The 144,179-nt window shown below is 45.2% G+C and overlaps 2 long non-coding RNA genes across 2 annotated transcripts; both read left to right on the top strand.

Moving 5' to 3' along the window:
- Positions 1–35,104: 35,104 nt before the first annotated feature.
- Positions 35,105–72,290, top strand: LOC146776351 (uncharacterized). Its single transcript, XR_014972169.1, has 2 exons — positions 35,105–35,197; positions 71,065–72,290. It is a non-coding gene; the product is annotated as an uncharacterized LOC146776351 (long non-coding RNA).
- Positions 72,291–76,210: 3,920 nt separating this feature from the next.
- On the top strand, positions 76,211–115,082 carry LOC146776352 (uncharacterized). Its single transcript, XR_014972415.1, has 10 exons — positions 76,211–77,026; positions 77,869–77,955; positions 78,102–78,179; positions 78,318–78,397; positions 78,968–79,045; positions 83,349–83,495; positions 113,874–113,940; positions 114,067–114,165; positions 114,280–114,373; positions 114,852–115,082. It is a non-coding gene; the product is annotated as an uncharacterized LOC146776352 (long non-coding RNA).
- Positions 115,083–144,179: the final 29,097 nt, after the last annotated feature.

Raw genomic sequence — 144,179 nt, forward strand, 5'->3', positions numbered from 1 at the left:
AACCCCGATGAGAAGAAGGTAATAGATAACATGGCGCGTAGATGGATTGTTTTCCCTTCACTGTATGATGTGGAATCAGTTGTCAACGTTTTCCATCAATGGGATGCCCCAAAACAGAGATATGTGTTTGAGAAAATGTGCGAAATTCTCTGTGAAGAATTGGAGGATAGTGGTAAAAATCCGAACCCGCAGGAATTGTGTAGAGTGAGGTTCGATTTTGGAACTGGTATAATTGTGGACCGTGGAGTAGATAAAGCAGTTGCGGTTGTATTGTCCTTTAGGAATGATGATTGCCAACAGTCATTGTTTGAACAAGATGTCCTTGTGGGGAAAAAGGTAAAAGCACGACAATACCCTATGAGAGAAGTTCCCCCTGTATGGAAGGAAGCGGTTGCAGCTGCCGGTGGTAACCCCGCTGTGGCAGCGCATTTCCAGCGTGTTTGGGTGCATGTTCCATGGAAGCGCTCTGAGGTGTTAGCGCTTAAGCAGTCCTTGCCTGATCCCCGTAAAAACCCAGCAGGTTATTATAAAGAGTTGTCACAGACGGCAGGGTCATGCATTATGAATCTGGCCGACATAGACATGTTGTTTGGTAATGTTGTTCCACAGCCTCTATGGGGGTCAATTCGTAATGTAGATCACAATGCAGAACTAGGGGATACATGGGCTAACATTGTTGCTGCTGATGCTAGACAAACTGGTGGTGCGAAACCAGAACCTTTAGTAGCTGAACTGCCTGGTAGAATCATCACGTATATGAAGACAATAATGCCTGCGATGCGTGTAAATTGGGACAAGTTATCTGCATGCAAGCAGAAGAAAGATGAGACAGTGTCAGACTTCTTTACTAGGTTTGAAGAAACGTTTATTGATCACAGTGGGCAGGATATGAGTACTGAGGGTGGCCAACGGCTGTTTGTGGATAAGTTTGTGCAGAATTTACTTCCTGACCTGTGTAAAAAGTTAAAAGATTCAGAAAGTTCTTGGGCTGTTTCTTCTTCAGCGCAAATACTGGCTACTGCACAGTATTATGAAAATAGAGATAAGGACGAGAAAGATAGAACAGAGAAGAAAACGAAGGAACTAAAGACAAAGGTCCTTTTACAGCAGGCCTATCCGCCACGTGGAGGTCAGAATAATTATAGGCAACCCCAAGGTGTCTATCACCAACCCCAACAGTTTCAGAACAACCAGCAAATGAATGGGTATTACCAACCACGTGTCCCTGTAGGTCCCAACCAATGTTCATACTGCAAAGAGGAAGGTCATTTTAAATATAGTTGCCCTAAATTAATGCAGCGGAACGGTAATATGTATGGTGCAAGAGGTAGGGGTGGTCAGCAAGCTCCTAGAGGCAGAGGGCGTGGAAATGCTCCCCAGAATGCGCGTCCTCTGCCGCCTCAAAGTACCATCAATAGCTTTGATCAGCAAACTAACGCGATTAGTAATACGGCTCAGTATTACAATAATGATTATTATGCAGAGGACGGTGATGCAGAAAATAATGATTACTAGGACAGCCATAGACAGAGAGAGGGAGTTGTTTCAGTGCCAGTGGATCAGAGTGGACCGTATGTTGAGGTGACTACAGCAAATGTAACGGAGCCTTTTCTGCTAGACACTGGTGCTGCAAAGAGTTCAATCATGCATTCAAAACTCCCTGGCGCACCTTTGTCTGGCGATATAAATGTTTCGGTAGGTTTTTCTGGCGCCCCAGTTAGGAACCCGATTTCTAGTCCCATGTCACTTTCTGTTGGACCTTGCGAGCTGAAAGCACCCCTGATTCTGACAACAGGTTGTGGTGAGAATTTGCTGGGATTAGATTTGTTGAAAAGATTGCACGCTACACTGTATTGTTCTCCTTCAGGAGTACAACTTACGTTAGGCAAGAAAGTGATTTCCCCAATGTACTTGTCTAAAAATACAATGCCGCCTGAATTGTCATCCCTTCCGGATTCCCTTTGGGCTACTGGTCCCAATGATGTGGGCCTCTTGGAGATACCGCCATATGTGGTGACTTTAAAGGCTAATGTCAGACTGCCACGTATTCCCCAGTACAAGATCTCTAATGAAGGGCAGAAAGCATTGTTAGACATTGTCAGCGACTTGATTAAGAAGGGTGTGATTGAAGAGACAAGAGGCAACGTGTGCAATAGTCCGATTTTACCTGTCTTAAAACGAACGGACCCTTCACAGCCACCTGTTTACAGATTTGTGATCGATCTTAGAGAGGTTAATAAGATTGTTGTGCCACAGTTTCCGGTTGTCCCCGATATAACTGCCTTGTTAACGATGATTCCAGCCTCTGCTGCATGGTTTTCAGTGATCGATCTAAAGAATGCTTTCTTTAGCATCCCAATTGCAGAAGAGAGCAGAGACATTTTTGGTTTTAGTCTGGGAGGCCGAAGCTTCCGCTTCAAACGCGCTCCCCAGGGCTACTGTGAGAGTCCATCAATATATAGTCAAGCTTTGAAGGCGCAGCTTGATGCACTTGTTTTACCTAGTGGCGCTATCCTGATTCAGTACGTGGATGATTTACTAATTGCCGCGGATACTGAGAAGATCTGTAAAGAAGCCACATTGTCACTGTTGCGCCATTTATCCGCTTTCCATCACAAAGTGTCTCTCTCTAAGCTGCAATATTGTCGACAAGAAGTGACCTACTTAGGTCATCTCTTATCGAAGGAGGGAAGGAAACTGACGCCAGAAAGAATTCAAGCCATTGCACAGTTGAGTGTGCCGAAAACACAGAGAGAAGTGCGTGCTTTCTTGGGCATCACTTCATACTGTAGGCATTGGATCCCTAGTTTTTCTTTATTGGCAAAACCTTTGTTAGCCTTAACATGCAAAGACACACCGAATCCTATCCCATGGTCTGAAGAGTGCCAGAAAAGTTTTGTGGAATTGCGTAATGCATTATGTTCAGCACCTGTGTTGGGTACCCCCGACTACAGTAAGCCTTTTACATTGTATGTTCACGAGAAAGATGGATGTGCGTTGTCAGTGTTAACACAGCCTTTTGGCGACAGACCGCGCCCATGCGCATATTTTTCATCAACCTTGGACCCTGTAGCGAGGGCATTGCCAAGCTGTCTGAGAGCGACAGCTGCTGCAGCGATGTCTATCCGACAATCTGCTGGTTTGGTAATGGACAATACATTGATTGTTATGGTTCCACACGCTGTAGACACATTATTAAATAGAACCAAGACACAACACTTGACTAGTGCGCGGTTATCAGGTTATGAACTTACACTGTTAGCTAATCACATACACATAAAAAGATGCAATACGCTGAATCCAGCCACATTGTTGCCAATTCCAGCAGACTCAGATGAGATTGAGCAACATGACTGTCTGTTTAGAACAGAAGAAGAGACGAAAGGGAGAGTAGATCTAAAAGATACTCCCCTGACTGAATGTGATGGCACTTTATGGGTAGATGGTTCATGTTTCAAGCTCCCTAATGGTGACACGACTGCTGCATATGCTATCACGACTTTGCACACGGTTGTGGAAACTGCACAAGTGCCACATAATTCGGCCCAAGCAGCGGAATTAATCGCCCTCACGAGAGCATGTGTGTTGTCTGAAGGAATGAGAGTGAATATATACACAGATAGCCAGTACGCCTTTGGCGTGGCTCATCATTTTGGGCGACTGTGGAAGGAGCGTGGGTTCCTGACGTCGCATGGAGCTAAAATTCAGAATGGCAAGTTGGTGAATGATCTCCTTGAGTCACTGACCCTACCGTTGCAAGTTGCGATCATGAAATGCAGTGCGCACAGGAAAGTCACAGATGATGTTGGACGTGGGAATGCGTTTGCTGATGAGACCGCGAAAGAAACAGCACAGAATGTGAAGACTAGAATGTATGTTGCAGGCCCCGCAAGATGGGTTAATGATGTGGGAATGTGTGAGAACACAATAGAGAGCGTGAAGTCGCTTCAAGCTGAAGCCACAGAGGAAGAGTTAAGCAAGTGGAGAGAAAGTATGGGTAAGTTGGATGAGAATGGTTGTTGGATTGATCTGACAGAACATAGGCGATGGTTGTTGCCTGATGCATATGTGCTTCCAGTGGTTACTATGGCACATGGAATGGCACATATCAGTACGAAAGGTATATGTAAGTTGTTGGCTCCAGTATGGCAGAATGCTGGGATTCCCAAGTGTGCAGAGAATGTGGTCAAGAATTGCATAGTATGCTTGAAGTACAACCCTGGTAGGGGAACCCCAACTCCAGCTGGTCACTTTGCACCCCCATCATGTCCATTTGAAGTTTTGCAGTTGGACTTTATTCACATGGAAAGATGCAACAACCTGAAATATGTACTGGTGGTTGTTTGTGCTTTCTCAAAATGGATTGAGGCTTATCCTCTGAAAGATAACACTGCCCTATCCACAGCCAAAGCCCTTGTGAAGGAGTTTTTCCCTAGGTTTGGGATGCCAAGAATGGTGTGGTGTGATAACGGAAGTGAGTTTGTGGGTAAAGTGATGAAGAATGTATGTGAAGGGCTAGGGATAAAGCAGAAGTTCCACGCTGCAAATCACCCCCAATCAGCTGGATTAGTAGAACGCTACAATGGAGCCTTAAAGCTCAAGCTGGCCAAAATCCAGGCGAGCACCGGTCTTAAATGGCCTGACGCTCTGCCTCTAGCACTCCTGTCCACCAGAATGACCATACACTCACGAGTGGGACTTAGCCCTTATGAGGTCGTCTTTGGCCGCCCGGCTAATGTATGGGGCGTGCCAAGACCGACGAAATTTAGTGAGATAGAGCATCCAGTACTGCTCGATTACCTGTATGATTTGACTGTTAAACTGCGTGTTTTGCACCAACAAGTACATGATACTCTTCCCCAAGCCTCTGAACCTCCTGGACACCCTATCAACCCTGGTACGTGGGTGCTAGTCCGAAATTTCCAGCGCAAGAGCAACGACGAGCCTCGCTGGATCGGCCCTCATCTTGTTCTTCTTTCGACAAGATCAGCAGTACGAGTGAAAGGGAAGAAACACTGGATTCATGGTACCCACTGTAAAGTAGTCCCCTTGCCTCTGCCATATGACCAGTGGGTCAAGGAGGGTATCGCCGACTCAGAGACAGACATTGTACCTCGTTTTGTACCATTCAGTGACGCACGCATAAGAGGCACAGTTTCAGACCAAGAGAGTGACAATATTCTGCAGGAAGCTGTGCCACCATCAAGTCGACTGGACACCACTGAGCCTGAACTTTTGTTTCAAGACCAAACAGCACCTGGCCGTCTCCGCTATAATTTGAGACCTAGGCCCATGGACAAATAAAGATTTCCTCACTATTTCCTTTTTAACATTTTTTGCTCTCCCATCTGAAGGACTTTCTTGATTTTTTGTTTTTCGAACCACCATCCGGGTTCTGCCGCAGGGTCGCGGTGCCAAGACTTTGGGGTACAGGCCGAAGACGCTAGGTCAACGGTTCTGGTTGGTCTAGGGCGTTTCCCTGGACTGACAGGCGTACTCCTTAGCAGAAGACACTCATCCGCCGCGAGCGGCCCGAGTAGAGGATGGAGTTTTTTAAGATGGAGAGACCGATTGAGGAAATGAACTCTAACGCAAGGATGTCTAGAATTGTAAAAAGTAAATGTTTTGTCTTTTTGTGCCTTTTTACACTATGTAGTATCATAATGTTTATTGTAGGATTTGTGTTTTTCTCCGCTCAAAAGCCCATTGAACCCACTGAACAGCCTATACCTCTTTCTACTGCCTCCTCTCACTCTTTTCACCCTTTGCCTGAGCACGAACAGACCAGACGATCAGAGTTCGTAAATAACTTGTTTATCCAACTCTTGCACCAGCACCAACTGGTAATGAATACGACCAATTGCTGGGTGTGTGGGTTAATGCCACATACCATTAACAAGGGTATTCCCTACCTGGTGCTGCCGTATAGTTACAATGGATCGTCATGGGCATTCCAAACCATGTTTCTCTATGCTCTAGATACATACTCCCCTCGCCAACCGCGTTCCATCAGACCTATCACCAATAATAAGGCTTTGATGAAAGGAGTTGCCGATATGAGTAGGGATATCGATGCATACTCATCCATTCCCAAAGAAGAGTTGAGACCTTATGTAGGATGGAACGCGACGGGGTATAGTATTAGTCTGGGTGAAAGACAGCGAAAAATCTCATCTCCAATCTGGGTCGTACCCCACATGGGTCGGTTCTGCTTACAGGGTAATGGTCAGAATCCTAGAGCTCAACTGGGAAGAAGTGACTGTACTGAAACGTACACCTTCCCATCACAGTTTTCCCCTGCGTTTTTGGCTGCCAAGGGCACATATTTCATCTGTCATGACCGAGCATATACATGGCTGCCCCCTGATTTCTCGGGCACATGTTATATTGCGAACTTGCTACCGCCGACATTTACTGCTGCCTCTGACTATCACAAGACCAGAGTTGTGAGAGGTGTGATTAGTAAGGAGGATACTGCCGGTCAGGAAGCAGGAGACTTCTTCTTGGGTTTCCTGCCGTTTTGGGGACCTATGGTCAATAGTAGGAACCTGAGACAACTGACACGTGTGGTTGAATCCACTGTCAATGTAACGGCTGGTGCCCTTAGTAATCTGACAGCTGAGCTCCAAGCGGATCGCCTTATGACTCTGCAGAACCGCATGGTTCTAGACGTTATTCTTGCAGACCGCGGTGGGGTATGCAAGGTCATCCAATCCAGTTGCTGCATTTTCATACCAGATAATGCTCCAACAGTGTATCAAGCCATCTCCAAACTCCATAAAATATCTGAATCCATGCACGTGGATAAGGGGGATTGGTCACTGGTGGGGTGGTTCTGGGAATTGATATCTGCCTGGGGTTGGAAAGTTCTGATGGTCATTGGAATGATCTTAGCCATTCTTTTCCTGTTCTGTCTGTGCATACAGTGTGCTTCTGCGATATGTGGCCTCTGTGCTACCTTATGTGTAAAGAAACCTGTATCGAGGGACGAACTAAGTAATAGGATGATGCTACAGCAACATCTCCATGACTTTGCGGACATTGACCTAGACTCGGATTAAGATGAGTATAGTGATTGCCTATGTAAGGGCAAAAGGAGGGTCTGTCGTACTTTAATATTCGGGACCGCGTAGGGGACAGGGCCCTACCCCTGTCTATCTTGGCATTAGCGAACCGCAAATGGTAAATGCGGCATGTACGAGTGCTTTATATATCGTTCTAGCTATGAATGCACTGTGTACACGTTATTCAGCTTCACTACGCGGGTTCCATTTTGGAAGCAGTGGCCATCTTGTCATTTATTTATTTATTTATTTGCGGGTTTGTATAGCGCTAGAATCGACTCCAATGGAGTATCTCTGCGCTCTGGATCGGGTTTCAGCTGATCATTAGCAGACAGGGAGAGCCGGCTTAGATGTCACTTTTAAACAACAAAGTTTTAAGCTGTTTCCTGAATTGCAAGTGTTCGGGACATAGTCTTAAAGTTTGAGGTAGACTGTTCCACAGTGTAGGTCCCACGACTGACAATGCTTTACCCCCATGTCTAGCTTTTTTGGCACGGGGCACTACCAGCAGAAAACCATTGCTGGATCTCAAGGTCCTGGTAGGAGTGTAGGGAATGAATTTGTTTTCCAAGTACAGGGGACCTTGGCCATTTATACTTTTGTGGATCAGGCAACAGATTTTAAACTTAGTCCGTTGACGGATTGACAGCCAATGCAGTTTTTCCAAAAGAGGTTTAGAAGCTGTTCTCGGAGGGGCATTAAGGACCAGTCGAGCTGCTGTATTCTGGATCACCTGTAGTTTGGCCAACACTCCCTCATTTGCTGAGAGGAGCAGGCCATTACAGTAATCCAGCCGACTTAGAACAAGAGCCTGCACCAGGGTCCTTCTGGAAGAATCCGGCAACAAAGGAAGAATCTTACGCAACAGGCCAATAGTGTGGAAGCATACACCTGTGATATAATTGGTATGCTGCCTTAACACTAAATCCTGGTCAAGGCGTATCCCCAGATTTTTAACAACCTGCTTCGGTTCAGGAACCATACCCAGATCGGGGGGCCACCAATCGGGGGACCACAGTATCTTGGCCCCTCCAAACAACATAATCTCTGTTTTGCTGACATTGCATTGTAGGTAATTAGAGGACATCCATTGTCCTACAGCCTTCATGCCTGCCGAGAAAGAGTTCTTAATTTCCGTCGTGAGGGTTTTGAAAGGGAAGAGGAGCTGCGTGTCGTCAGCATAAGACACTGGAATAAAACCAAATTCGCGCATCACTCTTGCCAGGGGTGCCACATAGATGTTAAAAAGTGTAGGGCTCAGACAGGAGCCCTGTGGCACCCCTTTCGTAATTTCTACTTCCCTGGAACGGTAAGTACCCATGGTGACAGTCTGGGTACGGCCAGTAAGAAAGCTTCTCAGCCAGGCAAGGGCTTTGTTCTTCACTCCCATGTTCGACAACCGGTCAACAAGAATGTTATGTGACACGGTGTCGAACGCTGCTGACAAGTCAAGCAAAACTAAGATTACAGAGTAACCTCTATCTTGAAGCATATGTAGGTCGTCTACCACAGACAGAAGAGTAGACTCTGTACTGTGTTTCGGCCTGAACCCGGATTGTGAGTAGTCCAGGCCACCCACATCTTCAACAAAGCCGGACAAATGTCTGTTGACATGTTTTTCTGTCAATTTCCCCAGAAAAGGAAGCAGTGAGATAGGTCTTAAATTGGTAAGCTCGGTCCAAGGGATAGATGTATTTTTTCTGATGGGCCTTACCAGCGCACGCTTCCAATCCTTGGGAACAGAGCCCAAGCCAAGAGATAAGTTGACCAGTCCTTGAATCATGGGGCCAAGTTGTCCAGAAAGGATGGGCATAAGTTTGGCAGGTATGATGTCATCCGGACTACCACTTTTTATCTGGGTCATCAGAGCCAATAGGTCTGGGGAAGAGATTGAGGGAAAGGTGTCTAAAACTTGTGTATTAGGCACATGTTCAGTATCATTAAAGACCTGACAGGGGACCATGGCAGTGGAGGCGAGGTTAGAATTGACAATATTCTCATAAATCCTGTCTATCTTATTAGAAAAGAAGGACGAAATTTGATCACAAAGAAGTTGAGATACTGATTCAGAGCTTTCGCAGGCAACTGGCTTCATAAAAGACTGTAGAACCTGATAGAGAACCCTTGAAGAATTCCCTGCCGCAGCAATTTGTGATGCTATATGGGTTTTACGTGCCCCACGAATGGCTTTGTGATAGATGGATAGAGAAGCCCAGTATTGCTTTCTATCCTTCTCCTGATGTGAGGTTCTCCATCTTTTTTCCAGCTTCCTAGAGGTCTGTTTTAAAATTCGAAGCTCATCAGAAAACCAGATCTCTTGTTTGTTGGCAGGGCGTGGTTTAAATTGTCTCAATGGAGCAATGATGTCTATCGTTCGCCTAGTGGCTAAATCAAATTCCCTTAAGGCACCATCAATTCCCTCTGAGGCAGTGTAGGAGGGTTTAATAAAATTATCTTTAAAAGTCTGTTCATTGACCTTATACCAAGGACGTCGTTTACAGGGAAGAGAGACTGATTCATGACCAATATATTTATGTTGAAAAGTATGAAATTCGATAACAAAATGATCAGACCAGCTGGTTTGAATAGGCGGTAGACATGAGACTAAAGGATGGTTTGCTAATATGAGGTCTAATGTGTGTCCTGCCCGGTGTGTGGGCCCAGAGTTAACCTGTGATAACCCCAGAAGCAAAAGGTCCTGTAAAACCGACTGGGCTTCTTTACAATTTTTTAATTCACTGTGAATGTTAAAATCTCCAAGTAAAATAAAATCTTTATCATTGCTGATATATGGAGCCAAAGACTCAAGTAGAATGTTAGAAAAGTTTGCACATGAGCCCGGGGGGCGATATACTAAGGCACCCATCTGAGTGGCTGTGTTTTTTTCAGAAGAAGAGATTTTAAAAATTAATAGTTCAATTTCCGGTGTAGATAGCTCAGTTACCATAGAACAATCAATATCTTGTTTGTGAACAATAGCAATTCCTCCGCCTATTTTCGAGGGACGATCTAATCTAATTATTTTAAAACCCAAGGGAATGGCTAGTGCAATTGCTGGAGTTGAGCAGGGTTTTAACCATGTTTCCGTGAGGAAACATAGATCTGGATTGCTAGTGGAGATTAGGTCCCATATCTCAGAAGCATGTTTCGGTAGAGATCTTACATTACACAATAGATTTTTCCTTCTTGTAGTAGTATTGGTAAAATTGTTACCAGTGTTACCGGAGGGGGAAAAATCCGTCCTAGGTCCATGAGGATGGGCGTTCTGACTGACAATGGTAAACTGGGTCTGACAATGGCGGCAGGAGAAGGGGCCTTCCACCTCCACATTACCTCCTAGTCCACATGTCCGAATGGGGCTCACGCCCAGCTGACGTAGCGTCCCACTGGAATATGTGATCCTCGTTGTAGTGGTCAAAGGTTGGATTATCGTCGGTGTCCCCATAGCCCCTAGCCACGTCCTGTCGCGGACGGGCGCAGACGGGCTGGTCTTAGGCTAGTCTTTGGCGCCGTCAAGGGCGCCCCTCTGCGCGCAACCGCTGCGCGCTCGGGCCGACTCCTGGCTAAATAGTCTCTCGTCAGGGCTACTAGAGCGCTAACCGCTCAGCTGCGTCAATGTCAGTAGGCGTGTCTGGCTCTCACCTGCCCCGCCCTCCGCTCAACGGTAGCCAATACCGAGTCGGAACGGGGCGGGCAGGCAGTGACACCGAGCACAGACCAGGTTTGAGCCCTGAAGGCCCCCGCAATCAGAGGACAATTCAAGTAGGTTAAAATTAATTAATAGAGCGCTAAGTGAAACGAGCAGAATTTACAGTCTTTCAAACAGATCTTTAAAATAGCTACATTAAAATGAGTGTTAAAAGGGTGCAAAGTACAAAGTGCAAAGTAGGACCGGCGTTTTAACCAGGTCAAGCAATTCTCTCGTGACAAATCTACCACTCTCTCAGGGCAATGACAGCTGAAGCCGGGCGCCAAGCGGATTAGGAAGACACTGCCACCGTCTTCCCTTACCGCGAAGAGCCCAGGCCTCCTCCCGCCTAAATAGTCTCTCGTCAGGGCTACTAGAGCGCTAACCGCTCAGCTGCGTCAATGTCAGTAGGCGTGTCTGGCTCTCACCTGCCCCGCCCTCCGCTCAACGGTAGCCAATACCGAGTCGGAACGGGGCGGGCAGGCAGTGACACCGAGCACAGACCAGGTTTGAGCCCTGAAGGCCCCCGCAATCAGAGGACAATTCAAGTAGGTTAAAATTAATTAATAGAGCGCTAAGTGAAACGAGCAGAATTTACAGTCTTTCAAACAGATCATTAAAATAGCTACATTAAAATGAGTGTTAAAAGGGTGCAAAGTACAAAGTGCAAAGTAGGACCGGCGTTTTAACCAGGTCAAGCAATTCTCTCGTGACAAATCTACCACTCTCTCAGGGCAATGACAGCTGAAGCCGGGCGCCAAGCGGATTAGGAAGACACTGCCACCGTCTTCCCTTACCGCGAAGAGCCCAGGCCTCCTCCCGCCTAAATAGTCTCTCGTCAGGGCTACTAGAGCGCTAACCGCTCAGCTGCGTCAATGTCAGTAGGCGTGTCTGGCTCTCACCTGCCCCGCCCTCCGCTCAACAGTAGCCAATACCGAGTCGGAACGGGGCGGGCAGGCAGTGACACCGAGCACAGACCAGGTTTGAGCCCTGAAGGCCCTCACATAGGCTATAATGGAGTAAATACGGGCCTCACAGTACATGGGCTTTCCCTCTGACTTCTCTGTGACCTGGGCAGCTGGCTCTGCTGCCCCAGGTCAAACCGGTCTCACGAGCTCCCCTTCCTCCGTCCACCTGTGATTAGCATCAGGGCTTGACCCGTCATAAAACCCTTTCATTCTACACAATCCTCCGGCTAATCTCTTCCACACCTGCTTGTTCCTGCTTTATGACTTGTTTCCCAAAACAGGAGATGCTCATGTTTATTGGGGGGTCTGTTTACATCTGATGTGGGATCTGAACCTTACTGTATAAATCATTGTGGGCTGGCCGAACTGGAATGTGGGATGGTCATCATGACTCTGCCTTTTCTTTGTAATGTACACTTGTATATTGCCGTATCATAAAACCTAGGAATGTATGCTTGAGGCAAGGAAAAGCGTATTTAAGATGAAGTCCGTTCCTATGATTTTCAGCAGTCTCCTGAGAACATACACGCTGTTGTACTTCTAGGATACCTGTCATTGGTCTGCAGCCAATAAACGAATCTTTGACTTCACCCAGAAGACTCTGTGTTTCTGTAGGTCTGGAACAGGGTGAACCCAGAAGTCATAGGGTGTGTGCCCCTGCACCGCTGGGTCTAAAATACCCAGTACTTCATATGGGACACGTAACTGCAAGGATGCTTTGACTCTCTTGTTTAGTCTGGAGTTACCTATGGAACTAGCTAGGTTTGCTAAATTTGTGTATAAAGTAAAAGACTGTTTAAATAACACATCTTGTAATCTAGAACTTTAAGACTGCACCTCGGGCATGTCTAGACTTGATTTGTATGTTGCGACAAGAAGCATTTAATACTTATTGAATCTATATCTCACTTCTTAAATAGGTCTTCGAATGTTCTATCTACATGAACTTCTCTGTATCGTGACGCTCTTGCTCAGGGGGACAGATGCCCTGGTGCTATTTTATCTTGATACACGAGTTATACTATCTTTTTTTAAATTGATGATTTTATTTCTTTTCTTTTAGAATTTACTGACTAGACTTGTAGTATTTAACTGTGTCTATTGTAGTAACTAAGCTTTTGTATATTATATTGGAGATATTTTTGTAACAATGTTTGTTAATTGATACAATAACATTTTTTACTTACTTACTTTCTGCTTCATCCTTGATTATGCTGGGTGCAAACGAACAAAGGAACAAAAATAAACTGTGCTCCAAAGATTCCCTCTTAATAGCCATGTTGAGGAGCCATATATTTATGCATATTGTGACCACTAGTAGTGAATCCCATTGGTTTGGTCAAATACCTTCTCATCACATCCATTTTTTCCATTTTTCCAGCTCTTGCTCAACCAGTGGCCTTAAATAAAACAGAACTCTCCTGTGCCTCAAGGCTGTTGGCCTAAAAGTCTTATTTATGTGTAGTTTGGTGATTTTCGACTTGATGCACTTTAGTTCTTGTAAGAGAGATGAGCACATTCATTGAAGATGTTATCGAAGCCATGCTTACTGACACTCTTGACAAAGAAGTTCAGCCCTAGGTCTTTGGCCGTCTTGCACCTGATTTATGTTCTTGACCATTTCTTGGTTGCATAGAAATGGTGCTTTTAACTGCCACGCCATCATGTCTGACTTGACGGAGAACGTTCTGGCGACGGGGATGGGTTTTACATGCAAATATTCTGGTTTTCCTGGATAGCAGTTTTGGTCTGAGTTTGAATTGAGCCCTGTCCATTACATTGACTGAGGTTCCAGAGTCAATGGGGGCTGTTACAGAGAATCCTCGTACTTGTACCTTGCATTCGGCTTGAGCCCATCTGTCGTTTTGCCAGTTATTCACATATGAGATGAGGTCCTCTTTCTCCTTTAGATCCCTGCTAATTGTCAAGCTAGGTGTGGATCCTATCAAGATTCTGCCTCCTGACAGACATTGTCAAGAGCCGTAGTTGATGGTGGGAGCTTCAGCATTTTCTTCCCCTAGCAGTTGCACTATTGGCTTGTGATCTCTTCCTACCCACAAACTCAACTTGGACATACAAGTTGTACCCCTGACTACCAGCCTCAGAACACCTCTGCTCTTGGAAAGAACAGAAGAAAGACTGAACCTCTGAAAGAAAGGCTGCACCAAGGAAGACTGCATCTGCTGAGCGAAGACAGGCCTTCAGAAAGATACGGGCCGCTTCTGCTGTTGAACCCCTGGCGAGAGAACATAAAGGCTAGGCCTGCTCCTACTTGTGCACAAGGACCAGTGGGTGGAATCCAAGGGCTAGTTGGCTAACCTCCTGTTAAGCTTTAGGGACACAAAAGGTAAAGAAGCCCTGCACCTGCACAGTGTCCAGCTGACCAGTTTGCACTGGACTTGCTCTGGACTCTGTTGGTGTAGCTGTGAGAGATCAAGACCTAGTCCCCAAGAAGTGCCTCCCAGGTCTTGGACCGTTGGCTAGTGCTAGAGTGTAATCCTTTTCCCAAAGAACTGCAACTTTAAAGTCTCAAACCAAAGTATAACGGTTTCTGAGCCCAGAGTCCGATGCTCATATACTACCTCTACTTTCCAGTTTGTGGCTAGCCTTGAATGTTGCTGCAAATCAAGGCTTCGCAGGACCACAGGACTTTCACCCATCCGTTGATGTTGAACCCAACAGCGGGGTCAAGCTGCAGGGGACCCAGTCAACCTCACTGCCGATCAGAAAGAAACCCAGAGAAGTTTCTAAGTGAGAAGGTAAAATCTTCACCGGGAACAACCCGGCGCATGCATCTGAACCAGACTTCCATCACAGTTAACCTACAACTTTGAATTTGCCCGGACCTTCGCGTTTGAGGCTCATAGACTTCCGCTATGAATGAAAAACTGTGATTTACAAACTTTTAGGCATGAAAAGCAGTGATATTATATTCTATTTTCATAAATTGAAGTGTTTTTTTTTTATTGCGTTGTGTTTCTCAATTATTGACTGTTTGGGTACTGTTGAACGCCTTACACCTGTTTCTCTTTCACTTAAGCCTGACTGTTCGGGGACACAGCTACCCAGGACTAAGCTAAGGTTTGATTTAAAGAAACATAACACAGATTAGTGACATTATTACTTGGTGAGGTGTAACACCACCCCAACTACTAATCCCCTTTTCTCACAGGCATTATAAACAGTCTGAGAAAAACCGTGTGTCAAACCTTTAATAAACCTCATCATCACAGCTGATTTAAAAAAACAAACAGTTGGTCTGGAAAACATAGAAAGGCTAAAAGGACAGAGAAATAGTCTTTTACAGTTCCCACCGCTGGGGCTTGCTGGGCTAACAACAACACAAACACAAGGATGTCTGACAGCTTCACTCGTAATAGGTCAGTGTCCTGGGCACCACATCAGGTTACAAACTTGTCCCAGCACCCAGAGTAGATGGATTTTGTAAAAGGACCTCTGGAGGCAACAATGGTATCCACCACTTCAGATGGCAAATTGAATACAGCCAGTTGCCGTCGTCACATATGGGGGTGTAATTTACAGAGGTTCAGGTAGAGGATCCTAAGCCTGTCCTGAGACAGGAGGTTCTCTTAAAGTAGTAACCTGATCAGAGAGCAGATGCTCATGTTCATGAGAGCCGGCTATCACACTCCCCTGGCCCAATCCAGGGCAATGAGGATGACTTGGGTTGTTCATTCTTGATCTTCTTCAGAACTCGTGCAAGAAAGGTAGTGGTGGGATAGATGCACAGGTGTCCATTTCAGTCAAATGTGTCTCATAATGAGCAGCCTGGAGGAAACTAAAACGTGCAAAATTGTTGAAACTGTGTGTTCTCTATGGTGGCAAAAAGACCTAGCTAGAGAACTTCCCACTGGTGGAATACACTCTGCACCACCATGAAATGTAAACACCCCTTGTGCTCTGCCAGTCAATGTCGGCTCATTTTGTCTGTTCTGGCGTTCATGGATTCTGGCAGATGGTCGTCAACCTGGAAGATGTTCTGGTGTTCCAGCCAGAACATTCCAAGAAAAGGAGCCACTTGGAGGAGGACTGAGGACTCCACTCAGCCCTGCTTGATGAAGTACCACATGCCATCTCCTCTGACACAATCCTGATTTCACAATTAACAGGAGAAAACATCCATGGAATTGGGAAGCTGTGATCTGCCATTTGGGTACACTCATAGCATGTAAATTGTCATGCACACCACAATTATGCTTATTGAGTCTTCATGTACCTGTGAAGTCTGCTAAGAAGAAATTGGTTGCTATAATGCTGCTCTTGGCAAAGCGTAGAGTAGCGATGCACTGGGATAGTAAGCAAACCCCTACTCTAACATGCTGGATACTAGATGCTGTCTATTGTAGAGACAATTTTTTAATATACGCAGAAGAACTACCAACTGCTTCCAAGGCATCGGATATTTGGGAACCACTTACTGCATATCTACAAGAACATCCTGATCTACTCAAGACTAGTCATTAATTTAAACACTTGTACTTTCACTGTGACACTGCTATGCTGTGCAACTGCTCAACTGTTTATTATTAGAAAATGTGATGTAAAGGATTCCGTATTGTATCATGTCTAACAGGATTGTTATAGATGTGACTACTGTTATGTGCGACTACCAAAACCTTTAATAAACAAAAAAAAATAGCAACAAAAAAACAGGAGAAAACATATCTCTGAACACCAAGCTTGAAAGTTTTCCTAATGTTTCGAGTAAGCCTTCAGAGTGGAAGGGTGTCTTGATTGGTTATAGGAAGTGCTAAATGACCAAGAATACCCTTTTTGTATAGTCTAATCCTTTGAACTTCCATACCAAAAAAAAGCTAGGTTTCATAAAGGAAAGGTCCCCATGGATAGAACTGGAGATGGAAGGAGAGGACTCTTCAAATAGGAGTCAGTGCTATAAATAGAAGAGGGGGGGGGCATGACCTTCTAGGCCAGAATTGTAACCAACACAATTGTTTCTGCTGCCTCCTTCTGGATTTTTGCAAATAGAACAAGCGATGGATAGAATGCTGATCACTATAAAACATTCACCCCAGTACAGAGATCTGGGCCAAAATCCATCAGTTTTTTGCTCGCCATTCCAGTTTAAACCCAGCCATATGCAAATCAGTCTTGACCCTGTTCCCCATAGGAACAGTCCAGACCGAACTGGATTTTTGTCAGAAGATGAGGAAGTAAAGGAAAGGGAGGAAAAGGATAAAGAAGAGAAAACCAAGAAATAGTTAGAACATCCACTACCGAAGCGCCCAGTGCCTGAAATTGGGAGTAGAATTTCTTCAGGTGTGCAATGTGATGAGAAGAAATGAGATCTATCTGTGGCAAAATCTCCTCGAATACAGACTGTTTCAGACATAAATCTTGAGATGTTATTAATTTTCCAACTGAGGGAGTCTGTTGTAATTTTCTCCTACCTCTAATATATTTGGCAGTCAGAGAAAGAAGATTACATTCTGACTAGACTCCTATATTCTTTGCTACAACGTTCAGGGATGATAATTTTTATCCGCTCTGTCTGATCACATAGGGCATTTCATCCCGATTGTCTGTCTTGATTAGAACATGATGGTTCTTCTTTTCTTTAAATTTATCAGGGCTTTCAAAATGGCAGTTGGTTCTCTCCAGTTCGAGTTGCCCTGGGCTATCTGATCTTCCAATTTTGAACCCCATCCTAGTAGGCTTGCATCTCTTGTCAAGATTTTGGGAGTTACAGATATTAGAGGAAACCCCTTTTTCTAGAGATTCCTTCCACTCTGAAGTTGCCTCGAGATGAGAGGATTCATAGAAATCGGGCTTTCGAAATTCATTGAGGAAGGTTACCAATACTTCAGAAGATGGATTAGTGGAGGTCTTATGTGTAATCTGGACAAAGATATCAGAAATACGCATGAAGCCATGTGTCCTTGAACGTTTGATCAGGTTTTTGATGATGCTTGACTCTGTGATAAGAGGTTGGTCAGAGCATGCCTCAATGTGTTTGCTCTTTCCTGAGGGCAAAACACTATCCCGGGTCTGTTCTGAAATGTACACCTTTGAAGATCTGGTCCTGGGAGCGGTGTCACACTGGAACATTCAGGAGCAGACTATGCCTGGACAGCCAATCCATCATTATTCTTGATCCTTCTAAACGCTGCTTTTTCTGATAGAGCTGCCAGCAGTCTGTCGTCTAGATAGGGGAAAACCATGAAGTCTTGAAGCCAATCCATCATTATTCTTGATCCTTCTAAACGCTGCTTTTTCTGATAGAGCTGCCAGCAGTCTGTCGTCTAGATAGGGGAAATCCATGAAGTCTTGAAGGTGTAGAAGCGAGAGAAATAGAGCCGTAATGTTTGTAAAGACTCTCAGGGCAGATCAGATGACAAAGTGCAAGACCTACAACTGATAATGTTTTCCGAGATGACAAATCTTAGTAACTTTTAATCAGTGACAGCTATAGTAATGTGGAAGGAAATGCCTATGAGATCTAGGAAAATTAAAAATGCCAGTAGTTGAATTAGGGAAATAATTTTCTGTAATGTTTTCATCTTGAAGCAAAGTATTTGTATCCACTTGTTTAGTTTCCTGGAGTCTTTGAACAGTCTGAAACCCCCAGTTGCTTTTGTAACAAAAAATATTCACAAGTATTTTGCTCTCCTAGTTCTTGGGAGCTCGAGTTACAGCTCCTTTTAGAGTGAAGGAATGGCTGATTGTATAGCCTCCAGCATCAGACAGGCTTGAGTTTTTTTGCGTAGGAATGGTCCCAGTTGCAGGTGGAGTGTTTGAAAACTATTTCAGGCACCACTCCTTTACCACTGATGGTACCCATGAGTCAGATGTGGATTTTTTCCATTCTTGAAGTACATGTTTTGTCCTTCCCCAGCCTCTCACTCTGGGCCATTTCTGGCATAGCCTGGACAGATGTAAACTCTTAGGAGAAGAAGATTTATTATTCTGATCTGATTGACTCTTCAAGCTCTTTCCTTTTTGCTTCCTGGAGTAGACGTTTTATTGTGTTCTTGAGGGTTGAATGAATGAAGACTTAGATATACTTTGACCCGATAAAGTAGTATAGTCTGTCTGAAAGAGGAGTGTTTCTTCTCCCTAAAAATCTTATTAAGTCTGTCTTCAAGTTCTGTTCCAAAGAGTTTGTTACCTTAAAATGGAAGACATAACACTGCGTTCTTTTGTGCAGAATCAGTATGCCAATTTCTGAGGAAGATGTTGTGTCTGGCCGCTATGATGGCACCCTCAGAAAGAGGAGCTGCTCAAACAACATTAAAAGAGATGTATGAAAAGAATTAAGTTCGTTTTTCTTGACTTTTCAGAAGTTCTGCACATTCAGTACTGTTATGGGTGGCTTTAAACTGTTCCTTGAAGTCAGAGATATGGCTCTGGCTAGAACAGTCTCCATATGTTCCTGCTCTCAAAGTAAGATTAGATCCAGCATAAGTTTTTTTCACAGCAGAGTCTACCCTCTTATCAGAAGAATCTTCCTACCAGGCTTGTCACCAAAGATTCAATAGCGACTTACTCTGGTATTTTCTTTTCCATCTCCTCAAATGGGTACAGCTTGGACGTAAAACCAGGTACTCTATTTTATCCGGATCCTTCCATTTGCATAGGACGACATCTTATAAATGTTGATGTAAGGGCAAAGAAGGGGCATTTGTTTTAAGACATTGGTACCAAGCTGGATCTCTAGAAGATCCAGGATTTTTTTCCACTGGAAACTCCATATTATAGCGAATTCTGGATAATACCTTCGGCAGGAGCTCCTTATCAATGTACATGTCCCTCTTTAGGTTCAGCAAGGGATACATGTACCCCATATTGTAAGTAAGAGGAAGTGTCAGCTAAATCAGTCTTCCCCTTGGTCTTTTCTTTAGATCTTGGTGAGGACAACGTTTCCCATAAGATTCTTCTAACTTTGTCCTCAAAATCTTCATCATCTTGTCCCCTAGTGTGCCTTCCAGTCTTCTTCCTGGGAGGAGGAGAGGGGAAATCTAGAGCGCAACTCAGAGGAAGAAATGTTGTACTTCGATTTCCTCAAGAGCTTTCCCATGTTGATCAATATCTGCTCAGGAGCAAATTAAAACACCTTACTTGATACAGCGAGGTTCTTGATACTGCAAATGCGCATGCGCCGAGAGCCAACACGATCTCTCGCGCATACGCTAGTTGAATCAAGAAGTACAAGGGCTCACTGCCAAGCCCGGGCTCCAAGAGGACACTACTACCAATCAGAAAGACCGTTACCATTAGCAACAGAGTGCAGGTACTCACCCGTGTTACCTGCTAACTGTCACGTCCCGGCGCAGTTAGGGGCGGGAACCACACTGGAGGTGAGCGTGTGCGAGTGAATGCCGGGGCATTGGTGTGAGGGACTACATCTCCCAGAATCCTGTGAGGGGCGTCACCTGCCTTCCCTCGGACTTCCTTCATAAGCTCCGCCCTGGGACTGCTCGGGGCTTGTCAATCCCGTTACTTTTGCAACTGCGTTTGACCTGCCGTCCTCGTGTCAAGCTCCGCTTGTCCCGCTGGCACCCTGCAGAAACCGATCACATCCCGGAGCAGCCCCGCTGAGATCAGAACCGGAGTACTTCTCACACGCGCTGAGCCGCGCGTCCGGAGACCGTTACGGGGATCGGGTCCTCGCGACTCCAACTACGTTGCTGCCAAAGGTCTACCTCGGTACTTACCCGAAGGGGCTTGCTGATTTCGAATCCCCCCGCGCATTGGCGCGCAACCTTGTATCTTTGCATCCTGATTCGACAGGGTGTTCCTCGGCGAGCCGTTTGAAAGGCTCGGATCCCGTTTTTGTTGTTTGCTCGCCAACCCCCAGAGGGGGACTCCAAGAGCCGTTTTATCAGGCTCGTTTTTGATTTATAAATACTTTCACTCGCCACAGTAACAGGAACTTCTCCAATGGGAATCGCTCTTGGGTGAGACGGCTGTCTCTATCACTTCTGGGTTCCTGTCTAATTCGACACGTAAGCGGATCTCTATCCTTGATGTTCCTGCTCTAGCGAACCACAGTCCATCAGAGCTAAGTACTTTTTCTTAAATGTATTTTAGAAGGAGTTTAGTTCGCATGCCATGAGAAGGGTGACACGCTTCTTGAGGTGGTTAGATAAACCCTGGACTAAGAGAAACCTGTATCCGGCATTGTAAGTGTGTGGTTGTTGTCAGTACCCTTATACCCCATCCTTCCTGACTGCGGGTGGTTCATAGAGTGTGTTCTGCTTATTTCTCACTGCAGGGAACACGGGGTGTATACAGTTGGAGTCCCAGAGCCTGACAGAAGTCTGTTACCTGTCCACTGCGAGTGAATTGCTGCTTTGCCTTTCTTGTTTCTTTTGTCCCTTTTTTCCCTTTCCCCTGATGGGGAGTGGTCCGGCGAGGGTACTATATATATACTCCCGGGCGGCTCCGCAGTGGGGGCAGGGTTCCCTGTCATCTTTCATCGCTCCCGCTGTAACCGGCTTGAAGGTTAGTGGTAATCTGCTTACAGTCTGACAGATTGTCAAGCCCACGGTTACTTACAGCCTGAGCGAGGGAGACCTCTACCATCTTTACTTCAGTTTTAGAAACTATGACCGCCTTACGTCTAGAAGTAGACGCATTCAGGGGCGAGAACCTTCTGTTACGGAACGAGTTGGGTTCCCTAAGACAGGAGGTAACAGGGCTTTCGAGAGCTCAACCTACGGGGGGAAGGGGGGGAGGTTCCTATATTAGAGATTGGACACTGCCCCCACCTGCTGCCTCTCACACTTCTACCAGGGTTAACCCCCCAGCCCAGAATAGGGGAGTCCTGGGGGCAGATTCCCCTACAGTACATGTTCTTCAACCAAGCCATCTACCCCTTGCTCCGCCAGAGCGATTCACGGGAGACCCTAAGAAATTCGGCATCTTCCTGGGCCAATGTAAGCTGCACTTTATGTGCAAACCCGCAGTGTTCCCCTCTGACCAGGCCAAAACTGCATTTATAATGTCCTACCTGGGAGGTAATGCTGCCAGCTGGTCTCTGCCCTTGATAGAGAGAGATGACCCGGTGCTGTACAATTACAATGAATTTTGCTCGGAGATGAGTAAGTTGTTCGACAGGAAGGCGCATCACTTATCTCTGGATCGAGAGTTCCTCACTCTTAAGCAAGGGTCCCAGGACCTCCTCACCTATATCACTAGCTTCAACAGACTCCTCGTTGAGACCAATTGGCCAGTGGAAAAAAGGACCTCCATGTTTTACCAAGGACTCAAGGGAGAACTTAAAGACGTCCTAGCACAAGTTGTGCACATGCCAGATACCTGCGAAGAACTAATCGACCTTACCGTTCAATTAGACCATCGACTCCAAGAACGCAAAGGAGACCGGTACCGACCTGAGACACGGGCTTATTTACCTCGTCCTAGGCCTGTGGTAGAAGACCGCTCGTCTGCCCCAGATGGACCAGAACCCATGCAAGTGGGGGGAATAAGAGGACCTCTTAGCCTAGAAGAGCGAGACAAACGAAGAAAACAGCGGTTGTGCATGTACTGCGGTAAACCTGGACATTTCATTAAGGAATGCAAGACCCGGGCTCGACTTGTGACCAAAGGCACTCCAGGGAGCCAAGCTCTACTGGTTGTCGACTACACGGCAGGGGATGCGGGAAACTAAACCTCTCAAACAAGACCGAGACCCCTTGTTTGAGACCCTGGGAGGAAGCGGTCTCTTCGACTGTGGCTAATACCACTCTCACCGTGGTGGCTCACATAAACCTGTGTGTATCACTGGAATTGCCCTCTGGAGACGCTGTTATGGTACATGCCTTGTTGGATTGTGGGGCCACCGGCAATTTCATTGACCAACAGTTCGCCCACAGCATTGGTATCCCGTGTGAAAAGAAACAGAATCCGGAACACGTTAAGGCTGTGGATGGTTCTGCTCTAACATCTGGGTTGATACGGTTCCATACGCAGAAGGTCCTGATGCAAGTAGGGAGTCATCACTATGAGTTCATCCAATTTGATCTGATTGATGCCCCCCACTTCAATCTCATTCTAGGGATGCCATGGCTAACTTATCATGATCCCTTAGTACAGTGGGCGGCTCGTACAGTATCTATGAATTCCGTTTTCTGCAAACAGCATTGTACCAAGGACCTGATTAAACCAACGGAAGATGTCCGAACTCCTGCGGGGTTACTCATTAAGGGAGTGAGCAGTAAGACTGTATGCTGTGCCGCTACATTGCCGGAAGAGTACCGACAATTCCAGTCCGTTTTCAGCCAGAAAGAGGCAGGGAAGCTACCCCCGCATAGAAGCTACGACTGCGTGATAGACCTCGAACCAGGAGCCCTTATACCATGCAGTCGAGTGTATGCCCTGACAGAAGCAGAAACCCAGTATTTGCGACAATATCTTGACGACTTGTTGGCTCTGGTTTCATTCGCCCTTCTACCTCCCCAGCCTCATCACCGCTTTTTTTTATCCCTAAAAAGGAAGGAGGATTAAGGGCGTGTATAGACTATAGAGCCCTCAACAGAGTAACCATCAAAAACAGGTACCCCTTACCCCTGATACCTGTCCTATTGGATCAACTGAAAGGAGCCAAATTCTACACGAAACTAGACTTAAGGGGGGCATACCATCTCGTACGGGTGCGTAGCGGGGATGAATGGAAGACGGCCTTCCGGACAAAGTTTGGGCTTTATGAGTACCAGGTCATGCCCTTCGGTCTCTGCAACGCACCCGCCGCCTTCCTGTACTTCATGGACGAGGTACTACGAGGACTATTGGACGTCTCCTGTATCGTCTACATAGATGATATTCTCATTTACTCCTCATCTATGGAAGAACACATACGCCACGTTTCGGAGGTGTTGAATCGTCTACAACGCTTTGCCCTATACGCCAAGTTGGAGAAATGTCTCTTTCATGCCACTGAAGTGGAATTTTTAGGATACATTATAGGCCCCAACGGGTTGTGTATGGACAGCAAAAAGATCCAAGCTATAGTCCAGTGGGAATCTCCTCCTAACGTAAAAGCCCTCCAGAGCTTTCTAGGGTTTGCTAACTTTTACCGGAGGTTCATTAAGGAGTTTTCCCGTGTCATCCAGCCATTAACTCACTTACTGAAGAAGGGAGTTAAATTTCTGTGGACCGAAGCAACAGAACAAGCCTTCCAGACCCTCAAGAAAAGCTTTACTCAGGCTCCTGTACTAAGGCATCCTGACACTTCGTTGCCTTTCATTCTAGAGACGGATGCCTCCCATTATGCCATCGGGGGTATTCTCTCCCAACGCCATCCTAGCACCGGACAATTGCATCCTGTAGCGTATTTTTCAAAAAAGCTAACCTCATGCGAGGTCAACTACAGTATCATGGACAAAGAACTTTTGGCTATAAAAAGAGCATGCGAAGAGTGGAGACACTATCTCCTGGGAGCCAAGCATACCGTAGAAATACTTACAGACCATCGTAATTTACTATTTCTGAAAACGGCAAGGGCGCTAACACCTAGACAACTCCGTTGGTCGCTGTTCTTTTCAGATTTTGACTTCATCATCAAATACCGTCCAGGACCTCAAAACGGCAAGGCTGATGCCTTATCGAGACCTGCCTCTGTACCTGAAACCAATCTTCTAGATCGAGACCCGCCTGCGATCCTGCAAGGAGCCTCTTTCCCTGATTCTCTCTTGGCCTCCGTCACCACCCTCGAGTTTTTGGACAAGGTGAAGGAGCAACTAGAAGATATGGACATCCAAGCATGGATCAAAGAAGACCCCGAACACCGTAAAAGCAGTAACGACCTTCTGTATCATGATGATCAGTTGTACATACCAAATAGCCCTTTGCAACTGCAAACCCTCCAATGGATTCATGATTCCACACTGGGAGGACATCTAGGTATACAAAAAACTATACAAGCCATGAAAAGATATTTCTGGTGGGAAACCTTGCCCGCAGATACAACCACCTATGTCTCTGAGTGCGCCATTTGTACACAAGGGAAAGCACAACATCAAAAACCAAGTGGGTTGCTACAAATCATTCCCGTACCTCCAACGCCCTGGCATACGCTGTCCATGGACTTCATAGTGGACATGCCTACCAGTATGGGACATAACACTATACTGGTCGTGATAGATCACTTGACCAAAATGGGACATTTTATAGCACTATCTAAATTACCTTCCTCCGCAGAACTGGCCCAGGTATTTTTGCAACACATCGTACGTGCTCATGGAATCCCGGCGGTGCTCATTACGGACAGAGGGACCCAGTTCACTTCAAGATTCTGGAAGGCTTTATGTGACATCATGAAGGTAGACGCTCGCCTCTCGTCTAGCTACCATCCGCAGACAGACGGAAAAACAGAGAGACTGAATCAAACACTCGAGCAATATCTTAGATGTTTTACATTACAACATGAAGAAGAGTGGACCAGGCTTCTGTGGATGGCCGAATTCGCTTACAATAATGCCGAACACTCCTCCCTAGGGTGTTCCCCTTTCTTTTGCCTAAATGGTTACCACCCTAATATGTTGCCCTTTGAGGGACCTGCACAGTCCAAACACCCTACCATACACGAGCACCATGCACATCTCCGTAGCGTGTTACAGGAGGCAAAAACACAGCTTAGTAAGGCCCAACTCAGAGACAAGCAATATGCTGACAAAAGACGCACCCCAGAACCTTCTTATGGGGTGGGAGACAAGGTATGGCTTAACACCAGGCACTTGAGAATGAAGGGGAATTCGAGACTAAAACCAAAGTTCGTAGGACCATATGTGGTAGATAGATTAATAAACCCTGTGGCTGTTAAGTTGCGACTCCCTTCTTCCTGGCATATCCATCCAGTCTTTCATGTGTCCTTGCTGCGACCCTGTCTTCCTCAAACCAGATTGCTACAAAAACCCCAACCACTAACCATTGAAGGGGAGGAGGAATACGAAGTGAAGCGTATCCTTGACTCCAAGGTCATTCGGGGAAGGGTTCATTATTTGATTGATTGGAAGGGATACAGACCTGAAGATCGGTCCTGGTAACCCAAGACCAATCTTCACTGTCCAGACCTGCTCACACGCTTTCACAGGCGATTTCCGTCTAAACCTGGTGGCCCGTCGAGACGCCGGTCACTGAGAGGGGGTCCTGTCACGTCCCGGCGCAGTTAGGGGCGGGAACCACACTGGAGGTGAGCGTGTGCGAGTGAATGCCGGGGCATTGGTGTGAGGGACTACATCTCCCAGAATCCTGTGAGGGGCGTCACCTGCCTTCCCTCGGACTTCCTTCATAAGCTCCGCCCTGGGACTGCTCGGGGCTTGTCAATCCCGTTACTTTTGCAACTGCGTTTGACCTGCCGTCCTCGTGTCAAGCTCCTCTTGTCCCGCTGGCACCCTGCAGAAACCGATCACATCCCGGAGCAGCCCCGCTGAGATCAGAACCGGAGTACTTCTCACACGCGCTGAGCCGCGCGTCCGGAGACCGTTACGGGGATCGGGTCCTCGCGACTCCAACTACGTTGCTGCCAAAGGTCTACCTCGGTACTTACCCGAAGGGGCTTGCTGATTTCGAACCCCCCCGCGCATTGGCACGCAACCTTGTATCTTTGCATCCTGATTCGACAGGGTGTTCCTCGGCGAGCCGTTTGAAAGGCTCGGATCCCGTTTTTGTTGTTTGCTCGCCAACCCCCAGAGGGGGACTCCAAGAGCCGTTTTATCAGGCTCGTTTTTGATTTATAAATACTTTCACTCGCCACAGTAACAGGAACTTCTCCAATGGGAATCGCTCTTGGGTGAGACGGCTGTCTCTATCACTTCTGGGTTCCTGTCTAATTCGACACGTAAGCGGATCTCTATCCTTGATGTTCCTGCTCTAGCAAACCACAGTCCATCAGAGCTAAGTACTTTTTCTTAAATGTATTTTAGAAGGAGTTTAGTTCGCATGCCATGAGAAGGGTGACACGCTTCTTGAGGTGGTTAGATTAACCCTGGACTAAGAGAAACCTGTATCCGGCATTGTAAGTGTGTGGTTGTTGTCAGTACCCTTATACCCCATCCTTCCTGACTGCGGGTGGTTCATAGAGTGTGTTCTGCTTATTTCTCACTGCAGGGAACACGGGGTGTATACAGTTGGAGTCCCAGAGCCTGACAAAAGTCTGTTACCTGTCCACTGCGAGTGAATTGCTGCTTTGCCTTTCTTGTTTCTTTTGTCCCTTTTTTCCCTTTCCCCTGATGGGGAGTGGTCCGGCGAGGGTACTATATATATACTCCCGGGCGGCTCCGCAGTGGGGGCAGGGTTCCCTGTCATCTTTCATCGCTCCCGCTGTATCCGGCTTGAAGGTTAGTGGTAATCTGCTTACAGTCTGACACTAACTCACAACCGCCAGAGTTAGCAGGCCTTGCCGTGAGCTAACAAACTCACCTAAGGGGCTCCATAAAGCTTGTCCAATTCTGCTTTGCTCTTTACAACTGGATCACAGTCGTTAAAGGTCCAAGTCCAGCAGGGACCCATCTACCATCCTGGTCTATGTCATGAGATAAAGAAAAACAAGCATTGGCATAGCCAATAGGTCTCGCTTTTAGGACTTTATAAGTATTTAGTTATGCAGCACAATATCCTTGGTGCAATAACATCAACTGTTGCATGGCTAAAAACTTATAAGGTCCCAAGAGCAAGACCTATTGGCTATGCCAATGCTTGTTGAAGAAAGCTATACATTTATTTGCCTTCGAAAAAACTCATGGTGGTGTGTTAATTTTAAAGTTATGCTCAGGACGCGTTTAGCAGACATGTTCTAAGTATCGTTTTTTTTATTGCTCCCATTTGATCTATATCGTGTGTTATTTACTGGGAAACCTTAAATCGGACTATTTTTTATAGTGACAAAAACAATAACCAAAGTTGGCATATATAGATGAGCCCCAATATTTAACCACGTGAAAAAAAATAAAGAACGGCCACTTGCCGGGTCGGCTTTCATTTGCATTGAGTTCTTGTAACATGGTTTAAAAATACACCTTGCGTTGTGTACATGATATGTAACCCATTTGTTGTCACCACAGTAATGTACTGGTTTCAGATGTACATTGTCCATCTGCATTGCAAACATTTCTAAACTGTCAGCACTTAAATGCCATCGACGTGTGCAAAATCACTTCTTTTAAAACTATTTTGCCATTGAACATAGATTCCTGTGATCCATCATCAGCCACAGTAACTCATTTAATTATCAACAGGGTTTTCATAACCTAAAGGCAATCTGTTTATATTTGTTTTAACTTTTAATGTTATGTACAATAACAGGCGCTGCCTTGTCTGGTTTGTCTTTCTCCGCTCCTCAATTTCAGCTTTAAAGCATGTAAAATCTCCCTTAAGATATGAAAATACGGGGCATTTGCCAGATCGACAGAGATGGAAAATTTGCATTCGAATAGCATTAGCTTTTCCGATTCGTGCTAATAGCTAAATATTTTGACAAGACTATATATATTAAAAAAACGTTAATCTTCTGTGTGAACGGTAATGGTTGTAGGTACACTGTGTTACAAATTACTGTGTATAACAGGAAACTTATTGAAATATCCATGTTCACCACAGTCTCACTGGAATAACTTCCATCCAGTGGTTGGGAGAAGCAGTCCTAGAAATCCATTTTTGTTTTTAAATATAAATGATAAAGACTTGGATAGTCTCTCTGTACCTACTGTCGTATCTGTCCAATGTTTGTGTTTGTACATATGTGTGTTTATGATACGTATAAACTTATATCATATCAATGTATGATACGTTTAGTGTTTGTAAAAAAAATATTTTATATTTAGCTAGTTTAAAGGTTCAATAAAACACAAAGTGAAAGTGTCATAGCACCCATTTCCTTAAGAAGAAATTATATTGTCTGTATATTCTGTGATTTTAAATAAATACATATAAAAATATGCCACAATCCATTTTCTTTCATGAACATTTACAGTAGTACTTTTACTAGCCTGTATTCCACTGACTTAAATGCCATTATTAATATGTGGTTAATTTCGTCCCAACATCTCCAGAACACACAATTTGTTGGGCGAGTTTATGTAACTCGTACAATGCTCAAGTGCATCTGAGCACTTTAAAGAGGTTAATAGCCATACCCAATGTAGACAGTAACTGATCAGTATGCAAGACCACATACACACAACTATCTCTGAATAGTTCAAAGATTGAATAGAGTGTGCAAGGGATCAGATATCAATAACGCCCATTCTCCCATCTACCACTCAGTCAAGTCTTTCTGTTTGCCACTAAGTGTAATAGTTCTTAGATGTAAAGTGCTTCAGTCATTGCCAGTATAGGCAAAGCTTTCAGAAATTATGTGCTTGTTATCTCGAAATCCTTCTCATATATTTGCCGCTCACTGGTGTTTTATCTCTATTCTTGTACAAATGCAACTTTTATTTGCACACACAGCTTAATTGAACCTCTATGGTGTGTAACCACCCGCATATTGGACTTTGCTGTCTGGCCTTTGTTTCTGCTTAGAGAAATTTCACACTTGCTCAATTCGTCAACCATCAATTCAGGTGTCACATACACAAGTACGTTATTTGATAAGCTCTACATTTCTGCTTAGTGCACACAAATCCATTTTTGGAATCCTACCCCTCTTCTTTTCTTGATGGTGTCATGCTTTGTACTACTTCTCTAGGTCTGAGTCATAACTCTTATTAAGGGTTCCTTCTGTTTTGGTCGGTAGTTCTCTAGTTAGTTTTTTTTAATCCCCATTTTATTTTCCTTACTCATACTCCACATCTTTAAAACGTCTGTTTTTATCTTTGAAGGGAAATAGTTCAACTTGGATAGCCATAAAATTATGAAAAAAATGTTTTGTTGAAATTACAAAGAAAAAACGTTGATGTAATTGCTCATTTCTAAATTTATTTGCCTCCATCAAAAATGGTTTGCTTATGTTCTATCAGAAACAATGTTTCTCTTTTTATTACCTGTGTTAGTTTAACTTTGTGATGTGGAGATACTGTGAGAATTATATGTTGATTCCAGCCTGTTAGAATTATATACCACCATAAACAAATTGCAGGCTAAGTTTTGTGAAGGACATTTTTGTGTTTATCTCCCATCCTGTAGCACCGAGTATTTAATAGACTTGCATAGTTTTTAGTTTTTATAAATGTTGACCTAGTTTAGTCGTTAATGCTTTTAGTAAGTTTAAGTGAGCACATTCACTGAAGATTCCACTGAGCTTAAACAAAATCATTATTAATCGCACCCGAGTTATCGATCAGAAGTAACGAGCCAGAGCGCCAGAAGGGCCAATTATGACACGAAAAATCATGTCTTGGCGTTATTCAGTGCTACTAGAAAATGCTTAGGCATTTAACGTATGCTATGAGAAACTACATGGAAATAACCCACACACCGCATAACCCCTGCTTTATCCTCATTCCAGTGGCTCCCTGTTAAATAGTGGGTGATCTTTAAATCCCTCCCCCTAATACATGAACCTCTCTGTATGTTAAGTCTAACACTCCCCTTGTACTGTTTATCAGTTTGTAGCTGCTCTCCCAAATGCTTAGTTCTCAGTAATAGTGACTTCTTCAGGTCCCAAAGGTAAGGAGATCCGGGCTTGGTAATCAGGCGTTTTTCAGTGGATTTCATAACAGCAACCTCCAATTAACCTTGCATAGTGAGCCTGACTTATTCAAGTTTCGGAAAGCATTAAAGGCCTTGGACTACCCCTTTAGGGACTAATTCTCTAGCATTTGCAATGGAATAGGTCTCGCATTATAAAAGTGTGAGCAGTTGGCATTGCTAATAATAACGCAACACTAGCTATCGGCATTGTAAATGATGCTATTTATTTATGTGTTTGTTTCATAAAATAGATAAAAAAGGTATTGTCATGAACAATGACAATAGCTGAAACTTTTGCAAATGCGAGACCTATTGCATTACAAATGCTTGTTTCAGTACTGGAGGCTTTTTAAAAGTTTTAGTCACTACTCAAAATGAAATCCATTTTATCAGCGTTGCCAGTGCTCCTTTATGTTTAATGCCCTAAATGAAACACAATCTTCTAAGCAGATTGCTAAACAGCGAGTACAGACAGAGCAGAAACTGTGGAAGGAGAGAAAAGAAAATAGAAATGGAGAAGCATGGGTAGGGGGCAGGAAAGAGATGGGGAGGTGAGAGAATAAAGAGTGGGAGAGAAGGACCAGGAGATAAATATGGAAGGTGGAGAGAAGAGGGGGGAGTGGCTGAGATAAGGGTGAGGATGTAGGTGGAAGAAAGAAACTAAAAAGAGATGGGAGTGGAATGAGACTAGAGAAGAGGGAGGCTGGAGAAGAGAGGGGCAAGAAATAGATAAGGAGGGCGGGGGAAGCGAGGCCAGAGGAGAGGGAGGCTGGAGAGGGGGCAAGAAAGAGATGAGGAGGGTGGGGGGGTAGCGAGGCCAGAGGGGAGGGAGACTAGAGAGGAGAGGGGCAAGAAAGAGATGGTGAGGGGGGGGGAGAGGCCAGAGGGAAGGGAGGCTGGAGAGGAGGGAGGCAAGAAAGAGATGTGGAGGGCAGGGAGGGAAGTGGGGCCAGAGGAGAGGGAGGCTGGAGGGGGGACAAGAAAGATGAGGAGGTTGGGGGGGGGGGGGGGGATTAGCGAGGCCAGATGAGCTGTGAAGCATCCAGACTGTCCTGAAGGAAATAAGGTGCGAGGTCGGGGTGAGGCCAGAAAGAGTTGAGAAGGGAGGATGGAGAGGGGGGAGAGTAGATGAATATGTGGCGGTGGGGACGGAAAACGTGCTAGAAGCGAGCAGGGAGAGAATAAAAGAGGTGTGGAGAAGAGAAGGGTTTTACGCAGGTAGAGGGGAAGAAGGACGCTGCAAGGCGAGAAAAGAACATCGGATGTTGAGAAAGAGGGGTGAGGGAGAATAGAAGGAGATGAGGACGGATAAGCAGAGGGAGAGAAAATAAGGACAATGAGGCGAGAGTGGAGAAGATAACGAGATACAGATGAGACGATGGCGGTGGAGACGAAAACAATGAGATACGGATGAGAGGATGAGACGGAGGCTGGAAAAGTGAAGGGCGTGGAGGGCGGGAGAAGGGTGGGGAAGCGAGCATAGGAAAAGGGAGAGAAAAGGCTTCTGAGGGAATAGTGGAGAGGAGAAGAGGAAGGCCGTGAGGCGCAGTGGGAAGAGGTGAAAAAATGAAATGTGGAAGCGTAATAAGGGAAGAAAAGAAAGTGAGGGAGGGGGCTCAAGGGTGAGATATTGTAAGAAATGGGTGGCAAAGAGAAGTGATGGGAAGGAAGAAAGTGGAGGAGAGAACATTAAAAGAGAGTGCTGCTCTAGAGGGGACACAAGGAAAGGGAGTACAGGGCATGAAAAGGGTGTGTGCACCTGAAGATGCATAAAGGTGGTGATAGGGAGCAAAGGGAGGGCCGGGGAAGTAATGATGTGGAAGAAATGAGACGTAGGCTGAGATGGGGGGTAGAGGAATAGGTGCAATGGCATGGTATAATGAGGGGGAGTGACGTAGGAGAGAAGGAGCGTGAGAGAGGTTAAGAGAGGGACGTGTGGTGGTGTGCATCAGGAGGTACTGGGACAAAGGCAGTCAGAGAACGAGGGAAATGAGACAGACCACGTGTAGAAAGAGACAGACCACGTGTAGAAAGAGACAGCAAAGTGGCGAGGATGGTTATAGGATTAGAGGCGGCGCAGGTAGAAATGAGGGGAACGAGGTGAGACGCGGAAGGACTGCATGGTGCACACAGGAAGGAGGAGAGGAACAAGGGAGGGGAAGGAAGCACACTAGGTGGAAAGTGGGCAGGAGGTATAACGAAAAAGGAAGAACAAAAACGGAGGTTGGATGGGCAAAGGAAGAAAGAGGCAACACGCAAACTGGAATAAATAAAACTAAAAAGGAGGAAACTAGCATTGGCCACGAAAGTCATCGCGATCACGATCGCTGTGAAAGCGAAAGTGATCGCGATGACGCACTAAAACACGCAAGGGATGGGAAACAGCCTTTACCACGAAGCATTTTCTACGCGATACGTTTACAACGATACACTTACCTCATAAACGTCTTCACAACGTGTATTGCTTCAACGACGTCTTTAGCACGCAAGCTACGTCATCACGGAAAAACGTCTTCTTGGTCGGAAAAAAAAGCGTCAGTCCTTCGTTAGTGTCAGCGAAGACCTAAGAAAAAGGAAAAAAAAAGAAGAAAGGGGGCTTGGGGGGGTCTCCCCCCCAAAAACGAAAAAGCGGGGTAAAGGCAAGATCGAGGTAAGGGCAGTGCGAAGAAAAAACATTTCGTTGTAACGCATGCGTGGTAAAGGCATGCGTTGCAACGGAATGCGTAGTAACGACATATATTCGCAAGGGATGCGCACGCAAGCGCGTGTGCTTGTTGCGCGTTCTAGCAAGCTGGCTAAAAAGCTGGGGGGGAAAATGCTACCGCCGGCCACAGCTTGTACGCGCCCGCGCCCATGGACTGTAAGCTGTAGCCGGCGGTAGCATTTTTTTAAGCCCTCACTTACTAAAGTCTCTCCGAGCAGCGCATGCGCGCTGACTCAGCGAGACCTAAAAAAGAAGGAAGAACTGTTGGCAGTCGAGTCTATTATCAATGCCCATAGGGGACCGGTACAATGCCTGAAAACACCTACTTCCTGGTTTGTTTCCCTCTCATGATGTGGAAATCAGCTCACTAATAACGAGTGGGCTGAGGATATAGGACACACTGATAAATATAATTGAATGCCAACCTTTCCTGGGCGAGTCTCACAAATGAAGGGGGTGTTGCCGGTGGAATGGGGATTCACAAACAACCTGCGGCCAGGTAGGGTATATGCATCTAGTGTTTGGAAATGTAAGCAGCAGCGCTGGGGCACAAGGTGACATCTCTCTGCCTCATGGTAATGTGAAGCTAATCCCCTTTCTAGCTTCACTATTTAAACGAGCGTCCGACTTGTGCCATGGATTTGAATTATTATATTGACAGTTTGACACCTGCACAGAAAACCGTTTTCACCGTTTACTGTTGTCCGCTGTAGTTGCAAAGCAGTAAAGAAAATCACCCTTACTTTATGGCAGAAACTGTCTACTCGCTGAGTTAATTTATTACTCCAGGTCGTCATTAGATATGTGCCTTTGAGACTAGGGTTCTAAAAATGATTCTCGGAGGATCAGAGAAGAAGGAGGTGAGCAAGTTAGACCTCACAGAGTTTCCAGACACATGAGACTTCAGACATCTGAATATTTTCGAAATATGCAAAGAGCGATGGTAGGTTCAAAATAAAAAAAATACACTTTCGAATGTGTATTTCAGGTTCACTTTGAGCGCTGAGAATGTGAAAATAGTCAACATTTAAAAAACGGATGTAGTTTTTCATTGTACGATTAAAAAAAAATGCATAATAACTGCCAAGCTTGCCTTACCGTTGTAGATCAGCGTTTCACGTCTGACGCGCATCCAACAAAGGTAGCGTAAGCACGAACAGTTATTACCCAACGCACTGGTATATAAACACAACGCGTTGGTACTCATCTATCGACCTCGGAAGGATGAAAGGTTGAGTGAACCTAGACTGCGTGGGGACTCGAACCTGCGTCAGGTTAGACTGCCAAGCTTGCCTTACCGTTGTAGATCAGCGTTTCACGTCTGACGCGCATCCAACAAAGGTAGCGTAAGCACGAACAGTTATTACCCAACGCACTGGTATATAAACACAACGCGTTGGTACTCATCTATCGACCTCGGAAGGATGAAAGGTTGAGTGAACCTAGACTGCGTGGGGACTCGAACCTGCGTCAGGTTAGACTACGTTCAATTCGCTTTCTCTCCCTGAGCCTGAGCCAGCCCGTCAGTCGTGGGTGTGGAGTACCTGTGGCTAACCTTTATCTTTCGTCACCTGCGAATAGTAGTCTTTCTTTCATACAGAATATTGTAGTCTGTCCTTAGTTTCCCCCTTTACATAGTTGTTCTATGGATAATCGTACGAGTTATATTGAAAATCTATAATTCTAACAAACTTTCGGTACTAATGCAAAAAAATCCCGCCGTGGGCGTGATCGGTGCAATAATAATCATTCCATGAGAACCTTTATTGGGGGGAACTTCAAACCCGTTTTAACAATGAGAGTGACTTGCTTCGATTTGTCAATCGTTATATCCTATTACTTGTGAATAACTAAGATATGTTTTAATAATAGCCCAATTTTTAAATAAGCATTAGCATTCTTATTCTACTGAGTGACTATTAATCAGTAGCAGGGAAAGGATGCGTAACCTATCTTCTGTTTCCTGTTTCTCTTGCCTTTGAGGATCACCTCTTGTTGTTATGATTTTATGTCAGGAATGAAGGCTTTGGATTCTATGTCATTTCTTTACTGTTTATTCACAGATGTCAATGAAAGAAAACGTTTATAAACACTACATTACCCATGAACACTCTTATGTCACATGACCAACCATAGAGTATAGCCCTATATAAGCTCCGAGAAAGTAAGTGTCCTCTTTATTTGCTGCTCCGCAGCCAGTTAAGTGCATTCTCCCTTCTACATTTATTAATTGTATATGGTTAACTTCTGCTTACTGCATATTTTGCTAAATTATCAGGTTGATTGTAAAGTATTGTTAACATTGTGACGGTTTAACATTGTATGTTAATTTTTGACTTGTGGTTCACATCATAGCCCGCATTTGTTTTCAGTTGAGCATCGCTCGCCTTTACTAACTGCTGGGAGCACATTGCCTCCCCGACTGGGCACCTCGCGCCCGCGTTGTTGTACGGTGGCATGGGAGAAGGAAGCGAGGACACGCGCCTGCTAGACGTGCAGTCCTCTTTTATTATCCTCACGAGCGGCTCACATCGCGCATGCGCAGCTGCCTTTTCAGGTGCTTCCCTCCGATTGGGAAAGCTTAAACAAATGCGGGAGCAGCGTTCACTGCTCTTATATTCCAGTTTGCTTGTGTGTGAGTTAAATCTGCTCCCATTGACGCCCAGCAAGTGTTATCTGTGGGGCTGGATAATTTGCATAGGCACTGCCTAGAGTGGGTGATAGCAAGCCCTCCCTACACCTGATAATACTTTTGCTGTTGATTTGGCTTGCTTGGGGTTGCTCCACTCCCCCTTAATTATTATATATCTATATATATATATTGGTTCCAGATTGGGTTTATCCCTCGTACTTGGGTCTGTACTCCTCCGGTGGGATAGACAGCTGCACTGCAGTGAACTATTATGGCTGTACACTTTTATGAGGAGGAATATTTTGAGGAGGTACTCTCTGGGCTCTTGGAACGAGACCTTGTGGAGGCACTTGATGCAGGGGTACAGCATTCGGTAAATAAAGCCCTGTTGAGAGCCATAGAGCCTTTGAAACAACATCTTTGCGGTTATGTCCAACAGCAGGGCTGGCCACCCGCCCCTGGCAGTCAACCCATATTCAGTGGGAAAGGTACCAAAAACCCACAGGCTGCCGATTTTGCCAAACTGGCCAAGGCTATGTCAAGTGACCATGACTAAAATGTCCCCCCTCCTGAGGTGGCGCCTACTGACTCACCACGATGATGACGAGGAAACTTCCTCATTCCTCATGCCATACGTCAGATCAAGAGGAGGTCCCTAGACCCTCTAAGCGCTCAAAAAAGGAGTGCCACGTGGACATCCCTTCCCAGCCCAAGCTTCTCACATTTGAACTGACAGAGATTGTCCACCCCATCTCCACTGCTTGGTTGCCACCTCAGGAGGTGACGGATTATGTCCAAGCCCACATTAGGCAAGCGTTTGACAAGGATGTCAGGGCACGGCTGCGTTCCGAGTGCCCAGGGCCTGACCTGCCGGGTAAGGTGGCAGTGACCCTAGAGGTAGATCCCTCTCTGCTGACATATAAAAAAAATTATTCTAAAAATCCTAAGAAGGGCATAGACCGGGCATGGCGTTCATGCCAAGACAAACTTCTGGACATGACATGTCCATTGACCAAAATTTTGGAGTTGGGATTTAAGGCCAAAGAGTCCGCTATGGCTATCGAGCCTGAGAAGCTGATTGGATGGGCGCAACAAGCGGTTTGCCAGTTAGGAAACACTATTTGAGCAATGTCCAGTGAGAGAAGACGCTCTATTCTGCTGAAGCCTGACCCCAAGTTGGCTGAACTTTCTTCTTCTGAGTCTGGTCCCTTAGCTCAGGGCCTTCTATTTGGTCAGCCCTTTCTCACAAAGTTTGTTGCCACATTCAATGGGCTGGATAAGGCACAGGGATCCCTAAGACGTGCCTTCAGGCTGGTTTTCAGCAGGGCCGGACAATACAGAGGGCGGTCGTTCAGCTGGGGTTATAACCAAGGCGCCCCACGTGGTCAATACCACCAGCAACACGGGGGTTAGCCAGACCCCAACAACAGCAACTCCTCCTTCTGTCCAACCTGGTGCTCCAAAAATCGCTTTCGTAGGGGCAGACACGGAGGAAACCAGGGTGGAAATCAGGGTGCTGGAAACACAGGTGAGACTGATCCTATGTTCAGAAGTAATGTTGGGGGGCAGGTTCCAGTCCTTTCTGCACGTATGGCGCACAATCTTGCAGGATGCTTGGGTTCTAGGGACAGTGCAGGGTTACAAGTTAGAGCTGTACAGCTCCCTCAGCCAGAGTTCCCTCTCCCACAGATGTCTTTTTCCCGACAAGAGCAGGACTTCACCCCCTCCAAAATATTATCTCTGCAGAAGAAAGGGGCCATAGTAGTCACAGAGCCGCACCCGAGGGTTTATCAGCAGCATCTTCTTAGTCAAGAAGAAGGGGGTGGATCCAGGCTTGTGTTGACCCTCAAGGACTTCAATGGCTGGGTGGTTTATAGGCATTTCAAGATGAAGATTATCCATGTTCTTCGCAATCTTCTCCAAGAAGGGGATTGGATGGTCTGATTAGACCTGAAGGACGCGTACTTGTCCACCCCCATCTTCGTGCAACATCGGCGCTTCCTGCAGTTCCACTGGCAAGGAGTTTTCTACGAATACAAGGCTCTCCCTTTTGGTCTTTCATCAACACCATGGTGCTTCATGAAACTACTTCGCCCAGTGGTAGAGTGGTTGAGAGCTTGGGGAAGTTAGTCTAATCATCTTTTTAGACGATGTCATTATCATGGCACGTTCCCCACAACTAGTGGTGACTCATCTCGCCTGGTCGATCAGCCTATTACAGAGTCTGGGGTTCATTGTGAACTCACAGAAGTCGACTCTGATTCTGGCGCAGTCAATAGAGTTTCCAGGATTTCAGATCGATTCCCGTCTCTGCCAGGTACTCCTCCCAGCGCAGAATGTCAGATCAATCAAGAGAGAGTTGAGATTGATTCTGAACGAGCAGATTGTATAATTGAGATCAGTAGCCCGAGTGGTTTGTCTTCTGGCCTCTTCGATACAAGCGATTTTCTCCGGTCCCCTTCACTATCGGGCTCTTCAAAGACTAAAGATACAGCATCTCTGTAAAGGCCTCGGTTATGCAAAACAGATCCCTCTTTCAGAGGAGGCGAGATTGGAGATGCTGTGGAGGTTAGACCACATGGAGGCTTGGAACGGCAGAGCTAATATTTTGTTCTATTCCGGAAGTTGAGATCGAGTCGGATGCCAGCCGTTGGGGTTGGGGAGCCCGGTGTGGACAGATTTCCACTGGGGGTCGCTGGTCCCAGGAGGAACTCTCTTTACATATCAACTGTCTGGAGCTTCTTGTTGGCTCCTTTACGATCCGAAGACTTTCCCCTTGGAAGACGGACTGTTGTAGCTTGCTTTGCATGGACAACGTATCAGCCATGCGATATGTGAACAAGCTGTTAGGGACTTGGTCCTGTGTGCTAGCAGAGATCACCAAGGATTTCTGGCACTTCTGCATACAGCACAGAATTTCGGTAGTAGCAGTATACCTTCCAGGTTGCAACAACAATGTGGCAGATTGGCATTCGCGGTACCTACAGGATTTCAGCGACTGAAGACTCCACCCTTGGATTTTACAGGCACTGAACCTCCTTTAGGGTCTCTGTCGGTTGGACCTGTTCGCTTCACGCCTCAACAGACAAATCCCAGCCTTTTTCAGCTGACGTCCGGATCCCGAGGCAATTGCCATGGATGCCTTTCTCCAGAACTGGCCAACATCTCTGTGTAACGCGTTACCCTTGTTTATGATGATTCCCAGAGTGCTGGCACAGACTCGTCATCAACAGGCGGAGTTAGTATTGATCACCCCACTCTGGAGAACGCAGGCATGGTTCCCAGTACTTCTGGAAATGTCGTGTGCATTCCCGATCCTCCTCCCACATCGGTGTAACCTGTTGCTGGACCCTCGGGGAGCTCCGCATCCATTGATAGAATCGGAGCAACTCTCTCTGGTAGCTTGGCGGGTTTCTAGGACAGATGGAAGGTCCCTAACCTTATGCGAGACGCTGACAGATTTATCAGTGAAGCCTGGTCAGCTAATACCCACAAGCGATACTCATCAGCTTGGAAACAATGGTGTGGCCGGTGCTCTCAACGGGAAGTTGATCCCGCTAAGGCACATTTCTCTTTGATTGTCAATTTTTTGGCCCCCATCGCTTCATCTGGCATGGCTTACAGGACTGCAAATAATTTCTGGTCAGCCATCTCTGCAGGTCACAATCCGATGGATGGCAAACCGGTAGAACATCCCTTGGTGTGCAAGCTGCTTAGGGGTATACGAATAATCAAGCCTCCTTTCCCTAAATATTCTGTTTAATAGGATGTGTCTATTGTCCGAGGTTCTTGGAGTCATGGCCTTCCAATAAGTATTTATCAAGAGAGCAACTGTCTGCCAAGCTGACCATGTTGCTGTGTCTGGTTTCATGCAAACGAGTTTCAGATGTCCGGGCTCTAGACTTAGCAGGACGTAGGTTTTCTCCTGAAGGTGTTACCTTTTTCATCACAAAACAAACTAAATGCAATACATCTTCGGTATCGTACCCAGCTTTTCCGGATGATCCTAAGCTGTGTGTTGTATAATGCTTAAAGGAGTATGAGGTAAGTACTGCAGAGTTTTGTTCAGACATGAGAGGTCAGTTATTAATTGCGCTGCAGAAGACTTTCCGCCCGGTGACCCTGGCCACCCTGTCGAGATGGGGGCGTTGGCTCATGGGTGAAGCAGGCATTGATGTATCTAAACTTAGAGCCCACTCGGCTAGAGGGGCTATGGCATCAAAAAAATTTTCCTTAGAGGTCAGCCTTACAGACATTATGAATGCGGCTAATTGGTCAACAGAGACCACTTTTAAATCATTTTATTATAAACCTTTTGTTGATGTGGCATCTGTGGTGGTGGCTAAGCTTTGAACAAGCATATTCGGAGCCTCCGGTGACACGGAGCCGATGATTATCCCACCCAAATGAAATGTCTGTGCATTGTATTAATATACGGCATAAGTTTGTTTCTTATATCCTCCCTTCCTTTTCTGATTGTTATGATTACTGAATCAGATATTGAGACCGGAGTCTGCAATTTCAGGCGCTGATAGCAAGTAAAGCGTGATGGATTACAACGTTGCAACGTCCTCATCCTACAGTTGGTGGCAAGACTTTGTCGCCTTTGCTCAAAGAGGTTACCAGACTTCGTTGGTTCAAGGGCAGGATCATGAGTGGAGCCCCGTTGAGCCCCAAGTTGTCTCTTCGAGAGGAGTTTTCTCTAGTCAAGGTTGGATCTATGTAATCAAGTTCTTGGTTTAAATGACTTAACTTTTGGATGATTTCTCAAAGAAAGAGGACACTGTTACCTTGGTCGGAGCTTATATAGGGCTATAATCTATGGTTGGTCATGTGACATAAGAGTGTTCATGGGTAATGTAGTAATTATAAACTTTTTGTTTCATTGGCTGCTGTGAATAAACAGTAAAGAAATGAGAAACATAATCCTCGCCTCCGAGTCCTTAATAGAAATGAAAATTCTCGTCACGAATGTTTGCAAATTTTTAATTATGCTTCTCTTTCTTTTACTGCAAAGCACAGCAGCCAATAATATACAAAGAAAACATCAATTGCACTTCCCATAAGCCATATGCCCATCCCTCATAGCGACAAATAAAAGCAACTTTGCCGAAACAGAAGTAGCCATCTTCAAATTCATACGAACATTGAAATTAAGAATTTTTTTCTACATCATTCATCCAACGTCGATATCTTCTGAACCTGAGGAATATAAAGAATTTAAAGGAAAAAGTACATTTTGTGCTCCAGTATCACACAAAATAATTGACTCTTTTGAAAGGATGGTACAATCTGGAACTAAGCAGATCAACTTTGAAAGTGGTACACGGAGCAACTTTTCGCAAAAAGATTGGAGTACATTACAAAGTTTGCAAAGGAATAAAAATTTCACCTTCCAAAAAGCCGATAAAGGTGTATCACTGGTTGTGATGGATACGTCATTCTATGAAAATAGTGTGAAAACGCACGGAGAGGATCAAAATGTTTATATGAAATTAGATTACGATGCCACCATCAATTTCCAAGAAACATTGAGAAAAATCTTAGACCGAGCTTTGGAGATGAAATGGATTTCGGAAAAAACTAATAAATTCTTAGATTAAAAAAATGTCCTCGTCATCCACACATATACATGCTCCCCAAGGTGCATAAGAACTTGCAGTCACCCCCATTCAGTATAGTATCTGCATGCGGGTCAATATTGGAACCAGTCGGACAATACATTGATTTCTTTTTACAATCGATCGTACAGAATTGGGAAACCTATGTGAAAGACACTACGGCATTCTTGCAAATTTTAAAATTGATTGAAAATCAAAACAAGGATGACTGGTGGTTGTGTACAGTGGACGTGACCGCCCTGTACACATCAATCCCCCACAATGAAGGTCTGGAAGCTTTGGAATGGAGTTTATTGAGAAATGACTGCGAAGGTGCCAATAAAGTGTTTCTACTTGAATTGATGAACTACGCTTTGTATCACAGTTATTTTCAATGGCAGAATACTTTTTATGCCCAATGTAACGGAACTACTATGGGTTTTGCGGGGGCTCCATCCTACGCAAATACCTATATGGCAAAATTTGAATATGATAACATTTTACAGCATCCCAGATGGCGTGGAAAACCCATAACATTCAAAAGATACATTGATGACATATTCATCATTTGGAAAGGAGACCATCAACAACTGGAAGATAACATAACACAACTAAATTCCTGCAACAAGCATATCAAATTTACTCATCACATTGCTAAAAATCAGATTGCATTTTTGGATGTTTTAATCACTATTGAAAAGAACACCATAAAAACTAATGTATTTACTAAAATCACGGACAGAAATAATTGTTTACAATATCAAAGCTTCCATCAAGAATCTCTAAAAAATCATTTACCATTTTCTCAATTTATCAGATTAAAACGCATCACATCTAACCCAGAAGATGCGAATGAAACTATAAAAATGTTTGGAGAAAGGTATACCCAAAGAGGATATCCTAAAGAAATCGTTGAAGAATCAATGAAACGTGTTAGTCTTTACTTGCTGGATCAAGAGAAGAAGAAAAGAAATCAACAATTTGTATATTGAAATACTCAACGCTAGCAAAGAAAATAAAAAATATCATGAACAAACACTGGAGTTTGATACACAATGAACCTGAATTACAAAATCTGTATGATGAGAAAATCACTTTTGCTTTCAAGCGTGGAAAAAATCTCAAAGAATTTTGACACAAAGGAAAGATTCAAGCCAACAACATAAGTTCAAGTGTATGCAGAGATGTGAGAACTGCACACACTGTAATAATGTCATGGTAGGGAATGAATTTTCACATCCGACAAAAGGAACAAAAACTACATTAAAACTCACAAGTACGCGTGACACCAAGAATGTTATTTATGTAATTAAATGCCCTTGTGGCAAAATATATGTGGGAGTTACAGAACGGAAGGTGAAAGTTCGTATTACAGAACATAAAAGCAACATCCGATTGAAAAACCTTAAATCTACAGTGGCATCGCACTGGCAAGAAGCCAATCATCAAATTTCTCAATTAAGATTCATAATTTTGGAATCAGTACAATCACGTCCAGACATGGACCCACAAAAACAACTATTAAGAGCTGAATTTTTCTGGATTAGAAAATTGCAGTCCATGCAACTGACTGGAATGAATGATCGCATTAAACTGTCTTGTTTTCTATAAATGCACATAAGTATAATTGTTGCAACTTACACTGTTTAAAGCACTACACAGTTCATATAGCTCTTTATGATCAGCTTATAGATAGGAACCGTAAAGTCTAACTGAATATTTACATGATTGTTACGCGTGTTAGCGTTTGCACACCGAGACATAGCACTGTATCTTATGATTGAGAGTCATCAAACACCTTCGTGCTAAATTGATTTTAGATCAAAGAATGATACTGACGAAATGTGGTAAAACCTTTTTTCACTATCACTACATGTCTACTGCTGAGAACACTGCGAAATTAGCTGGCGGTACTTTACATACCACAATAGTGCATCATGGTGAGTATAGTTTTTCACAATCCCCTATCACAAAATAGGGGCACGGATGCTTTAAGATCCTTTTGAACCGGTAAGACGTATTTTACGCAAACACCTGAGGTATCATGAGAGCAGCCACTATTGAAACGTTTCTCGCGCGTTTTTCCGCGATTGAAGCAGCGCTTTTTAATGTAAGTGTTTTTGTTAAGTAAATAATTGAAACGCAAGAGAATTTTCGTACGAGAAAGGTTCTATGACAGTAGCAACATTGTCGAAACCAAACAATCTTTTGACTCTTTGTAACCACGTAATGATTGATTATGTACGCATTCTTTTCATAAGCAACGGCTATCTGCCGATACAATGTAACCAATAATAATATACGGAAATGTTTCTCGCGCTTGCCCTGCGTTAGCTTAGCTTGCGCACAGAATATTAAAAGTCTTGATTATGTACGCATTCTTTTCATAAGCAACGGCTATCTGCCGATACAATGTAACCAATAATAATATACGGAAATGTTCCTCGCGCTTGCCCTGCGTTAGCTTAGCTTGCGCACAGAATATTAAAAGTCTACAGACCTAGCGTATATTTTAAGATTCTAAAATTGGTAGGGTTGTTTTTACGATTAATTTGCCACGGTTTCAAAATGCAATGATGGTTAACACACAGAAAGATTGCATTGAACTTTGTGAAGTGTGAGTTTAATCACAATACTGTTACCATGTTGAATTTAGCCTTCGTTTTTTGCTGTTTTGTTTGAAGTATTCAAGAATTTTCAGATTGTATATTTGATTTGTGCTATTCATGTATTTGTTTTTAGACTCCTGAGGAAGGGTCAAATAAGACCCGAAATGCATTGAGTATAGAAGACACTGCAAATGGAATATCTGTGCATCTGAGAATATAAGATGCTAGAATTGAAAAGGAAATTCACATAAGAAAGAAAACCAGGGATAATACTTTATGTTGAGCAAACATTGAAGATTCATGTGAAAATTCATTGATCTACAATAAGATAAGAAACATTTTCGTTTGAAGATAACGGTGCTCACATCTAAGAGAAAGGAGTTCCTGACCCACACAGCTTTGGATTTTTAAGGGCACTGCCAGACACAGTGCAACAGATGTCGTAGCACACCATGAATTAACCTTCTCCCAATCAGCACAGGAGGCAGGGAGTGTAGATCAACAGTTATTTATTACTTAGATGCAATACACGTAAGAGCGCCGGGCCACACAACCAACTCGTGCCGCGGCGGGCTCTTTCTCCGCGCCTCGCGGCTCGCGCATGTGCATTGCCTCCCACGCGTTCTCCTCTCGCGCGCCGCGTCATCACGCAGCGTGCGAGACTAGAACGCACACTACATATCTCCCTCCTTTACCATGGCTTGGATAACATACTGTCCTCACAGTCTCTAGGGTATGCACCCTCCCTCAAGTTCAAAGTCTTTGAAGCGGCTAGGCCTCACAATCACTCTGCCCGCTCGGGTACGCCTTACCGGGGTGCCATGATTACCGGAATCATTGCCTGCAGCCGGGCTGTGGCCTCGTTGTTCGCTTCGCCCCGCTCTGTCAGGGCTGTGGCCTTCCTCCGTCGCTAGCTCTTCCATTTCCATCGACCCCTTGTGTACCTGCTCCTCACTTTCTTCTCTCTCCGGTCCGCTTCTCCCTTCCGGGGGTTGGCTTCCTTCGTTGTCTTTTGTTAGTGTCTCTAGGGTTGACTTCTCATTCTCTTCCTCTGGCCATTTCAGGATCTTGTTGCATTTCGCCATGCGGTCATGGGACCACACGTTCCCATCACTGAGTAAGGCGGCTCTCTTGTATGCCTCTTCCACTTGTAGAGGTGGACTGTACTTGCTTTCTCCCTTCTTCCTTCGTACCGCTAGCTTGACTCTCACCCACTCCCCTTTCTCCAGAGTGGCATTCTTGACCTTCCGTCTCTTGTTGTAGTACTCCGTGTACACCCTCTGGGCCTTCTCCAGGTTGTGTTGTACTACTGCCGGAGACCACTTACTCGTTAATGTCTTTTCTCTCCACATGACATTGTCCTTTGTGAAGGGGTGTCTCCCTCTTAGGATTTGGAAGGGGCTGTACCCCGTCCCCATGGGGGTGATGCGGTAGGCCCACACTGTTTTCTGAATCTCCTTCTCCCAATCTTTCCCCACCATGATAGCTGCCTGGATGGATCCCATCAGTACTCTGTTAAAGCGCTCCACCTGCCCATTGCTTGCCGGGTGGTACACCGCCGTGTGCAGCAATTTTATCCCATTGCGCTCTGCGTATTTGTTCCATTTATCCGATCTAAATTGGGGTCCATTGTCGCTCAATAGCGTCCTGGGGATGCCTTCCCTTAGAAAAACGGAAGTGAGGAATTGTATCACTGTTTCTGCTTCCATTTCTTCCTGTATGTGTATCTCCGGCCATTTGGAATACTTGTCGACCAGGACACAGAGGTATTGGGGCGTCCAGGATGTCCACCGCCACGTCTTCCCATGGCCCACTTGGTACAGGGAATTTCCCTAGCGCTGGCCTTAGTGGGACTAGCGTCTTGTCGGCTCCTTGGCACTAGCTGCACTCTCTCACTTGCCTCTCCACCTGGGCGTCCATTCCTGGCCACCAGTACATGTCTTTAGCCCTCGCCTTCGATTTTACTATTCCCAAGTGCCCTTTGTGCAGCATTGCGAGTAATCGGGGAACCACTGTTTCTGGAGGAACCCCTTTGTCTCTCCTGTACAGGAATATTACTTCGTTCCCTACCGATAACTTCGAAATACTTCCGGAGAGCCTCTCCTAACCGTCTCTTCTCTGGCCATCCCTTTATTATGTGTTCCTTGACCTTGCGGGTTTCCTCATCTTCTTCATACGCCTGTATCCATTCTTGTTTGCTTATCACCCTTTCGGGGTCTTCCATTATTGCCACCATCTCTTCTTCTTCAGGCGTCTTGTCCGGGGCCCCTTCTATGGCTGCTGCTCGGCTGAGATTGTCTGCCACCTTATTCCTCGTCCCCGGAATATGTTCCACATCGTATCCGTACTCCAGCAGTTTGAGCGTCATTTTCGCTATGCGGGGTGTGGCCCCAGCATGCCCGCTTGAGGTGAGCACTTTTACCAGTGGCTTGTGGTCCGTTTTCAGCAAGAATCTTGTGCCCCATAAGAATTGGCGATATTTTCCCATCGCCCACACCACCGCTAGCATCTCTTTCTCAATCACACTATATTTCTGCTCCGTGGGTGATAGTGTCCTGGACGCGAAGCTGATTGCTTCCACCTGTCCATCGCTCCTTTCCTGCATGAGCACGGCCCCTAGGCCTTTCTCGCTGGCATCTGTCGTTAGAATCGACCGACCGAGAGGATCATACCCTTGCAGGGGTACCGCTTGGCTGATGTCTCTCTTCAGGGCCTCGAATTCCTTCTGTGTGTCCTCCGTCCATTGGTAGGTTGTTTTGTCCCTTGTTAGTTGTCGAAGGTGATGGGTCTTGGTGGCGAAGTGTGGTACGAATTTGCTGTAGTACTCGGCCATCCCTAAGAAGGACCTCACTTCCTCTTTGTTGTTGGGTGCAGTCGCCTTGCATATCGCTTCCACATTCGCTCTTTTTTTGGGGGTGATGCCACATCCTCCTATTTCGTGCCCCAGGTAGGTGACTGATGTCATTCCTAGCCTGCACTTTTCCCATTCCGCTGTCAGGCCCTTGTCCTCTAGCACTCTGAGTACTTTTTCCAATCTCTCATCGTGGTCTCTTCTATCTGACCCCATCACGAGTATATCATCCTGAAAATACTGGACGCCTTCAATGTCCTGAAACAGCCGATGCATCAGCTTTTGGAACACCGCTGCCTCCGAGGCAAGGCCAAATGGCATTCTCCGAAACTGGTAGCACCCAAAGGGTGTGATAAACGATGTCAACTTCCGGCTTGACGGGTGCAGGTCTATTTGGTGATAGGCAGACGTTAGGTCGATGGTGGAGAACCATTTTATCCCTTTGGTCTTGGCTAGCATTTCCTCAATGCGAGGTAACGGGAATTTCTCTACTATGAGGCACTTGTTTAGTTCCCTTAGGTCTACACAGAGACGGACTTTCCCATTGGGTTTCATCGCTACTACCAGGGGGGCAAGCCATTCCGCACTGTCGATCGGCTCTATTATTCCCTCCTTTTCCAATCTGTGTAGCTCCGTCTGCACCGCCTCTTTCACCGCTAAGGGTATGTTCCTGACTTTGTGGGACACCGGGCTGGAGTTTGCCTTAAGTACTATCCTGTGGGTAAATTTCTCCAGCTTCCCCACCTTTCCTCCAAACACCTTCGGGAATTTATGCTTCATTGCTTCCAGTACCGGCCAGCTCCCTGGCGCCGTCAAGAGGACTTGTGTGTCGCCTCCCGGGTCTAGTTTGATCCCTAGATCCCCTTGGTCCATCCATCCCAGCACCGAGGGGCCTTTCTCCGCTATGTACAGTTTGCACTCGGCTTGTCTTCCCCGGAATTCAAAGGTCAGTTTCCGGTACCCTACCATAGGTACTGGATCTCCTGTATACGTTACTGGCCGAATGTCTGGAGGTTCCAGCTTCGGTCCCAGCGTAGGTTCGAACTGCTCCTTCCATACCGTTTTCTGGATGATGGTGTACGGAGACCCTGAGTCTATGACTATTTGGATGTTCACCCCTCCAATCTTCATGTCGCATTGGGGTTTGCGGGTTCTCTTCCCGTCTATCCCTAGCACCTGATCCTCGATACACAGGATTTCCACTTCTTCCTCTGTCTCTTCTTCTTCTCCCTGATGCTCTCGTTCCACATACTTCACCACGGGTCTCCTCGTCTTCCTGCGGCAGACTTTCTCGTAGTGACCCATTATCTCGCAGAACATACACTTCGCCCGGAACGCTGGGCATCTCTTGTCCTGGGCGGCATGTGCGGGACTGCCGCACCTGTAACAGGCTCCGTTGTTGTCTTTTGTCTGCTTCCACGTTTGTCCCGCCTTCCCTTTCAACTTCGGGGGTCCTCTTCCTTCCTGCGCTGTTTGCTTGCTTCTTCCCTGCGCTTCCGCTTCATCCACTCTGTTCACCATGACTTTGGGGACCACTTCTCGTTTTGCTGCCGCCGCACACCGTTTGGTCAGCTCCGCTTTCTTCACCATCGCTATTACGTCTTTTAGAGGCGCCTCGCTGTTCGCCCACAGTTTATCTTGCACGCTTTTATTCGTGGTATGCATGACGATTTGGTCCTTGATGAACTCATCGTGCAGGGCTCCATATTTGCATGTCACTGCCAGTTTCTTCAAGGCTGCCACGTATTCATCGATGGTTTCTCCCGGCTCCTGTTTCCTCTGTTGGAAATTGTATCTGTCTATTGAGACACTCACCACCGGGCGGTAGTGGGCAACAAGGTCCTCCATGGCGTGCTTGAATACGTCATCGTCCGCGTTTTGCCTGAGTGGCGGCACTAGATTCTGGTAGACCCTTATGCCTTCCGGGCATAAATTGTGCAGGAGTATTCTTTTCTTCCTCGCGCTGGGGAACTCTTCACCGTTCTCATCTTCGAGGGCCGCCAGGTAGTTCTTAAAATATTCCCGCCAATCCTCCCACTTCATTTGGGGCTCTCCCGGTCTTGGCAGAAACGGTATGAGCGCCGTTAGCGAGGAACCTTGGGTGCTAATCTCTTCCCTCCTTCCTGGCGCTGCGCTTGGGCTTCTTGGACTTTCCGGTGTGTCTCCCCGTTCTGGTCGTACCTGCTCCTGCTGTCGCTTCTCTTTTGACCCCCCTTCGCTGCTTGCTGCCGCTTCCGCCAGGGTCTCTGCGACACGGCTTCGTGTGTGCTTCTGACAGTTGCGCGCCGGTTATAGGCCTCTGCACGTGGTCCGTACCTTGTGTTGACTGCCTCTGCCACGCTCTTCTTGTGTATTCTCTGGGGACTGCTCCGCTTTTTTTTCTCCTTTGCTGGTTACTCCTTGGCCTGTGCTCCCTGTCGGTGTTTCAGGGTCCTTCAGCTGTCTGTGAATGCAGCAATCCCGATCTCGTCGCCACTGTAATGTTGTTGGGACCTTCTCCCAATCAGCACAGGAGGCAGGGAGTGTAGATCAACAGTTATTTATTACTTAGATGCAATACACGTAAGAGCGCCGGGCCACACAACCAACTCGCGCCGCGGCGGGCTCTTTCTCCGCGCCTCGCGGCTCACGCATGCGCATTGCCTCCCCCGCGTTCTCGCGCAGCGTGCGAGACTAGAACGCACACTACAATCGAGTGCACTGAGAAAATTCTGATTCTACCATCCCTCATAGTGTCCCACCAATCAGGTACCATCAGCCACCTATGAAGCGCCATAGTCCATAGTCCTTCCTCTTTCATTCTTGCTGCACAGCAACAGATAAGTGTCCCTCTTACATGTATTTCTTATATAAAGTTACTGTAGTTATGGTGTTTTCACACTATGGATTTCTGAGCTTTGCTTCCGTGACTTTTACACGTGATTTGCCTTGTACAGGGATATCGATCCCTTCTGCATTTTAGCCAGCCGGGAGCAGGGAAGCGAGCGTACGTGGCCGACATCAAGAATGTAGTCCTCTTTCTACTGCCACAATGTGCCTGCCTGCTGCAATGCGCTACGCACTATCTGCAGTCGTTGTCGTGCATGTTCGGGGATTAAGCAACCCGAGGGTTTTCTGAGTGCTCCTCTTCTCAATTTAAGAATTTCACTCAGCACGGCCCTGCCCTTGGGGGGGGGGGGGGGTGTATTTCCAGGTGGCTTCCTCCTACTGAATTGTTGGCATCGGGCGATTTTATTGCCTTATTATCACTTGGCTGTCCCCCCACTCTGTTTTCATAGCTTCACGTTCTCCAGTGACTGACTCCTTTAGAGTTGACAGAGAGGTGCACTGCTCAACCTTGGCACATTACTACCCTCAAAATGATGAATACCTGGATGCGACACCTGAACACCATGTGGAGGAGCGTCTAGTGGAGGCATTGGACAATGATGTTCAGGACACAGTGAACAGGGCATTGATGAAAGCCCTCCGACCATTTACCAAACCAATAGTGCGTTATGCCAGGATGGAATTGGCAACAAACGTTTTGGGGAACCTTCCCCAGATTGAGGTAAATCCCTCAGAGCCTGGTCCTCCACGCAAAGCGGCAGATGATGGGCCCTATTCGGAGGTGCTGGAACAGATGAGTTCTTCAGTCCTATTGGACCATGAACATGGCGCTTCCACGAGTCCGGGTTCTTCGGGGCTCTACCAGGAGGTAGGCCTGGGTGATTCTCCTCCATAATCCTCAGATTCTGAAGATACACAGGACGACTTGCACGTCTCTGGTAAGAGAGAGCACATATCTCATCATACAGTGGAAAACCCAGCTGGGCTCCCCCAAGAATCTCCACTTCAATCCCAATACTATTATCCATCCTTGCTCATTCGATTGGGTCCCTTGTCCTGAGGTGGCCGATTAAATACAATCTAGATTGCGCAAAGGGTTAGAGAGAGAGTTGCGCAAGATTTTGCTTTCAGAATGTCCAAGGCCTTCTCTCACTGGCAAAGTAGTGGACACTCTGGACCTCAGCCCTAATACGGCCCTTTTTCTCAAGAAGTATTTTCAGGATCCCAAGAAAGGGATAGACCGGAGGGGGGCGCTAGTGAGCTCGGCCGCAAGATGGGTTATGCGAAATGGAAAAGATTATTAACCATTATCCGCCGCCGTAGCCGGCATTATCGCATGCGATTGAATGGCGGGCACCCCGGAGTGACCGACAGCCTGACTGGTTTCGATTATGAGTCTGGCAGTTCCCTGGTATTTGCCCGAAATTCAACTGATGGCTGAGCGGTGGTGCTGCCTAGCTGAGAGCCGCAGCATGGTGATGCTTCCTGCGGGAGAGGAGGTTGCTGCCCTGCTCTCGCTCTCGAGGAAGCCAGCCCCCCCTGGAAGAGGCGATGAGCTCCGTGAGAATCACTGTGCTGCTGTGGAACCGAGATCACCATCATAAAAGTTTTTTTTAGATGCCACCAAGGCATTCAATTCACTTGAGTGGCTGTATTTATTTGCTCTCCTCACCCGTATAGGACTTAGCACCAAGTTCATTAAACGTATTGCTCTTCTTTACTCCCTCCCCACTGCACGAATCAGGATCAATGGTGTGATATCCTCTCCGTTCTCAGTCTCCTGCGGGACTCCCCAGGGTTGTCCTCTGTCGCCCATTCTGTTTGCCATGGCGCCCAACGCGGCTCGTTTACGGCAACACCATGCCCACAGGGGCTTGGCGTTCAACCCCCGGGTGATACTTGTCTCGTTATATGCGGACGACATTGCGCTATATGTGAAACACCCTGCAGACAACCTCGACCCCCTTTTCAGGGAGTTCCCTAGATTTGGTGGGCTCTCAGGGATATTGGTAAATTGGGCGAAATTGATGGTTTTACCGCTGACGGAGGCCACAACTAAAGTTCATTCAGAATTCCGACTGATGTGGTCACAAGGACCAGTGAAATACTTGGGCATCTGGATAAGCCGCAACTCTGAGGAGCTACGGCGCTCCAACTATGGCAGACTGATGGACTGGCTGGAGCTGCACATAAAGAGCTGGATCACACTGCCGCTGTCCATGACTGGACGGTTAGCCATTGCAAAAATGGTGGTCCCGCCTAAACTCCTCTACCTCTTCACGAATCTCCCGTTCCTACTTGCTCACTGCTTCAGGAGACAACTGCACTCCCAACATAATCCTTTTGCATGGGCTGGCAAACAGCCCAGAATCTCCTGGGAAATTCTTACATTACCATTCAAGCAGGGCAGACTATGCGTGCCTGATCTTGACTTATACTACTGGTGCACCCAAGCACAGTTTGCCTTCCACTGGGTATATCCCACACAATTCATGGCGCATACCGCACCTGAGCAGGACCAGGTAGCCCCGCTGCCTCTTCATTTGGCTATAAACCGAGCACAGTCCCGACCCCGGGCCAGGGGGGGCCTGGTGGGATGCAAGTTGTGGGCATGGCATGGGCTGCACCGAAGAACGTGGCTGGATGTAATGTACGCCCCTTCGGTCCCCCTGATTCGGCTCCAGGTGTTGCTGTTTCTGACGAAGTCAGGCCCTGGCACCAGATCACCAAAATATTTCCAGACGTATTTCCGGAGGGAAACTTTATCGAGCCTCATCAAGTGCAGGAGGAGGGAGAGCTGACTACACTAGAAAAATGACATACTATCAGTTGCGAGCCACAATGCGTGCCTGTCTCCCCTCTTTCCCACCCATGCCCCCCACGTTTTATACCCTTAAGCGCTTTCTGAGGAACTCCTCACCATGCAATTATTCATGTCCCTATATGCAGATATGCAACGCACAGCGCCTGTGTGCACAACGTGAGCCCAACAGGAGTGGGAGGCCACATTTGGCAACTCAGTAACACAGCAACAGTGGTCATTCTGCTGCGCGCAGAAGCGGGTACTCTTCCTGAATTATCAGCTTCGTCTTATTCACTTTAACATTTTTCCATAGATTATACAGCACACCAACCTGGCTCCATAAAGCGGGACTGATAGATGAGGCGCGATGCCGGCGATGTAGCTCCCCCGAGGCGACCTTGCTTCACCTGGCCTGGGAATGTTGCCATATCCAACACTACTGGGCGACTATTTTTGATGCGATAGAGGAGATGACTGACAGGCGCATGGAGAGGTCACCCCCACCTGCTCTTCTTGTATAAGTAAGAGACCTACCAACGTATAGTAGAAAGTTCGCTGCCCTGCTCCTTCTGCATGCAAAGCGGCTCATTGCGATGAATTGGGGGAGGAATCGAGCACCACATTGAGAGGATTGGCTCAGGGACGCAGCGTTCAGTTCTTTCAGGAGCAACTTTCGGCTTATTGGGACCTCCTGCCTCCTCAGACCCATCTTAGGGACATATGGGGACCACTGCAACTATACATGTGATCACACGCAGGTATAGAGGTGCCTACACACCTTCAGACCTTGGGCAGTCAGGGGTAACTCCGGGAATGTCCACAACCACACTTATGGGGTCTGTATCACCCCTCATGGGCTAAGCGATCATGACCTGTCACCCCCCGCCTCTCTATCCCTGTACCCACCCTCCCACCCTTTTTTCCTGATTTTTGTTATGGCACGTATTCTGATTCTGAAATGCGTCCTGCAATAGTGTACTGTACTCTCAGATGTCAACATCTGGCCATATGGCCCTAGAGGACCTTGAATAAGACTATATGTGATGTGATTGTACCACATGACCATGGTTTTGTGCTCCGAGAAAAGGTTGATCTCTGCTATGGTGCATAACAACTGTGTTATTAACCTTGTACACATGAAAATGATGACTAAAGAGAATTTATTTAAAAAAAAAAAAAAAAGAAAGGGAAAGACAGGGCTTGGCGTGGATGCCAGGATAAGATGTTGGATCCTTTGGGGCCCCCTTACCAAAATCTTGTAGATGACAGTTTGCGCAAAAGATACCAACACCCCGATTAAGCCAGATTCACTGTTGAGATGATGCCAACTGGCACTTTGCATCTTAGGGCAATGCTACCTGCGCCATTTTCGCCTAAAGGAGCAAGTCTTTTTTAAAGTATATTGATCCACAGCTCACGGAGTTGGCTTCTGCAGAAACTGGTCCTTTAGCCAGCGGTCTCCTTTTTGGTGATAAATAAGTCAAGGACTGCTCTGGATAAGGTGCATACTTCAATCAAGAAGGTACTTGTTGGGGTGTTTTTGCGCGAGCCGAGTGATACAGGTATTGTGCACCAGGCCGCAGATTTCCTCAGGCCTCTAATAGAGGTGGTTCGTACAGGGGAAGAGGAAGTGCCAACTATTCCTACTCCAATTCCTTCTCCTTCTACCCATCTCGAGCTCGCAGGGACTGTGGCCATTTTGTGGTGGAAGCAAACATGCAGAGTCCTCTTACTCAGGTAAAGATTATTTCTTGTTCAGATGTAATTTTTGAGGCATGATACAGCTCTTCCTACACAACTGGGATAACGCAAGATTCTTGGATACTGGAGACAGTACAAGATTTCAGGTTAGAATTTTATGCAACACTCTCTCAAAAGATTCCTCCTCCTGCTCTGAGTTTTCCCCAGCCAGAACGGTGTTTTATAGACTCAGAAATGCAGGAGTTACTCCGGAAAGAGGTGATCACCCCTACAGCGAGGCACCCTCAGGGCTGTACCAGTACAATTTTTCTTATCCAGAAAAAAGACCAGGGTTTCTGTTTGGTTTTAATATCTCAGATAGTTTAACTCCTGGGTAGTGTATCTTAATTTCAAAATGGATGGTAATCACCTGCTCCGAGATCATCTTCAAGAGGAGGATTGCTTGGTGCGACTCAACCTTACATACGTGTATTTGACGGTCCTGAGTTTCCCTCTTCACAGGAGGTTTCTCCAGTGTCTATGGGGTCAACAGTGGTACACGTTTTCTGCTCTTCCCTTCAGCCCCTTGGTTTTTCACCAAGCTCCTTTGCCTGATAGTTCAATATCTCCAGGAGAGCGGATTTTGTCTCATAATAAATCAAGATGATGTCCTCATCATGACCCAATCTCAGGACACCATCCTGCTCCTTCTTTCATGGGCAATTCGACTCCTTCAAGACTTGATCTTCGTCATCAACTCCAAGAAGTCTCATTTGATCCTCACTCAGAGACTAGAATGCTTTGGTTTTCAGGTAGACTTGGTTTTTGCCCAGCTCAGACTTCACTCAGCGAAAGTGATGTCTATCAAGAGAGAATTGAGACGTGCACTTGCCTCAACGACAATATCCTTAAGGATTTTAGCCAGACTAGTGGGCCTGTTGGCTTCCTTCAGTCAAAATGTTTTCCTGGGTCCCCTCTATTACCGTGCCCTCCAGAGACTCTAGATCCTGCATCTCTGGAAAGGGTTGTCCTGCGCAAACTCATTCCTTTGTCAGACGACGCCAGAAGAGAAATCTCCTGGTGGCTGGCTAATATGGATGCCTGGAACAGCAAGGCAATTTTCGCCTCTGTTCTGGAGGTAATCATGAAGTTGGATGCAAGCAGATGGGTTTGGGGTGCAAGATGTGGCTCAGTGACGAAAGGAGGATGGTCTCAAGGAGAACTTTGCCTTCACATCAACTGTCTAGCGCTTCTAGCAGGGTCATTTGCTTTGAAGACACTGTCCCCTGCATTATCCTCTGCATGGACAATATCTCAGCAGTGAGATATATAAACAAATTTAGGGGCACATACTGCTTGCATCTCCTGGTGGAGATTGCCTAAGACTGTAGGCATTATTGCCTGGAACATTGGATTACTGTGACAGCGGAATTCCTTCCGGGTCAGATTAACGCAGTAGCGGACTGGAACTTGCGTTTTGTTTCCGACTCCAGCGATTGGTATCTTCACCATTGTATATTTCGGTTCCTGAATCAGACATGGGGCCCATGCGTGATCAATCTCTTTGCATCTCACCTCAACACCCATATACTTCTTTCCTACAGCCGGAGACTGGACATCCTGGCAATGAGTTTGGATGCCTTTCTCCAGTCCTGGATGGGGAATTTACTTTATGCCTTTTCTCTGTTCATGATGATTCAGAGGGTTCTATCCTAAGTACGATGTTAGATAGCAGAGATAGCCCTGGTGAAGCCTTGTTGGAGTGCCATCCTGGTTTCCGGTTGCAATGTCACTCTCATGTGTTCTTCTGTTGCAGATTCAGTCATTCCTGGATCTTCTTTCAGATCCTTTGGGGCTTCCTCATCTATTAATGCTCAACAATTGGCTGCAAATGATGGTGTGGAGAATTTCTGCAGACAGTTGCAGGTGCCTGGCATTTCAGAACAGGCTCGGCTCTTATCCCAGTTCTGGGACCCCGGTACCATAAACAGTATGCTGCAGGGTGGCTACGATGGGTTCATTGGTGTGGTGAACGAGGTGTGGATACCTTGGGGACCTCTGTGCAGATGATTTGAAATTGTAAAAATTATGAAAATATGTAGAAACAATAGAAATAGGTGACAATGTTTTCGTCTGTATTGTTTTGCTACAATGGCTGATTTCCAAAGGTTATGTACTGTTACACCCACTAGACACGTGGTGACAGGGTTATATAGTTATCCAAAAACATGCAATACACAAACCCAACAATTGAGCTGCAGTTTATAGTGGTTTCTCATTGTGTATTCACCATGCAGCAATTCATATGGTAAAATCAAATGAATAAAAAATGGATGCATTTTTTTAAAATGTGCCCAAGACTCTGAGTTTAGGAATGGTGGTTATTTGTACAACTATGAATTTGGGATTACTTATACTATCATGTGATTACACACAGCACTGAGCATCTGATCACAAGAGAGGGTAGAATGCTTCTCTACCTAAATACGTAAGTGAAGGGGAAAAGCCAAGTGGAAAAGGATAACATATACACAGACAATACGCAACATAAGTGTAGTAATGTACATATTATTTATATATTTACCTTGTACATACTTGCAGTACTTCTTTAAGGATTATGTACTGGGGAGTTGTTGTTGAAGTAGCTCCATGGTGATGGAATACTCTGGTGTGGAGATGAGTCAGTTGCACCTGACAGATTGAACTTGGTGGATGGGATCTTATTTCCTCTACAATAAACTTCCTTCTTTCTCATCTCAACCTGTACCAGGATATCTTATTTTTACTATTTTACACTGGCGACGAGTGTGGGATACATCCATACAGAGAAGTGAAGTGTCTACTCAATGTTTTTTTTTCTGTGACTATGAGGAATTTCAAAACTTAAAGACGATCCCAACATCTGATATTTATTTTGGAATGGCCTCCATACTTTCTCGTAAGTGCTTTTCTATTTTTATTGAAGTCACAACATCTTTACTGGACCACATAGCTTTCGCCACATTTCTCGCCCTTGAACTTAAAGGAATTTATTAGAGGTTTGGGAGAAAATCGATGTGGGCTTCAGCTGATCCTGGAAACTTTGTTAGGACCATATTTTCCCCACTATTTGTTTTGGCAAACATTTTGTGCTCACAAAGTAAGGATTCGCAAATCTTAACTTCAAAGTGACTTTTAGCAAAACACTACATGGAGTAAAGTATGGATCAATTCCTTTCTTTCATCAATGCACTCATCTGTTTGGTGAGTCCAGGGTTTCATTTGTGCCGGAGCTTTCCGGTGCTCAGCACCGGCACTTATTTTACCGGGCCGGGTCTTTCCGATTTTTCTCCTCCACCAAATCAGCCATCACCCGGTAATTATTAAAATAATTTCCTGCGCTGCTCTTCTTCTGTGGCTGCTGCCTGGTATGTCTCAGAGGAAGTCCCACCCTTGTCTAGGCATTCTTGAAGAGCGTCGTCATCACGATAGTGATGTCAAGTCGTGAGCAGGTCACGCCTGCTTTCAAAGAATGTTGTTTCATTTGCTTTGAAGAATGGCTGAGGGCGGGCTCTTGGCCGAGCTGGGGCCCGCCAGGCTGGAAGTGTGCAGGATGTCCAAAGTGCCAATAAATGTTTTGGAACTGCTGAATATATATGAGCGCCAGCACCCGCAACCAATACAGGTATCATTTTGTTTTTGTATATTGAATGTACTTGTTTCATTAAAGCAAAAGAGCTGCACGAACCAAAAATAAATAACTTTCCGGCATTTAGGCACGTTCTTTTAATCTCTTGACTCCTGTGCTGAGGGCCCGGCATGCGCTTCAGATTTATTGCCTTGTAAAATCGGACGATGGTTGCCAGAGGGCAGGCTGCGCTTGAGTCTCATAGTGCATGTGCTTCTCTGCACTCAGTCTAGGTCGGTTTGTATTTTAGTGAAATAACATGTTAAAGCAGATTGCATCCTGCTCGCACTAAGCCTCCCAAAATCTTTGTCTACACGAAATGATAATTCTGTCTGGCATGGTTCTGTAATAGTGTAGTGACAAACTGAAGAGTTCAGAGGAGGTAGTCATTTTTGTTAAGGGGCAAAAAACTAGAATTCTCACATACTCTGCAGGATTTCCCATTTGCTTTTTTTAACTTTAGCATCTTTGCAAATTTCCGACTCCAGTTGCGTTGGTAGAGTGTGCAGGTTATTGCTTGACTTGTTCGGAATGAATTGTATGACCCTTGGAATTTAAAAGACATCATAAGTAGATAATAACCTTAAATTTGAGATAAGGGGGAAATATCAATGCAAAACCTGCAGAGAAACATCGTGAGCAGGAAACATCACAAACATTAAATTACTATTAAGAACCTCGTAAGAGATATATAGCGGAACTCTAACAAAGAGATTTTTCTATGTAAAGATTTAGAAAGCCAAGTAAGCATGAAACCATTTTTAGAAAAGTCACCCATACTGACTGCATACTTATCACTGGTGAAATATTGTACTAAGCAGTGTTCCTGGTCAGAGACTGATGCTGGACTCAGCCCAGTCACTTGGGTACTAAATCCCCCCAAAAATTGCAGCTGCAAAACATTGGATTATAGAATCATTTTTCAACATCCTTATTTACAGAAGCTTAATTTTAGGATTTTTCACACCCTAAACCTACGAATGACCTGGAAAAAATCCACCATATGGGTGGATTTTCCTCTGTTGCTTTGCATTGGAGTGGAAATAAAAGTGTTTTTACAATAAGGCAACTGGAATGTCATTTTGGAATGGGGTAAATAACGGCAAAGCCAAAATGCTTTCCATTATCTGCGATCATTTCTAATTTATGTATTTACTGATATAAAAAGAATGCTGACATAGTTTGCAAATTGGGTTTGTGAAAGAATCAATCCCCTTCCTATTTTCAGAATATATAGTAGAAGCCTTTAATCTACATGGGAGATTATTATGCATAAAAAGAAAAAGCAAAAATGAGTGAATTTGCAAAAGATGCAGACTTATGCCAGACTTTGGCTTGTTATTGCCTTACGGTTACTCTTGTTATGCATAATGAGTAAACTTGCCAGAAAGGTTAGTCTGTAATTTTGTAACTCCAAAAATATGGAATTGTCGATAAATCGTATGTGCAAAGCTAGAATTCATTCATTTCTGTGACTCTAGTGGCAGGGGAAGCAGAGGTTTGCTAAGACAGATAAGCATTGTGGATATTAGGCGTTCTGCACATGCAATGTATTAGTAAAAATGTGCACTACTCCATATATTTATGTAGAGCTTCCCACCATTTTTTTTGCACTTTTGTTGCTCATAGTAATGAATGGGGTTTGAGCTGGATACCATTGGTATCAGTATTTCCTAGATGCAGGAATATCACAATGTCCCGCACTGGGATCCAGACAGTACCCATAGAAATTGAGGGACTTACTGCAGGAATCAGTAACCACAACCAATTGCCAGGCTAATTCCTTATTTTTCCGCTGTTTCCCAATTGAACATTACACCAGATTTAAACTGGTGAGATACCAGAGTAGAAGGCATTGGGAATTCAGTACTTGCTGCATTACTTCTCATCCCAAATTCGACTGCTATATTTGTTACCAGCAGAAATGGATATCACCCAGACTCCAGAACAAGGGCCTTGAGTTTTGAAAATTTTAAAAGAGCAATTGGCTTGTGGATGTGGGTGGGACCAATAAAGGAAGTGGGTGGCGCCTCTGAAGGAAGTGGGCGGAGCCGGGAACGTAGGTGGGGCCTCCTAAAAAAATTTGAGCACCTGCACCTAATATTTTACAAATTAAGCCCTGGGTGAGTCTACGTTAATAGGAGACCTTTTGCGAAATGTCATGGCTGAACCTTTGTCAAGTAAATCTGGCTTCCAGCTTTCCTCACTTTGATTTTTTATCTGCCTAACTGTGGTTCTGTATGCTTACATGCCGCTCTGTGTCTTCAACTTTGTGAGATAACTTGTTTGACTGTGGCATTCGCAAGTTAAAGTTGTGCATTTTTTTTTTTTATGCCAAGGTCATGGTTGAGAATCAAATAACTCTGTGGTTTACTTTGAAAAACCTGTTGCGCAACGTGCAACCAACTTTGCCAAGCCGAGGATAAATTACACGTTTGTATTTCCTACACTCGAGCTTCCAACCAGCCAAATCTGGTTTGAAAACGTTAATAACGTCTTGTAAAACAACGCATAAGCAACTTGGCAAGATCACTCAGCATTTTTCGAAATTGTTTTCGCTCAAAACTCACCTCGCGTAGAGTCAGATGACGCGCTAAAAGTGATCGTTCTTACCCGGTGTGACGGTAAGAACTCTCGCGGCGCAAGAATCTTCTCTGGAGCGTCATTCTCTCTGGAGCCTTTTCCCTGGATTGTACAGCGCTGGCTTCCGTAGTCGTCTTTGACGTCCTCACGTCACTAGACGGCCATTTTGGGTGGCCTCAGCGACTGATTTCAGGACTGTGGAAAAGACAACGTTCTTTAAAAAATGTTTAAAAAAGGGAGAAAAGAGACAAAAAGAACATCCTACCATACAACAGTTAAAAAAAAATTTGTCATTGTTGTTTCTACGGATTTACCCACATTCTGTATGAAAACGGAGGTACTTTTGTTTTTCTCTCGCTCGTGAAAAGAACTATGTGCAACATCGCCATCTTGTGTGTTATATGTAACATGCATGAACATAATTTTTCAATGTGAATTTCTTATAGTGAAAGTTTCTTCTATTACTTCTTTCTTCATTTGGGGTGGTTTTGCTTTATAAAATTGCTATACATATATATAAGTTTGTATGCAACCAATGCTAGTTTATAAGCTTTGAGAGTTTTTATTTTAGCACAAATCTGTTATTATACTGTTTTAAAAGGAAAAGATTATACATTCCAATACGTTTTCCTTGCTGTTACTTAAATTTAGTTACTTTCTTCATAAATGTAACTATCTCTCAGTTTATTTATTATGCAGAACATTGCTACCCCTCCTTTCTTCCTTTCCAATCCCGGTGATCCACCAATTAGGTGGCAAAAATGGAAGAAAGTCTTCGAGAGGTATGCTAAAGTTTGCGGAACTGATTTAAGCGCAGAAAGAAGAACTGCTTTACTTCTCCACTGCCTAGGGTCAGAAGGTCAAGAGGTCTTTGATCATTTACCTGATATAGATGACTTTAGCTTGAATGAATATGAGATTTGCATACTCAAATTAGATTGTCATTATTTACCTAAAGTTAGCACCATTCTTGAGCGTTGTCATTTTGGTAGACGTACTCAAAATGAAGGAGAATCAGTGGAGAATTATGTCACTGCTCTCAGAAAATTAGGATCATCTTGCAAATTCGGAGGCCTATTAGAGGAAAGAATAAGAGACCAATTTATGCTAGGGTGCAACGTACAAAAAGTAAGAGATGACATATTGCAGAAGGATGACCCTACCCTTGAAGAGGTTTTAGTTATTGCAAAACAAATTGAACATTCAGTTAAATGTGTAGAAGTGATAACCAAGAATGAGAGTAAAAGTGAAAAGGTTCAAGTGGTAAAGGTGCAAGGAAAGGAAAATGTAGGTAGCAAAGATAAGAACGATAAGAAATCTAAAAATTTCAGTTCTGAAAAGAAGTTTTCGTTTGCATCTAAGGATCAGGATTTCAATTTTAAATGCTATAGGTGTGGGAATCCCAATCACCTAGCCAATGATAGGAAGTGTCCTGTACTCAAGGCAAAATGTAATATATGCAAAAAGATCGGGCACTTTTCATCCTCTTGTAGATTAAAAAAAGGTAATTCAAAAGTCAATATGATATGCACGAATGATGAAAGTGACAGTGCCTCCAACTCAGACATAGATTTTGGACAGATTGCCTCTCAAGTTTCTAATGACAAAAAGAAAGGTCCCATAGACGAAATTGTGGTGGAGCATTGTAGAACAGGTGTTCTTTTTGATTCCGGTGCTAAGATTACTATTGTTTCTAAAAAGTTCTATGAGCACCATTTAATGGATACGATACAATTATTGAAGACGGACATAAACCCCTATTCTTATGGTGGGGAGCCAATAAATTAATGGGTTACTTTAATGGTCTAATTGAATATAAGGGTAGGTACATATCCGGAAAGGTGTATCTTTCATTTAAAGGAGATAGTTTATTGAGCTGGTTACATCAAAAAGACCTAGGGGTAATGTTAGACCCAAATAGTGATCCACCTATTCTATTAAAGGAGAATTTCAACATAAATAAAATTGATTTACAATCTTATGGTGATGAATACTCATTGAAGTTGAAGGATTCTTTTCCGAACGTTTTCAAAGAGGAATTAGGCTGTCTTAACGATTACATTCATAAGATCAAACTAAAACCTGGAGCTGTTCCTTTTGCCAGCAAAGTGTGGGGGGTCCCTTTGTCAGTTAGAGAGGAGATGAAAGATCAACTGGAGAAATTAAAATTAAAAGGTATAATAGAGAAGGTAGAAGGAACACAGTGGTTGGCTCCAGTTGCCCGAAAATCGGACGGAAGTCTCCGTCTATGCATTGATCTCAGAGAACTTAATAAACAGGTGGTGGTTGACAAATATCCTCTTCCAAAAATTTCAGACATGCTCATGCTACTAAAAGGAGCAAAAGTATTTTCCACAGTCGATCTTAAATCGGCTTACCACCAGATTAAATTAGAAGAGGGTTCTAGTCTACACTTCTTTCATCACTCCTTTTGGAACTTTCAGATTCAGGCGTCTACCATTTGGGCTTGTTTCCGCAGCCTCGGTTTTTCAGAGGGCACTGGAGCGGGTCTTAAAAGGTCAGAAAGGTGTAAAGATTTACCAGGACGATGTTTTGATTTATGGGAAAGATGAGGTGGAGCATGATCTAAGAGTTAAGGAGGTCTTGGAGAGGTTTAGGTTACACAATCTCACTGTTAGGATTGACAAATGCAAGTTTAGGAAGTCTTCTATCGATTACTTGGGACACACAATATCTGGTAAGGGTATACAACCCCAGAGTGACTTGGTTAAATCTATAGAAAATCTGGCATCACCTAAAAGTAAAGAGGACCTCATGAAATTTTTTGGGATGGCGGAGTATTACAGCAAGTTTGTTAAAGGCTTTGCTGAAAAGTGTGTTCACATGCGTACTCTTCTTTGCAAAGGCGTAGAATTCGTATGGAGCAAGGAATGTGAAGCAGAATTTACCAGTATTAAGGAGTACCTAAAAGAGACACCCAGATTAGGGAGTTTTGACCCTGCAGCCAAATCAGTTTTAGTTACAGATGCAGTATGAAAGGGTTGGGTGCTGTTTTACAACAAGAGAGTGGGGGTGAAACAGAAGTCATTCTTTTCCTGTCAAGAAGTCTCAGGGGAGCTGAATCTCGCTACTCAGTGATAGAGAAGGAGGCGTTAGCTGTTCATTGGGCTATGAAGAAGCTAAAGAATTTATTGTGGGGTATTAAATTTGTGGTTCGTACTGATTACAAACCCTTGGTTGAAGTTTTTAATAGAAAAGGAACGGATGCTATCTCGAGCAGGATTTCAAGATGGGTCGTTGACTTGGAAGGATACAATTTTAAGGTGGAATATTTACCAGGAGTACGTAATTATACTGCTGATGCTTTGTCCAGATTGGTTAAACAAGATGATGATTGCGTTGACCAAGAAGAAGAGGCGGAGTTTGAATGGGTGTGTGCTATAGAGTGTGGTGGCATTAAAGAAGATAAGTGGAGAGAAGAGTGTAGAACTGACATAGAACTTTTAGAGTTGTCCTCCTTCCTTAAAGATGGATGGGTTAAGAAAGGTCAAGGTGTTTCAGAGAAGTACTGGAATGTGAGGGGAAAGTTATCTATGTCTGATGGATTGATGTTTCGTGGCACCAGATTGATTCCCCCTAGGTGTCTTCGTGAAGAGTTAATCACTTTAGCTCATCAAGGCATTTCTAAAACCAAAGAGAGCATTAGACTCAACTATTGGTGGGCTGGGATGGACTTAGACATTGAGAGATTAGTGCGAGAATGTATTCCTTGCACGCTAAGTGAGAAATGTTTCAAACCAAGAGTGCAACCTATGGTCATAAGGGATAAACCAAATGCGCCTTGGGAGGAATTAGCTCTTGCTATATTAGGGCCTATCAAAGGTAAAGATGGTGAGGTTTATTTATTTGTTCTTATTGATTTGTTTTCAAGGTGGCCCGAAATTAAAATCACAAAAAGCATTGACTCTAAGCATGTCATATCTTTCCTTAAAGAGGTTTTCACTAGAGAAGGTCTCCCTGGATATCTTCTTATGGATAATGGAGTGCAATTTGTTTCCAAAGAAATGGGGGAGTTCCTAGACAAGTGTTCTATTAAACATAAGCGTTGTTCTTTATATCATCTGGAAAGTAATGGAATGGTAGAAAGGTTTGTGCGAGTTCTTAAAGAATCCATTTCCCTATCCAAACAAAATAATGTAGATTGGAAGGAAGGGGTTGATAAAGTTGTAGAAATGTATAGAGTTACGCCTCATGCAACCACTGGTTGTACACCATTTCTCCTTCTAAAAAACAGGCATCCCAATACTTTCATCATGCCTTTCTGGGTGAATGAAAAGGTGGGAAAAAGAAATAGAGTTATGTCTTCTTTTGGATCATGGAGAAAACGAGAGGCAGACAAAATTATTGATCGCAAGCTATGGTTTGACAAAAGGAAAGCTGTAAAGAGAACTCTTGTCAATGTAGGAGACTTAGTAATGATTAGGGCACCTCCAGGACGGAAGTCTTCTGAAATATTTAAAATGAATCACAAAGTAAAAAAAATAAAATCTAATGCAATCAAAACGGAAGATTCTAGGATTTGGAACCTTAATAGGGTAGTGGTTGTTAATAAAAATATGGTAAACAGGAAAGTGGATGAAACCACTGTTGAGTCAGGTAACAAGTCTCTTTCTAGTCCTTTGAGAGAAAAGGGTAAAAGGATTGTAAAACTTCCATCAAAATTCAATGACTACGTTAGAGATTAATCTGTTGTTTTCTTCTGTGTTTCTTAATATTTTTGTTCCTTCAGTCTGTGGGAGGAAGATGTGTAGTAATGTACATATTTATATATTTACCTTGTACATACTTGTAGTACTTCTTTAAGGATTATGTACTGGGGAGTTGTTGTTGTTGAAGTAGCTCCATGGTGATGGAATACTCTGATGTGGAGATGAGTCAGTTGCACCTGACAGATTGAACTTGGTGGATGGGATCTTATTTCCTCTACAATAAACTTCCTTCTCTCTCATCTCAACCTGTACCAGGATATCTTATTTTTACTATTTTACAATAAGCTTACCAGGTGCAAGCAGTAGATGAGCTGTAACTAGTTCACGGGCATATACCAGGCGCCCTGTTGGGGAAACAAACATAGACGGAAAACCACTGCAGCACAGGTAAGAAATAAGCATGGTGTAAGGATGACAACTAACACATGATGGTGAAATGCAGGTAACAGGTAGACCACAAATAAGGAAACAAAACAAGACAGAGGGTAGAGAATTGGAAGAAAACAACAAAAGTTGAGGGAGCGAATAGCCAGTTGTGAACACTAGGAAATATGAACAGTCACAACCGCTGATGTTGCCAGATACCTTGCCCTTGCAAATGTATTGTGTTAATAACACTGTCTGCCACTAACAACCAGGAAGTGTACCTGTGAGGAACATCCCTACTGTGGCTGTATGACTGACTCTGAGAGTTGTAGTTCAGATGGTGTAATTCTGTACTCTCCATTGTCCTGTGGTCTTTTATGCCCCAACCTATGATCAACAGCCACAGAATGTGGTTGTGATAATGGAAAGGGTGTTGCCCAAAATCTAATGCACTTAAAGTAGTCAAAGTGGTGAATATCTCTGCTGTTTGTATAATCTACTATGACTGATCAATATACACTACAAAGTCTCTTTCGCAGACATGAAGAGTGGACAGTGGTACTCCTTGATGTAAAGAAAAAGTACATGTTAACAGTACGGTGTGTCAACAAACTAATAGTACCCTGTCTACTTGGAGCAGAGTGCCCCTACTGTAGCTGCATGGGTAAATCTAAAGGCAACAGAAAAACTCTACATATCATGGGATTGTGGGAGCCCGGAAGGTAACAGTAAGCAACCACATAGGGGTGAACTGCAACAGGTTGCTAGAGTCAACCCCAACCAAGAGGCATGCCTACTTCAGGTTAGAGAAAAACATGCTGGGTTGGCATACCTCAAGCCCCATCAAGTTGACGTAGTGCTCATTCAGGAAACACATTTAGCCCCCAATAGCAATATGCTTACACTTAGACGGCTGTAGGGCAATTTTGATGCAGCAGGGTTCACTTCACATGCTAGGGGTGTTCTCACGTGGGCTATTCAAAATCTGGAATTAATATACAGGAACTGGATGTGGATCCAGGTGGTAGATTTGTCATCTCTAGATGCTGAATATCAAAATAGTTAAAGTATATAGCCCGGACTATGACGACCCTCTCTTCTAACATATAGTAGCTTCACACGTCCTCACAGGGCCTGATCTACCACTGATCTGGGGCGGCGACTTCAATTGCATGCTGGATCCGGCCCGAGATCGCTCTAAGGGCCTGCCTCAGAAGCCTTCGGTAGCAGCCAGAGTTATAAATGACACTACTGAGCAGTTAGGCCTGCTGGATGTTTGGTGCTGGCGCTCTCCTGACACCTCAGGGTTCTGTCGATACTCTGCTCCCCACGACATTCATACTAGGATTGACTTCTGGCTTGTCTCCAAATCGCTCTGTTCTAATGTAAGTGACTGTGTGCCACTCCCTCGCACTTACTCAGGCCACTCCCCTATCCTTCTAGACCTGACTTTACCCAGGCGCACCCTTTACTTGGAGGTTTCCCCCATACTCTTTATTGGACCCAGTATTTAAGGCTGACCTAGCTTCCTCCACTGAAGAGTTCTTTGCAAACAATATAGGCTCAGTGGACAAGTTTACTACAATCTGGGAAACATTTAAAGTTTTTATTAGAGGGGTGGCAATATCTAAACATTCAGGGGTCCTTAGATCGATTAGAGATAGACTTTCTGCTTTGGAAAAGAGACTAGCGGGACTACAGCAAGCTTACCAACAAAGGGGAGAGCTGCATACGCTCGAGGAAATTAAAGTTACTTTAGTATAATATCATGAGACAGCAGATAGCAAAGTGAAACATGGGCAAGTACGCCACAGCTAGAGCGTACGGCAAGGGAGAGCGCCCTGGTGCGGTACTAGCAGCTATGCAGCGTCGCAAAAGGGAATCTAGCACTATGACCGAGATACTGGGAGAAGATGGGAGTCCAAGTCATGAAACGGCGCTCATTGCGGAGAGATTTAGTAGATACTATACTGGATTGTATAGTTCAAGATTAGATCCGAATGAGGTGAGCATAAAAGACTATTTGGAGCATATCCAACTAACATGGCTCACTAACTCGCATAGAGAGCACCTTATGGCGAGCCTGGTGAGATCTGCAGAACTCTGCAGTCAATGAGAGATGGCAGCGCCCCGGGCTCCGACGGTCTGACTGTAACCTTTTATAAAATATTTGCGGACTTACTAATACCGTACTCAGTCACCTTATATGAGGAGATGGTAAAGGCGAATAGGATGTCACCTACTATGAGGGGAGGTCCTGATAATTGCTATTCTTAAGCCAGGAAAACCGGCAAATGAATGCTCCTCCTGTAGGCCTTTATCACTACTAAATGTAGATACTAAACTGTTTGCCAAAATACTGGCAAATAGTTTGGCCCCCCTCATGCCAATTCTGGTAGGGCCTGAAGAGGCTGGTTCTGTTCCGGGGCAGTTTTTGGAGCTATCCAAAACATCAACCCAGAGGTCAAAGCAGCTGTGTTCTTTTTGGATGCAGAAAAAGCATTTGACTCTGTGGAGTGGGCATTTATGAGGGCAGTGCTCAGACGTTTTGGAGTGGGAGATGTTTTTCTGTGCTTAGTGGGGGTCTTGTACAGCGCTCCGGTGGCCAGGGTTAGGGTTGGCAATATGGTAACTCCTAACATTACAATATCCAGGGGTACCAGGCAGGGGTGCCCATTGTCGCCTCTGCTCTACGCCATGGAGGTTGCACCTTTGGCCTGTGCTTTGAGGGAGTACCACAGACACAGAGGGCTGTGATTCCATAAATACCAGCTGATTATTTATGCCTATGCGGATGACATGCTTTTAAATGTCCGGAACCCAGGGCAAAATCTGACACCGGCGCTTACAGAGGTCGTGAATTTTGGGGCTATATTGGGCCTTAAGGTCAACTGGTCAAAATCTATTATTTTTCCGTTAACGCCAGCCATGATTCCTGTGGAGTTTGACTTCCCTTTGTAATGGACCACGGAGTCGGTACGATACCTGGGCATACAGGTGCATACTGACCCTAATGTAGTTTTCTCCTAGAATTATGAGAGGGCTATTGCTAAACTGGAGGAGGAGGTAACGAGGTGGATCCGCCTGCCTCTCGCTGATAGGGCGCATTTCATTAATGAAAATGATTGTACTCCCAAGATTTTTGTTCTTGTTTTTGAATATCCCGATGATTCTCCCCAGTCAGACATTGGCAGTTTTCTGCTCATTACTTATTAAACTTTCCTGGGCTGGGAAACAACCAAGGGTCAAGTGCGATACATTGACTTTGCCCTACCCACTGGGTGGTCTTAATGCGCCTGACTTGGATCTGTTGTACAGAGTGGCGCAAAGCTCGCATGCCCGATACTGGATTCAAGAGTCGCAGAACTTGCCAGACTTACATATTGAGGCAGTCGCTGCTAACCCCTTCTCACTCCCCCAGATGTTATTCCAGACATGATTATTGACGATGGTGTCTGGAGATACTGCTGAGAGCTGACTAAGCCTATCTCACCTAATGGCAAACATCGACTTATCCATTTTAAATTCCTTAATAGGGTTTACTACACCCCAGAAAGACTGAAGCGATACGGCCTGCGAGAGATGTCCGCTTGCCCGCGCTGTGGAGAGGAAGAGGCGGTGTTTCTACATGTGGCCTGGCTGCACTCCCGGATTGCTGAATTCTGGGACAAGGTGTTCTGTACAATAAACAAGATCACAAGCCTTTCGCTGGCTCCAGATCCACCGCTTGCTCTACTTTGTAACAGTAAAAACATATGTAAACAGGCCAGACGACTGGTGGATATAGGACTGCTTCTTGCTATGCGCTGGGCCACGTGCCCGATCCCGACAACAGCTGAATGGGAGAGGGATATGCTGTATTGCAACACCCAATCAGACACCTATAGTGAACTCCTCCCCCGCAGAGTCGGCCCACAGGCTTTTGGGGTTTATACCAGCAATACCTCGTGGGAAAAGAAACTGGCGAGCCTAAATGAAGTTAGGTCTATTAGGAGCTGATGTATGATATGATCTAGCCTGCTGCGTACGGGCATGTAATATAGTCGGGCAGGGGAGCAGCTCATGTCGGCTTGATATGACTGTATCCTTTTGGGGTGTGCATAGCAATGCTTGTCTCTGCTTATAACCCCTGGATATGTTATTTACTCTGTATGGCATATACAAATGTACTGTATAAGATTACCGTTGATTCGTCTTTCGGCCAGCCAATGTAATTATGTACTGTATTGGGTTTCTGTACATTTCTGTAAAAGTTATTTAACAAAGCAATAAAATAAAAAATTAAAATTAAAAAAATCATGTTGTGTTAATGGAGAGACTCAGATATTTACGTTATATACTACTTCTATGGCCAGATTGACAATGAGGCTGATAAAGTTGGCAGACTGTTGGCATGGCTAAGTTAGCAGCATCGACCAGATACCCAAATACCACTGGTATCACAAATAATGTACACGAAAATATCAATGCAGCCTTTTACCACTATTACAAAAATATTTTCACAAACATTGAGGCACCAAATAATGAAGATTTTGTTCTGTTTCTATCAAGTTTAATGCTGCCCTGGTCGCCTTCTGCATAAGTCAGATATGTTGCAATTCCCTATTTTGGAACAGGAAATCAGGGGGACATTACTAAATGTGTCTGCAGGGAATGCTCTAGCTACTGGATAGCACCGTGCAGATTTGTTTCAGACCTTCCCTGGCCACTTGGTTCCTAAACTGGCAAAACTATTTGAAATGGCCTGACAAAATGACAGTCTATGTCACTCTACTGCCACAATACTCTACTCCACTCTCTGCCACTCTACTCCTTTCCATTCTATTCCTCTCCACTGAATGCCACTCCACTCTAGGCCACTCTATGACTCTCCACAACACAACACTCTAGTCCACTCTAATCTGCGACATTCTTCCACAACTCTACCACTCTGTACGCCACTCCACTCTATAACCCTCCACTATAAGACCCTCCACAGCACTCTACAATGCTCTACTCCACTCTACAACACTCTTAGACCCTCTACAACACTGTACAAATCACTACTCGATGACACTCCACTCTACACCACACCACTCCAAACCATGCCATGCCACTCCACAGGACTCTACGCCATTCCACACGACGCCGCTCCACTCTACGACACTTCTTTCACTTTATCACACTTTACACCACTCCATGCTACGCCACTCTGTGCCCCTCCACTCTAAGGCACTCCACTCTACTTCACGACACTCCACTCTAATTCACACCTCTCTACACCACTCCACGACAAACTCAACACTCCACTCTATGCCACCCTACTCCTCTTTACACCACTGCACTCCACACCACTCTCCTCAATGCTAAAAATATTAGCCATGCTAAACAGCGAGCCACATTGGTGTACAACATGGCTAAAACACATTGGCAAAGCCAATTGCCCTTGCACAGGTGTGATGTATTGGCTTTGACACTGCTTGTTTAAGCACAGTTTTTTCATGAGAGTAAGTGTGGACCAGACCTGGCAAGTTTTCATTTTCCATGGGTTGGTCTATGCTAGGTATGATCAGTGCAGTTTGTATGTTGTTTCCGGTTTTAGCTACAGACTGCTGAGGCTGAGTAACCATGTGTCTTGGTGTTGTTGGTGCATATGTTTATGACAGCTGATCTGATGTGATCTGACATCTGTTTTCTTCCAGGTTTCCCAGCTGATGTCTCCTCTATTTACCTTGTTCATCACAACATTGACATGCTGACCAAGTCCAGTTTCCAAGGCCTGGATCTGCTTTTTGTCCTCTACCTCTTCGCCAATCAAACTGAAAGCATTGACCCCCCAGACATTCACCGGCCTGAAGAGTGTGCGCTTGGATGACCTGAGGTACAACCAGCTGAGAACCCTGAGGGCTGAGCATCTGCAGCCCCTAGAATGTGCCCTGCAGGAGCTATACATGGAAAACACAAGTTTGTGCGCGAGAAAACTGGGCTCATTAACCACATTCACCACTATTAGCATTAACTGGAACTAGAATTATCTGATCCCTGTGCTACCACCACCCATGGGACTTTTTTCAGGGGTTCCAGGGCAGGGGTTGCTAGGCTCAGATGGTAACAATGACAGCTTTTAACCGCTGATGTCCAGGGGCAGAACCTTAATTTTGAGCTACAAGTACCAACCCTGCCAAGTGTTACGCATCATGGTTAAAACAAACGCATTTAGTAATATTTCTCGCATCACCCCAAGGCCATGAGATCATCACTCTTATTATGAGCTGACTGTGGACAGTCTCTCTATGCCCTACAGTGATCCTTAGTCCAAAACTGCTCCTTTCGGTAGTCAAAAGCTGGTCTTCATCAGGACAGAACGGGGAGGGGTGGACAGCCCTAAAAGGACCAGAGTAAATCCTGGAACGAAACCTGGTGGTGGAATCAATTCGGCCCAGGCGGTGATGATCTTGGACAGTTTAAGCACGGGCAATTCAAAGCTGGACGTCGGTGTACAGGCATCTGTCCTGTAACGCCGCTGCAATGTCAGCCTGGGCCGAATTGATTTCACCTCTGGGCCTTTTAGGGCTGTCCACCCCCCCCCCCCCCCGTTCTGTCCTGATGAAGACCCGCTTTTGACTACCGAAAGGAGCATTGATTGGGTTGAAATGTCGACGACCTCACAAGGCCTAGATTGACCAAGGCTCTGCACAAACTAAGAATCATCATCAGCCAGCAGAGTCATTGTATTCCCCAACGCTATCTGGCCGACCACCCACATGTACATAATTTTCACCACCATGTATATATTGCACGCCACTGAGCACTCATGTCACTTGGCCACCTTTTACTTGCAATATTTCACCTGTGTTGGCAGCCATGATCATATGTGTAAAATATATGAATTATATATTTCTGATAAAACATATGCAGTAGACATCAATTTGAGTCATGTGCCTTATTATTTGTGGAAATATTTTCAGTGTCTAGGCTTTTGAGATACAAATATTATAATAAAAATAACATATGCGAAAATTAGTGCACTAACAGAAGTAACCGATAACCTGACAAAACCATTTTTTGTTTATTACGATATACCCAGGTTCTGAGGGACACAGGGTCACCCCATTTTTGTCAGACTTTCCTAAGTCCAGCTCTAGCAGGGATCTAGCAGTAATACATGAATGCTCAGTGCTGCCTCATGCAGTTATCAAGGTGCGATTCACACAGTCTTGTTTACATCTTGCTCAATGCATGCACGGTGACATCAGATCAGGGACTTACCAGTGGACTGCAGTGACACTGTTTAGGCTGGGCTGCAGTGCTTGTCCCTTTATTGGGCACTGTACGGTCTGAGCTGTGTGTGACATTGCACCCTCATCACCAGAAGCGCCCACAAGCTGATTAAGGCACTAGTTATGCACCTCTGGTGATGGCACTCTCTTGGCGTCAGCAGCTTTGAGCTATTACGCGTGCCTGACACCATGGGCTAGTCCAGGCTTTTTGGTAGAGAGCAGTGTTTACCAAACCGTGGGTTGCTACCGAAGCTGATTTTTGATGGGTCGCAAAAGTCGGAGCAATAAATAAAGCTGTCTGCAAATTCTGTGTTTAACTTGTCACATTTGCTGGTAATTCAAAGACAAAATTCAATGTCCGGCTACTTTTTTGTTAACAGGGAGATTGGTGTTTGCTTTTCTTTCTCTGACTGCAAATTTAGAGGAGTTTTTACAGTGAATTATGTGACAATGAAGGATGTTGTTTTTTGCAATACGCAATAAAATGTAAATACCAGTAAATGAACTGTATAAATCCAGCAGTTAGGAAAGCAAATGTTTAAGCATTTTTTTGTAATTCTATAGTGTTCTGGAAGCAAAGATTTTAATAAGATTGAAACAAATCAAGACACTTGGTGATGCACAGATGATAATTATTCACACAAACCCGATTTCCAAACATTATCATTTATGTGCTATATAGTTTTATCTATAAAACTGTACATCTGTACAAATGTACTGGCCATTTCAAAGGGAAAGGTAGGGTCTGTAAATGACAATACGCTATCACATGCCTCTTGTCCATTAAAGGTAGGTGGATCACGAGAGTTTGTTGTTCTAAAAAGTGGGTTGTGATTCTAGAAAGTTTGTGAACCACTGACCAAGAGTATATTGCATTCTGGGAGTAGCAGTTGCATTTTTTTGTTGACTGGGCACTAACTAACCTTAAGCTAATGTCCTTCGGAGGATATGGCTATAGTGTTTTCAGATGGCCACTTGCTGGTTTAACGCTGCAGCAGTGCTCTGCATGTGATCACATTTCTCATTATTATCAACAAAGAAGAATGGGACGATGAATGTCTTTATAAAACTGCTGTGCATAGTTCCTTGTTTTCTCACCGCGCACAAGTTATAAAAAGAGCGCGCGCCACAAACAATTCTAAGTCATGAATGCATTTCAATGGACCAGTCTTTGCTGAAGAGAGGTTTCCATGAAAAAACAGTGTTTGTTTCAGTAAATAGCAGGGAAGAGCTGCATCAGAGCATGGGAGGCCTGCCTAATGCTGCTTTAGAAAGCCTTGTTATGCTAATGAAGAACAATACTAACACCTTCAGTAAGTGACCCTGAGCCAACAGGGGAGCCAGGCGAATTTAACGAATGAGAGGGTGTGGCGTTAGGGCCAGAGCTGCCAACTTTGGAACTGGGATCCGGGTTTGAGTCTTGGCATTGGCTCAACATCCTGTGATTCTGGGAAATCACTTAACCTCCCTATGTCCAAAAAAACAAAACGTGAGCTTGTGTAATGTAACTGCTGCTCATGTAAGTGCAGTAATACCTTGGGGTTTGAGTTCACGTTATTTAAACTGCAAGAATATAACACAGCAAAGGTAAGATAAGCTTTTATTGTGCTAATGCTTTTCTCTTCACCCATGTGTTCCTGTGCATTTCAACCCATTTTATGGCTGCACTGCCATGCTTTTTATAGTAACTTTGACGCAGACTCCCTCCTTGTGCACTGTCTATTTTTGTTGTAGCCCACCAGTATACCTGTAAAAGACAAACCGTGGCAAAGTAACGTGGCTTTATATTCACATTTATACGTAGCATGCAAGGAAATCAGCCTCATTGAGCCACCAGGCACTCATTCCTTATTCCCCTAAAGTATATATATCTAAATATTTATTAAGTGTGCTTGCTTAGCGTTAGGCGCGTAGCTAGGGGGGGGCGGACCGCCCCAGGCGGCACTAAATTTAGGGCGGCCGCTCGGCACTGGTGGCCCGTTGCGGCGGCCTTAATAATTTATTTAGGGACACAGTGTCACTAAATAAATTATAAAGTCCGCCGCGGCCGCAACGCCGCGCGCGGCCGGGCGTCCCGTTTAAAAGTTTAAGTGCCAGCAGCGCGCTGCGCACTGCGCGCACCTGACCTACTTGGTTGTAGTGCTGAGTACGCCAGTGCGTCAGCGCCTGCTACTGCAATCATTGTCATCTGCCCGATTACGTTGTTGACTGTTGTTGGTTGGTCCCTACCCAGCCTGCTCCAGGGCCGTCAATCTTGAAGAGCGCGCGCCAGCGCTACCAATGACGGCCCTGGGCTACATTTTTGCCCGGCCCTCGCGATGAGAACGTAGCGGTGACGCGTCACGCGCTTCACCACTACGCACTCTCGTGAGGACCCAATTGTGGCCTGGGACAGTCAGTCTGCTGCGTGGATAATTCGTTTTCTATGCAGTGCAGGAGAAAATAAGTTTGTTTATTCCTAATCACCTTTCCTGACCCCTGCAGCTGCTTATCACATCAGGCTGTGACACAAAGTTTGACTAATGGAGTAGTAGGTAAGAGAATGTGTGACTATTTATTTTTCTTTTAAAAATATGCGCAGGCCCAGCAGGACACGTACTTCGTGTGCGCTTCATTTAAACAGTTTTTATCATTATCATGGCTGATGCAGAACAACAATAAGACAATAACAAATGTCCCAATAACGCTGGTGATTAATGATCCGCTGGAGAGCAATAATTTGTCTGTTAGTAGTTTTTAAATGCAGATGAACTGTATTTTGTGTGGAAGCTCAGTGGGTTACTGCCTTTGTCACAGAGATCCCCCTGTTACTTGCAGTTCAGAAGTTACAATCGTAACATAGGACAGTGACCAATGAACTGTCACCAAAGAGCTGCATACAAACATGAATGGTATAGTTTTTTTGTTTTGGGATATAGTTAGAACTTCCTCAGTCTTTCATCATTCTAATGTTGCTAAAATGAGTATGTTTGGGCAGAGATACATTTTTATCAGTAAAGCTGACCCCCATGGAATACTCTTTTAAATCCTAAGGTTTTGTTTCCCCAGATCAAACCCTCTCAAAATATACTGCCCACCAGTATGGATGACATGTGATTCCTACACCTTGTAATCCTCATTGGCTTATGTGACATTCCCTGTAGACTGATTTACATACTTGTATGATTCAGTGTCTCTGTATAATGTGTTCGTGGTGTAAAGTGCTGACACACTACACTGATATGAGTAGCGCTAAACAACAAATGCATATGAGAGAGGGGCTACGGAGCAATGAGGGGCACTGGTGGAGGGTGGCAGTGAGGGAATCTGAGGAGGAGGTAGTTGGAGGGGCTGTGGAGCGATGAGGGGCACTGGTGAAGGGTGACTGCAGGGCTCGAGTCGGGGTAACCAGGCGGGTGGACGGCGTCCCCTCACTTATTTTAACGGGAGCTCGATTACAGGAGCAAATGGAGCCACACATTTACTCTTTGGCCTCTCTGGGGCGAGATTGGAGCTCATTCAGAACGCTGCTCACGCGCTGGCTTCTCTGATGCAATGGCATCTAAGGGGTGAGCGAGGGGAGGCAATGAGTCTGATGGTGCAAGCCACCTTTCGTGACATCACTTGCTGTTGTGACGTCAGCGTCCTCCCACTTCTTTTTTAGGTCGAGGGACCGTCCGGTCTGCGGAAGGCAGAACCTGAAGTCCGGAGATCTTATGATGCTTAGAGTGGCTATTTAGCCCGCCTCTCTTTTTGCCTCTCCTCCATTGGCTGGCTTCCTAAACGGAGGCCAGCCATTGGAGGAGAGAGCCGTCCCTCCAAATAGGCTCCGTCTTTTTCAGATTCAGGGGCGTGTTCCGTGCTGTTCTTTTCACTTTTTAGCCACGCCCTTTTTAGAACAGCAGGAACACGCCCTCGAAGCCGAAAAAGTTTTGAAGCTTCCCGTGTTTTGTCTTGTGTCTGTTTTTTTGGATTGACTTTGTAGGTGTGCCCCGTGTCCTGGCGTCTACGTTCTGCTCCTGAGGATTGTCTTGCTGTTGTGCGTCGAGGGCATGACGAAACTATGCTCCAGGTAAGCCATTTTGTCTGTTTGTTCGTCTCGTCTGCCCCTGATGATCGTCTTGCTCTTGTGCGTCGCGGACATTAGTACACAATCTTATAGGTAATGCAGGTAACTTTTTTGTTTTTGTTTTCTGTGTCCGCCATTTCTTTGTTCGTATCGTGTGCTCCTGAGGATCGTCTTGCTCTTGTGCGTCGAGGACATTAGGAAATAATCGTCTAGGTAAGCCATTTTGTCTGATTTTGTACTAATGTGTATTTTTTTGGACTTTGTAGGTGTGCCCCGCGTCTTCGTTCCTGCATGGACCGCTTTGCCCGTCGTGAATGGACAGCTTTGCGTTTACAGGTAACCCATCTTGACTTTTATTTGTGTCCGCCATTTCTTTGTTTGTCGCGTCTTATTGTGAGGATCGTCTTGCTCTTGTGTGTAAGCACCGTCTCGTCGGCCATAGACTGCTTTGCCCGGTAACTTCTCTTTGATTGCAGGTCATTTTTTTTTTTGTTTTCTGTGTCCGCCATTTCTGTGTTCGTATCGTGTGCTCCTGAGGATCATCTTGCTCTTGTGCGTCGAGGACATTAGGAAACCATCTTCTAGGTAAGCCATTTTGTCTGATTTTGTACTAATGTGTATTTTTTTTGACTTTGTAGGTGTGCCCTGTGTCTTGGAAATGTCATTGATTTTTGTTTTTAACTGCTTTCTACGTTTTTGTGTACCTTCTGTGTTATTTTCCAACTTCACCGTCCCGTCGGCCATAGACTGCTTTGCCCGGTAACTTCTCTTTGATTGTAGCTAACTTTTTTGGGGGTTTTCTGTGTCCGCCATTTCTGTGTACGTATCGTGTGCCCCATGAGGATCGTCTTGCTGTTGTGCGTCGAGGCCATGACGAAACTATGCTCCAGGTAAGCCATTTTGTCTGTTTGTTCGTCTCGTGTGCCCCCGATGATCGTCTTTTTCTTTTGCGTCGCGGACAATAGTATACAATCTTATAGGTAATGCAATTTTTCTGTGTTTGTACTAATGTGTATTTTTTTGGGGACTTTCTAGGTGTGCCCCGTGTCGTGGCGTCTACGTTCTGTTCCTGAGGGTCGTCTTGCTGTTGTGCGTCGCGGACATTATTACACAATCATATAGGTAATGCATTTTGTCTGATTTTGTATTAATGTGTATTTTTTATTGTGACTTTGTAGGTGTGCCCCGTGTCCTGGCGTCTACGTTCTGCTCCTGAGGATCGTCTTGCTGTTGTGCGTCGAGGGCATGACGAAACTATGCTCCAGGTAAGCCATTTTTTGTCTGTTTGGTCGTCTCGTCTGCCCGTGATGATCGTCTTGCTCTTGTGCGTCGCGGATATTAGTATACAATCTTATAGGTAATGCAATTTTGTCTGATTTTGTACTAATGTGTATTTTTTTTTACTTTGTAGGTGTGCCCCGTGTCTTGACGTCTTCGTTCCTGCATGGACAGCTTTGCCCGTCGTGAATGGATAGCTTTGCGTTTACAGGTAACCCATTTTGACTTTTAGTTGTGTCCGCCATTTCTTTGTTTGTCGCGTCTTATTGTGAAGATCGTCTTGCTCTTGTGCGTAAGCGATTTTTCCTTAATATTCTTTTAATGTTCCTTTTTTTTTTTTCTATTTAAGATGTTTATGTGGTGCTGTGACTTGTGACTTATGTGGTGCTGTGACTTGGAGAATACACGTCCGTCTACCGCGACATTCAGGTAAGTTCTTTCTTTAAAAAAGAAAACTAGATAGAGTTTGTGGTTTGTTATATTTTATAATGTTTTTTCTGTTCTTAAAAAATATTTAGCGGTTCAAAAAAAATTATCCTTAAAATTTTTTAGAATTGTTTCGATATTTGTCGAATGTGCTTTTCGCTGCCTTTCATGATTTGGATACGTCAGGGTGGGGCACGTATTTTAAGTAAACGGCAGTTGGGGATATCTTCACGGAAGGTATACAAGTAAGTGCGACATTTTGTTATCTTATTTAGAATGCTTTTTGCTTCTAATGTCATTGATTTTTGTTTTAAACAGTTTTTTTCGTTTCTGTGTACTTTCCTTGTTATTTCCCAACTTCACCGTCTCGACGGCCATAGACTGCTTTGGCTGGTAACTTCTCTTTGATTGCAGGTAACTTTTTTTTTTTTCTGTGTCCGCCATTTCTGTTTTCATATCATGTGCTCCTGAGGATCATCTTGCTCTTGTGCATCGAGGACATTAGGAAACAATCTTCTAGGTAAGCCATTTTTTCTGATTTTGTACTAATGTGTATTTTTTTTTACTTTGCAGGTGTGCCCTCTGTCTGGGCGTCTTCGTTCCTGCATGGACCGCTTTGCCCGTCGTGAATGGACAGCTTTGCCTTTACAGGTAACTCATTTTTACTTTTATTTGTGTCCGCCATTTCTTTGTTTGTCGCGTCTTATTGTGAGGATCGTCTTGCTGTTGTGCGTAAGCTATTTTGCCTTTATATTCTTTTAATGTGCCTTTTTTTTCTATTTCAGATGTGTATCTGGTTCTTTGACTACCGTGTGTGGCTCTGTATGTGTTGGTGGCTCTGTGTGTGTGTGGCTCAGTATGTGTAAGTCTGTGTATGTCTGTGTGGTTCTATGTGTGTAGCTGTGCGTGTCTCAGTGTATGTGTAGCTCAACAAGTGCATAGGTGCCTCTGTGTGTGTATAGATGGCTCAGTATCTTTATGTGGCTAGCTCGGTATGTGTGTTAAGTGACTCTATGTCTCTAGCTAGCTCTGTATGTGTAAGTCAGTGGCTCTGTATGTGGATGTCTGTAGCTCTGAATATTTGTGTGGATAGCTCTCTATCTGTGTCTGGCTGACTCTGTATGTGTGGCTCTGTATGTATGTCTGGGGGATACACTTTGTATGTGTGTGGCTCTGTGTGGGTGGTTCTGTATGTGTGTGGGGTTGGCTCTCTCACTACGTCACTCTCTCTCCCTAACTCTCTCTCTCACTACCTCACTATCTCTCACTACCTCACTATCTCTCACTATACTACACTCTCTCTCACTAACTCTCTACCTTACTCTCTAACTCACTACTCAACTCTCTCTTTCTCACAGCAACACAATATCACTACAACAGTAACTATTTCTCACTCTAACACACTACTTAAAAACTTCACTCTCTCTCTATCTCACTACCTCACTCTCTATCACTACATCACTATCTATTTCTATCTCACTCTCACTACCTCACTATATCACAACACACTCTCTCAAAACTTTCACTACATCACTCTCTCACTACCTCACAACTCCACTCTCTCTTTCTAACTCACTAGTTCACTCTCTCTATCTCACTACCTCACTCTCTCTCTCAAATACACTAAGTCACTTACACTCACTCTTTTACTACCTCACTCTATCTCACTACTTCACTACATCACTCTCTGTTTCTATCTTAATACCTCACAACATCCCTCACTACCTCACTCTCTCTTTCACTACCTCAATCTTTCTCTATCTCACAACATCACTCACTGTTTCTATCTCACTACGACAGAAAATACCTCTCACTCACTAACTCACTAACTCACTCTTTCACTACCTCACCCTCTATCTACCTCACTCTCTCTCACTACATAACTCTATACATCACTACTCCCCTCTATATCACTACCTCACTATCTCACTACTTCTCTCTCTAAAAAGATCACTACCTCACTCTCTCACTACCTCACTCTCTATATCACAACTTCACTCTCTCTTTAACTCACTACATCACTCACTCTCTATCTCTCTACCTCACTCTTTCTATCTCACTAACTCACGTTCACTGTCTCTTCCACTACCTCTCTCTATCTCACTACATCACAACACCACTCTGCTTACATCTCACTACCTCACAACATCCCTCTCCCTCACTACATCACTGTTTCACTACCTCACTCTCTCACTACATAACTCTCTCTACCTCACTATTCCACTCTATCTCACTACCTCACTATCTCACAACTTCTCTCTCTCAAAACATCACTACCTCACTCTCTAGCTCACAACTTCACTCTCTCTCACTCACTACCCCAATCACTCTCTATCTCACTACCTCACTCTTTCTATCTCACTAACTCACTTTCACTCTCTCTTTCACTACCTCTCTCTCTATCTCACTACATCACAACATCACTCTATGCTTATATATCACTACCTCACAACATCCCTCTCCCTCACTACCTCACTCTTTCACTACCTCACTCTCTCTATCTCACTACCTCACTCTCTATCTACCTCACTCTCTATCTCACTACCTCACTCTATCTACCTCACTCTCTCTCACTACCTCACTCTCTATTTCAACACCTCTCTCTCTCTCTATCTCACTACCTCACTCTCTCTCTGCTAATGCAATAGGTATCACATATGCAAAAAAAAAGCTAATGCCAATAGAAATGACAATGCCATTTATTTAGGGATACAAAAATGATAAAAAAATAATTAGCAATACCAATAGCTCTACCTATAATATTGCCGAGACCATTGCATTGTAAATGCTTGTTTAGGACTTGTGCCCTGGGTGACAGTGAGGGAATCCGAGGAAGAGGTCATGGTGTGGAGGGGGAGCTAGGGTGAGATGAGGAGCACTGGTGGAGGGTGGTAGTGAGGGAGTCTTGAGTAGGAGGTCATGAGGGGGAGAGGCTACAGAGAGATAAGGGGCACTGGTGGATGGTGGCAGTGAGGGAGTCAAGGAGGAGGTCATGAGGGGGAGGGGCTATGGGGAGATGAGGGGCACTTGTGGTGTGAGGCAGTGAGGGAATCTGAGGAGGAGGTCACTAGGGGAGCCATGGAGGGACGAGGGGCACTGTTGGAAGGTGGTAGTAAAGGTATTTACGGAGAAAGAGGTTATTAGTGTGGTGCCAAAAAAGACTTTCGCATCAGCGCTAAAGCCGGCCCTGTCATGGCCTTTCTGTTTTTGTTTATTTAATTAGCAGTCGGGTCATAAGGGCTACTGTGGAACATACTTTAAAGTGTGTGCTAATTATATTTACTGCTATATTCAATGTTTTAAGTTTGAAGGTGATTTTACTAATATTTTTACCGGGAAAAAGCAAAGTGGAGCCCGATGGTGCCTGATATGGGGCTGGGGCCCAAGGTCAGCTGTGAGATAAGGTGTACTGGAGAGACGAGTAGTGGAGAATCAGGCCTGTAAGGGAGAGCGTTGCCGAGTCCGGGGTCAGGTGGAGGTAGTAATGAAGAGGGATTCTCCCTGAAGGCTCGCACAAAGGGAGCCTGTAAGGGAGTGCGTTGCAGAGTCCGGGGTCAGGTGGAGGTAGTAATGAAGAGGGATTCTTCCTGAAGGCTCACACAGAGGAAGCCTGTAAGGGAGTGCGTTGCAGAGTCCGGGGTCAGGTGGAGGTAGTAATGAAGAGGGATCCTCCATGAAGGCTCGAACAGATGGAGCCTGAGTAGTATCACTTGCCTGATACTCCCACCTCAGAAACCTCCTCTTCCCATCAAAGGAACATTACATGGAAAGTGACAATATTTAGAAAGAGATTTGGAAAAGAGTGAGTTTTACTGGTCCTTATAAGACTAAGAAGAGATAAAGGAGGTCCCTGAAGCAGGCCTGCCCAGACATATATGCGACAAATCGAGCCCGCAGTGGCCCACCCAAATGCACCCTTGGCCCACCCAAATAAAAATTCCTGGAGCCGGGCCTGATGTGTGGCAAGAATATTTGTGCATGTTTGTTGTGTGGCATTGCTCTGTGGTGGTGTTTTTAAGCTGCCTCATCTGGAGGCATCAGACTGGGCCTCAGTGGGTTTATCCTGCTGGCTACGATGCATGCTAGTATTTTACAATGAACATTTATGTGCGATGGGGATAGTGATATGTATGGTAAGGGTTGAATGGTCACACAGTGTTAAAGATCCTCAACCCTTTACGTTCAAAGAATGGGTGAGCACAGCTCTAAACTGTTTGAAGCTGAAAGCATGGCTCTCCACAGAGAAGAGGCATGGGGCTTCAGAAAGCATTCCATAAGCGATCAATGACTGGGTGTATAATAATGTTAACAGACAAATCTTGTAGTTCCAGCATCTGAGCAGTACTTCCAAAATAAAGACCCATTACACACATTAAAATCCCACTCCACATTGAGGAAGAATGTAACAGCTTGGACCCAGGGGCTTAGTTGATCCTCGACCATTTACATTCAAACAATGGATGTCTGAAGCTGACAGCATGGCACTCCACAGAGCAGCCCTGCCCTGGCACTGCTTCCCAGCCCGTGTCTCTCGGGCCCTGGGTAGACTTGGGGGTAGGTTACAGGCTCAGCCCACAGGACAGGCGGCTCTCGGCTTCCCACCATTGGCTGCACTTCCAGCCCATTAGGATAATGAAGCCCTCTCTCCGGTTGCCCGAGCGGCTAATGCCGTTTTCTGGAAACCCTCCTCATTCTCTTGATCACTCCCTGGCCTCTCTCCCTCACACACTCCCCATTCTCTTCATCACTCCCTGGCCTCTCTCCCTCACACTGGCCCTTCTCATTCTCTTCCTGTCTCGCCTGTTGGTCGCCCCCCTAAGTATGTGCATCTACAGTCCCACTACCAATTTGCCTGCCTCTACTCCTTCATTACCTACCGCTGCTCTCTGACACAAGCCTGACCATGTTATTGCACGTTCTTTTTTCTTCCTGCATCGCGTCCTCTTCCATGAAGTCCCCTCCCTGTCCGGAGTGTGTCTTGCTGTGCCTTGCCCTCCCAGGTTCTTTCGTACCCTCCGTCCCCAGACGTGAACCAACCCCTGCCATAGAGACCCTGGCTCTGGCTGCCACCACTGTGGAGTGCTGCTGGAGGCTGAGTGAGGTAAGAGCTAAACTTTTTCAGAGGGGATATTTAGTGAGTGGCAGAGTGGCAGCATAGCTGCCAAGTTTTCAGATGTGTGACATTTTCTCATAACTTCAGTGTAATTATGATTGACATTTCAACGATTATGAGCATAGCTGCCAAGGTTTCAAATTGCTATGTGTGACATTTTCATAATTAAATTGTAATTATGAGTGACATTTCAACGACTATGAGTGACACTTTTTTGCGAGCAAAACTCAAGCAATGAAGACGAGGGAAACATATATATATAAATATATATATATATATATCAGTAATTACACCCATTTGAGCAATGAGAAACTCTAAGAAGACTAAAACTGGTGCAAATGTCTGCGGCGGCGGACTCATAATTGCAATAAAATTATGAAAATATCACACCTAGCAATCTGAAAGCTTGGCAGCTATGCACTTTGAGGCTGCTCTTTACCAACTGACGTTGGAACTACTCAAAACAACAATGTACAGTAGAACTCTTCTTACTGTGTATCATCTGTGACTTGTCCATGCACATCAAGGGTTGAATCTCTTTGGCAGTACCCCCATATAAGTCATGTAGATTGCACAATTTTCTTCTCTAATGTATAATTCAGATGTAGCTTACTCAAATTATTTTAACTTATGTTGGTAATAGATTTTAATGGGCACATCTAACAGGGGGTCACAGTAGTATAGCACAATACAGCCCATCCCATAATCTCCATGATTATCTCATGTACACCCAGGGTTCGATTCCCTGGCTTTACATCCCTTAATTTTCAGTTTGATTGTTATTGTCTTCTTTAATTTAGCCATAATGTGTGGTATTAGTTTGGCAATATATTTAAATAGACCCACCTAACAGCATCTCATGTAAGTTTAGCATAATGCAGCCTACCTGGTATGCTCAAGACGGGGAACAACCTTTACAACGCAACTTTTACAACGCACTACCTTTACAACGCATTTTTTACAACGCATAATCCATTACAACGCATGACATTACAACGCATGACACTACAACGCATTTTTAAAAACTACCTTTACAACGCATTCCATTACAACGCATACTACCATTACAACGCATACCATTACAACGCATAATATTACACTACACTATCCAACACTTACCCTACTGTTGCACCCCCTGGAGTTAGAATAGTAATTTTTACCCCTATACTATCCAACACTTACCCTACTGATGCACCCCCTGGAGTTAGAATAGTAATTTTTACCCCTATACTATCCAACACTTACCCTACTGATGCACCCCCTGGAGTTAGAATAGTAATTTTTACCCCTATACTATCCAACACTTACCCTACTGATGCACCCCCTGGAGTTAGAATAGTAATTTTTACCCCTATACTATCCAACACTTACCCTACTGATGCACCCCCTGGAGTTAGAATAGTAATTTTTACCCCTATACTATCCAACACTTACCCTACTGATGCACCCCCTGGAGTTAGAATAGTAATTTTTACCCCTATACTATCCAACACTTACCCTACTGATGCACCCCCTGGAGTTAGAATAGTAATTTTTACCCCTATACTATCCAACACTTACCCTACTGATGCACCCCCTGGAGTTAGAATAGTAATTTTTACCCCTATACTATCCAACACTTACCCTACTGTTGCACCCCCTGGAGTTAGAATAGTAATTTTTACCCCTATACTATCCAACACTTACCCTACTGTTGCACCCCCTGGAGTTAGAATAGTAATTTTTACCCCTATACTATCCAACACTTACCCTACTGTTGCACCCCCTGGAGTTAGAATAGTAATTTTTACCCCTACACTATCCAACACTTACCCTACTGTTGCACCCCCTGGAGTTAGAATAGTAATTTTTACCCCTATACTATCCAACACTTACCCTACTGTTGCCCCCCTGGAGTTAGAATTGTATTTTTTACCCCTATACTATCCAATACTTACCCTACTGTTGCACCCCCTGGAGTTAGAATAGTAATTTTTACCCCTATACTATCTAATACTTACCTTAAATGTAATTTAATATTATGCGTTGTAATGGTATGCGTTGTAAAGGTAGTATGCGTTGTAATGGAAATGCGTTGTAAAGGTATTTTTTAAAAATGCGTTGTAGTGTCATGCGTTGTAATGTCATGCGTTGTAATGGATTATGCGTTGTAAAAAATGCGTTGTAAGTGCATGCGTTGTAAAAGTGTGCGTTGTAACGTCATACATCCGCTCAAGACTCACCTATGTACATCTACTTCCTTTAATCTAGATGTATTTCACTTACATTTTAGCAGCTGACAATCACACTTAACATGCTTGATGTCGTCTTTGTCTTGTATCTATTTATTTGCCCTGTACATTTCTTTATTTCGAAACATTGACCATTCTTGGCCGACATCACTGTGGTGGAACATGCTTCACCGCCTACGAACCAATAAGGCCCAGGGCTTGATTCTCAGGTAGCATCTTTCAACATTCCATTGCATTGTTTGCTTTCTTTTATTGTAATTAATTTTCGAATTACATTTGTGACGGTTAATTCTTAACGTTGCGCCGAATCTCTGTATTTCCACCAGATGACTTGGCATTACATACACATTATGCAGCAACAGTGTTTTGTGCAAGTGTGTTAATGGGTCTCACATGAGTGTTGCAAACAATCATCCAACTGGCCTCCTCCAGGCGACAAACTATCTTATCTTATGCTGCGTGCAGTCTATTTTATACTGTGTGTAATACAATATTTAAATTAATTGCATACATACTCTGCTTTCTGTCACAGGCCATGCCCTCATAGCAGCATAAATACAAGTCACTATTCTGTGCGCCAACAAGGATTCAAATCAGTGACCCTCCGGCTACAGACTTAGACATCTGAAGTGATCAAATCAACCAACTGAGTTTTCTGGCAGCGCAAAACATTCCCCGTTGAGCTAAGGTTAGGGAGCCTTTTAGCCATTTGAAGGTGCTTATTTTCATTTCTTTACAGTCTCCTGCTGAACTTCCATCTATCGTACCCTAACCCAACCCTCTTTCACTTCTATACAGTTTCTCCTCTCAACAATTCATTGTCTTTCTTTGACCTGCACCTCTTACCTACTGTTCCATTTTCCTTTTCACATAATCCCAAGCCTCTGTTTTTATTTTACATTCACCACTCTTTCCCTCACAACTATCTTTTTGAGTTTCCTCTCACATTAAAATCTTCCCCTTTGCACCAGTTTACCATTCCAGTGTGTCCTATACCTCACTCTTTCATACTCTCAGAGAATTTCACTCCGTTACAGCTCAGATGCTCGCCTACCTATCTTCTACCGTCACCTTCATGCTTCACAGTGCTCTACTCCATTCAACATTAAGTCAAACTCTTAATCTCTTCTTGCCTATATCTCAAATGCATCTTTATGAGTCTAATTTTCTCACTTCCATCTCCTTTGGTTTTACCTCTTGAGTGCAACTAGAACTTGCATTCTATCACATTCCTGTTTTCCTCTCGCTTCCACCTTTTTTCTCACATTCGTTGTTTTCTAGTCACCCTCTCGTCCCTAGTACTCCTTCACTCCTCTAATTGCTTTCTCTTTGTTCTCTTCTCATCTCCAGTTGTGTCTGGTATCGTATTATAGGACAATGTGTTTCTTGTGCGAGAAAGAATACGCACAATACCAGGCAGAGCTGTTCTGGACCAGCAGATTTAGGTAGTGCGAGTATCGCTGTGAAAGACCTATTTATTAATCTCCTGACATCTTCTTGATTTGTTGCCTTTCTGTAGCAGGCTCTCGTGGCCTTTTGTGTGCTTGTTTGTTGATTTAATGCCCGCCAGTCAGCTATTATGATCACACACATTTGTTTTTATTAGGTACATCATGAGTGCATTTAAGCCCATTATGAGATTTAACCAATTTGATTTTGCTTTGGGGTTGTGCTAAAAAAGTGGCGCAATCCCAATGCAAACTCTGGGCCTCAATTAATTTTACATTTTTTTTAAAACCCTGCTACAAAGAAATTGGCAACAGGGAGAAGCATGTTAGTAGATCTTTTATGCTTAATTGGTTACAAAGTCTGCATTTTCTAATATTTTTATAGGGTTAAGGCATCTGCTGCAGAGGTGCCCAGTAACTATCAGGGTATAATAATTGGTGAGAACCCTGGAGGTTAAAGTATTTCTTGGAGAAATTTCTGTTATGTGTAGTCCCAGATCTGACTCAAAGTAGCATAGAAGGTTAACGTGCCTGCAAAGCACACCATGTAATATGCAGATGACAGATTTGTTTTAATGTAGCTAGGTAAGGTTACTGCTTTGAACACAGATCCTTTTGGTACTTGCAGTCCATAAATAGTAAGCCTTTTAAAATAGCACAGTTAGCTTTGTAGGATATGTGACTGCTACAACTTTTAACCCTCACTGACTCAAGCAACACATCTTGTACACTGATTTACACGCTTGCATGATTTATTTTCAATCTGTATGTTATGTAAATCGCTCTGAAACCCTGCATTGGGATGTGTAGCGTTATAAAAGAAAGTAAAATATTGCTATTTAAATTGTGTTTAAATACTGGGACAGACCAACACATCTGAGATACTTACAGTTCATGCACTTACATAAAGGGGCCAAACAAAGTCAAAAACATGCCTCTCTTAAGTACCTATGAAGAGATAACCAGCTGTGTGCTTTTGTTTCCCTCCGTTGTATTTACTCTGGGGGCCCAGCAGGAGCTAAATTATATCTATGCCCGCAAGCACTGCACTGCTCACAAAATGTACCTCGCCGGCGAGTTGCCACGCTATGACAGCTGGGACGTGATGTGACGCCCCCCTCCGTATGGTAATCAATGTACAGAATGGTCAGATAACAAGACAGTGAGGGTTACAAGGTGTAGGAGTCGCATGCCCTTCTTAGCTCACTGTATTTTATTGCAATTTAAACAGAGCAGACTACAAGCTAACATTTTTAAATGGATGTATTTATCCGTTATTCTTTTTATTATGAATATCTTTCTTTTTCTTATTCTTTCAAGCTTAGTTAAGATGAAGCGAATAAAACCAAGTGGTGCAGCCTTTAGAAAAAAGAAAAAGGCCAGAGAGGAACAATTAAAAAAGTATGAAGGTGCACTACTGAAATACCTCAGTCGCGAAACAGAAACTACTAGTACTACTACTACTGTTACTGAAGCAATTTCCGAATCTGAATTCAAAACATCATCAAAGTCAAGTGATCCTTCAACTTCAACAAGTGATAAGGGGTGTAACCAACAAGAAATTCCAGCTGTTGACTTAAAAGATGTTGGTCTTTGGCCAAGTAGGATTAAAGATGACACACGTATCTTACTGGTAGGACAAGGGGGGTCTGTGGTTCAACATCTAGATTCTGATTTTGGTGAAGTCATTCGTGAGGGTGCTTTAATCAAAGGACGAACCAGAAAACTTACACGCGAGTGGGTTTTTCAAACTCTGCCAAATAATGAAAAAAAATTGAGATCGTGGTTGGTGTACTCTCCTTCCAAGAAAGCTCTTTACTGCTTTTGTTGCAGACAATTTGCAGACAGAAGTCATTCAAATTTTGATTCTACAGATGGATTCAACACGTGGTGGAAACTCAATCCTAAAATTTTCGATCATGAATCTAGTGTGGCCCATGTTCGATGTTTCACACAATGGAAGGAGTTGGAAATTAGAATCCGATGTGGAGCAACAATTGATAAAAAGGCACAAGAACAAGTTGAAAACGAAGTAAAGAAGTGGAGGGAGATACTTTCAAGATTGTTGGATATCATTAGATTTCTAGCTAAACAAAATTTGGCTTTACGGGGTCACCGAGAAGGAATTCATTGCAAGACTGATGATGAACCTGAATCAACAGGAAATAGAGGAAATTTTCTAGAGTTAGTTAATTTGTTGGCGAAATACGATCCAGTGCTACGTGAGCATACTGTAAGAATTAAGCTGGGAAAATAGTATGCTAAATCCTATATGTCGCCTACTATCCAGAATGAGTTTATAGAACTTTTGGGAGAAAAAGTAAGAAGCAAAGTTATCGAGCAAGTGAAAGAAGCAAAGTATTTTTCTATGATATTCGACAGCATCCCTGATATTTCTCATAAGGATCAGACGAGCCAAGTTTTACGCTATTTTATGATCAATGGAAATAAAGTGATGGTTGTGGAATCATTTGTCGATTTCATTGAAACAAAAGGTAAAACCGCTGAGAATATTTCAACTATGATTTTGCAGAATTTAGAAAGCAACGGAATTGATATTCAAAATTGTAGAGGACAAGCATATGATAATTCTGCTTTGATGGCTGGTCAACATACTGGCGTTCAAAGACGCATCAGGGAAATTAATGGAAAAGCAGAATTTGTCGCATGTACAAATCACTCGCTGAATTTGGCTGGTTTACATGCAGCTTCTGTTGCAGTGAATTCTGTTACCTTTTTTGGAACTGTGGAGCGTTTGTTCGTGTTTTTTTCTTCCTCGACCCATCGCTGGGATATTCTGACTTCAGTCACTGGCCAAAGTGTGAAGCGTGTAAAAGAAACTCGGTGGAGTGCACGGAGAGATGCTGTGAGGGTTGTAAAAAAAAATTACTCAAAAATCTTAAGTGCTGTAGAACGTTTAACTGGTGAAGAAGAAAATAGAGTTACCAGGTCAGATGCTGGTGTGGTGCTTGTTGCTTTACAATATTTTTCCTTCCTGTGCTTTCTTGGCCTGTGGGAATCCATCCTTGTAGAAATTAACGACACTCAGGTCTACCTCCAAACCAAAGGATTGAATATACAATAATGTGACATAAAACTCAATGCTTTAAAAGCATTTCTAACTGAAAATAGGTGTGAATTAATTAACAATTCAGTAGCTTACGCCAAAGAAATTTGTGATGATCTTGGGATAGTCATGGATCGTCGGTGTAGAAAGAAGAAACTAATGGCAGGTGAAGAATCACGAGATGCTGAATTGTCATACGAAACTGAGTTGAGGAGAGAAATGTTTTCTTCACTGGACAGAGTGATCCAAGAAATCACCACAAGATTTCAACAACTTCATGTTCTTGCTGAAAAATATGCTTTCCTTACTCCATCAAATCTTTTGAATGATAAATACAAATGTCAACTAAATCATTATCGTGATGACATTAATGAGGAAGAGTTCTTCGTTGAGAGAAAAAGACTTCAGAGTTTTATTTCTGTTGCTGCTACGCAACACGAAACAGAGACCTGGAAGGACAGTCCCCTTGAACTTTTGCAGTTTATTCTAAAATACAGTCTTGAGAACTCCGTTCCAAATATTGTAATACTACTGCGAATTTTCCTCACAATTGCTGTAAGTGTTGCTAGTTGTGAGAGGAGTTTTTCTAAATTGAAATTGATTAAGAATTACCTAAGATCTACAATGAGTGCCTTATATTTAAGAAATCTTGCCATACTGTCTATAGAACAGCAACTGAGTGATGAAGTAGACTTCGACGATGTCATCGATGATTTTGCCAATAGAAAAGCAAGAAAAATAACATTTTAGAATGTTGGATTTAAGTTTTACTTGAAAAATAAACATAGTGTTTTCATTTACTTTCCTATACATCATTTTGAATTTTTGTTGTATTTTTGGTGTGTATTAAGAGGGGCTGCTAACTAAAACAATATTTTTTTATAATATTACAAGACCTAATAATAAAGTCATATTAACCTTTCAGTGTTGTTTTCAGTGAATTTACTATAATGAATTCATGTCTGTCTCCCTCCCCCCCCCTCACCCTTCTTGTGCAGGGGGCCATCCCGCCATGTTTGGGGTACAGATTCTGAGGTGGGCATGCGGGACCCCAGGCCAGAGCGGTCTTTGGCACCGAACGACAGGTTATTGATAAAGATCTGATTGACTGTCCTAATCCTCCGCAGTTAACCGGTCGATGGCCCCTCCACTCCCCTCCCTTCACACACCAGGGGCTGAAGGTAAACCCCACCCGGCAGTGTGCAAGCCTTGCCATTCCGTACTTGACACATTATTATGATTTTACTGTTCTTGTAGACTTTTAACACTGTTGGTTACCATGAAAGTAATGTGAAAACAAAATCGCAGAAAAATGTAATATTTCTTGTTTCATCTGAATATTCAAGGAGTGCCGCAGCGCCGGAACAGTTTGTCCCGGGTCTTGGATAGAGTTGAACAAGTTCCCATGGCCCTCACAACTGTGTTTAAGGATTGTGATCATAATGTGTCGCCCCTCCCTGTATTTTAGCTTTGGGCCCCCAGGCAGGCTGTGCACCATGTGTGTGCTGAGGCTGCTGTGAAGGAGAGATGCACTATTACCAGCTGGTTTTGGGTACCAAGAGCACATGTCTTTTTATTCCCAGGGAGTTGGTTGCTGCTGCTTGGAAGTAATGACAGGGAGCGACCCCTGGTTGTTGCCTTTGGGCCACCAAAGTGGGCTTTGTATCCGGTCTGTGTTGGCAAGGTGGAGCTGACTGACCCCTTTGTGCTGCGTTTAGTTTTAAGGGCACACAGTGAGTCATTCCCTGTGAATAATTAATTTGCTGTTTTTGAAAGATAAAGAATCACAGGCTTCGACACTGTTAAGTTGGTTTTGGGTCCACAGAGCACATCACGTTTGTGCAGGTCCCCACTGCTTTAATGGGGGGGACCATGATGTATGGCCATTTAATGACAGCTGTAGATGAAGGTTACATGAACAGTGTCATGTATGTGCATGTTTGCATTGTGTTGAGGGGATTACCAGGTAATTGTTCACTCAGCTCTCTGATGGATGTCACATGCGGTTTTTCTGAGTCCCCAGATAGATCATGCAGTCTGTGTGTTCTCTTTTGTACTGCCAGTCACCGGTGTATTCAACTGTGTAGCCTTGGACCGTGTCATGTATGTGCATGTAACTTGCATGATCAAGGTAACTATTAGCGGCGATACTACGTGTCTCTCGGACCTCTTTGAAGTGCATGCCCTCCCCCTCCCGGGGGGGGGGGGGGGCGGAAACCTGAGGGATAGCCCCGGGCGCCACAAGCTCTAGCTACGACAGACTCTAACAGGAATTCCTGCAGTGGCAGTTACTTCATGAGGGCGGAGGGCTTGCCCTCCCCCCCGCCCCATGGAAACCGGGCTAATTGTGAAAAATAAAATGGCCATGAAATGATTTCATTGACATTTTAGTTTTCACAGAGGGACGCTGCAGCAACCAGCCTGCAGTGTCCCCAAGCCGGCAGAAATGCGGGGGTGTCCTCTGCTGCCGATTGGCAGCAAAGGACAGGAGCAGTGGCTGGCCAGACACTGCAAAGTACGCATGTCAGTTTGGCCAGCAGTCATACTACAGCCAGCCTGACAGGCGCACTTTGCAGCTCTCCACTCATCTAGCTCAGACAGCTTGATGGAGACCAAGTACAGTCCTCCAGGGCCTGAAGGAGCGTCCAGCCGGCCCGCTCCACCCAACCCAGGGGCTTCTCTCATGCTGGTTAATAAAATGAGAGCATCATCTGTATTGGTTAGGGGAGCTCTTCCACAGCAGCCTGCAGATTCAGAATACCGAGGAGGAAGCACAGTGGAGGGTAAATACCTTTTTATTTTTATTTTATTTCAAATGCTAGTGTACTAATTGTATTCTGGACTTTTAGAGGGAAGGCTTTTTTTTCTAAATATTTTAATTTGGTTTGAAATCAAGTAGCATACAGCACAGTACTGTCAAGACATTTTGGTCTATAATACATCTTTCGTAATCAGCATATTGTGCCCTTTACTTTGTGACATTTCAGGTGTGGGTTAGAGTGAACATTGTTTATATATAGACATAGGTGCTTGACAGCTGGAAATGCAATATTAACATCGCAGTGGATGCTTACAACTTGGAGTCCAGTGATTGCTTATATAGAGACATAAGTACTTGGCAGCTGCAAATGCAACACAAACATTTCGGTTTTCGCCTACAACTTGGAGCAGAGTGCTCAACCCCTTCCCCCCTCCCACCTTGAACTCGCTTGAGTGGTCTGGATGACCTTACGTGTATTCTGCACCTGAAGGGGGCCAAGAGCACCTGGAGGATTGGGGGGTAAGGCCAGTGGACCTGGAGCGGCTCTTCAATCATTTACGTTCCAATGAGTGGTGGTCTGGTATGGACGGGTGGCTCATATTCGTTAGTTCCTTAGTCGTTGGTGGAGAAAAATTTAAATTTTTCTAGTAAGTGGAACCACTCCATCGAGATGGGTTTTTTCCAAAGCCTTCTGTATTCCTCCCGCTGTAGGGCCTCTCTTTCTGCCGTGGCCCCATGTATTACTTCCTCCCCCACGCTTCCTTTCTAGGTGCAGAGTGGGATTTCCAACACTGTGTGAGCATTTTTTGGCCAATATTAGGTAGAGGGCAGTGAAGCAGCGCAGCACCGCAGCTTTTTTCGGAAGTAGGGACAGGCTCAAGATGCACACTTCTATGGACAAGCAAGAAGGTCCTTCAGACAGGAGCACCAGGCCTGCAGTGACCTCCCCACAATACTCATGCAAGGAGGAACAGGACCAGAGCATGTGGATCAAGTCATCCTCAGGCAAGTGTCAGCGGGGGCATTCTGAGGGGGCAGTTGGATACACTGCATGTGTGGCGTTAAATATGCTCTGTGTAATAGTGAGAGCTGCATACATTTAAATCGGACATTACGAGACACTCGTTTGGGGTATTCAAGAACAAGTGCCCACTCTTTGTCCGTGAAGGCTCTCGCAATATCTGTCTCCTATTTATGCCTAAGGAGCAAAATGGAACTTCTAAGTGTTCTCTCACGCTCCTGTATAGCCATCTGACCAAGTGGCTTCCATGGCCCATTTTGTGTAAGGCCTGTAGGAATTTGAATGTGAGGGGCTCTCGTTGGTCCACGAGCCAGTGTTGCGGACAAAGTGTAGTATGCTAGCGTGGGTTAAAAACAATGTATGAAGTACCTCATGGGTGCGTACAAACTCAGCATGGGGCATTAGGGTTTTGTCAGTGAATAGGGATCTCAGTGTCTCTACTCCAGCCTCCTCCCAAGGCGCCAGTCTGTGGGCTGTCAAGATACCGTGTGGTGTAGGCAGCCCGCAAAAGGGGATGTTTGAGGAATATGGGCTAGGTGTGTTAGTGTACTTCAATGCTACTTTCCAGTAGTGTATTGCTGTCTGGAGAAGTAAGGGAGTTTCTCTTGGCTTCTCAGATTCAGGGCAAAGTAAAGCTTGTAGTGTTCCCAGCCATAATTGTGCAGGTGTGTAACCAATTTCAAACAGGTTATGGCCAACTAGTCAATATGCTAGCCACTGTAATTGTCCAACTATACAATATGCTTTAAAGTCCGGGGCTCCCATACCACCCTTGGCTGTGGGCAATTGTAGTTTGGCGAGGCTTATCCAGCGGCGTCCCAGTCCCCATACCAGGGTTATCAATAAGGAGTCTGACATTTTGAATACCCAAGCTGGGACCACCATGGGCAGATTGACAAAGTGGTACAGTATCCTTGGTAACATAACCATATTGGCCACTGCAAGTCGCCCTGTCGTGGACAATGGCAATTTAATCCAGAAGGCTACTTGTGACTTTAGGGAGTTAATTGTACATATCAGGTTTCCATCCAATGCATCGCATGTGTCTTTATATATCTGGATACCTAGGTATTTGAAGGTGATTGGTTCTGCCTTGAGCTGCGCCATTCTGAATTGCAACACAGGCAGGTTATAATCATCATAAAAGGAATATGCTATTGATTTCAAGGCATTTAAGTATAGTCCCAATATGGAGCCAAATCGGGTTAAGAGATCCGCCAGTGGGTGTAAGTCCATTCGTATGTCCTTAAAGTACAACAGCATATCATCGACTTATAGAGATACCAAGTGTGTGACCGGGCTTATCGGTATACCATAGGTTCCCATTGTTTTGCGTAAATGTTGGGTATGGGGCTCTAATGCTAATACACATAAGAGCGGCAATAGGAGGCAGCCTTGACGCGTCCCTCGGAATATCTGATAGGCGGGGGAATTTTTGTGACCTGTTTTTGCTCGTGCTGTGGGCATGGTATAAAGTAACTTTACCAAATGGCAATAGTTGGGGGGAATCCCACATTTTCTTAGTGCCGCAAGCATATAATTCCAGCTCAGTTTGGGGCTCACCAGGGGCGCAATGGACGGAATGGATGCTGGATCCCAACTTCTCTCACCAACCTCCTTCGCCCAACAAGGTCAAAGTCAAAGAGGGAAGGTGGGGAAGAAAGGAAGACAAAACAAGGAAAGGGAGAAGGAGAATGTCCACTGGTCTGTCCGATGCGATGTTACCAGGAGTCCTACTGGAAAAAAACACACATAAGTAAGACTCTCTTATGAGTAATGATCATTTACACATATATATGTGGCTATTCTAATGTTCTACCTGTTGCAAGATCAGCTGTTGCATGTAGGAAGAATCACCAAACTAGAGCTAGAGACTCACAGAATGTGTCTAAAAGTAAACACACACTACTATTCATGTGGACTGCAGAATTTACACTACAAACAATGATAGAAATTAATCATATCCGGGGGCGGAGCTTGCCGCAGCACAAGATGGCCGTGTAGAGTTAGAGCTCCGCGAGCCATCAGCACTCCACTCCAGTTATCCTGACAATCGTCGCACTATCCTGTATGAAACTTCCCGATATCGACACAGCAGGAGGAGCGCTGCAGATCGATGCCCTCCCGGAGCTCAACGACTCCCTGGAACAGCCGGAGACAGCCGCGAGGCCTGCACACGTGAGTGAGGGACGGAAGTGACCGCGCTTGCATCGAGCTGCTTCCCGCTGCTGCGAGCTGAGGCACGGAGAAGCGCTCAGTACTACCATCTGGCCCTTTTTGAAGCTTGCCTGGACCTGATATCCCCCTTTTGTGCCCCCCACTGGCCACCGACTGACTTCTCCTGCGGCTACGTCGGCCCCTTGCCGCGACTCCTGGACGGGCGGTGCCGCTCCGGGGTTTGACGGGCCGTGTCGGGGGTTCGGTGTGTGGCGGGGCCACTACGGCCTCTACACAATCCCCGCCTGAAGATCCTGAAGGCGCTCCGGCTGGAGAGCGGGGGGAGCATGCCCACGCCCCAGCAGTTCACCGCCTGGGAGAGCACTGTACTTGTGGGCGCCAGGGGCACCCTGCCAGGACTGCTGTCCCCCCGACGTTAGGGGCCTTTAAATAACGCTGATGCCTGCTACCAGCTGGGACACACCGATCACCATCTGCACGACTACCGGGAGCGGTCATCGCGGTAACGGGAGGGAGGTGCTGTTATCGCCCCCTCTCTTTATCTCTATTTCCCGGTGTGGCTGTGAAAGGAATGGGGTGGCCTCCTGGCCTGCGAGAGGTGACTCAGCGCCTGGACGCCTGCACTCACTCGGCGCCGGCGGGCTTGATCTTAGACTCCACGGGTCCTGGGATTGGAGCTCCGGATTGGAGGCGGGGGGCCCGGCTGTATCCTGCCCCTCTGGCACGTGGACACCGTTTGGTTGGAGGTACATCCCTAATGTCTGGGGCAGCCATGGATAGCTGTTAGTGCCTTGTCCCTATACTGCGGATTGCCCTAGTGGAGATTGTTGACCCCCCTCCCTCCAAGTTACACACGAGGACGGGGTGGGTACGCTCTCACCAATGCTGCTGGCTTGTTGTTAAATCTCCACAGGGAGCTCCCTCTGATCACCGCTTTCAAGGATCCTGACAATACTCTTGGAGCGCAGAACCGGCGATAGCTCCTATCTCTCTTCTATAATCCTTGAGATCGGGCTGGGCTACCCTTCTTGCCCCCAGGGTGGACAAGACCCAGACCAAGCTCCAGTTCGACGCCAAGAGCACCAGAATAAGGGAGACGGATGGGGCCCATTCTGCGGACAGCAGGGTGGATACCCCTGAGGAGGACCTGAGTGAGGTGAAACAAATGTTCGCTGCGATTCAGAAAAGTCTCACAATGATGGATGGCAAGATCGAGTCCCTGGTGTACCGTATGGACCGGATGTCAGAACGGCTAGATAAACACACTGAACGCATCGATATGGCTGAACGCAGATTAACAGAGGTAGAGGAGGCTCAGACTGAGACAGATTCAGCATAGCGGCAAATGGCCAAATCCCTTACAGCGTTGCAGGACAAAGCAGACGATTTGGAAGCCCGTTCCCGTCGCAGCAATATCCGTATAACGGGCCTTCCGGAGTCCACTCCCATGGGGAATGCGGAACAATTCATTTAAAATCTACTTGTCACTGTACTGGGCCATGAAACCTTCTCAGATCTATTTGTTGTTGAGCGGGCTCATCTGTCGCTGGGCCCGCGGCCTGTCCCTGGGGCTCAGCCACGCCCAGTGATTGCCAAGCTGCTCAACTACAGGCACCGCGACTCGGCCTTGCGGCGGGCTAGGGAGCTGGGAGATCTCCGTTGTGAGGGATCGGCGATCTCTCTATATCCGGACTTCACCGCTCGAGTGCAGGAGGTGAGACGCCAATTTAATCCCTTCAAACATCAACTCCGTGATCACAACATTGCATACACCATGCTGTATCCGGACAAATTGAAGGTACACCTGGGCGAATCTACTCGCATCTTCACAGACCCGAAGGCGCTGCAAAAGGAACTGAAAGGATTACTCAAGAAGTTGCAATGCAATGCCGTGCCGGGGGGTTCGGATGCGGTGCCAGAGGGATCACAGGGGTCCTCCCTCGACAACAATGACTAGACAGTCCGCTTTGGGAGGGACCCGGTCACTGTCATGAACCACGCGTTTTCCTCATTAACAGTATATACTCACTTAGAGGTGCCCGTGCCATGGATGTTAATCCCCAGCGGCACATCTGGACGACAATGGCTTGATGGCATGGGACAGTAACCTCTGTACTTTCCACAAGTATCCGAGACCGGCAGGTGGTGATGGCTTTGGGGGGTAATTACATTGTAATATTGACCAATAGTAGGTTCAGCTGTGTCCAGGTTTTATTCATGGTGGAGCTGCCTCCAGTTCTCCGACCGTAGATCACCGCATTGGGATATCCTGATCTTTGTTGGGCTAGTTATGTGCTAACTAAATTTGATGGTCATGCTATGTTTATTGCAATGTGGAGTTATGCTGACGGTCACTCGTAGTGCTTGGTAACATCCGCCCCTGTGTGTTACCCACTGCGTGGCTAGTTGCTATATTTTTCTCAGGGAGGGGGAGGGGGGTGGGACAATCGACTGTGCTCTGTTGGGGTTATGGCGTGGGAGGGAGGTTGGGGGGATTGCGGTATTTTTGAGTTTAATTCAGTTGTGTGGTTTTATTTTTTTGGTTGGTTTTGACACAATGTAGCGAAGCACACACCTTAGGGCGCACAAGATAACAACACCGTATACCGGATACATCTCCCAAGTGGCGCTGGGTAGGGTCCAACACAGTCATTCACATATTTGGCTACCAAGGGCACGGAAAATAAGTTGAAGTTCCTGACCTGGAATGTCAGGGGTCTTAATGATCAGTGCAAAATTAGGAAGGTTATGTCATACCTCAATAGACATAAGATTAATATAGCCCTTTTGCAGGAGACGCACCTCCTGGTGGCGAGTCACCCGCGGACGCGCGGCAGCATCCGCGGTACGTTTCATGCTGCAGGTTTCACTACAACATGCACAGGGTGCTTACTTGGATCAATCCCACAGCCCACCTCACCCTTGAGGAGTTACACACTGATACTGACGGTAGATATGTAGTGTCCCGGTGCAGTGGGAATGGTGTGGAATATATCATCTTTAATGTGTACGGCCCTAACCATGACTGACTGCAGTTCTATCATGACCTCCTAATTTTAGCACACCAGATGCCCAATATCCCACAGATCTGGGGAGGGGACTTTAACTGTATTCTCAACCTGGAGTTGGGCCGATCGAGGGGCCCCCTGAGGCGATTGTCGCAATCAGCCACGGTTATTTTGGATGCTCTCATGGAGCTGAGTATGGTGGACGTCTGGTGTTCCCGCTCGGCTGCTCAGGGAGGTTACACACACTTTTCTGGCCCCCATAATCTCCATACCAGGATAGACTACTGGTTCCTAATGGGATCCCTCAGAAGCACTATACGAAACTGTGAAGTCCTGCCACAAATTCATTCTGACCACTCCCCTGTGCTGCTAACATTGGCCACTTCAACCAAACTCCCCCCTGCGTTTACGTGGCGCTTCCCCCCTACGCACTACTAGATGAAGCCTTTAGGGCGGAACTACTGGAGGCTATGGAAACCTTCGATACTAATTTGGGATCCGTTCCACACTTTACTACAATTTGGGAGACCTATAAGGTCTATGTTCGGGGTATGGTAAATTCTAAACACTCGAGAGTACTGAGATCAATCAGGGGACGGCTGGCGCTATTAGAACAAACCCTGGCACAGCTGGAGAGAAGATCGCACGACACCGATGATCCCACATTACTAACTACCATTAAGTCCACACTAGAGGAATACCACGCTGAGGCGGACACAGAGGTAAAGCTCCTGGGGAAATACGCAGTAGCAAGATCATATGGAGAGGGGGAACGCCCAGGCACTGTCCTGGCAAATCTCATGAAGGGGCGTCACACTGCTCAACATCCCATCGAATTGGCCACAGATAACGGCGATATGATCGCTGATTCGACGGAGGTTGCAGAGTGTTTCAGGTGATATTACGCTGATCTGTACAAGTACAAGTCTTGCAGTACGTCCTCCGGAATACTAGAATACTTGGAATATATTAAGCTGCCCTGGCTGCTAAATGCCCATAGAGAATATCTGATGCTCCCCTTTGAGGCGTGGGAGATCCATGCAGCCTTGTCCACGATGCACTCTGGTAGTGCGCCGGGACAGGACGGCCTCACTGTGGGGTTCTACAAGGAATTTAAGGAACTCCTTACCCCACACTTACTAACACTATTTGTGATGGCGGAGGAAGGCACTATGCCCCCCACGATGCGCGAGGCCTTATTGGTGGTACTTTTAAAGCCTGGGAAACCCCCGCAACAATGCTCCTCCTACAGACCACTTTCATTATTGAATGTTGACACCAAGATTTTTGCTAAAGTGCTGGCGAATAGGCTGGCCCCTCTACTGCCAACTCTCGTTGGATCAGAGCAGGCTGGCTTTATACCGGGCCGCTAACTTACCCACAGTGTTTGGTGCAATCCAGCATACCAAGCCAGACACCAGGGCAGCCGCAATTTTTCTGGACGCTGAAAAAGTGTTTGATTCGGTCGAGTGGAACTTAATGTTGCTAGCCCTCGAACTAATGGGGTTTGGGAGTGTCTTCCTGAGCTTGGTCAGCACCTTATACCGAGATCCTACGGGCTGTGTGGGGGTGGGTGACAAAGTTACTGCCCCCTTTACTATCTCCAGGGGTACCCGACAGGGTTGCCCTTTCTCCCCCCTCCTGTACGCCTTGGTAGCTGAGCCCTTAGCTTGCCCACTGCGCGAATATCATAGCCACAGGGGAATCCGTTTCCCGGGGTACAGTCTCGTTGTTTTTTCCTATGCGGACGATACCCTCCTATATGCACGTGATCCGGCCCAGAATGTGCCCCCCATCCTGCGTGAAATTGTGAGATTTGGCGGGCTTTCCGGACTGAATATCAACTGGGCAAACTCGGTTATATTCCCTCTCACACCGGTGACGTTACCTGAGGCCCTGAACTTTCCTTTGCAGTGGTCCACTGTTCCGGTGCGATACTTGGGAATTCAAATTCACACTGACTCCGAGCTGGTGTTTAGGGAGAATTACGGCCGTGCCATACGTAAAGTTTGAGGAAGACGTCGCGAGGTGGACTCGCCTCCCCTTCTCCCTCCTAGGCAGAATATCGCTCGTGGAGATGGTTGTCCTGCCAGATTTCGCTTCTTAATCCTTAACATCCCAATAGTCTTACCGGCACACTTCTTTAAATAACTCAGAACGTTACAAACCAAATTAGCTTGGGCCGACAAACAACCGCGAGCCAGTTGGGAGCTCCTCACATTGCCATATTCTTTGGAGGGGCTGGGAGCCCCAGACCTTGATCTTTATTAAAGAGCCGCCCAAGCCTCGCATGCATATTACTGGGTACATCAACAAACACCCCCCCTCATTTACATATAGAACGCCTCACACACGCCCCTGCTCATATCACCACGGTGTTGTTTCGGGCTCCGAGACGCATCACTAGGATACTGGACTCGATAAATGCAACCACACATGCCTGGCATAAAATCCTTAATCGGCAAGCACTCTTCATATTATACTCCCCCGCGACCCCTGTTGCTTGGTGTGAGTGGCTTCCACTCCTTACCACTCCTAACATGGTAGCCTCCTTACACTCTCTGGAGATAGACAAAATAGGAGATTACTTTCATGGGGGACTAGGTAAACCTTGGGCTGAACATTAGCTGACCGAACCGATGCCTCCTCCCCTTACCACTTTCCACTACTATAGGGCCAGAAGTGCACTGCGGGACTTACTTGAGGGCGAGCTACTGGAACCCCCAGAGGTCCTGATCTTCACCGCTTTATTGCGTGCTGACTCCCCTAGGAGGATAGGATCCCGTATATACGCGCAGACACAACCACTATGTCAAAGCTAGACATGAGTGGCAAGCGGACTTAGAATTAGATATAGATGACGACATGTGGGAATACTGCTACGAAGCCACTAGAAGCATTTCACTTAACGGTAGGCACTGACTGATATAGTTCAAATTTCTCAATCGAATCTATCATACTCCGGTGCGCCTGCATAGATTTGGCCTTTGTGATATGACCAATTATGAGAGATGCGGAGCGGGTGAAGCCGACTTTATACACCTAGCGTGGCTATGCCCTGCAATCTCCAATTTTTGGCAACAAGTGTTTACAGAACTAAGCACAGTCACGCAGGTGAAGATTTGCACTGACCCACTACTGGATCTCCTCGGCTTTTCTAAAAATGTGCTGAAACCCATCAGACGCTTGGTGGATATGGCCCTCCTGGTTGCTAAACGCGTTCTAGCAATGCACTGGTCCCACGGCCCCCTTCCCTCCCTGTCACAATGGGCTAGGGACATGTATTGCAACACACAAACGGAAGCATATAGTGAATTGCTTCCACCCCGCAATCGACCAAAGAACTTTTGGAGCTTATACACAACTTACATTGAGTCACAGTCTCGAGACCAAGCTACTCAATCCCCCCAATACCTTACTAAGTACCTTGTTTTCTGTATTAAGAATAGACAAGGGCCTATAGGATGAGAGGTCCGAGGGGGTTTATCAGGCTTTAATATGGAAGTCACTATTGCCTCCCTTGTTGTGGGAGGTAAAGTCCCCTTCTCTAGGGATGTGTCATACAGTTGTAGCAGCTTGGGAACTAACTGTGATGCAAACGTGGAGTGGAATTCAATGGGAAGTCCATCCAAGCCCGGCGTTTTTTTGCGGGCAAGCTCCCTGATGGCTCCTCGAATTTCTAGTTGGGTAATTGGGGTTTCTAAGTCTGCGATGCTCGCACGTGAAATGACTGGAAGAGGTATTGATGCGAAAAAATCATCTGTAGGTTCCAAAGAGGGCTGGGGAGGGGCAGCATATAGGTGCGTATAATAATCATGGAACGCCTTATTTATCCCAACCTGTGTAGTCTTCAGTTCTTGATCCATAGTGTGCACAGATACTGTGGGCGTGGGGGAAGGTTGAAGCCAGATTATGCTGGCCAGTAATGTACCAGATCTGTCAGCTTCTGCGTGCGATCATATAGTGTGTGCATTTAAATCAAGTAAACGCAGGCGCTCTAGTAATTCAGCATATTTCGCTCTGGCATCTCGGAGCCTCTCCTCCCCTTGTGCATCAGTCTAAGCGGCTATTTCCAGTGATTGCAATGTCGCTTCTAGGTCTGTAATGTCTCAGGAGACCTCCCGCCTGGCACCCACCACTGCCCCCATCGAGATCCCACGAATCGTTATTTTGAAGGCCTCCCATTCTACTGATCTTGTCCTTATTGTCGATAAAGTAAAAGGGGATTGATGTGGCTAGGGTGTTCCTAAATACAGGGTCTTCTAAGAGTAGGGGCTGTAGGTGCCATGTTGGGATTGGGGATGGAACCCAGCCACAGTTACTGGTCAGTTAAAGCAGGTTGTGGTCTGAGATAGCCTTGCTTAAATAGGTGTTATGTGGTATGGTTGGAAGTAGGTCCGGTGTACATAAAAATCGATCTAAGCGGGAGTGCAAGCAATGGGGATGTGAAAAAAGGAATATTTGCGCATACCCCTGTTTTAGATTGGCCAGATGTCTAAATTCCACCACGCCACCCATTGGCGCAGGATCCTCGCCTGTTTGATTGTTAGAGTTCCTGGTAATGGAGGGTGCGATCGATCTAGTCCTTCATCAAGGACTGCATTAAAATCTCCACGAAGCAGCCAAGGAAACTGTGATTATTCCGCTAGCGCGACTGACAGGCGGGATAAAAATGCCTCTTGGTCAGTATTAGATGCATATATTAACCCCAGTACCACCCGTTTCCCATCTAATGTGCCATTTAGAAGTACACATTTACCTTAGTCTTCTATCTTGGTACCTATTAATGAGAATGGGACTCCTGCACTTATCCACACTGCCGCCCTTCGTGAAAAGGCCGAATAAGCCATTGTATACAACTGCCCCCCCATCTCCTATTAAGCTTGAGGGTTTCATCAGGCATTAAATACGTTTGCTGAAAATATACTATGTGAGCACAGTTTCTGTGTAATTGAGCCAGTATTCTATGCCGCTTGTGGATTGAGCCCATACCACGTATATTCCAAGTGATAAAATAATATGATTTAACTACTGTCGCCATTAGGGATCAATATGGAAAGCAGAAGTCCTTGCCCCCCAGCGGAGCATCCCGCAGCTAATAGACCATACTATTGTCAAGCTTAACCAATGAACAACTTCCCAATACTTGGTCAATCAAGTCAACATCGTTCGACCAAACTTAACATTAACCGATAACATGGTTAACTGTGATATAACAAGTGCCTTGGCTTGCGGGGGTACAGAGGGTGTGTGGAGTACATGTAATAGGCACCTTAAAGCAGCACAAGTCAGACCCTGTGATGGTATATTATGGCATGTTATAAAATACCTTAATTTATACGTCAATACTAACGTGCAGTGGGAGAGACAGGACACTACATTTTTACAAGACATGTATAAATGCTAGGTAATAGAAACGTAAGCTAGCCGAACCTATGATCAACCGCCCAGGGGGCATAACCCCACCCATACGCTCGTCCTTTCAATAGGGTGACACTTTGGCAACTCCTAACCCAGTGTGTCATTATTTAGCTGTGTGGACACGGAAGGGAACAATGCATCACTCCCCTCCGAGTCTGAGTCTGAAGTCACCTTTCCCGAAGGGCTGGTGCTGATAAGGCGGGCGGGTGAGTCTTAAAGCAGTTGCTGAACGGAGAGCCTCTTGTCTACCCTCCAAGACCAACTCAGGGAATGGGGCTCCCGATAGGCTGTCTTGTGTAGTTAGTCCTCTTCGTGGAGATCGTTGTGATTTCAGTTGCGATCGTTCTTGGTGAATACCTGCGCTTGTTTCTGGAAAATTCTTATGTAACCAGTCCCAGGCATTCACTGGTGTTTCAAAAAGGTATGAGTGCTCATTATGGAGGATCTTTAATTTGGCTGGTAATAAAAGAGCAAACGACAGGCCAGCACCACAAATTCAAGATTTGACCTCCAAAAAGGAAAAGCGGTTACGCTGGACTGCCAGTGTATAATCTGGAAAAATTGAAATTCTAGCGTTGTTAATCAGAAGAGGGCCATTGTCTCAGGCTGCTTGCAGGAGTAAATCATGGTCTCTAAAGTTTGGAATTTTTGCTGTGACCGGCTGTAGCTTTGCACCAGGGATAGTTTTTTTTAGCGGAAACCAGGTGTGCGTGTTATACTGTAATTAGCTCTGACAGACCTGTGTGAGCCACTTTAGTTTTTAGCCAGTTTTCGATGAACAGCATTGGTTGCGGGCCCTCCGACCCTTCAGGCAGGCCCACTATTCAGAGGTTGTTCCTGTGGGACCACCCCTCTGCATCATCCACTCCGGCCTGGAGAGATTCTATTTGTTGGCGCAGTTGTAGAAGCTGTGTATCATGTTCTTTCACCTTAGGAGCTACTTAGTCCAGTGTCATTTCAGAGGTCTTGACCCTGTCTGATAATTTCCTGTGGTCATCTTTTAGCAAATTTAGTTCAACTGTTGTGCAATTGCTGATTTGAACTCCCGTATCTCCTGCAGTATCATGTCTAATTTATCTGTTCGGGGGTTTGAAACATCGCTTCCACCCAGTACAGACTGCATGGAGGATGCCTCAGAGGGTGAGGAGTGGGACTGGGCTCTCACCAACGACGCCTCCACTTTAGATTTTGTGCGGTAGGCCAGCTTGTGAGGAGAATGGGGGACACGGTCCAGTTGGCAGACCCACTCACCACCTGCGCAATAAGTTATGGTTCTGTGCCAGTTGTAGTCAAAAAAGAAGAACCTCCCTTGGATATGTATATACCTGTCAATCATACAACACACAAAACTTTACTTTAAAAAGTAGCAGGGTAAGAACCGGCATCAACGAAGCAAACAAACAAGCTACTAGATCATTGGTTTATTAAAATTAGTCACATAAGTCTCACAAAAAAGCGAGCAGTTGTACACATACGTTAAAAAACAATTGTTAGACAATTTATCAAAATACACAAAAAGATAAAAAATCAATAAAAATTGTACATATAATTCAATGACATATAGTGTAATGACACCACAACAATAATCCTCACTGTCAATATACAATAAAGAATTGATAAAAACAAGAAAATTGGGAAAAGGGAGAAGAACAGGAAACGTATTCCTACTTCCAAAGGGAGAATCACTTAATCAAGGACTGAGTAGTTGTGACCCTGGTAGCATTTGATTACATTATACATTTCGCACAACCCTTATTGTCACAGATTATATCCGATTTCCCTTTAATAGAGCATCGACGTGTTTCGGTAGGCCACAAGTGACGGCCAACACCTTCCTCAGGATTGTTTGCTGATCCCAATATTAATCATTAGAAAACCTGAAAAAAATGTACAACAAAAATAACATAAGTGACTACCCATATTGCACACCTGAGACATTATTTGATATACTTCATTGACCACGATTCAGCCCATGCTAAAAAGACAGTTCTATTTCAAAACATACATACACTCTTTCACACCGCACTATGTAGGTACATAGTGCTTGTTGACAATTGAAAAAGATTTATTCCCCATAAATGGAGTCATAAAGCCAATCGTTCATAATATTTAGAACTGAATCGCTATGGGAGGATAACCTCTCTCACTCAGAGGTTATATGTGTATAGTATTGTATGCATAATGGCATTACGAAATTGAAATTTTGCCATTACGTAGGTCATTCGACCTCAGTTCTTATCATCATATTTCGTCCCCTGCACGACATAAAGGCTACAGCAGCACTACAATTTTGCTCCGTAGCCAAGGGACTTCATCACAACAAGTACATCTCATTTGAAGGGTTTAAGAAGTTACCTTAACGTTTTCTGTGCTTAGCATAAATCAAGGCCCCGCAAGCTGGTGATCCATAGATAAATTCATGGACATTAATCACATGAAATTCTGTTACCTAGCATAGATAAAAAACAGATATATGTTTTTCATTCAACCCTAACAAAAAGGCTTGGCTCCCTATCTATTAGGTCCAACTACAGTTATAGCACACCCTAGGTCGTATATTTACCATTCAATCCTTTTAATACAGCCAGGTGGTATATACACACTTCCTAGGCTGTAGGTATTCTAATTATGGAAAGTCTTCGGTCTCTCTCCAATGAGATATCTGAAACAGAGCAAAAATATCTATTACTAACCATAATGCCCCACACATCTTAGCTGTTTCTAACTAAATCTATGTCCCGATCGGCTAGACACGCTCAATTTGCCATTTACACGGAGCTATACTTACGAGAATTACTACTGCTGTTGGCTTCACTCAACGCCGTGAGACTGCATCCAAACCATACTGTTCTTGGCTATATATAAGGAAACAATCATGCATTACTAATAGCTCAACCGAGAATAACTTATTGAGACTACACTGTAGCGCTGCCTGCATTAAAATGGCGGCTCTGAATAACGGCGGCTCCTGGTATACGAGCATCCTCCAAACCTGCCACTAATAAGTTCCCTCGATATTGATAGGTACCTTATTGTTCGTTCTCTAGCACTCTCAAAGCGTGGTGAGGATAACGGGTTCCAAAGGCACTAAGATCCTGTACGTCCCTATGGCGAAAAAACAAGGAGCAAAAATCGAGTAGCAAGCCCCAAAATAACCAAAGACGTGATCTACTCTTTGCCGCTATCTATTTACGTACCTTAATAGGGCTCGGTACTGACCGCAAACGGGGATTCCTTCAAATGTGTTGAACATAGAGTCCAACAAATAACCGGCTTAAGTATCACCTAGTAATTGCCGGCACCGGAACTAGAGATTATCCTTCCGGGGCAGGAAAAAGGCCAAATAGAACCTGATATAACAAATCCACACAGTGGCCGCCATCTTAACACTGTTACATTAGTACTGAAGTCAAGCAGTTTAACTCGTTATTTCTTTATATTAACGGAACACTGCTCTCTCAAAGTAATTGTGAGATACTACCAGAGATATGTTTAATAAGAACGGATACGTTTTCAAGGAAGGAAGAAATATCACCATAATTATCACGTAAATACATCTATATTGCAGCCGAACAGAAAGGAAGATGTGACGACGGAAGAAACGTCACAGGTGTGATTGTAGGAACAAATGCAACACATATCTTAATTCTTTATAGGTCTCTCGTTGAATTTGTTGCTTAATTGCATTAAGTCATTCCTTATGGGCAAAAACACAATCTATGGTAGGTAAAATTTGAATTGATAATCATCGCTAGGGTGACCTTCTCCGCACATATATTTGTTCTATGCATTAGTTTACATTCGCAAATGCGAAAATAAGTATTAGGATGATTGTCATTAAAAAAGACTCTTCCTTAGTTGAAGTCATCATTCAAGCTTATGCCCCTCAGAGACGGCTGTACTTAAGTAGTCATTATACCTAGGACACATAAATTAAAGAAACAAGCGGTATCAAAGACAGGTGGTAAGTAAAACGACTATAAAGTTCCAGACTCGAATGTAAGAATTTACATTGTTAACAGAGCTTCCCACTCCTCACGTGAATTAAGGCCTTTCCGTGTGGTATTAAGATGAGAGATAAACCATTGTTCACGGGCCTTGCGTTTACAGGTAATGTTGCCACCTCTTTTGTCAAGCTTAACTTTTTCTAAGATGAACCAAGAAAAATCATTTTCACCATGTCCATGGTCAATGAAGTATATCAAATAATGTCTCAGGTGTGCAATATGGGTAGTCACATATGTTATTTTTGTTGTACATTTTTTTCAGGTTTTCTAATTATTAATATTGGGATCAGCAAACAATCCTGAGGAAGGTGTTGGCCATCACTTGTGGCCTACCGAAACGCGTCGATGCTCTATTAAAGGGAAATCGGATATAATCTGTGACAATAAGGGTTGTGCGAAATGTATAATGTAATCAAATGCTACCAGGGTCACAACTACTCAGTCCTTGATTAAGTGATTCTCCCTTTGGAAGTAGGAATAAGTTTCCTGTTCTTCTCCCTTTTCCCAATTTTCTTGTTTTTATCAATTCTTTATTGTATATTGACAGTGAGGATTATTGTTGTGGTGTCATTACACTATATGTCATTGAAATATATGTACAATTTTTATTGATTTTTTATCTTTTTGTGTATTTTGATAAATTGTCTAACAATTGTTTTTTAACGGATGTGTACAACTGCTCGCTTTTTTGTGAGACTTATGTGACTAATTTTAATAAACCAATGATCTAGTAGCTTGTTTGATGCCGGTTCTTACCCTGCTACTTTTTAAAGTAAAGTTTTGTGTGTTCTATGATTGACAGGTATATACATATCCAAGGGAGGTTCTTCTTTTTTGACTACGGTCTTGCTTGGCACCCCTCTCCCTTGGTGTAGGGGTCCCTCTCTCTTTGTTAGAGACTTTGAGTACAGCCCTTGTTGGTTGGAGAGATTAATCTGGATTATATTCTAGAAAGGTTGAATAAGAGCTTCAGGCCTATTCATGGACCAATTTAGAACTTTTGGTTTCAGCGAAGACCAATTAAATAGGATAATTAATACCAAGAATGGAAACAAGATTACGGTAATATCGAACAAAGGTGAGAATTGGGGTAAATTACTCAATCTCAAAAAAAAGCTTAAACGTACAGAGGCTCATGCCGAATTCTTGATAGAATATGTTAGGTCGGGTACGATTCCCATTGGACTACAAGTCCGTAACGAACCTGGTTTATTTATAGATAATAAGAAATTCCTTGAAACGTGGGCCATGATTTCAAATAGATGCAGCCGTGATTGGATGCTCCTTATCATTGAGACTGCCCAAGAGCTTATTATTATTATAGAAAAGGAGGCAATTGACAAATTAGAGATAGAATTAAAAAACTGTCCTGCACTAGAGGAAGCCAAGAAAAAATTAGACGATATAAATAGAGACGTAGATGGTTATAGAGATTATCTGTTGAATAAAAAAACTAACAAATTAAGAAAAGATGTAGAACTGTTTTCTCAAGAAAAAATTTACCCTTTCCTTAAGGAGAACTATTTCCAACAAAGAAATGAGAGCAACTGGAAAGACCCCAACAGAGACAAATATATAACAGAGGGGGTAGAAAACAAGTCACTTTCTCAGAGACCTCTGGTTCTAGCAGCGAGGATGACAATGAAATGAGGGATGATCCTACAAATAGAGTTAATACCAGAGACTATATTCCTTTTTTAGACTCGCGCCCGAGGAGAGGACAGCACTACAATGGGAACTCGGGGAGGGGTCAAACGAACAGGGGTCCTCCACAACAGCAGGAGTATATGCGCACAAGGAGTCAACGCTACTGGCGACAGACCGAGCACCAGTAATCAATTTGTCAAATAGATTACTTAGTGATATGGAAATTAAGATCTTGAGTAAGGGCTTCAGCTTTGTTCCGTCTACTAGCATAGACAAATTCCAGTTAGAAAAAGATCTGCGCTCCTTTTTCCGCAAAGTACGACTGAGGAGATTCTTTGAAAATCAGGAAAGTCAGGAACGGGTAAATTTATCTGGCTTTAAACCAAAGTCACTATTCACTCCAACTTTAGCCATGGTTGGTAAAAACATTGAAGCTTTTGAAAAAGCAGTTGAGAGTGGGATTGGTAATATCCTTGGTAGACGCAATAAAACAGGCTCTGGTCAGAATAATATCAATAGGAACGAGAGACAGGCCCTCAATTCCTTAAAAGCAGACAGAAACCTTACTATCAAACCTGCAGATAAGGGTGGGGGGGTTGTTGTTTTTAATACCATAGATTATGAACATAGAATGCTTAAACTGCTCAATGTTGAGGAACACTGTACACTTGTCCGCTTATAAAGTCTGGAAGTTGTGGCAAGAGAATGTTTGGGACTCCTGATAGAGGCAAGAGATAAGTCTTGGATCTGTGAAGATGAATTCAAGTTTTTAAACAACATGGAACCCAAGACCCCTGCCATTTATGGCTTACCCAAAATTCATAAAAATGCCACTGATCCACCAATGAGACCTATTGTGAGTAGTATTAACTCCTTGTTAGAACCCGTAAGCAAGTACGTTGATCACTTCCTACGTCCTATTGTTTGCAATTTAAGATCATATGTGAGAGATTCTGCCCACATCATTTCTCTTGTTGAGGGACTCCCCTTCTGTGGAGAGACTCAGTGTCTGGTCACCCTCGACATTGAGTCTCTCTATACGAATATCCCACAAAATGACACGGTTGTAGTCATTCGTGAGATTCTAAGAGATCAGGACTTAGGTGGAGCCAATGCAGAATTTATTGTGAGCTGTGTCAATATGATCTTGAAAAATAATGTCTTCTTATTCAAGGATGAATATTTTAAACAACTTAAAGGGACCAGCATGGGGGCCACCTGTGCTCCTAGTCTGGCCTGTCTCTATGTTGGCCAGTTCGAGGTCAAACACATATATAACGAGGTGGCCCCCTTTTTCGAAAATGTAGCGGGCTGGTACCGCTACATTGACGATATTTTTTTCATTTGGGAGGGAGACACTGAGAAACTAAATGAATTCCTCGATTGGTTAAATCAGGGTGATCCTAACTTGAGGTTCACATCGTACCACAGTAAAAGCAAGGAAGATTTTCTTGATATCACCATAAAGGACTCGAATGGAAGTCTGGAGGTTGAGCTGTTCACAAAACCAATGGCAAAAAACACTCTCCTCCATTTCTCCAGCTTCCATCCGAAGTCCCAAAGAGAAAGCATTCCGTTCAGTCAATTCCTTCGTTTACGAAGGAATTGTTCTGACCTACAAGACTTCTATAGACATGCAGAAGATCTCAAACGTAAGTTTAAAGATAGAGGCTATCCTAACAAACTCCTCTCACACTCCCTCAAACGTGCTAGGTTCTATGACCGTGAAGCACTGGTTGAAAAATCGGTAGGTAAAAAAGAACCTCCCAACAAAGTCGTTTTTGTTAGCAAATTTTCTCACCTCAGCAACCAGATTAAAAATGTAGTCAATAAAAACTGGCATATTATTAATCACGATGAAGAAGCGAAACTGGAGAAACCGTTATTTGCCTTCAAGAGAAACAGCAATCTAAGAGACATGCTTGTGCACACATACCGTGAGGAAAATAACTGGACACAAAGAACGATTACTAACACTCCAGCAGTTGGCAATGTGAGATGCGGTACTTGTAATGTGTGCCCTTTATGTATGCAAGCAAAAGAAATCTCCTATAATGGCGTAAATATTCGATCTACAACACTCAACAATTGTAGAAGCAAAAATGTAATCTACTTCCTACGATGCCCCTGTGATCTTGGTTACGTTGGGGAAACAGGTAGAGAGGTTCGAGTGAGAATGCAAGAACATAGGTCAGCCATTAAAATGAAGAAATTAACAGCACCACTTGTTTCGCACTTTCTTGAAGTAGGACATGGTGAAAATGATTTTTCTTGGTTCATCTTAGAAAAAGTTAAGCTTGACAAAAGAGGTGGCAACATTACCTGTAAACGCAAGGCCCGTGAACAATGGTTTATCTCTCATCTTAATACCACACGGAAAGGCCTTAATTCACGTGAGGAGTGGGAAGCTCTGTTAACAATGTAAATTCTTATATTCGAGTCTGGAACTTTATAGTCGTTTTACTTACCACCTGTCTTTGATACCGCTTGTTTCTTTAATTTATGTGTCCTAGGTATAATGACTACTTAAGTACAGCCGTCTCTGAGGGGCATAAGCTTGAATGATGACTTCAACTAAGGAAGAGTCTTTTTTAATGACAATCATCCTAATACTTATTTTCGCATTTGCAAATGTAAACTAATGCATAGAACAAATATATGTGCGGAGAATGTCACCCTGGCGATGATTATCAATTCAAATTTTACCTACCATAGATTGTGTTTTTGCCCATAAGGAATGACTTAATGCAATTAAGCAACAAATTCAACGAGAGACCTATAAAGAATTAAGATATGTGTTGCATTTGTTCCTACAATCACACCTGTGACGTTTCTTCCGTCGTCACATCTTCCTTTCTGTTCGGCTGCAATATAGATGTATTTACGTGATAATTATGGTGAAATTTCTTCCTTCCTTGAAAACGTATCCGTTCTTATTAAACATATCTCTGGTAGTATCTCACAATTACTTTGAGAGAGCAGTGTTCCGTTAATATAAAGAAATAACGAGTTAAACTGCTTGACTTCAGTACTAATGTAACAGTGTTAAGATGGCGGCCACTGTGTTGATTTGTTATATCAGGTTCTATTTGGCCTTTTTCCTGCCCCGGAAGGATAATCTCTAGTTCCGGTGCCGGCAATTACTAGGTGATACTTAAGCCGGTTATTTGTTGGACTCTATGTTCAACACATTTGAAGGAATCCCCCTTTGCGGTCAGTACCGAGCCCTATTAAGGTACGTAAATAGATAGCGGCAAAGAGTAGATCGCGTCTTTGGTTATTTTGGGGCTTGCTACTCGATTTTTGCTCCTTGTTTTTTCACCATAGGGACGTACAGGATCTTAGTGCCTTTGGAACCCGTTATCCTCACCACGCTTTGAGAGTGCTAGAGAACGAACAATAAGGTACCTATCAATATCGAGGGAACTTATTAGTGGCAGGTTTGGAGGATGCTCGTATACCAGGAGCCGTCGTTATTCAGAGTCGCCATTTTAATGCAGGCAGCGCTACAGTGTAGTCTCAATAAGTTATTCTCGGTTGAGCTATTAGTAATGCATGATTGTTTCCTTATATATAGCCAAGAACAGTATGGTTTGGATGCAGTCTCACGGTGTTGAGTGAAGCCAACAGCAGTAGTAATTCTCGTAAGTATAGCTCCGTGTAAATGGCAAATTGAGCGTGTCTAGCCGATCGGGACATAGATTTAGTTAGAAACAGCTAAGATGTGTGGGGCATTATGGTTAGTAATAGATATTTTTGCTCTGTTTCAGATATCTCATTGGAGAGAGACTGAAGACTTTCCATAATTAGAATACCTACAGCCTAGGAAGTGTGTATATACCACCTGGCTGTATTAAAAGGATTGAATGGTAAATATAGGACCTAGGGTGTGCTATAACTGTAGTTGGACCTAATAGATAGGGAGCCAAGCCTTTTTGTTAGGGTTGAATGAAAAACATATATCTGTTTTTTATCTATGCTAGGTAACAGAATTTCATGTGATTAATGTCCATGAATTTATCTATGGATCACCAGCTTGCGGGGCCTTGATTTATGCTAAGCACAGAAAACCTTAAGGTAACTTCTTAAACCCTTCAAATGAGATGTACTTGTTGTGATGAAGTCCCTTGGCTACGGAGCAAAATTGTAGTGCTGCTGTAGCCTTTATGTCGTGCAGGGGACGAAATACGATGATAAGAACTGAGGTCGAATGACCTACGTAATGGCAACATTTCAATTTCGTAATGCCATTATGCATACAATACTATACACATATAACCTCTGAGTGAGAGAGGTTATCCTCCCATAGCGATTCAGTTCTAAATATTATGAACGATTGGCTTTATGACTCCATTTATGGGGAATAAATCTTTTTCAATTGTCAACAAGCACTATGTACCTACATAGTGCGGTGTGAAAGAGTGTATGTATGTTTTGAAATAAAACTGTCTTTTTAGCATGGGCTGAATCGTGGTCAATGAAGTATATCAAATAATGTCTCAGGTGTGCAATATGGGTAGTCACTTATGTTATTTTTGTTGTACATTTTTTTCAGGTTTTCTAATTATTAATATTGGGATCAGCAAACAATCCTGAGGAAGGTGTTGGCCGTCACTTGTGGCCTACCGAAACGCGTCGATGCTCTATTAAAGGGAAATCAGATATAATCTGTGACAATAAGGGTTGTGCGAAATGTATAATGTAATCAAATGCTACCAGGGTCACAACTACTCAGTCCTTGATTAAGTGATTCTCCCTTTTGGAAGTAGGAATAAGTTTCCTGTTCTTCTCCCTTTTCCCAATTTTCTTGTTTTTATCAATTCTTTATTGTATATTGACAGTGAGGATTATTGTTGTGGTGTCATTACACTATATGTCATTGAATTATATGTACAATTTTTATTGATTTTTTATCTTTTTGTGTATTTTGATAAATTGTCTAACAATTGTTTTTTAACGTATGTGTACAACTGCTCGCTTTTTTGTGAGACTTATGTGACTAATTTTAATAAACCAATGATCTAGTAGCTTGTTTGTTTGCTTCGTTGATGCCGGTTCTTACCCTGCTACTTTTTAAAGTAAAGTTTTGTGTGTTGTATGATTGACAGGTATATACATATCCAAGGGAGGTTCTTCTTTTTTGACTACGGTCTTGCTTGGCACCCCTCTCCCTTGGTGTAGGGGTCCCTCTCTCTTTGTTAGAGGGTCTGTGCCAGTTGTGCCTCTCTCTCATGACTGTTCAGGGCTCTTTTGTGGGCAACACATCGCAGGTCAATTGGTGGTCAATTGGGGGCGCGCTCAAGGTCGGCTGGTATTTACCCCTCAGTCATAGCAGAGCAGTTATTCTCGTCTTGCTGGTCCGGTCTTTATCGGTAGGTCGTTGTGCACACCACTGTAGGGCTCAGCTGCTATAGGCCTCTCTCTCTTGTTATCACGATCTCAAATAGGCCCTTTACCCTCTCCTTGCATTCAGGGCTGTTGGAAGAGGCCCTCTGCGGCAACACTCTGAGGGCCAGTAGCTCCTCGTATATGCTAGGTGGCTATGCCGCCAAGGCTGACCCGCTCTGCGGTGTGCATAAAGACTCATTAGCAGCCAGAATGCAAGCCAAGTGGGGGAGGCGGCATCTGCCGGTCCTACCCAGCTCCAGGTATTGTCCTGTGTCCTGCTGGTAAGCTTTTCAGGGCATCTCAACAGCAATCAGATGCCTCATTTATCGTCGTTCTGATCCCAGTCGATCCCTCACCCCCACCGCCGTTGTGTGTGCGCCGTGCATTTCTGTTTGCCGTTACTCTGGGGGCCTTCGCAGGGGGGGGGGGGGCGCTGGTCCTAGTCACAGGCCCCAAAGTTCAGTCAATGCCCTCTGAATACAGCAGTAGGGCCGATCCACCCTGGTGACCGTGCGCAGGCTTCACTGATGGCAATTGTGGGGAGGGGGATGAGCGGAACAGTTTATGGTCGTAGTAGGTGCCGCCTTACCCGTCGCCGGCACCTCTGGAGCCACTGCGAGGAGGGGTGGAATTTTCAGTGATTTTGTCTCAGAGGTCAGGAGCTAACAACAGGGCCGACCTGCCCCTCAATCCGCTCAAAGGATCCGCAGCTGGTAGATTGAGGAGGGGGGGAGAGGGGCGAGGAAGGACGGATCAATCTGGAATGCAGCAAGTGTCAGTCGGGTCACCGCTGCAGGCCCCTCTCCCCCGGGCCTCCCAGGACCACACTGACTGGTGAGTCTCTGGTAGGCCGGCAGGGACTCCCTCCAAGGTTCCGCGCCCTTCACGTGGGTGTTGAAGCTCTTGTCGTCCGGGCTGCCTCTCGGAGCAGCCCCCGGGTCCCTCTGGCAGTCGCCACTTTCTCTAAGCGATGCTGACTGCAGGGAAGGCCGTCATTCAAGCCTGGGGCGTTGCAGGCCTCAATGTCGCATATAGGTCCACAACCCTTCTGGAGGGCTCTGTACTCCCAGCCACTTTGTTACCGGTTATGGTCGGCTCCGCAGGGCACATGTGTAGTAAGTGTTGCTCTGGTGGTGATTAGTGCTTCCGGGAGCAGTATTTTGCAGGGATATGTGGCAGATGATCATCCCATCTTAGGCTGTTAGCCACGCCCCCTGAGGGGAGGTTTGTTTTTATTTGGGCCTTTGGTGGGAGGGATTTTTTAATTTTGTTTTTTGGAAAGTGACGGGGCACTTCGCTCACCCCGCCACTTTCAGAGGGTACTAGACGCCCCTGAATTCCTGCTGGGGCGTGGCCAGCGAGATAGTTGTGCCTACACTGAGGTCCGACACAGCCTGACATGATCCTCTGGTAGTCCTGGACCGAGCCCCATGCACCAAAAAATGCCATGTACATGATCCTGTGAGGCAAGACAACACTCGGATGCAAACTGGTGTTGTCGGAGGAGTTCTAATCCGAAGAGAGAAGCCAGAGCGGGGATGTGTGCCTCCCCTTAAGATGGTGGCTGTTGCAACTTGCGGCTGAGGCAGACCATCACTGATGTCTGAGAGGCCTTGCTGACATTAAATGTGGGACAATTATGTAATGTTGCCCCTTTCTTCCTGTACAATGCCCCACCACAGATGACTAGGACAGCTGGCAAGGTTTGAGGGGTTTATTCATGTATTACACACTCCAGCAGGAGCGCCGGCACGGAGCTCCTTATCCTATTTGAATCGGCGCGCTAATGCGCCCCTAAGATGGCCGCCGCCGGAAGTCCGGTGACGTCACGCCTAGCGTGCCGTCGACTAGACCGCAGCACCACATCTCCCCCTTTTACAACCCAATAAGCAATGTCCCTCTCCACAATAGAACAGTCTTACTTGTGGTCCAGGTTGAACTCCTCGAACCTTCGTGGGAGCAGTATTCTTCTTCCGCAGCGTGTCCTCCTGCTTCCTGCGCCTGCGGTCGGGGTATTGCCCCCACCACTCGGATCCGCTTCCCCACACGCTTCTTGGGGCTCAGCCCCACCTAACTCAGTCCCTCGGTCACCAAGCCCCAGAGTCTCGACTTCTCCTCCTCTGGGACTCCAGGATCCCTTGGGAACGCTTCCTGCTTCCCCCTCTGGTCTCCTACACTCGCCTTTCCCCACCGGTGTGGCCCCAGCTCCTGCCTCGCCATCCAGCTCCACGTTCTGTTCAGTCTCATTGATTCTGGTGCATCTTGCCATCCGATCTTGTGCCCAAATCTTCCCGTCACTTAGTAAGGCTGATGTGGAATAGGGCTCTACCACTTGGAAGGGGGGCGTGAACTTGCTGTCCCCTTTCCTTCCCTGTGTAGGCAGTTTCACCCTCACCCACTCTCCTCTCTCCAAGGCGGCTTCCTTGGTGTTATGCCTTGCGTCGTAGTAGTTCGTGTATACGGCTTGTGCTTTCTCCAAGTTTCTGCGCACCACTGCCGGTGACCAATGACTCTGCACCGTGAGCCTCTTCCAAGCTACATTGTCTCTGGTGAACGGTTCTCTTCCTCTCAGAATGCGGAATGGGCTGTAGCCTGTGGACGAGGGAGTTATCCGGTACGCCCATAGCATACGCTTGAGTTCTTTCTCCCAGCTTGCTCCCTGGCCGATTGCCGCTTGCACTGACCCCATTATCACCCTGTTGAATCTCTCCACTGCTCCGTTCCCAGCAGGGTGGTAGACCGGCGTGCGCCTGACAGTTATCCCGTTCCTGTCCATGAAGGCCTCCCACTTCGTGGATGTGAACTGTGGGCCGTTGTCACTGAGGATTCCCTTGGGGATCCCTTCTCTGATGAACACCTCCGTGAGGAATCCCAGGATGGTATCTGTCTCTGCGTTGTCATCCACATGGACTTCTGGCCACTTCGAGTACCTGTCCACGACCACGGTGAGGTACTTCTGGTTGCCACTGGCGTCTTGTATGGGACCTAGAACATCAATGGAGATCTCTTCCCACGGATTTTCCGGGAAGTCGAAGTGTCCAAGCGGTGGGCGCAGCACTTTTTGCGTCTTGTCTGCATTGTTGCATTGCTCACACGTTCTGACGTGTCTTTCCACCGCGAGGTCCAACCCTGGCCACCAATAGTCCTCCTTCACTCTTCCCTTCGTTTTCACGATGCCCAAATGTCCTTCGTGAGCAAGAGCTACCACTCTGGGCCTCAGTGCCGTCGGGGGTACTACCTTGTTGCCCCGGAACAGAAAACACGGGTTGTCCCCCAGCGACAATTCTTCCCTGACTTCCCAGTACTGTTTTAGTTCTTCTCCCAGCAACCTCTTCTCCGGCCACCCTTGCGTCACGTACGTTTTGACCGCCTTCACCTTCTCATCGGACCCATACTCTTCTTCCCACTCCTGTTTGCTGATTGCTCTTTCGTGATCGCTCATGAACGCCACTGCGTACTCGGCCCAAGTCTCTGTGTCTTGCGCCTCTGCCGGTTCCTTTGCCGCCGCCCTGCTCAGGTAGTCCGCCACGCGGTTCTTGGTGCCTGGGATGTACTCTACGTCGTACACGTAGTCGAGGAGTCGCAGTGTCATCTTCGCAATTCTTGGGGTAGCGTGCTCGTGGCCGTTGGACGTGAGCACTTTAATCAGGGGTTTGTGGTCCGTTCGTAAGAGGAACCGTCCTCCCCACAGGAACTGCCGGAATCTTTCCACTGCCCACACGACCGCCAGCATTTCCTTTTCAATCACGCTGAATTTGCGTTCATTGTCAGCCAGCGTGCGGGACGCGAAGCTGATTGTCGCGGTCACTCCTCGCGCCGACTGTTGCGTGAGCACTGCTCCAAGGCCTCGGTCGCTAGCGTCTGTAGTCAGGGTCGTGGGAGCCGTCGGGTCAAACCCTTGGATGTGTATGGCTCCACAGATTTCTCTCTTCACTTCCTCGAACTCTCTCTCTTGTTCCTCCTTCCATGAGAACGCCGTTTTCTCCTTCAGGATCGACCTCAGGTGGTGCGTCTTTGATGCGAAGTGGGAGACGAACTTGCTGTAGAACTCAGCCATCCCTAAGAATGTCCGTACCTCCTCCTTGCTAGTGGGCGTGGGTGCATCTCTGATGGCAGCTACGTTGGATGCCTTGGGTTTTATGCCTTCCTGACTGATTTCGTGCCCCAGGTATGTGACTTTCCCCAGTCCGAACTTGCACTTGTCCCACTGGGCCGTGAGCCCGTTTTGTTCCAGCACAGTCAAGACATTCGCTAGCCTCCGGTCATGTACTTCCGTGGAGGCGCCCATCACCAAGATATCGTCCTGGAAGAACTGAATACCTTCCATCTTGTGGAACAGACGGTACATCAATTTTTGGAAGACCGCCGCTGCCGAGGCGAGCCCGAACGGCATCCGTAGGAACTTGTAGCACCCGAAAGGTGTAATGAATGATGTGAGGTGGTTGCACGATTTGTGGAGTGCGATCTGGTGATACGCAGATGTTAAATCCACAGTGGAGAACCACTTGGCACCCTTGGTCTTAGCTAACATCTCATTGATGCGGGGAAGGGGGAACTTGTCCACTACAATGTTCTTGTTGAGTTCCCTGAGGTCCACACATAGTCTCACCTTCCCGTTCGGCTTCTGCGCCACGACTAAGGGGGCCAACCATTCCGCATTATCGATGGCTTCGATGATCCCGTTGTCCTCCAACCTCTGCAGTTCCTCTTGTACTGCCTCCCTGGTGCGGAACGGGATGTTTCGCACTTTGTGGGACACTGGTCGGGCTCCTTCTTTGAGATTTATTTTGTGCGTGAACTTTGTTAGCCTCCCTATGTCGTCTCTGAAGACTTCGGGGAACTCTTCCTTCCACTGCCTTGCTCCCACTTTGGGGTCGTCCTCCATCATGAGTACTTGTATGCGGCCTCCTGGGTTCAGCTTTATTTTCAGCTTCCCTTGATCTTTCCATCCCAACACTGATGGTCCCTTTTCTGCCACGTACAGTTTTCCTTCGCACGTCCTGCCCTGGAACTCGAACGTGAGAGGGCAATACCCTACCATGGGTATGGGTTCCCCTGTGAACGTCACCGGGTGGATGTCCGTGGGGCGCAGTCGGTGTGTTGTGACAGGTGCAAAGTCATCCTCCCATATCTTCCTCTTTATGATCGTGTAGGGGGACCCTGAATCTGCGACCATGGTGACTCCTACACCCCCTATGGTCATGGCGCACCTCGGTTTCTTGTCGACCGCGCCGTCGATCCCCAAGACCTGGTCATCTATCATCAGGATCTCTTCTTCGTCCTCCTGCCCTTCTTGCTCTTCCTCCTTGGTCATCTCCTGCGCCACGTACTTCACCTGCTGCCTTGACGTCTTCCTTCGGCATACTCTCTCATAGTGCCCCATCAGCCCGCAGTACGTGCATTTGGCCCGGAACGCTGGGCACCCTTTGTCGTTGGCGGCGTGCCTTTCGCTGCCGCATCTGTAGCACCCGTTGGTGCTCCCTTGTCCCTGCGTCTGCTGTTTCGCGCCCCGGGTCATGGGCTTCCTGTGTTGTCGCGTGCTGTGCTGCTCCGTCGGTGTCTGTCTCTCGTGGCCTTTACGGTCTTCTATCCTGCACACAGTTTGTTCAGGGTAGCGGTCCTTCTTCGCTGTCTCTGCACATCTCTTGGACATTTCTGCCTTCTTCACCATGGCTATCACCGTATTGAGGGGTTCGTCACCGTTGGCCCACAGCTTATCTTGAATGGACGCATTCGCTGCGTGCATTACTATTTGGTCCCTAATCAACTCTTCCTGGAAGGCTCCGAACTTGCACGTTAGGGCCAGCTTCTGTAACGCCGCTACGTACTGGTCAATCGTCTCTCCTTTCTGTTGCGCCCTGTGATAGAAGTTGTACCTGTCGACGGCTACACACACTGTCGGGCGGTAATGAGCATCCATGTCGTCGATCGCGTGTTGAAACACATCGTCATCCGCCGCGGGCCGGACCACCTTCACTAGATCGTCGTAAACCCTCTGACCTGCAGGGCCCAAATGGTGTAGCAGCATCCTCTTCCTGCGCGAGCTCGAGAACTCAGCGCCACTTTCCTCTTCCAAGGCGAACAGGAAATTCAAGAAGTACGGCTTCCAATCCTCCCATGGCATATCTGGAACCCCAGCTTTCGTGAGGAAGGGTATCGGGTTCGGCAGTCCCGTCGAAGTGGCACTCATCCTCCTCCTTGCCTCCGTTCGCCGCGGTCGTGGACTCGAGCTTCTCGACCCCTGGGTGCTGTCGGGGCTCCCTGCGTCCGGGTCGTCGTCGCGGTCTGTGGCGCCGCCGCTCGCGGTACGTCCTGTGACCCCCGCCACGATGCGTGCAACCGCCTCTCCACGTGGACTCTACCTGGGGCGGTACCTGTGGGGTTGTCGCGGTCCGGAATCGGCTCAGGAGGGCCCATCAGGAATGTAGCGCTCTCGCCTTCCCTCTCCGCGACACTGCCGCGCTCCTGCTGGTCAGGGGTGGTGCCTGTGGGCGTCGATGGCTGGTAGACCACAAGACACTCACCCTGGAGGCAGCGCTGGGCCGTTTCACCTCCTCGTCGCCATTGTAATGTTGCCCCTTTCTTCCTGTACAATGCCCCACCACAGATGACTAGGACAGCTGGCAAGGTTTGAGGGGTTTATTCATGTATTACACACTCCAGCAGGAGCGCCGGCACGGAGCTCCTTATCCTATTTGAATCGGCGCGCTAATGCGCCCCTAAGATGGCCGCCGCCGGAAGTCCGGTGACGTCACGCCTAGCGTGCCGTCGACTAGACCGCAGCACCACAAATTATACCTGGCAATAGTGCCTGAGTTGGTGGCTCCGTGGGTGTAGAACTCCCCCCGCACCTGAGGGCAGCTGTAATTTGGGTCTTGAATCAGTGCCCCTGCAAGGCGGTGAGCTAGATGGCGGGGGCGACCAAGAGTACACCCCCCTACTGAAATTTCTTCTGCAGTGGTGCCTATGACATGGGGAGAGACACGAGACGGCTGCTGGTTCCCTGACTGAGCAGGCTGTGAGGTCTACATTGCCTGTTGTGAGTGCTATGGCTGGACCCAGAAGGGCAGGGCTGAGCCTGAAGCCTTGCTTGGTGGCTCCGGTGACTCTTTTCTGTGGGCACATCAGCGCCCGATTGAGAGGTGAAGATCGTGAATAAGACCCGGGAGGGCTGTGCTGGCCTGAATTGAACAGACCAGTGCAGACCGGCACCCCCCACTGCTGCGGTGAGTCTTTGTTAGCCGGGTGAGGGGCGAGGAGAGACCTGGTGTGCGTCCCGCCTGGAGGTCGAGGCACCCCCAGGGAGTGATATCTGTGGGTGGTCCCCACCTCAACATGAACTGCTGCCTGATGATGAGGGAGTGCCTGAAAGCTTGCCGGGGAGAAAGAGCACTGTTGGTATCTGCATAAGTGGGAGACCTTGCCACAAGGACATTGCTGCTGGTAGGCCCAGGACTTGGGGGGCCACATAAACTGCCAAAAGAGAGGAGAGTGAACTCTTGCGGACCTGGGTGATGGTGCTCCTCTGTCTGGTATCCCACCTGCATGTAATACCAGAGGCTGGCAAACATAGGGGGGTGATCCCGTAACCTGGTTGGTTCGAATTGGACCCCTGCTGTGGGCTGAGACCAGTGGCGTTGTCTTATACAGAGGCTGAGGTTTCCCTCTCCACCTTTACTAGACATGGACTTTCTGCACACACAGAAGTTGGTTGGGGAGTTGTTCCTCTGCGCTGCCTGTCCTCTACAGCATTTTCGTGGATAGACCTGGGGTGCCTCTGGGGTGTGTGACCTACCCAATGCGTACTGACACAGGAGGGGACACCGTTTAAGGAGCATGTAGGGGATTCACTGACATGAAGCACCCTGATATAGCTGACATTTGTGCTGGTCGTGCAGTACCTGGATGCACTTTACCTGGGGTATACCTTGGTTACTCTGTGTGGGTGATGACTCAAAGTGGCGGCTTTTGAGAACGGAGGTGCCATGGTGAGAGATATGGGAGGGAGGTCGACCCAGACCAACAAAATAGACAATTATACCCAAGCAGTTCCGATGGCAGAGACGGTGGGTGAGAGACAGCTCAGCCAGTGGATCGCCAGGTGGGGGATCCATCACTGTCTGATTTGATGGAGGCCATTTGAGGGTCCTGAGTGGAATTGGTCACAAAAATAGAGCTGGTGGCAACAGATGTGAATTTGCTCAGAGCAGACCTCAGAGGAGTGGTGGACCGCATAATGACCACAGAGGGGCAAGAAGAGGATGTACAGTGGGAGGTGGCTTCTGTCCGAGAAACGGTGTCCTCTTTGCAGAAGTTATCAGTGCGGCTTAAGGATCGTGGCAAAGACGCTGAAGGAAGATCCAGGAGGAATAACCTGCAATTCGTGGGTTTTCCTGAGAGGGAGACGTGTCAGTCTGCAGAGGTCTTCCTTGAGCAGTGGCTCAGCAAAATTATGCATTGGCAAAACTGTCCAAATTCTTCACAGTGGAAGGGGTGCACCAGGCCCTGGCTCAGCTGCTGTGTCCAAGTGCGCCGCCCAGGGCCCTTACCGCCCGTCTTTTCAAATATAGAGACTGTGACGTGATCTTGCAGCTTGTTTCGAATGAGGGGCCCGCTGAACTTTGAGGGGCGCCCAATATTCATCTTTCCGAACTACGCTACAAGGGTCCAAAATCAGCGCAAAACATTTTTAGTTGTTAAAAATAGACTGCATGGCTTCAACCTGTGAGTTTTAAAGGGTTGTTATTTGGGGTCCGGCGTGCCACAATGGGGGAATTTAAAGGGAGTGAGGCTCGATCAATGCAATGGCTCCCCCGCTAGATTTAAAATGTATGTCTTGAAATGTACGGGGGATGCATTTGATGCAGTGCAAAGGGCAAATTTTACATATCTCCTTATGTCACAGATTCTCATTTATCACAGTCATTCATACATTCATTCATTGGTGGGGCCCATAACACCAACACACATTGCATTCATTCACTATTCACACGAATCTGTACACAGGAGATGAGGGCTGCTGGACATGTGGGTACCTTATTACCTATCAGGATTAATTTTCTTTATATTATATACACTTTATACATATACCTTTTTAGAATCCTGACTTTAACATCAAGGCACTCTACCAGTTGGTCAATGGACCAATTAGTTGGACTGGTTGAGGGTGATTTAGAACCAGCTAAAACACAGTTAAAGTCTTAGAAACATTTATTATCTTCAGTTAATCATTTAAGAACCACAAAACTAATTTCTCATTAATTAAATCTTGTTTATCTAAATCAGTTTTAAATCTTGCATTTATTCACTACCGCTCATGTAATTAGAAACTACATTTATTTAAAACAAACATTAGAAAATACATTTAGAAATGTGAATTTAGGGAAATGAAGCAATTATAACCAAATTCCGCAGATGAAATTTCAAGTCGAATAGGTATTTTCCGCATTCACAGAAAACGACTTTCCCAGTCTGACACCCACAGCAAAGGATCGAACCATCCCGCAGAAATATATGCAATGCTCGCAGACAAATAGCATAGAAATTCAATAGAAGGAATTTTAAAAGAATGACTCAGTTACTTAATAGGACTCTCTAATAGTCTAAAAAGGAAAACAGCAGATCTGCATTCCGCCTAGCAATATCCCTGCAATTCGATAGACAGCCAGGAACGACAACCGCGGGGAAAAAGTCTCTCGAAGTAAAGTTTTTTCTAATGTCCATTTACGGTATTTTATACCCTTTTAGATGATTACTTCATACAAATATATCAATTCTTAGGCCAAATCCGTGTTCTGATTGGACAATTCGAGGTTATCGGTAGTTCTTTTCAATTTTCCCAGCGCATACTAGTTTCATATTAACTTGGCTCAAGTGTTCGATGATTTAGTCTTTTTCTTCCATTTTCCCATGTGAGAACCAGGAAAATGTATATTTTCTTGTTACAAGGGTCCTTTCGTCGAATTCATTTATTGTTCTTTCACAGTTTGTATATTTCCTGCTGGCTGGTCGTCAAGAAACGGGCAACTGTCCTTTGCAGGGAACACAATGACCAAAGTTCACCTCGCATCGGGATTTGCTGATCATGCGCACAGGACATCGCGCGTACAGGGTGACTTTTCTGTCCTCGACGCCATCTTAGGTACTGCGGCCTAGCAGGCCCGAATGCCAACTTAAGCAAAAATAGATACAACAGCAATTAAAATATAGAAATAAAGGTTCTAATGTTTAAACCCACACTAATCCCATTGTATATTAGTATTTTCCTAGCTTTAGCGACATTTAAAGCGCTAATACTCACCATTTAGACATCTTTTATGCACAAAACGATTACCAAGCAACATAAATCCTGCAATTTTACTATTTCACCACAATCTAAGGTTATTTGCGTACCATAGTTAATTAATTAATTCTCTGCCATGCAATTTTCATTTTAGTCCCATGTGTATATCATGTTTATCAAGGTGCAAAGTTGATTAGTAAGTTTTCACATCAAACGGGTTACTAGAAGTAAAATTAGAATGATTACGTAATTAATTTCATGCAAATTAGAGGAGGAATACTAAATTTTGTTTTACCTGCTCCATCACATTCAATGCTGTGGCGTCACAAAATCCATGCATATCTGGTCCGGAGGGGGGTTCTAATGGCTCTGCTCCAAGAGACCCACATAATGGTGAAGGAAGGGGCTGCGCTACAACGTCGATGGAGGGGTCAAGTGTTTTATACCAATTATTCAGCATTCGCTAGAGGGGTACTGATCTGGGTGAGGGCGAGTGTGCTCTTTCAATGTACGGGCAAGATTGTAGATCCAGACGGAAGGTATGTAGTAGTAATCGGGTAGTTAGACGGCAGGAATAGAGTGCTGGGGAGCCTATACGCCCCTAACAGAACAACCTGCATTTTTATCACAGCTTTCTAGGAAGTTGCTTCAATACTAACGGGATAAATGATACTGGGGAGCGATTTTAATTGTATAACAGATATAGGACTAGATCGCTCACATCCTCCACTTCCTGAAGCACCTATACATAAAATAGCAGAGGGGAGGCGACACTGGCAACAGAGATGGGGCTTAGTAGACTCATGGAGAGCCTAACACCCTGGGGATAGGGATTATTCCTTTTTCTCTGCACTACATGACTTGCATGTCTGACTGGATGCTATACTGTGCTCCCCAGATGTCCACGAGGGGATGCAAACTAGGGAATATCTCACTAGAACAATATAGGACCATAACCCAGTTTATTAGGGATGCTGTGGTCTCGAGCGAGGCCCAAAATACCCACTCGGTGCTTGCAACCTGATACACTAGAAGATCAGGTTTTCCACGAGGCAGTGGGCATGGCTATCGACCAATACTTCCAAGATAATGTTAACACAGCCCCAAATTCACTAGTAGAATGGGATGCTTTTAAAGCGGTTATTCGGGGCGATGTATCTCAGAAATGGTGGGGTGCGCAAGGTGCTATTGCAGGATATACAAGGAGCTGACCAGCTCCTGCGGGAGTTAGAACGGGAGAGACCAGAAAGAGCAGACAAACATGGGAAATTACTGGAGGCCAGAGAGGCAGTGGCAGTGCAGGTAGAACGCCTTTGATGTTTTGACAACAAAAAATATATCATTCAAACCCACTCTGAGAGAGACAAATCTGGAGCCCTCTTGGCTTGGCTGGCCAACCCAGCCAGGAGAGGGATGGCGATTCTGGAGCTTAGAGTGCAGGAGGAGAGGCGTGCTATGACCAGCAAGGTATCTGTAGTAACTTGGTCCAGACGTGTAGAGAATCTTTAGATGTTTATTGGTAGAAGTTACAGGTAATCCAGTTCAATCCAGTACAGGACAGTACAAGACCAATCATAGACCCCACCAGGAGCAGCCAGTATGGTGCTCAGCCCTTCTCAACTGACATCTATGGCTCCCAACATTCTGTACTACATCATAAGATGAACATTCCACTGGCAAAGCAAGAGATGCTATGCATAACAACAAAGCCAGGATATTACAGTATCAATTATTTGTTTTTTGATTATTACACAGACCTATACAAGAGTAGATTAGACCCAGAAGAAGGAGCTCTAGATATGTTTATAAGGGACGTTTAACTGCCAGCTCTGGGTGAGGAAACAGCTGACATCCTGGGCCGGGATGCAGCACTAGATGAGGTGAGAGGGGCTATCAAAAGTATGGATCAAAAAAACTTGAGGTAGTCAAGTTACAAGAACCTAAACCAGGGGAATGGGAGGTGTCAGAAATCAACTTGGTTCTGAATATCACCTATTTGAAAGGAAGGGAAAACTTTTTCCTTTTCTTGTGTTCCCTCACTCACCAGGGTTTCCCCATGGTGACATGCTTCATCATTGGGGTCCTCCCAGTCCTCTACGAACTGGGGCGTGCTGCGACTTACGGATTACGCAGGAGCACTATAGGTCAGAATATGTGTAGTGCAAGTGAAAAAGTGGAGTGGGAAAATTAAAATAATCAGCTAGTGGGCTAAATAAACTTTATTGATGCTCTAAGCTGAAAGGTTAAAAACGGGGTGATATGCTATAGGCCCTAACTATAATGGGTAGGTGTGCCTAGCATATGATCAGGTCAACTAGTTTCGAGCTTCCCCAGCTCTTCTTCAGGACTCCACCGGGACCAGCCCAGTGTGACGGTACCACTCCTAGTTAACCTAAATAAGGTGCAAAGTGTGAGACGCTGCAACTATAAGGCATGCGTAACAATAAATACATACGTAATGTACGTCTGGTATAATCTGTAGGATATAATAAAACAAATGTTAAATGGAAAAAAGCACAATGTACTGTTAATCATAAGAAGTTGTGAGCACACTACACCCAAGTGTATATACACTTTAGTTTCTGATGTGCCTTGTGGTTAAAAAGGAAAGAAACAATAAATCGCTTTCTCCATGCCGGCGTTTGTGCTGAAAAAGTAAATGAAATGGCAAGTTTAAACATAACTAACGTGTCTGACATAACATATAACATACGAACATATAATTGACAAATATGACATTACATACTTTTTAAAAAGCAACAATGGGCCTCATGGTCAACGGAGGGGGTGTGGCGATCTCGTACATCTAGGAGAAAATGTAGAGGAGGTTGTTGAATTTGTATCTGCCTCCGTAATAACGGTTCGCCCTTAGGGAAGGAAAAGCGGGAGAAATAGCTGTTCTCCGCTTAGCTGATAAACGGGGGAGGGAGGAGGGAGTTGGGTCCAGAATGGTCACTTACTTGCACGTTGAAAGCCTCACTCTTAATCACCTACTGGGGCCAAAGCCTACCGGACCGCATTCTGGCGTGTCTCCGGTAACGGGCTGTTTATCACAGCCAAATCCCGCATGGAAAGCGAGAAGGGTTCGTGAACCGAAACCCTATCTGGGCGGCCATCTTAGGTTGGGGCGATTAACGAGACAGCATATTAAGTGTCTGCTAAGTCTATGAGTATTTGGGGGGATGAGATAGAAAGAATATTTATGTGTGGAGATGCAATGATAAAACAAGTGTGTTAATGTCGGTGTTGCTCCGGAATGGAGCAAAATGCCAAAGTCACAGCTCGCTTGGAAAGCGAAGAGGGCTCGTGATCCGGGGTACGACCGGGGCGGCCATCTTAGAAAAGGGTGATTATGCAGGACATAGTAAAGAGACAATGTGTTAGTATTCAATCAGGCATTAGAACAACCAGTAGGGATACTGACTTACGGAGGATAATGCCTGACGTGTGGAGGTGCTGTCAAAGATGAATGGCGCTTGGTAAAGCAGCCATGGTGTAATGGAACACAGTACCTTAGAATTGTTTTTTTTTTTTAATTTATTTCAAAAAAACTTTATTGATCTTGTGTGAGATGATAGACTGCTAGAAATGGATGTCTATTGTGGAATGAATAATCCAGGGGAGGATATGTCAAGCAGAATTTGGCTTGAGTAAAACACTGTTAGAATCACAAAGCTCACATATACTGTGAAAACAGTATGCGGGATATTGATGGGTGTCTATGCTGATCAAAAAGAGAGATTGCTGTTGGGCCAAAGTAGTGGATCATGATCTCATGTAAATTGTCCCCAGGGTATATCATCATTTAAACCCTTGCTGTCAGTTCGTAACTTAAAGACCCATCGTTGTTCTTTCTCATGTAGTTTTTTCTCAATGTGTGGGTGATTGTTGACATGTTCCAGAATGACCCAGCTGAGGTCATTAGGTGTGTGATGTTTCTCCAGAAAATGAGTAGTCATTTTCGTGTTGTTGCGTTTACACCTAAAGTTGCTCCGGTGTTCGATTATTCTGGTGTTCACCTTCCTAGTGGTCATCCCCACGTAGTGAAGGTTGCAGACACAGGTGATAAGGTATACCACCCCTGTAGTGTTGCAGTTGGTAAAGGAACGGAGGTTCCATGTCATTCCATTGTTGTAGGTTACTGTCTTAGTTGCTTTAGTTAAATGACAAACGCTGCAATTACTACATGGGTAATGGCCCTCTGGTAGTGGATGGAGCAGACGTAATGGGCCCATGATTTTTGTGGAATTGGGCCGGGTACGTACTAGGAAATCCCTCAGATTTTTAGCTTTTCGATGGCTGAACATAGGCTTTGGTAAATTCAAACCTGCACTGTTTAGGGTCCGCCAATGCTTTTGTACTATTTTGGTTATTTGGTTAGATGCAATATTAAAGGTGGTAATGCAGATTTGTCTTTTGTGATCTGTGTTGCTCGTCTCAGGTTTTTCTTCCAGGAGTGCCTCTCTATTATTGTTAGAAGCTCTTTTTCGAGCTCTGGATACGAGATGTTGTGGATATTGTCTTTGTAATAGTTTCTGAGATAGGTCATTGGCTTGAATGTTGTAGTCGCGGCGTGTAGTGCAGTTGCGTCTCACACGCAAAAATTGTCCAAACGGAAGGTTGTCTTTTAAACTTCTTGGATGGAAGCTATCATAGACTAGTAAGCAATTTCTTGCAGTGGGTTTGAAATGTGTAGTAGTGATTATACGTCCTTCATGTGCTATTATATTCAGGTCTAGAAAGACCAGGTTGGACTTACTCATAGTAGAAGTAAATTTTAAGAAGGGATCTTGTTGATTTAGCCAAACTAGGAAGGACTCAGCTTCTTGTTCGATACCCTCCCAGATCAAGAGCACATCGTCTATATATCTTTTCCATAGTTTTATATGGTCGATGTGCGGATTGTTTTGATGGAGAATCTTTTGTTTCTCAAGATGGTATACGTAGAGACCTGCTACGCTCGGCGCAAATGTGCTTCCCATGCTGGTACCGTGGGTTTGTTTTTACAAAGTGTCGTTAAACTGGAAGACATTTTCAGTCAATGCCAGGCGGCAGCATTCGAGGACCACATGTCTGGGTGTGTGGTAATCCCAGTTACTTTGAAAGAGTACCTCCTCGAGGATGTCCAAAGTGTCTCTAGGTGGGAGACTGGTGTAGAGACTCTCTACATCTAAACTGATCAGTATACTGGTAGTAGGATTGAATTCCAGATCCTTGATTAAGCAAAGGACTGCCTTTGTGTCCTGTAGGTATGTTTCGGTGGCTTGGACCAAAGGTCTTAAAAATGCATCTGCAAATTTAGATAGAGGTTCCAGGATGGAACCTATTCCTGATACTATTGGTCTACCAGGGGGCGCCTCCATGGATTTATGTATTTTGGGAATTTTGTAGAAGTAAGGGATTATAGGTTTGTTGTTTACCAGGAAATCCGCTTCTTTTTTACTTATCCACTGATTTGTCAAGGATTCCTCCACCAGGCTAGTGATCTCAATCCGTAGGCGTTCGGTGGGGTCATGTGGTATTACCAGATAGTTGCGTTCATCAGCCAACAGCCGTAGGCATTCTTGTTGATAGTCAAGAGTATTTTGTAGGACTACTGCCCCTCCTTTGTCCGCTGGTTTTATGGTTAGGTCTTTATTGTTGGATAGTTGGTGAATAGCCTCTTGTTCGATTTTACTGGTGTTGCGAAATACTTTTATTGTTTTGGGGTCTAGGTCTGTGACTTCCTTCAACACTGCTTTTTCGAAAGCTAGTAGTTCGATAGGGAGGTTATTAGATGGAGGAGTGAAATTGGATTTTTTATGTAGTCCCGTATCTGTAGAGATGTTGGTACTGGATTCCTTGTCTTTAAAAAAGATTTCCAGTTTAATCTTACGAATAAACTCTTTTAATTCGCAGATGAGCTTAAATTTGTCCAATGAGGCTGGTGGGACAAAGCCTAATCCCTTTTCCAGAACAGTTTTCTGAGTAGGTGTAAGGATGACTTTGGAGAGGTTCACTACTAAGCTTGGTTGTTGCTGGTCGACGGCATGTTCGGTGGTCCCATGCTCCGTGTATGACTCCTCACTGTCTCCAGTGGCTGGGCCCATTGTACCTGTTGGCCTCGTCTGTTTCTTCCTCTTGATGGAGTTTTTCCTCTCCCTAAAAAAGACTGACCCTGGTCCTGATTTTATGTTCCATCCCAGTATGGGTAGGGTTGTGGTGGGTAGGATTGTTGAAATGGAGGTGGTCCATAGAAGAACTGCGGTGGTGGGGCGCACGGTGGCATGTTTTGGTATGAAGGCCAACCAAATCTTGGTCCGCCTCTATTTCTTTGACGTCCTCCTCTTGATCGTCTATTCCTGTTGGTGAAGTTGTAATTTCTTCCAGAATCTGAGACATCCGAGCCAGTGTCAGAGCCATCGCTATCTGTGTTGTAACCTGGATTGCGATTGGTGGGATGTAATCATCTCTGGTGTAAGGGTACACTCTTTCTAGAGAGAAATTCTTCTGGTCTTTCTGTAGTTTCACGTATTTCGTATCTTTTAAACTTATCTCAAAGTCAGTCATGGTCTTATTCAGTTCCTCAAGTCGTTTTTTCAACTCAGCTGTGCTCTGGTATGTTTTTAAACAGACTTCTAAGTCATGAATACCAATTTTCATCTCTTCAGAGAGGCGTGCTGCAGTTTTTATAATTAGCACAAGCCAATCTCTGGTGCAGTGCCAGGATATTAGCGACCAATCCTTTTTAAAGATTTTGTCATTTTGGAAAATGAACGGTTCATTCCTGACTATCAAACCACGTGGAGCAATATTGGCTCTCACATACTCAGTCATCACGATTCCATGAATCAACGTTTTTATTTGTTCTCGTTTCAATTCTGTCAACTCATCCCAGCATTGGCTGGCTTCGTTGGTATCCCTGGTGCTGGTCCCAGCCAGGGGAAGCATAGATGCTATAATTCTATCTACCTCATCTTGTGAGTAGGTGAGGCCTGTTCTTTCAGTCATGTTGATTTACAAAATAGTATGTGTAATGGGATGTCAGACGGTGGTTAGTTATAAAAACAAAGGGGCTAGGTTTCCCACAGCTGCGCGCTGTAAATAATTGTTATCAAAAAAAGGGGGGGAATTAGAGGTTCATGGTTAGGTTCGCCCTCCAACATTACATGTATCAAAAAAACTTGAGGTAGTCAAGTTACAAGCTATCAAAAGTATGGCCAGAAACAAAAAACCATTAACGGATGGTTTACTGACAGTATTTTATCTAACGTATATTGAACTATTAGCACCCAGGCTTGTGAAATTATATAATGAAGTGAAACAGGTGGGCCAACTGCCTGAGTCGACGTGGGAAGCGGTTATTATCCCACTGCTTAAACCAGGGAAATCAGCCTGGGACAAGACTGCTTACCGGCCGCTTTCCATGCTTAATCTAGACTATCAGATCTTGAGCCGCATTCTAGCCACCTGCCTCCTCCCATATATTACAACGTTAATACATGAAGACCAAGCGGGGTTTATCCCCACCAGAAACACGGCTATAAATGTCCGATGGCTCCTGCGGGGTCTGGAGGCGGAATTCTAACGGAAGGAAGAAGCGACTGTTTTTGCAGTGGACATTGAGAAGGCATTTGATAGTCTTGAATGGCCTTATCTGTTCCATGTGATGCTGAGATTTGGGCTAGGGGAGGAATTTGTGAGATGGACCGCTCTTCTATATAAGGATTCTACTGCCAGAGTCAAAATGGGAGGGCTAATATCTGATGCCTGGAGAGTCAGCAGAGGGACGAGACAGGGGTGCCTGCTTTCCCCCCTCTTATTTGCCCTGGCCATGGAGCCGCTTGCAGCTCGAGCCAGAACGGGTCAACACTATCAGGACCTCAATGTGGCCGGACAAGATCATCACATTGCATTGTATGCAGATAAATGAATGAAAGTCTTTATTGTTGACGAATGAAAATCATTACAAACAGCAGGTATTTAAAAAAACATCAGATTGTGCGTGGACACAACAAGACATTATAACTTAAAAAGTAATATCAAAGATACACCACGTTTCAGTACAGTAGTCACACCATATTTTAGCAGCATTTTGAATATTTTTCCTCCAAATCCTAGTTTAAAGTGCTAATGCATAAGTGCCCATTTATAAACATTACGAAAGTATCAACCCTCTCGGGTTGACATTCTAATTTTAGTATTAGAAATCAAATGTTTCGCACAAATCACAAATAATTATGCTACATTATATATGAATCCAATAATTAAAATATCTAAATAAAACTGTCAAAATGCCTCTACTACACCAGGTTGTAAAATATACAGATAAAAAAGTCAGTGTTAAAATGCCGTAGATAATGATCGTTATCCAATTCCTTTTCCTAAAGGAGCCTTTCACAAAGTCTTCAAGAATTGCATGCACTGCCCCTTTTTAATATCAGAAAGTAAAGTGCCATATATAAATACCATTTATTGTATGCAGGTGACTTATTGATGTTTCTGGCAGACTCGGGGGTAGCGCTTTGTTGAGCCAAGGACTTGCTGCAGGATCTCGGAAGGGCAGCGGGGCTCTTCCCTACGAAGGTGAATAGAGTAGGCCCACAACAAACCGAAGGAGTAAGGTGGGAAGACCGATCCTTGACGTATCTAGGTACGCAAATTTAACACACTCAGCAAGACCTATTGGAGGGCAACATAGGGAGGGCTATAAGTGGAGCAAAAAGTAATTTAGATTCTTGGGGAACTCTCAAGCTATCGGTGGCCGGTCGAGTAGCCCTTCTTAAAATGGTTACACTCCCGAGGCTTTTATATCATTTTGGGACACTACCAGTCTGGATACCAGCGAAATACATTACCCAGCTTAAAACAATGATCTCGTGTTTTCTGTGGGGGACTGGCCGACGGAGAGTAGCTCTCGGAGTACTTATGAGGCCTAGATCGGAAGGAGGGCTGGCAGTGCCTGACTTTGTGGCCTCTTAGCTGGCGGCTCCGTTACAGTGGCTCATGAGGTGAGTGGCAGGATGACTTAGGGGGACAGACGAGATGAGGGATGACTCCCTGACCCTGAGATTGCTATCCCAAATTGTATTAGGGCTCCCCATACGAGCTCGTACCACTTCGTTGGAGCTGAGAACAGCGAGTCAGTGTTGGAATAGGAGCTTGAGAAGGGCGCAGATAAAATGCCCCTATGCCCCCAAAATTTCATTACTTATCTGCGAGGCCTTACCTCATGGAGGAAGCTGGCGGGGCTGGAGGCTTGGAGGGAGCAGGGGTTATCTATCCACCATAGGGGATCTGTATGAGGCAGACACCATGATCATGATTCAACGACCTTCAAGAAAGATCCGACATACCCAGCGGAGATTTCTTATTATACTCTGCACTCACCGCAGCTATACGAAAACACTGGGGGGGGGGGGGGGGGGCCTTACTGAACCACAGACTTCAATGGGATGCAAATATGTGGTGACAGCAGCGGGCACCTTTAAAGCGGTCACATGCCTGTACAGGTGCATGACGCAGGAAGCACTAATACCACTGACTGGGTTACAATAAAAATGGGAGGTGGACCTAGAGGAGGCTATTCCAGAAAAAGCTTGGGGGGAGCTATTGGAAAGGGCATGGAAGAGCACCAGGAATGCTAGATTCCAACTAGTACACTACTATGTATTGCATAGAGCATATCTTACCCAGGCTAAGATTAACAAATATTTTGGGATCCAAACAGCAGTCTGCCCACGCTGCAATAGAGAGGGAGCAGATTTTCAAACATGTTCTGGGAATGCCCACAGCTGGGACGTTTTTGGGAAGAGATAATAGCACTATTGGCCAGCTCAACTGATAGAGAAATAGGGGCATCTACGGGAGTCTGTCTCTTGCATTGGTTTCCCCCGCCAAGAACAAAGTAACAAGCAAATGTCTAGATTTGGGCTTACTATTAGCTAAAAGAGATATCACTATGCATTGGAAAGCAAAAAGAGGCCCGAGGGTAACCAGATAGAAGAAGGAATTTGTTAAATGGGCATCTTGTGAGGGGACAATCAGAATGCAAATAGCAAAAAGAACGAGGAGTGAGAGAGCATTGGAAATAACAAGGGCGTGGGAAGCGCTGGTTGTACTGCTGCGAAACCCTGATAATAGGAGGGGTGATGATCAAATAGAGGAGGCCCCGGAAGAAATAGAATAGACAATACACCCCAGAGCGAGATAAAGAGCTGTGTAATCAGACTAATGCAGCAACGCATTCTTTCATCTACTATGGAGAGGGGTTCGGAGCGCTGGTTTCAAGACGTATGGAAAGCTGGGGGGGGGGGGGGGGGTAGCCCACCTACTGCCGATTGACAATCTGAATGAAAGTGGCACGCCTGGAGGGTGGGTAGGGAGGGAGGTAGTTGGCGGAGGGTAATATAGTGCACTGCTGATAGGATTTAACTATTGTGCATTACATAAATCCAGAATTGTATTGCATTATTAATTGCAAGAAATGAAGAGAGGGGTGGTACCCATTGTTAAGACATTACTTCTGAATGCAATATGAAAAAGAAATTATTGACTGAAAGCCTTGACTAAGTGCTATTGTACCAAATTGATTACAAATGGAAGTTTATGTAAACTCAATAAAGTCTGTTAAAAAAAAAAATACTTCAACCTGCGCTACAGCCTCATGTTTCTGGCAAAGCTCTAAGTGGTTCATAATGGGCAAGTGCATTTCTTCTACACTGGGGAAGAGAACAGTGATTGGGTGGATACATTGGCCGGGGACCTCTCGCAGAGGTCGAACAGACTGTGACTCGTCTTTGATGTCGAAGACAGTTGGCTCACATTAAGAGAAGTGCTGGGAGGAAAGGGCAGGCAAACTCATCGGGCCTGTCTGACCGCATCCTTGTACGTACAGATGACCGCCCTAGAGACACAGAGGTCCTCTCTGGTTCACAGGATCCTCACTTGAGCAAACTGAGTCGTACTGAGTTGTGCACGGATGGGGGCTCGGCCTGAGGTACATGTAGAGCGCAGTGAGTATGGACACATCAAAATGCTCCATGAAGAGACTTGTTGCTGCAGCGTATACAACCCTCCGGCTGTGAGTTTCTCCAATAGGACTGTATGTTGGGAATCTTAGCCTCAAGATGATGCTGATATATATAATTTTTGTAACCTAGATTTTTGGACTGGTGATTGGACGTCTGGAATCTGCTGTGGTTTGTGTTTTTTAAAGATTAAGAATGTTCTTGATTTCCCTTTTTGAATTTTTGTATTGCAGTGGGGGGGCTTGGGGGGACACTATAATTACTGTCTGTTGCTTTGCATGTTGCATAGGGTGTGGTGGGTGAGTGGGGGCTATGGGGACCAGGGGCCTAAGAGCTAGGGCAGCAATGCAGAGGCGTTGCCTCACAGCCGCTACAGGTTACTGATCTGTAACGAAGCATGTAGTTGTGTGTTACTTGTATTCTCGGTGTGATAAGCATATAGAATAATGGGTTTAGGGTGTCAAACTCAGGTTCATGCGCTGCCTAGTAATAGGCAGGGCAAGTTTGAGTTACTGCCCAGGGGGTGGGAGGAGTTTGGGGGAGATGACTTTTTGTTTATTACAGTGTTCAAAGGGAGGAATGGCTGCTTATATGTTATGTTATGTTATATAACGGATATTTATTAAGCGCACAATTACCCAAGGGTGCCCTGGCGCTAGTTAACTATCTGTCAGGCCAGAGTGGCACAGGTAGCGTTACTTATCAAAAAAACATGTTTTCAGACCCTTTCTAAAGGCTAACAAGTCTGCTGCATTTCTAAGGTGAACCAGGAGGTTGTTCCAGGCTTTGGCTGCCCCAAATACGAAGCCTCGGTCACCCCACATCGCCTTTTTGTAGCTGGGACACTAACAAGCTTAGCTCCAAACGACCGTAAATTTATTTTCGGTATGTACCATTTAAACTGTTTTTGTAGATAGTCAGGTCCTGCTCCTTGGAGCGCTTTAAAACGATACACAGGGATTTAAAACGCACTCAGTTCCTCACCGGGAGCCAATGTAGTTTTTTGATTCCTTTAGAAATTGGGGCAAATTTAGGCGTTCCTGAGAGTAGCCTTGCCACCGCATTTTGTAGCCTTTGAAGTTTGTACATAGAACGTTCCTGGATGTTTAAATAGAGACTGTTACAATAATCCTGTCTCGATAGGACTAGTGCGGTTACCACCGTTTGCCTACTGTCAGCTGGTAGAAACAGTAGTATTTTTTTCACTGTTTTAAGGACATATGCTGTTGAGGAGGAAACTGCATTTACTTGGTCCCCAAAATTCAGTCTCTCGTCTACTATAACTCCCAGGTTTTTCACTCTTTTCACGGGTATAGGGAGAGAGCCCATAGAAGACGGCCACCAGTTTGGAGTCTAAAAGTTGGCGTCATTCCCGAATAGTATCACTTCCGTCTTGCCTGCATTCAGCTTTAGGAAATTTTCCGCCGTCCAGCTGTCCACAGCTTCCATAAAGTCATAGAAACGCTTGTCTATGCCCACCTCCTGTCCTGAAGGCAGAGACACCACAATTTGGGTGTCATCCGCATAGGAGGTGAGACCAAAACCAAACGTACTGATGATGGAAGCCAAAGATGAGACACATACATTAAACAATGTGGGGCTCAACGAAGACTCTTGAAGGACACCACGTGGTAAGACGAAAGGTTTTGATTGGAAATCTCCCACAGATACAATTTGAACTCTGTCTGTTAAAAATGGCTGAATGAGTTTCCATGCTTTCCCCTGGATCCCACATGCCCTTAACCGGTCCATCAAGAGCTCATGATGGACCGTGTCAAAGGCCGCTGAGAGATCCAGTAGGATCAAGGCGGCCTTGCCACCTTGATCCACTGCCTTCCTGATCTCATTCATGGCATTGATGAGGGCTGACTCCGTACTATGTCACTCTCTAAAACCATACTGGGTGGGATCTAGGGCATGGGACACGCGAAGAAAAGCACTAAGTTGTATGTTCATAGCTTTTTCTATCAATTTGGCAGGTAATGGAAGCCTCAAAATTGGACGGAAGCTATTAGGGTCCTTGGGATCCAGGCTGGGTTTTTCAGGAGGGGCAGAATCAAAGCCACCTTCCATAATTTGGGATAGTATCCTGTTTCAATCATTGCGTTAAAGATGGGCAGAAGTGCAAAGGTTACTGGTTCCAAAGCTAATTTGGCTACTTCACCCGGGCATGGGTCATAGGGTGACCCCGACTTTACTGTCATGAGAAGGCTGCGAGTGTTATCCATTGATAGTGGCTAGAACTTGTCAAAGGTATAGGGGGACACATTAGGAGAATTATATTCCTCTTTAGCTGTGGTCCACCCAGCTGCATTTGGATAGTTAAACACCAAAAAGATGGTCTCCACTTTGTTCAGGAAAAATTTTGCTAAATCCTCGCAGAGTTCCTGACTCGACTAAACCTTGGCTGGGTGTGGTGAAGCCAAGCTGGAAACAGTGCTAAAGAGCTCTTTTGTAGAGTTTTTTGCCAAGTCAATTTGGATGGTGAAGGACCTTTGTTTAGCGGTAAACAGGAGTTGTTTATAGCTCACAAGGCTATTTTATAGGCCTTCTTCTCTATTTCCCTATATTCTATCCGCCATCTCTGTTCGAGTCGTTTTGAAGCGGGGTCTATTTTTTATCATAGGGTACCCTAGGCCCGTTCTGACCACACCTGAAGCATGAACCCCTTACATAGGCCTTGCCAGCCTAATTTGTAGGCCGTGTTAAATTGACCTGAGGGTCCGGTTTTACCATATAACAACTACCCTGGGCCATCCTTGTCACTCAGCCAGTATGAAACCCTACGTAGGCCCTGCCAGCCTAATCTGTAGGCCTTTTGTTAAATTGACCAGAGTTCTGCACCCATTTTACTGAACAGAAGGCTCTAAGCCTGTCTGACTAAACATCACAGCCAGCTTCTCTCTGCGAGACCTCCTGCTCCAAACTACAGAGCCCCCACCCTACCCATGTGCGAAGTTCACTGGCGCAAAGTTCACTATCTTTCTCTTCTGTTGAAATACAGCCCACCGCATCCTGGGTAGTTTGGTTATGAGAACAGAGAAGTTCCCACCGCAATAGCGTCAGACCATGATGATGAATGTGGCAACCAAGACATATATCTATATATATATATTTTATCCCTGTACATTACATATTTTCTGCTTGCCCTATGCAATTTACAACGAGCGCTTGACCTGAGAATATAACCTTTCACCTAGTCTATGTTCCGCATTTAGTAGGATAGGCGCGAGTCTGATAAATGTGCGATCCATGGTGTAATTGATGTAGGTAGGACTGGCGTGAGATGACGTTGCTGTAGGCACTTCTCACTGCCTTAACCCCTTGCATGCGCATGACGGAACCACGCCGTCATGAGCCACGGGCGGCGTGTGCTCATGACGGCGTGGTTCCGTCATGCTGTAGCCGCTCCGCCCACGCGTCGCTGATTCCCCGCCTGTGCGGGCGAAATAAAGAGTGGGCGGAGTCGTGACGGAACCACGCTGTCATGAGCACAGCTCGCCCGTGACTCATGACGGCGTGGTTCCGTCACGATCATGGCGGCGCCGCGCTCACCCCGCACCCCTCCAGCGCCGCGGCAGAATTTGCGCCGCGGCGAAGGGGTTAAAGAGTATAAAAGGGAGGCTCACAGGTCTCTCGTCGGACTACCCCACCCGTCTGTTAGTAGATGGCAGGTGGGTGTGGGTGTTTTATTAAGATACAATTTAACTTGCCAATATGATTGCTGCGGTATACAACGTTTACAACGCAACTTTTACACCGCACTACCATTACAACAAAACTGTAACAACGCAAAATCTGTTACAACGCATGCCATTACAACGCATGCCATTACAACGAAATGCACTAGATGGCGTGCTAACATTAGAAATAGTGTAGTTTTACTATCCAAACACCTTCCCTACTGCAACGTGGACTGGAGTTAGAATAGTAAATTATACATTTCTAATGTCAGCACTCCATCTAGTGTACGTCGTTGTAAAAGCATGCGTTGTAAAGGCTTGCGTTGTAACAGATCTTGCGGTGTAAAAAATGCGTTGTAACGGCATGCGGTGTAAAAGCATGCGTTGTAACGTCATACATCCGATTGCTGCATATGCCATGTATGCTATTTTGTCTCTTCATTGGTGTTTTCTTATTTGGAATTTAATGCTTATATTACGCTTGCAGGGCTGCTTTCTTTTAGGTTTAAATGTGAGTATTCCCTTGCATTTTAGATCAAATGTGTTTTGCATTCCGAGAGCATTTTCCTTGATTTAAATTATGTTTTTCATAATGCATTTATAAATGTGTCTTTGAGGTTTTCTGAAGTGTCCCTCTTCAAGCGAGTTCAATGCTTCCATGTAGAAATGCCTTCTGATTCATATGACTCTCTGTGAATGCGAGGTCACTATATTTTTTATTCTGTATTTTAAAAGCCTTTTTCTTGATGTTGTACCTTCTAAATAAATCTGTTAAACCGTTGGGCTTAGTTTCCATGGTTCACATATTTGTGTCCTTCATTTTAGTATGAGCGTTCCTGCGCAGCCCTCCTCAAGTTAAGCTGCCCCTAAAAACGCTCCCTCTAACATTTGTTGCCGTGACTCGGATTGGCAGCTCCAGCTGACAGGAGACCACTGGGACCACGGACGCAGAATAATACTTCGTGCCTCTTTCATGACTGGACCACAGAGAACAGCGCTCGGGTAAGTTATCATGGCTGCCTGATGTGCTGTGTCTTTTGGGAACAGTTTTAAAGAAGCACTTGTGGGACATCTGCGTTCATTTCAGTGTTCTTTCCTGTCTAGCCGGTCTCGCTTGTTTAAAGAACATTCGCAAGCTGAGGAAACGTGTGCGTAGTGGACTAAAGCTAAAGGGTGACGTTAGGAAGTTGTTTGGATTATGTCTTTTTCTTTTTATAAATAGACATACGTTTTTACGGTGCCTCTCTGACAGCCAGAGAGGGGCCTCCGTCTAGGATTGACGGGGAAGGGAAGATTGCAACGGCATCTTCCAGTGATTATTTTGTTTTATCATTGTTATGAGTGGGGTTTTTTTGTGCCTTTTTTTTTGTGCCTCTCTGAGAGCCTCTGTCTAGTTGTAAGGATTGACAGGGAAGGGAAGATTACGCTCAGTCAATAGTCCTGAGAAAGAAGACAAATCCCCTATCTGTCTAGCTAACAGAGTTACGGTTCCCTCTTGTATAAGAAGAGAAGAAAGTGGTTTTCCCCGGGATGTGTTAGATATTATATTTTCACTAGCTTAAGCATTGTTTTTTTTAGAGCTTACATTATGGGTTTTTTATTATTATATAAATATATTTTGTGCTACGGAGATAGAGTTTACGCCTGTGCAGGAAGGCAAGGAGTTTGCATGATGCAAATCTCAGCTATTTGCGGGCTCAGGTGCGGTTCCGCGTCCCGGATAAGATGTGCCACTCTACGTCTTGTGACTGGCACATGAAGATTTATGATAAACAGTTATTAGACTTCCTCGGCTTTTGCGAGGGACTGTCAGTATATATTTTTATTTCCAAAGACAGTCAACATGAGTATTGTGTGATTATGGTTTGAGAACAATACGCCTTCCCATGTTGTTTTCTGTTCTCTTCCTGTGTTAAAATGAAACCTAAAGACGTTTATTTTTTGCTATGTTATTTTAAAACATCCTTGTGTACGCATTTAGGCCAGCAGAGGAGAATGCGCGAATATTTCTGTGGGTTTATATATATAGATAGATGTGTACATAATATGCTTCACATTTTGTATATTTTATGGTCAAATCTTTTTTATTGTGGTCTTTTTTAGCATACATTGTTGTTGTCTTTTTAAGCATCTGTGCCTGACGCACCGACCTTTTATGTATTTAGTGAGACCAATAATAACAAGAATTATAACTGTTAGCCGTTGCCTTTTTGTGAATAAATAGTATTATATAGTTACCCCTTGCCACCCCCAGTCCCTTTCTGACCCATGTGGCGCAGCACCACATTTAATTAGCACAAATCACTTTACGTCTTTTTGAGCATGGTTTTAAATAGGCTCCCCTATTTTAACTCATTATACCCTGAATGAAGTACATTCAGTTCCTTGACCGTCACACCTCACGCTTCTCACCTCACCTTTCTGGCATGCTTGGACTATTAGTAATGAATTCTCCCACTTGAATATTCAGTCAAGTGGTAGAAAGATGGGGAGGAAGGTTTTCACATGCATTTCTCGCTGCAACACACAGCCACTTTTTTACGTTTTCTGGTTGCTATTATGCCCTAGACTTGGCCCAGCGTCAAATGATAGTCAAGCCACACAAAAGAAAAAGTGACATAATAAGGTGAGGTCAAGGACTGCCATCCCTTACCGCCTAGAGCACAATGATAGAAGATGTAATACCAGGTCAAATGGAGCTATTCCCTTTGATATTTTTGGATCATAGGCTTAGCATAGTACTTACAATGTTCTGTGGCCCACAATGTTAAAAGACTAAAAATGCCAAAAATATAAGTAATATACAGGCACATGCATCAACCACAAAACCGGTCGCAAACAGGCAGATTCTCAGAATCTGCCCCTTTGCGACCGGTATTTTTGCATTTGGGATGCATCATCCCAAATGCAAAAATCGCAATTTGAGGAATCTCAAAATAGAGATTCCTTAAATAGCGATTGCATTTAAGGAATCCCTAATTGAGATTCCTTAAATGCAATGCATTAAAGTTTAAAAAATAGCGATTTCGCTACTAGCGGGAGCAAATTACCATGAAGCTGGACTTCATGGTAATTTGCTTAAACTTAGAAAAATGCACTTATTTGCATTTTTCTAAGTTTCATGTTGCGCACACACATGCCGCATGTGTGTATGCAACATGTGTGCAGAGTTCAAATACATGGGTGCAATAGGGTGTCATTTTGACACCCTTGCACCCTAGAAATTGCGGGAGCAATTTGCGAGTACCTACTGGTACTCGCAAATTGCTCCCGCAATCTCCAATGCATTCCTATGGGCCTGGAGGCCCGTAGCAATGAATGGGAAGCCATTCAATAATTGCGACTCGCAATTTGTGAGTCGCAATTAATGAATGTTAAGGAATCGCTATTTTAATAGCGATTCCTACATGCATAGGCTTTTGCGAGTCCTTAATTGCGATTCCTTAATATTCGCAATTAAGGACTCGCAAAAGCTTTTCTTGATGCATGTGCCTGATAGTTTCCTGGCAGAAAAGAAGATA

Source organism: Triturus cristatus, chromosome 12 (genome assembly GCF_964204655.1).
Source record: "Triturus cristatus chromosome 12, aTriCri1.1, whole genome shotgun sequence".
NCBI lineage: Eukaryota > Metazoa > Chordata > Amphibia > Caudata > Salamandridae > Triturus > Triturus cristatus.